General features: G+C 34.5%; 12 protein-coding genes, 1 long non-coding RNA gene, 3 other non-coding genes and 1 pseudogene across 18 annotated transcripts; 12 read left to right on the forward strand and 5 right to left on the reverse strand.

The window, feature by feature from the left end:
- The first annotated feature begins 2236 nt into the window (after window positions 1–2236).
- Window positions 2237–5443, forward strand: LOC109008521 (dimethylnonatriene synthase-like). Its single transcript, XM_018988636.2, has 2 exons — window positions 2237–3257; window positions 4625–5443. The coding sequence occupies exons 1-2, from the start codon at window positions 2280–2282 to the stop codon at window positions 5273–5275; spliced, it is 1629 nt and encodes a 542-aa protein (XP_018844181.2). The 5' UTR covers window positions 2237–2279; the 3' UTR covers window positions 5276–5443.
- Window positions 5444–7893: 2450 nt separating this feature from the next.
- On the forward strand, window positions 7894–9278 carry LOC109008494 (annotated as a pseudogene).
- A 137-nt stretch (window positions 9279–9415) lies between these two features.
- LOC109008522 (UV-B-induced protein At3g17800, chloroplastic-like) lies at window positions 9416–12650 on the reverse strand. The gene is made up of 2 exons (XM_018988637.2): window positions 12129–12650; window positions 9416–10402 (listed from the first exon to the last, which is right to left on the reverse strand). Exons 1-2 carry the CDS (start codon window positions 12542–12544, stop codon window positions 9598–9600), a joined length of 1221 nt encoding a protein of 406 aa, XP_018844182.1. The 5' UTR covers window positions 12545–12650; the 3' UTR covers window positions 9416–9597.
- Window positions 12651–15015: 2365 nt separating this feature from the next.
- LOC109008519 (probable glucan endo-1,3-beta-glucosidase A6) lies at window positions 15016–17987 on the reverse strand. Its single transcript, XM_018988635.2, has 3 exons — window positions 17507–17987; window positions 16117–17418; window positions 15016–15539 (listed from the first exon to the last, which is right to left on the reverse strand). The coding sequence occupies exons 1-3, from the start codon at window positions 17589–17591 to the stop codon at window positions 15499–15501; spliced, it is 1428 nt and encodes a 475-aa protein (XP_018844180.2). The 5' UTR covers window positions 17592–17987; the 3' UTR covers window positions 15016–15498.
- A 6729-nt stretch (window positions 17988–24716) lies between these two features.
- On the forward strand, window positions 24717–28700 carry LOC109008518. Its single transcript, XR_001998948.2, has 2 exons — window positions 24717–24876; window positions 27721–28700. It is a non-coding gene; the product is annotated as an uncharacterized LOC109008518 (long non-coding RNA).
- On the forward strand, window positions 25422–25499 carry LOC118344634. Its single transcript, XR_004798413.1, has one exon. It is a non-coding gene; the product is annotated as a small nucleolar RNA R160 (small nucleolar RNA).
- Window positions 25720–25797, forward strand: LOC118344635. The gene has a single exon (XR_004798414.1). It is a non-coding gene; the product is annotated as a small nucleolar RNA R160 (small nucleolar RNA).
- Window positions 27131–27209, forward strand: LOC118344633. Its single transcript, XR_004798412.1, has one exon. It is a non-coding gene; the product is annotated as a small nucleolar RNA R160 (small nucleolar RNA).
- Window positions 28701–38020: 9320 nt separating the features above from the next.
- LOC109008517 (non-functional NADPH-dependent codeinone reductase 2-like) lies at window positions 38021–40589 on the forward strand. Its single transcript, XM_018988632.2, has 4 exons — window positions 38021–38444; window positions 39188–39431; window positions 39542–39721; window positions 40096–40589. Exons 1-4 carry the CDS (start codon window positions 38110–38112, stop codon window positions 40318–40320), a joined length of 984 nt encoding a protein of 327 aa, XP_018844177.1. The 5' UTR covers window positions 38021–38109; the 3' UTR covers window positions 40321–40589.
- Window positions 40590–40617: 28 nt separating this feature from the next.
- Window positions 40618–42345, reverse strand: LOC109008516 (pentatricopeptide repeat-containing protein At3g25210, mitochondrial). The gene has a single exon (XM_018988631.2). The coding sequence runs from the start codon at window positions 42266–42268 to the stop codon at window positions 41093–41095; it is 1176 nt and encodes a 391-aa protein (XP_018844176.1). The 5' UTR covers window positions 42269–42345; the 3' UTR covers window positions 40618–41092.
- A 1958-nt stretch (window positions 42346–44303) lies between these two features.
- On the forward strand, window positions 44304–48363 carry LOC109008515 (peptidyl-prolyl cis-trans isomerase FKBP15-1). Its single transcript, XM_018988630.2, has 6 exons — window positions 44304–44508; window positions 44671–44717; window positions 45356–45418; window positions 45959–46049; window positions 46658–46762; window positions 48026–48363. The coding sequence occupies exons 1-6, from the start codon at window positions 44436–44438 to the stop codon at window positions 48112–48114; spliced, it is 468 nt and encodes a 155-aa protein (XP_018844175.1). The 5' UTR covers window positions 44304–44435; the 3' UTR covers window positions 48115–48363.
- Window positions 48364–53427: 5064 nt separating this feature from the next.
- LOC109008514 (peptidyl-prolyl cis-trans isomerase FKBP62-like) lies at window positions 53428–57950 on the forward strand. 2 transcript variants are annotated; one of them, XM_035685214.1, is made up of 13 exons: window positions 53428–53870; window positions 53963–54049; window positions 55109–55369; window positions 55494–55568; window positions 55651–55731; window positions 55813–56007; window positions 56098–56190; window positions 56266–56441; window positions 56575–56697; window positions 56865–57011; window positions 57099–57226; window positions 57417–57541; window positions 57633–57950. In XM_035685214.1, exons 1-13 carry the CDS (start codon window positions 53687–53689, stop codon window positions 57644–57646), a joined length of 1689 nt encoding a protein of 562 aa, XP_035541107.1. In that variant the 5' UTR covers window positions 53428–53686; the 3' UTR covers window positions 57647–57950. The 2 variants fall into 2 exon arrangements, with proteins under 2 accessions (XP_035541107.1, XP_035541106.1); XM_035685213.1 differs by having other exon boundaries at window positions 57417–57537.
- A 585-nt stretch (window positions 57951–58535) lies between these two features.
- Window positions 58536–63214, reverse strand: LOC109008513 (probable xyloglucan glycosyltransferase 6). Its single transcript, XM_018988626.2, has 5 exons — window positions 62250–63214; window positions 61103–61411; window positions 60189–60479; window positions 60001–60114; window positions 58536–59623 (listed from the first exon to the last, which is right to left on the reverse strand). Exons 1-5 carry the CDS (start codon window positions 62955–62957, stop codon window positions 58988–58990), a joined length of 2058 nt encoding a protein of 685 aa, XP_018844171.1. The 5' UTR covers window positions 62958–63214; the 3' UTR covers window positions 58536–58987.
- An 11625-nt stretch (window positions 63215–74839) lies between these two features.
- LOC109008511 (transcription factor bHLH62) lies at window positions 74840–77835 on the reverse strand. Its single transcript, XM_018988625.2, has 8 exons — window positions 76625–77835; window positions 76308–76538; window positions 76156–76221; window positions 75997–76065; window positions 75828–75902; window positions 75516–75737; window positions 75322–75424; window positions 74840–75215 (listed from the first exon to the last, which is right to left on the reverse strand). The coding sequence occupies exons 1-8, from the start codon at window positions 77501–77503 to the stop codon at window positions 75178–75180; spliced, it is 1683 nt and encodes a 560-aa protein (XP_018844170.1). The 5' UTR covers window positions 77504–77835; the 3' UTR covers window positions 74840–75177.
- Window positions 77836–104092: 26257 nt separating this feature from the next.
- On the forward strand, window positions 104093–105394 carry LOC109008509. The gene has a single exon (XM_018988624.2). The coding sequence runs from the start codon at window positions 104393–104395 to the stop codon at window positions 105314–105316; it is 924 nt and encodes a 307-aa protein (XP_018844169.1). The 5' UTR covers window positions 104093–104392; the 3' UTR covers window positions 105317–105394.
- Window positions 105395–107581: 2187 nt separating this feature from the next.
- On the forward strand, window positions 107582–112819 carry LOC109008508 (recQ-mediated genome instability protein 1). Of its 2 annotated transcripts, none has more exons than XM_018988621.2 (9): window positions 107582–108147; window positions 108398–108568; window positions 108780–108925; window positions 109469–109605; window positions 110138–110478; window positions 111110–111220; window positions 111304–111432; window positions 111629–112267; window positions 112459–112819. In XM_018988621.2, exons 1-8 carry the CDS (start codon window positions 107626–107628, stop codon window positions 111794–111796), a joined length of 1725 nt encoding a protein of 574 aa, XP_018844166.2. In that variant the 5' UTR covers window positions 107582–107625; the 3' UTR covers window positions 111797–112267; window positions 112459–112819. The 2 variants fall into 2 exon arrangements, with proteins under 2 accessions (XP_018844166.2, XP_018844167.2); XM_018988622.2 differs by having other exon boundaries at window positions 112526–112819.
- Window positions 112820–123398: 10579 nt separating this feature from the next.
- On the forward strand, window positions 123399–125914 carry LOC108982420 (U-box domain-containing protein 9-like). The gene is made up of 2 exons (XM_035685482.1): window positions 123399–123933; window positions 124581–125914. The coding sequence occupies exons 1-2, from the start codon at window positions 123646–123648 to the stop codon at window positions 125664–125666; spliced, it is 1374 nt and encodes a 457-aa protein (XP_035541375.1). The 5' UTR covers window positions 123399–123645; the 3' UTR covers window positions 125667–125914.
- Window positions 125915–142686: the final 16772 nt, after the last annotated feature.

Genomic DNA, 142686 nt, shown 5'->3' on the forward strand with positions numbered 1-142686 from the left:
ACGGTCCAGTGAAAAAGGCAGGCATGCGGCTGACTGTGAATCTCCACCAAGTAGGGCTGCAAACAGTCCGGTCCGGTCCAGTCCGGCGATGGACCGAAAATTTTCGGTCCATTATTTTTCCGGTCCGGTCCGGTCCAGTCGGTCCGCCCTCTTTTTTTTTTTTTTTAATAATTAATAAAAAAATTTATTTAAAATACTAAATTAAATTAAGTGACTTATTAATGTGGATTATGTAACAAACTTAATAAAAAAATATTTTATATGGTCAATGATAATAAATTAGATGAAAATTATATTATTAATTTATATAATTACTATATAATTAACTAATTGATATTATATATTTATTAATTCATAGAATATTAACAAGTGTTAATAGTATATTTAAAATTTTATATTGTTAATAGTGATAGGTTAAATGAAGATATATATAAAATATTGTTAATTTATAGAATATTAACAAGTATTAATAATATATTTAAAAATTTATATTGTTAATTGTACAATTATTATATATAAAATATATATAATTTTTTTTTTTTTTAATTTTTCATTTGGTCCGGTCCGGTCCGGTCCGAAAAAATCGTGGACCGTGAACCGGACCGAATGATTTCGGTCCTCTAAAATATGGACCGGACCGAACCGGTCTAAGTCTCGATCCGGTCCGGTCCGGATCGAAACGGTCGGTCGGTCGGACCGTCCGACCGTTAATCACCCCTACCACCAAGTGTTTGTGTCACATGATTCACGAGGTCCTTGCTTCAATTTTCTTTATATTTATTGAAATTGACTTATTAGGCCAGTCTTTGAATTTTGGCTCCTTGTGAGAGATCATTGAGATCTTTCAGACTCAGAGTATTAGTAATGGTTTTTTTTTTAAGCCAGTAATTTCATTAAATAGAAAAATTAATACATAAAAAATGGATGAAATTCTCCAACAATAGCTCCAAAGCAATAAAAAAATAGTATTAAATACATGGAGAGGGGGTAGGGTTTATTTGGGACCAATATTTCATTTTTATATTTAATTAATATATCTTTAAATTCATTTATATTAATTTATGTATTTTTAAATTTTTACATAGTTATGAATAATGCTTCTTCAAACGTTATTTTTAATATTTTTTCTCTCCTATCCATTAAAATCAATTTTGTAGAATTTGTATTTAGATGAGTTTGATATATACAATTTGTATTAAGTTGATGATACAAAATTTTTTTTTTAGTACATATTAATATTTATTGATAAAATTGATCATTTTTATTTATAAAATTTGTAATATTTAGATATACATAATTGGTATTTGAGCATATGGTGCTAATTGTAAAATAATAATTTTAAGAAAAAAATAAAAATATTTTTTTATTATTTGATTTAAAGATACATAATCTAATGTAATTTTTTTTAATATGTAAAATCAATTTTTAAAAAATGTGATTTTAAAAATATATATAGAAAAATCAATACTAATGCTAAGGACCAGTGTGATTTTTAAATCCATCTCAATTCATCTTATTTAATTATTATAATATTTTTAAATTCTAATACAAAATATAATAAATAATTTAATTTTTTTAAAATTTTAAATAATAATAATATTAAAAAAATAATATTTTATTTAATTTTTTAAATTTTATTTCAATTTAATTCAATTCAATTAAACGTCTAAACGCGACCTAAAACTCAGATTAGCGAGCTGCTGCAGATGGTCTTGGATCTTGCGTATTTATTTCTTGCTGAAAATTATTGAAGACATCCCAATTCGTTAGTCTAATCTTCTCGTGAATGATGAACCACGTAACAATCATGCACGATGGTTTTTGTACGAACCAATTTACACCACTCGAGAAAAATGTGGTGGAGAATCTAGATGTATCCGCATAATTTTCACATGTTCTGGCATTTTGTGTACGCTGTACAGCCTGATCTAATAGTACAATGCTGTATCATGATCGAACGGCCGCTGCATCAGCTGAGTTTGGTGACAAGTCACGACCTTGAAAATTCCACTTTAATTTCACGATTTACTTTATAAAAATATATTTATAATTAATTTTATAAAAATATTTCTAATTTAAAATATATATTTTATACGGTGTGATTATATTTTTCATAAATAATGTCACTTTTTTTTTTTGTTTCTATTTTCTATTTCTACTTTTTATTCCACGTACGAGAGGAAAGAGGAAATGACGTGTACAAATGGTTTCCAGTACTATAAATAACACACGCAGTCTTATAGCAATTCATCCCAAAAATCTCCAGCTCGATCATATTCATGACCATGGAGTTTTCCTCTGATCATGTCCAAACAATTGTTCAGCTTTTAGCTTTGCTAGTGATCATCAGTAGTGTCTTAAAACTTGCATCACAGGCCAGCAAGAAGAAGCGCGATGCCAAAGAACGCCTTAGACCAGTCCCTGAACCACCAGGGGCATTGCCCTTGATAGGGCACCTCCATCTTCTCAGAGGCCAAGATCAAGAGCCAGTTGCTCGAATTCTTGGGGGCTTGGCCGATAGATTTGGCTCATTATTCTCACTCAGGCTCGGTCACCAACACCGGCTCTTGGTGGTGAGCAGCGCCGAGATGGTGAAGGAGTGCTTGGCTACCAACGACAAGATTTTTGCTACGAGGGCAAACCTCGCAGTAGGAAAATACTTGGGCTACAACAACGCTATTTTTGCGCTCGCTCCTTATGGGCAATACTGGCGTGACGTGAGGAAGATATCCATCCAAGAACTTCTTTCAAACCATGCAGTTGAAATGCGGAAGCCTCTCCGATCCTCAGAAGTGGAGTCCCTGATAAAAGACGTGCACTCGCTGGCTACAAACAACAAGGTGGTGAATATCAGCGATCGGCTTGAGGAAATGGCTTTCAACATCATCCTCAAGGTGCTTGTTGGGAAGCGATTCTCCTCTGGTGAATATGCAGAAAAGAACAGCGAGGCGAATCTTATCAGAAGTGGCATAAAAGAGGCTTTGTATCTGAGCGGTGTTTTTGTCTTGTCGGACGCCATTCCATATCTTGAATGGATGGACTTCCAAGGCCATGTTAGTTCCATGAAGCAAACTGCTAAGAAAATTGACTCTGTGCTTGAAGTTTGGCTTGCTGAACATCTCCGACAGAAACGGGAACGTGAAAGTACTGATGGTGATCATCAGAGTGATTTAATGGATGCTATGCTTTCAAGCCTTCCGGAGGACGCTGTGATTTCGGGCCATACACGTGATACTATCATCAGGGCGACGACAATGGTGTGTTAATTTGTTGTTCCGTTTCTTATGTAGTTAATTAGTAAGAATTAGAGTACAGTTAGTGGACATCTGAAATTAATTAATTACTGCGCAGGTGACGTTCTTGATGGGGTATCACCAATTGGTTTATTAAAATCATAAAAAGATTATATATAAACTAAAAGAACATTTGAAAATATAAAATTAGTCAAATTACAACTTTAGGTTCCTTCTATTGTTTTTTTTTATGTTTATATTTTTAATTTTTTTAATAAATTACGTGGCATCACGTCATGAAGAAGTCATCTGAAGAATAAGTTTAAGATAATGGAGTATTATTCTAAAATTTATTAGACTCTACGCAATACTTCTTGAATAAAAGTTACTCTAGAAAATATTCGCTCAAGGTCAAGAAAATATATTTGCAATAATGTTAATAATTAATACACTAAATAGATGTTAACAAGAAAAAAAATGCTTATTCTGAATTAATTAATATTTACGACAACATTTAATCCACAATATATTTTTTTGTATGCAAATTATATATATGTCATTATGTTTGTTGACATTTATATATTATCAGATTATTTAGCATAAAATAGCATTTCTATTTTTGTTTTTTTTTACAACGTTAATAGCTAGATCTCGTACGTAATAAACATTGTATTTATACGCAATTTTGGGTTGGTTTATTTTCACTTTTTTTTTCATCAAATTTTCTACACGCAAGGCACTGAGGGGTAGATGAAGGGGAGGGTTTCGTAGGGGAGATGAAGTAGTGGTTACGGCAAAACTGGTTCGGTTGTTTGTGAATCCGATTTGCCACTTAGGATGTGGGGGGTGTGGGGGTGGTAAACCAACTGATGGGTAGATTATTTCTATAGTATTAATGAGACTATTTATAAGGTTGGTGAGAAATAAATCCCGGATCCTGTAATTCAATATATATGAATCCATTACAGAGAAAATTCAAGAATATTGAATTATATTGTGGGCGGAACATGATTTATCCATGCATCAATTTGGTCTTTTTTTATTTATTTATTTTTTATTTAGTAATAGTTGGGATAAGTTTCAAATACATAAAGTTTATGCAAACTTTTTATAAAAAAAATAGATTTTATCAAGAAAAAGTTAGTTTTTCGTGCTATTTTATAATGGTGTACACTTTAACTAGTCTAGGCAAAATTTATGCATTTGAGACTGGTATATATTATAATGCTTTGCTCCAAATTGACCTGAAATGATTGCATACACATACATGATCATTTTGTTACGAAAAAATACATGATATTCTAGATTTCATCTGATTCCATATTTCTAGCTCAAACCATCTCAAGTACAATGTAAATAAGCAGGATTGTTTTTGTATTTTGTTGTTGCAGATTCTCATCCTAACAGGCGCAGGAAGCACAGCTGTTGCACTAACATGGGCACTCTCCTTGCTGTTAAACAACCCTACAGTGCTAAAGGCTGCCCAAGAAGAGATAGACATCCATGTAGGGAAAGATAAATGGGTGCAAGAATCTGATATCAAGAACTTAAACTACCTGCAAGCCATTGTCAAGGAAACCCTACGAGTAAACCCAGCTGGTCCAGTCACAGGGATTCGCGAGGCCATGGAAGACTGCACACTCGGAGGCTATCATGTTTCCAAGGGCACTCGCATGATCATTAATATATGGAAGTTGCATAGGGACCCGCGAGTGTGGCCAAACGCAACTGAATTTCGACCCGAGAGGTTTATGAAAACGTCTCATCATGATCATGCAGACAGCAGCATGAGTAGTGATGCTAATGTTTTGGGGCAGCAGTTCGAGTACGCTCCGTTTAGTTATGGCAGAAGGTCATGCCCCGGAGGTAATTTTGGGTTGCAAGTAGTTTGCCTGGCTCTGGCTCGTTTGCTTCAAGGATTTGAGATGACAACCATGGGAGATATGAAGGTGGATATGCGTGAAGGACTGGGACTTGCATTGCCGAAGGCCGATCCTCTGCAACTTGTACTCAAGCCCCGCCTTCGAATGGAGCTCTATTAATAATTAATTACTAAGAATTACTTTGAATGATCAAGTTGTATTTGAAACTTCTGATCCAATGTTGCCTTGCAATCCTATCTAGGCAATTTAGTCATGATGATCAGTTAATTATGTACTGTCATTTTGAAGTAAATGACACGAAATGAAAATTACCTTAAAAAGATTAAATAAAGTGATACAATGAATCTATCTATATATATATATATATATATAAAAGTGGTTATTTAACAGAAAATATTGTTTTAAAGGTTTTTTATTGTTTTTCTGTTAAAGTTAACACCGTTTGTCTATAAGTATATTATTAAAGTGCAGTAATTAATTATACAGGTCAAGAAAAGTGGGCTATAGAGATCAAGAAAAGTGCAGTAATTAACTATTGTGTCTCAAAAAGATCAAACTGCAACTCATCGTGCGTATGTACATATATGTATGTATATGATCATGATGAATTTCGCATCCAATTAAATTCTATCTATCTATCCTAGAAGAAATGTTGTACGTACTTGAAATACTCACCGTTTTCAATACACGAACCTATAGAATTAATGCAAGAATATATAGCTATATTTATCCAGAAGTTCCGTACCAAATTCCGCTATAATAACTTATTACAGCGTGATTTCCCTTCTTTTACTGGCATATATGCGCGACTTAAAAGTACCACTCAACAAATTTTCCTTCATAAAGCTGCAATATTTTGTGATTATAAAACTTGAATCTCGTTGTACGTCTACTCTATGGTCATCCATTGCTTTCGATGCTCATGGATTATGATATAAATGTTCAATAAATTATGTAGATCAGTCTAATTAATTAAAGTCGTGTCTATAAATCTTTTGTTCATGAGTTTCTTAAATTCAGACAAAAACTAATTAAACATATCGTTTTCAATACTTCAAAATCATATAACTAATTTTGGAATCTAACACTGGTATCTTAGAGTGTAATTATTTATAAATTATATAAATATTATATTATTATTTAATTAACCGAAAATATTACGTCTTTATTAATAAAAAAATTAGTTCTTAATAAAAAAATTTAAATATAAACTAAATAAACGTGCGTTATTTTTATCTGATATTATTAAAATGTAAAAACGAATAGTAACTGATAGAATAATTTTGAGAAAGAAAAATTCTCTAAACGTTTGTTTATTTGGTCCGAGAAAAAACTGTTCTTTGCATTATTGTGTAATTTGATTCTTCTTTTTCGTGTAGATGCTGAGAATTTAATTAAAAAAAAAAAGAGAAAAAAATTGAATTTCTCTATCAAGAAACTGAGAGCAAAGAAAGAGAGAGAGAGAGAGGGGAGAATGATGAGCGCACGATTGTTTAAAGAAAAATGTTAATATGATTTTCAGTTTATCTCTACATCTGTTTTTTAATTTTTTTTTAAATTTATTTATATTTTTTAAAAATATTTAAAATTAAAAAAAATTACAATTTATGCTGGACAGTTGGCACCTGTAGTGACAGAATAGCACCGCCCTTGAATGACATCGGGTTCTATTCTTTTCTTATTAAAATGATGACGTGTTAACCAATTATTGGAGGGTGGAAATACCTTCTTTATACCGGAACCGGTTCGACGCTTCTCTCTTAAAATTAAAAGATAAGAAGGTTGATGTATTATTGAAGTTAGATAGATACAATTAAGATAAACCCAAATAAAAGTCGGTCAATATTACGACTTTGAGAGACAATACAACCACTCAAAGGTTGCAAGAAGTCATCCATGGGCATCACCCACCTCAGCAATTACCTACTCATCAATTTTCTTTCCTTTGTTTATCTCCTTTTGTCGCCATTAAAGAAACCGCAAAACTAGGGTTGGAAAAGTCTTGTAAATTATTGAAGGGCCCACCTTGAGTAGGCCTAACAAAAAAAAAAATATATATATATATTATGATCTTAAAAAATAAATTATTGTCGGAGCAGAGTCAGATTTTTTGATTTTTTTTAAAAATTAACATCATATTTGACCTATATTTAAAAAAAAAAAAATTGTGAGCTTTCAAATTTCATTTTTCTCAAAATTATAATCCAAACTTATTAAACTTTTGATTATAATAAAAAATACAACTAAATAAAACAAGTAACATACTAACATACATTCAAAAATTAAAAATAAAAAGAAAGTTCTATTTTTACATGTACTTCCATCATCCATGATTTCATATCCACATCCAACTAATCACTACAATAAACAAAGGCACAGTATATGAAATGAAGATTAAAAAAAAAAGACACCGTATGGTTACTATACTATACTATTATAATTACTATGAATCTATTTTTAATTATATTATATATATATATGAAGATTCATAAAAAATATATGTTATATATTATTATATATGAATATTAAAAAAAAAAGCACCGTATATATGAAATGAAGATTCAAAAAATAGTATTACTATTTTATAGATAATATAATATTCCTATATTGCACTATTAGTCTATTACTATATCTTATAGTATAATTACTAATATTATAATATCATACTATTAGTATGTTAGTGATTTAATATTATATATATATATTAAATCTCTAATCTCTTATACTTTATATATAAATATATATATATATATATATATATATATATAGAAAGTTGGATTGAAGAACATAGCCTGAGGAAACTGAGAAGTGAGGCAAGCAACAAGCTGTACTTCATCGATATCATGCTATCAGTAATTAAGGACGAATCCATGTTTGGCTATACTCGTGAAACCATCATCAAGGCTACGGTATCGGTACGTTTTGTAACATTTTCTTTCGCATAAGCCTTAATAATCGCAATATGCCGCCAAAGCCATAATATTGCTGTTTTAGGATCGATGCATTATAGAATAGAAGCGAAAAACAGAAACTACTTTCTCCTCACAAATATTACATTAACAGAGCAACCACTGAAAGAGTAGACCTTCACAAGATAGAAGACAAATATCGTACTGGTCTCAACATCAATCAAGCAAAGAAAAGGAGCACAATATCCATTTTTTCCCCATTTGTAACAGAGGAATACATGACTAGATGCACGCGAAAGTCGATTGCCAGGCCACCACTAAAGATTCAAGTGTTCTGAATTAGTTCCAAGTACACCTTTTGACATCTCTTTGACACGTATTGTAATAACGTTACAGTTAAAATGTAGTTTTTTATTTTTTTCATTTACAAATTGCAGTCCACTCGAAAGAAATGCTGCTTCTAACTACAGTTTCAATTTCATGTTGTAGAATCTCATCATAGCTGGCTCAGACACAACATCAATTAACTTGACATGGCTTCTGTCCTTGTTATTGAATAACAAAGATGCTTTGAAGCGTGCCCAAGAAGAGTTAGACCTCAAAATTGGAAGGGATAGATGGGTAGAAGATTACGATATTAAAGATCTGGTTTACCTCCAAGCCATAGTCAAGGAAAACTTGCGCTTATACCCACCAGGCCTGCTGGGAGCTCCGCATGAGGCAATGGAAGATTGTCATGTTTGTGGCCATTACGTTCCCAAGGGAACTCGTGTGTTTGTAAACTTGTGGAAGTTGCACCGAGACCCAAGGCTTTGGCATGACCCGGATGAATTTTTGCCAGAAAGGTTTCTTACAAGCCATGCAAATATAGATGCCCAGGCCAGTATTTTGAGTTCACACCATTTGGGTCTGGAAGACGATCTTGCTCGGGGTACACATTTGTCTTGCAAGTATCACATCTTACATTAGCTCGTTTGCTTCAGGGATTTGAGTTAACAACACCACAAAACATGCCGGTGGACATGACTGAAGGCTTAGGCATTACCTTGCCCAGGGAAACTCCTCTCGAAGTCGTCCTCACTCCACGCCTTTCTTCGAAACTCTATGATGATTAATGCTAGAGAGAATAGAGTTACAAAACTAAGCTTGCATATATCTCTATTTTCAGCTTCTTGTTGTGACTTCTATGTATATTATATGCAGCACTCTCTATGTAAACTCATCCCTAGTTAGACAACTCAAAAGCTACGTAATATTGTGTTCTGCTTTTTTTGTTTCTGTAAAAAATATTGAGATAATTGTCAACTCTCCGATTTCATATTCCACGAAAATTGATAAATATTTTGAAACTGGAAACAACTCCTTTACCAATTAAAAGAACAAAAAAGACTTGAGCAACATGATTCTAAATCTTCATTAAAACTCTTTATAAGATGTTTTTTTACAATACCATGTACTATACTTTATACATCAGAAAATTCTCGAGAAATAGCAAACCAGAGTGAGTAAATACATTGCGGAACTACTATTTACAAAGGGAATTACTTGCTTCATAATAAACTCTCCGTTCAACTAATTATTCTCATTGAGCTTATACACAGTGTCAATGTATTCTTCTGTATCCCAAAGGAATGAACCAAATGCGACAGCCTCCAAAACCAACCTCTTTAGACTTGAAAATGAAGTCAAGATTACCTCATCATTCTCAACCAAACAAGTCTTCCCGTCCCCAAAAAGTGCACAGCTATGATTCTCAATCAAATGAACAGCCTCATTGGACTTCAGTTTTGCACATCTCTGCAATGTCTCGGGATCTAACCCCATCACATAACATTTCAACGATTCACCTTTCATTCCCTGGTTAGTCGACCCTTGACCATATGACACAGAATGTTTGTTACTGACAGTGTCAAAGACAAGGTTTTTCACTCCATAAGCACACAACTCTTGGAACTGATCGGAGGTCCTACGTCCGAGATGGTGGTCCTGGTTTGCCAAAGCTAGACTTTGCTCCAAGTGGTGCCTCAATGAGGCAGACTTCAAAAAGTATCCATACAAGACAGAGGCCACATATACTCGGCCAAGCATGAGTCGTGTGATCTTAGTTGTTGCCCAATAGTCTGTTACACTAGAATCTGCTCTCAAGCCAATGATAGTGGTGACATGTTCCCTGACAATCTCCAAAACCTCCAAGTTGTGAATGGACTCCAACTCCCAGTCCCTTGAAGGCAAAATCTCAAGTCTGCTATTATAAACGCATCTAGAGAGTCTTGGAACTAAGGGGACTTTGATCTCAGAGAATCTATAAAAGATTAGCATGTACATGACATCCTCAACGGCGAGTTGGCACTCATGCTCCTTTAGTTGTGCAACCCTCCTGTCATTCAGATATATTTTATAAAAATCTAAGAAATAAAGAAATACATTTAATCTGATAATATCTACAATAAAAATTCCAATGACAGTTTCAGTCCTCAAAGTATCCAATAATGGTTCAACCTTGCTAGTTTGTCTAGAAGTTTTGTGAAGCAAGAGCCCATTGGTGGGCAATGCTTTTGTAGCGATTGCCCATGGGCATGGCTATAAGATGTAACCCTACTCACATTGACCATAGCTAGCACATGCAATGGGACAATCAATTCAATGAGACTTATTCTCAATAGGTATCAAACACTGTATACTACAAATCCAATTATTGTATTATATAGGATTCATTCGCATCCTTGTAATCAATGGAACTTGCCACCATATAACCACGTTTGTGTTGAGTATTATGGAGCCAGGCTTAGTCTGCTCTAGCGGAGCATTCAGGCGCTTGAGCGGAGACACAACACAGAGAGTTCACGCATGATCTGCTCCACAGGGAGCTCGAGCGAATCCGATACAGAGAGTTCGTTTGACACTCGCTTAACATGGCGCTCGAACGGAGTTCAGACAGAGAGTTCATTTGTGAGCTGCTCGACAGATGGCTCAAGCAAATGGCCAGTAAATAGGTTCACTCGATGCGCACTCAACACGCCGTGTACCCTATATAAGTGTAATTTTTAATTACTGTGGCCGTACAATAGAGCACAGTAGTTGCCCCAAACACTGTACATTGTGATTCCTCAATAAATAAATCCTCTATAGCTCTGTGGATGTAGGCAATTTGCCGAACCACGTAAATCTTATGTCGTGTGATTGTTAATTGTTCTTTTATTGTTTACTTTCAATTTTTGTCAATATTTTTCACAACACTTTGATGCTGCACTATGAAAGAGAACCATTTGGTTTCAATTTCTGTTTTGTTATCAATACATTCTAAATACATTTTTTTATAAAGTAAACACATTCTAAATACATTTTGAATACCTTTTTCACATTTTATGGAAATGATATTGAATGGTTGAAGTCGTCAAATCATGCTAACATAGCAAGTACTGAGTAGTGGGCAGACATCAGTAAAGTTGAACATTATGAACATGAGGCCAACTTTTTGTGGTTCGGTAATAAAATAAATCATGACATCTCCTCCTCATTAATCCAATAAAATCTGTGTTATTTGTCCTTGTAAATCCAAAAAAGCTTTGAACTCACATCTTAGACTAAATATAGGCATTATAAGAGCATATAAAGTTGATGGATTTTTTGTGAAGATGTAATAACAACACGCAAATATAAAGCAATCTTGGCACATTACATGAACGGGATGATGCAAGTGGCTAAAACAGAGTCCTACTTCTCATAGATAACACCCTGAGAACTGCCTCTATTCTCTCTCAAGAAACTATCAAACTTAAAAAATGATAAGAAGTATACCGTTGGATAGAAACAGACTAATCATTACACTACTTAAATAACCTATGACTGAGTAATAGTTTCACAAGCTTATTCTTTTCTCTCTTTCAAAATCAAACTTTAGCAAGGGATAAAAAAAAGACTGGAAATCTCATAAGCTATAGCACAAACTTTGCTCAATAAAATCTATGCGCATGCGGCATACGTCATAACTATAGAAATACACGCATGCATAATTATATACATACATACATGCACAAAGACAGATATGTAGTTACATACGAAGATATAAACACACAATTAAACATAGATACCAAGGAACAAACCTGTGAAGGCAGGCTTCATCGGAGCCAACGGTGAGCAGCATGCGGGAAACGGCACCGTCGCGATCATTGGCCAGGAGCTTCAACTCCTCCGCGACAGCGACGTGGAACAATTGGCGGTGATTCTGCAACACACTGCTCAAGAACTTCCCCGGCTGGGACCGGGGCTCGAGCGGGGAGTTGAGGCTGCTACTTGGTTCGCAGGGGCTGGCCCCGGCGCTGGCGATTACGGGAAAGGTCCTCCCGGCCGGCCTGATAGAGAGACCAGAAGCGGCACGCCCGGAGAGGAGGTGATTGTTGGGAAAGTTTAAGGCAGTTCTGGGAGAGAAAGTAAGGGGATGACGAAGCGAGGGAGGAGGGTATGGAGAAGAGAAAGTGGCGGGGGAGACGGTGCTATGGCGCGAGAGACAATAGTCCATCAACAAACAGTGCGTGGGAGCCCCAAAGAATTGAGAAGTGGTGCGAAGTGTGGGAGTTTGGTGAAGTTTGGTGGGCTGAGTTTTTTTTTTTTTTAATGGATAAGGTTCTATGGCCTTTACAGAGCATGGGATGGAGGTCAGAGAATAGGAGAGAGATATTATCCCAAATTGGAAAAAATATCTTTGCCTTATAAATAAATAAAATATCTTGTGACTTTTTTAAGTTTGATTTATTTTCATGATTAAAATTTTAAATTTTTTAAATTTTTATTTTATTATTATAATTTTTTAAAATTTTAGATAAAATAAAATAAATAATTTAATTTTTTTAAATCTTAAAATAAAAATAATATTAAAAAATATATTCTAATAATATTTTATTCAATCCTTTAATTTTAATCCCAATTTATCTTATTTTATCTTATTTTATATTTGAAAACAAACGAAATCTTGATGGGGGAGGGGGAATCAACCTATATTTTTTATTAAATAAATAATTGATTAAAAACTAGTATATTCATCAATACTTGGGATTTTAGAACTCTGAATGAATCCGGTCTCACATTAATAAATAGAATTCGATCAAATTCTTATTAATTAATATTAATTATAAATTAAGAAAATATTAAATATTTAAAAGATAAGAATGAATGTCGTGAAGATACAGTGAGGGTGGTTAATAATTCATTTGTTGGTCCAAAAGATTATAATGAAGATTTAGCAGTCAACACTGGTCCCTCCATTAGGAGAGGGTTCAAATCCAATAGTGGGTGGGACCCGACAGTTTTGTCTTTTTATTCGATTTATTATTTGATATATATATTTTTCTCTTTATCTATACATTTTGTTAATAACTTTTGGAAATGAGTAGGGAAGAATGGTCCCAAAGATTCCAAGTGTCGTCATCATGTCCTAACCTATTGAGGTTGGGTAAAGACAAAAGACTCCTCTTTCTTTCAAAGGTTAATATAAATAAATGAATAATGCTAGAGCCCAGCGGGGCTCCTGTATTTTTTTATATATATATATATTTTTTATATAAATTTTTTTAATAATTTTAAATATTTTAAAAAAATAAAAAATTTATTAAATTATTAAAAAATATTTTCTTAATCAAGAAATAAAATAAAAAATATTAAAATTTATTTTACTTCATGATTAAGAAAATATTTTTTAATAATTTTTTTTTTTACTTTCTGATTAAGAAAATATTTTTTATGATGTTTTAAATTTATTTTATTTTTTAAAAATATTTAAAAGTATTAAAAACATCTATATAAAAGATAATTTAAAAAAACACATGAAAAAATACTATGTTAGAGTCAGCGGAAACTCCAACGGTAGCTCTAGCATCATCCTTTATAAAAAAAATTTATAATATTATTAAACAATACTTTCTTAATCACGAAGTAAAATAAAAAATATTTTTTATAATTTTTATTTTATTTTATGATTAAGGAAGTATTATTTAATAATTTTTATTTTATTTTTTATTAAGAAAATATTTTTAATAATATTCTAAATTTATTTTATATTTTAAAAATATTAAAAAAATGATATAAAACATAACTTGAAAAAAAATACATATAAATAATAAATACATATTGCAGCCCACGGGAGCTGTAGCACTACGCTAAATAAATAAAGAATATATAAATCTATCAAAGACTTTTCAAGAATCAATGATTGCTTGTTGGCTGTGTAAATAAATTATATTTAAAGATACAACAAAAGTCTAATAATATCAGTAAAACCAATTTATCTCACATGTCACAACATTTTTAGAAAAACATATATATATATATATATATATATATATATATATATATACCTTTTATCTCACAATCGTCCTGTATTTTTACTCACTTTATAAATATCATTTCTCTTAATCAACCATATTGAAGAAGCTAATTATATTTACATTTGTTTAACTTACAAATAAATTTAAGAGAGTCGTAGAAGATTATATACACCAAACTTAAATTTGGCAATATATATGCTATTAATAATAGAAAAATATTTACAATCTTCACACATCATATTTTTTAAAAAAAAAATTTATCAAATATTTAATATATGAATAATGAATAGAAGAATTAAATTAATTTAAAAAGAATAAACTCAAAAAAAAAAAATTTAAAAATATAGTGTGTGAAGGTTGGATAGCATTGCTCTTAATAATATTTTGATAAAAATGTTTTTGATTTCCCAATTCTCGGAGAAATTTTTAGATACTCTGTAAAAATTATTTATTATAAAGGGAAGATACGCATAATATCTCCAATTATGATCAGTTTTGCAAAATGTATCTTAAAAGTATCAAATTTTGACAATTTATGTTATATATTAAGATTTTAAACCTATGGTTTAAATTGAAAATCTCGATGTTAATTACCGATTGTTGTAATTTATGGTAACAAATTAAATACTAGTTTTTGTTTTAAGGAAGGATTAGATTGACAATAACATAATAGAGGTACCTCAAAAGCCTTTAATTTAATAGTCCTCAAAAGTCATGACTATAAATAAACCCAAACAACCACATAAAATAAAAGGAAACAAAAGTAGCCGTTAACTATCCACAAAAAAAATAGCCGTTGGAACGTTGCAGGAGGTAGATATCATCATCAAATGAAAAATGCCCCAAATAAGTACTCGAGAGAGAGCGAGTGATGAATGGAATCAAAATCTGAAAGAGTGATTTGGGGTGGGGGGTCCAAACTAATGAATCCTTATTTGGGTGTTATCTAAGTTCTATCCGGAAGCAACCGGAAATAAGGCCTACCTTTTTTAATTGTAAATAAATAAATGAAATCAGACGGATGCCCATAAATAGTAGAGGCAGGCAGGCCGGCCGGCCGGCCGGCCAAACAGATGCAAGCAAAAGCCCTGAAAACTGGGGGTTGTATTGACGGACGACTCTCTCTCTCTCTCTCTCGCTCTATCTTTCTCCTTCATATAAGTGTCACACCTGGAAACTTGCACGATCCATAACCTGAGATATCATTTTATTAAACAAATAATCAGATGCCACTATTTTTGGAGTTCTATTCATTCTTTCATTCTTTAAATAGAAAAACAATTCATAGAAATTTGTGACTTTGCAACTTCTAATATCTTCAATTTTAGAACATTTGCAACTTCTAATCCTAAGAGGTGGCGAAATGGTATTGGAGTGAGGTATGAATGAACGTCTTGAATTAGAACTTCTCTTGAATTATTGGGTATTTTTGTACTTGCGAAAAACTCAACTTGTACATTCTGAAATTAATATATAGACTGGTATTGAGAGGAGGAAACTGAAATAGAGACATATATAAAGAGAAAAATTCTATTCCTAAGCTTCATACACCACACACCATCATTTTTATGATTTTTTTAATTTTATTTTCTTATCAAATATGTGGTATATGGATTATGAGTAGAATAATTCAATTATTTTAAAAATAATAAAATCAAAAAAAACTTTAAAAAAATTTTTAAAAAATTAAAAAATTTTGATATGTGGTGTATAGGCTTATGAATAGTAATCTTCATGTAAAATAAGAGACAAGGATACAGTGGTAACTTACTTGGATCCTTGATTGTTTGAGTGGCGAGCCCATTGAAGTAGCAGGACCCACCCACCTTCTTGAACTGAGCCCAATAAGAACTAAACGCGTAGCTAGCATGCCAAAACAACGAATCGGGTTTGTAACACCTTCCCCTCGGTTGGATCGGGTCACAGGTTTTGTTTCCCTGCGAGCATGCGTACGATAACGCCGACTCCACCTCGCTCTTATTTGCTCCCTTCGCCACCATACACCATATTTTTCCCTTGTACAGTTCGTTGTTCGTCGGCTTCGGTAATGGCTTGTATTCCGACTCCGGCGTCTCTCCTGACAGGTCCATCTCGTAAACGTTCGACCCGTCCGGATTCAGCAACCCAAAATGCCGCTCCGTACCCGCACCTGGTTTCTGGTTCTCGTTGTACAGAGCGAATATGAAAGACGGCAGCACCTTACCCGGACGAGCCGGCGTCCCGATTGGAGGGTCCGATGTAAATTTCTTTACTACGTTGCGATTGTAAGTTGCAGCGTTGTAGATATTGCAACCAATCTGGTCAAAGTCACCGCCGTTGGGCCAACCCGTTTCGGCGATCCAGATACGAATATCCGGGTAACCGAGTCTCTTCATACCGAAAGTCAAAGCGTCCACCATTTGGTCGAAGAGGTTGGTGTAGGTCAATCCCGAAACCGGATCCAAGTACGTGGTATTCTTGGACTCGAACAGAGCATAGTCTAGTTTGATATTGACGGGGTCCGAAGACCAAGGGAAGTAGGGGTACACATCCAGGAAGAAGAAGGATTTGGTTCGGTTCAAGAACTGCAACATGGGTTTTATGACCCGAGCAGCGATGTCGGACCGGAACGTACCGTTGGAAGGTGGAAATGACGACTCGAGGACGTCCATGGCGGATGGAGTCCCAACCTTGATCTTACGAATTCCATGGACTCTGAGGGAGTTCTTGATTTTGCGCATGGCGGGGACGAGATCGTACCAGGTTTGGGTGTCGGAGTAGGAGCTAAGGATTTCGTTTCCAACGAGGAGGTACCGGATCATGGTATCCGGGTAAAAGGGCACGACGTTGGATAGGACCCACTGGTCGGCGAGGGTTTGGTTGTGGGAGATGTTGGAAATGAGCTGGTTGGGGACCATGATCGAGACTTGAATGTCAGTGTTTTTAAGGGCTTTGAGGATTTCTGGATTGGCATCGTAGATTTTCACTCGCTTAGCTTTGAGGGATTTGATCAACTCTACCGACCGTGACGGTGATGGCAGATTATTCCCGAGCTGCCCATAGTTTACACCCACTTTGCCTGAGATCTCTGCGCCTGTAAGCAACACTAGTTAGAGAACACAAGAAATGCAGTAAAGCCACAAAACCATATATGAGATGTTGAGAGAAAAAAGTGAGCTTACTGGAAATGGAAACCAAGAGGGAGAGAGTGAGCAGAGGAACCAGAACCGAACCCAGACCCAAACCCAAACCCAGACTCATCTTCATTGGTACACTGCTTCTTGAAAGCGCCCAAAGAAAGAGAAAAGAGAAAAAGGAAGAGAAATATGTGTTTAATAAGAATATAAGGGTCTGTATCAGAAAGATAGAGATGTGGTGGATGGGGATTGGATCTGTCGGTGCAAGCAAGTATGGGGGAAGATTGAAGCTTTTGGAAAGGAGGTGGGTTAGAAAGATGATAGGGAGTTGAACCAGACCCTCCGACCAATGTGTCAAAACGTAATGAAGAGGGTTTGGGGAATAACACCTCTTTTTTATAATTCTTACTCAGCTTCGTGGAAAGATAAAGAAAAGGAAAGCACAAAGTCATGCGCGGAGAGAGTGAAAACGGAGTTGGACGAGAAGAATATATGTAAAAAAGGAAAAGAGAAATGACAGATACAAACGAGAAGTGGTGGGGGCATCTCCCAACCAAGTATATGAAGCTTTTTGCTTGTCCTATGCAACTTGTGTAAATGCATTAAAAGTAAACTTAGCTTGGTTTACAAGAAGCAACGAAAAAGTTGGATACTGATGCGAAACAGTATTACAGCCCAAGTAGCCGTTAAGACTGATGTCGGCCCTCAGTCTGCAACTTCATAAAAGAGCCATCCAGGTAGAGGTTGGTAGGCTAAAATGGCACATGCCCATTAGATCAATACAGTTGTCGAGATCTTGTAAGAAAAGGTTAAGAAGAAAAATATAGAACAGATAGCGTGCAAGACTTTTGGAGAGAAATTTTTTATTGAATTGATTCTTGTATTCTACCTTTATACAAAAGGAAACAATGAATATATATAATACAAGGCCAGCAAATTAACAAATTTTCTACAGCTGGTACCAAAGAAATAAATTAGAAAAAAAATATTATGTACAATTTGACAATAATAGAATATCTTCATCCTGACCTGCAGCAGGATATTCTCTTTCTTGAACATTTTTCAATTTCGGGTCTTTATTCTGCTGCTGGATGTGTTGATCTTTCAGCTGTGCTGCTCCTTCCTCTAACTGAATGAGCAATTCTTCATTCCTCAATAGCCTCCAGCAAGATAGAGAGTAGATATCTGCCACTCCCATCTTGGACAAATGTTGATAAAAATTGTGTGAACTTAGAGCTTTGGTTAAAATATCAGCAACTTGTAAACCACTGCTAACATGTCCAGCTGTGATGCTTCCTTCCAGAATTTTATCTCTAATCAAATAACAATCAAGTTCTTTATGTTTTGTTCTTTCATGAAAAACTGGATTTGTGGCTATATAAATTGCAGATTTTCTGTCACAAAATACCACTGCTGCTTGAGGGTGTTGAACATCCAAATCCTTGAAAACATATCTCAGCCAGGTCAATTCACAACTAAGGTTGGCCATTGCTCTATATTCAACCTCAGCCGAGGACCTTGACACCACATTTTATTTCTTTGATTTCCAAGATACCAAGGAAGAACCAATAAACACACAATATCATGTCACTGATCTCCTTTTGTCTGGACAGGCCCCCCAATCCGAGTCACAATAATCTTGAAGTTGCAATTCAGATTTTGTAGAATGGAGCAATCCTTGGCCTGGTGCCCTTTTAATGTAACTTAACACTTTGTGGGTAGCATGTAGATGGGGCACTCTAGGACTATCCATAAATTGACTCAACAATTGGATAGAGTATGCAAGGTCTGGTCTAGTTATAGTTAAGTAAAGTAACCGACCAATTAACCTCCTATAAAGAGTAGGGTCAGAAAAGAATTCCCCTTGATCCTTAGATAACTTGAGGTTTTAATCTAAAGGAATTCTAGCAGGGGCAAAACCTATTGTACCAGAATCTTTTAGTATGTCAAGTGCATATTTCATTTGGTATACATAAATGCCTTCTTTTGACCTTGCTACTTCAAGACCGAGGAAGTATTTCAGTTTTCCAAGGTCTTTAATTTTAAATTTATCATTGAGAGAAACCTTAAAAGTATTGACAGCATCTATACAATTACTTGTAACTATAATGTCATCAACATATACAAGGATGGCTATGAATGAGGTACCTTCTGACTTTGTAAACAGGCTGTAATCAACCTTAGACTGATTGAATCCTTGTTGGATGTTGAAATTAGATAGCTTGGAATACCATTGTCTCGACGCTTGCTTCAACCCAAGTTTTCTGGTGTATAATCCCCTTTTTAAGGAAAAAGTCTTTCATGGCAAACTCTCATCCATTGTCACTACGAATAATTTTGATTTTGGTTTCAAATTGGGTCTCAATCATAGCACAAAAACTTTGTAGTGCACTGGTTGCATCAGATTTTGATTTTAACATGTATGCCCAAGTACATCTACTAAAATCATCTATAAGAGTTAAAAAATATCTAGAACCATCATAACTCATTTCATTACAAGGGCCCCAAATATCACAATGCACTAATTCAAAACATCTTTCAGATTTGTCTTCACTTGAAGGAAATGGTAATTTGTGTAACTTAGCCAAAGGGCATATAAGACAAGGCTTGTGACTAGGATGTTTGGACATACGAAAGCCACTGTCTAAAACAGGTCCAAAGTAAGATGAATGTCCTAGCCTGTAATGCCAAAGATCAAAATCTTCAGCATTACAAGTTATTGAAGCAGATAAAAGTGCATTATGAATAAACTGATTTAAAACCTCGACTAAGGTTGCAGAAGAGATTTCCTTTTGCAGCAAATTATATAAACCGTGCTTTACTTCACCCATGCCAGTCGTTGTCCAAGTCGAAAGGTCCTGAATGAAACAAAAATCAAAGAAAAACATGAGACAACAGTTGGACTCTTAAGCAATTGTTCTAGCTGAAATGAGGTTAAAAGAAAATGAAGGAACACAAAGAATATTTTGGAGAACAAGAGACTTAGTTATTTTAACAGTTCCAACATGAGTAACAGGGGCAACCTCTCCATTAGGCAAAGCTACAGAGTACGAAACTTGAGAATTAATGGAAGTAAAAAAGGAAGTGGAACAAATCATATGATCTGTTGCACCTGTGTCCAAGATCCAAGGAATGACAGTAAGATCAATAGTTTTGGTGCTATAAGCAGAGAGGCATAGAGGTATACCAGATATCTTAAGAATTTCAGCATTTGAAGTAGATGGGAAAAAGGTTTGAACATTGTTTGCTGAATGGAGTTGTGACAAGCTGTTGGTGGATGGCTTGAGGAGTGCCAGAATCTGAGAGTATTGTTCTTGAGTTAATGAGACCTGGGCTTTGTCCCTTACTTGCTCTTGATCAGAAGCTCATATTGCAGAAACTTGATTTGCAGCAAATGAAGGTGGTCTGGCTTTTCCATCGAATCTGTTGCCAGAAGGATACCCATGTAGTTTAAAATATTTTTCAACTGTATGTCCAGGTACCTGGCAATGTGAACAGGTTGGTTTGGGATTTGCTTTGAAGCATAGCTCAAGAGAATGCCCTGACATTTTACAGTGAGTACAATATTATCGGTCCTTCTTTTGAGATGAGAAATTCTGCTTTCCACTCTCTCTAAAATTTCCTCTAGCTATGAGAGACATGGATTCATTGACTATGCTATCTGAAGATATCTTCCTTCTCTTCTCCTCTTGTTGAATAATTGAATAAACTTCATTAAGACTAGGAAAAGGCTTAATCAAAAGAATATGAGCTTTAATACTTTTGTAAGACTCATTCAACCCCATCAAGAACTTCATTACCCAGTCACGTTGCTGATTTTGAACTATTGTTTGCAAGCCTCCACATGAACAATTAGGAATAGACTCATAATTCAACAGTTCATCTAATAGAGTTTTGAGTTTTGAAAAATAAACACTTACAACATCTTGGTTCTGTACTAATGCCATTATACCTTGCTTGATTTCATAGATTCGTGGTGCGTTTTGTTGAGCAAACCTCTGCTCAAGTTTCAGCCATAGCTGATGAGCCGTTTCTGCATACACAGTGCTACATTTGATGTCGACAACCATGGTGTTTTGCATCCAAGTGATTACTGTGTCATTCTCAACCAGTGTTCCATCAAGGGATTATTTAGGTCTGCAGGTTCACAGAGAGTGCCATCTATGAACCCCAATTTGTTCTTGATTCTAAGAGCCCTTCTCATCGACCTACCTATGAATAGTAATTGTTGGCATCCAAGTTATGAGTCACCAACATGGCTCATGTTCCATCATTTGTCCCAATGTAGTATGGGCTAGTTGGCTGAGTAAGGTCATGAGGAGAGTTTGGAGGTTTTGAGTTTGTGTTTTGATTATCTACCATAGGAACCTTGCTCTGGTACCATGTAAGAAAAGGCTAAGAAGAAAAATATCGAACAGATAGTGTGCAGGACTTTTGGAGAGAAATTTCTTATTGTATTGATTCTTGTATTCTACTTTTATACAAAAGGAAACAACGAGTATATATAATACAAGGCCAACAAACTAACAAACTTTCTACAGCTGGCACCAAAGAAATAAAAGAAAAAAAATATTTTGTACAGTCTGACAATAACAGAATGTCCTCATCCTTGGCCTGCAGCAGGATATTCTCTTTCTGGAACATTCTTCAATTTTGGGTCTTTATTCTGCTGCTGGATGTGTTGATCTTCCAGCTATGCTGCTCCTTCCTCTAACTGAATGAGCAATTCTTCATTCCTCAATAGATCTAGTTTATCAAAGCCATTTGATACTGCCAATTTTTGGTCTAGAGAAGCTGCTTTGGTTAACCACCCTTTCATCCCAACTATTTATATTTGAAGCATCAAATTTTGGTACTTCTTTCAAGTGACTCAAGCGCCATCCCTTTACATCCACGGTTAAATATCTTGATAGACGTTGATGGAGGTGGGAGTTCTTGAGCAGAACTGAATATAGATATGTAAAACAAAAGCAGTTTTTGTATTTAGAGACTGTTTGTTGTGAGCATTTTAGTGGAAAATACTAATCAAATTATCTTCGAGTACTTTGAAACCTAAACCCAAATCTATTTTGTTGCAGAACAAGATAAAAAAGGAAACGGGGGGTTGTTCGACCATTTTATGCTGACAAAAAGTCTTTTTGATTGGTTCACCCTCTTATCTCTGGATCTCCGAAACTTCTGCTTGTTTGCTGAAGCCAAACTCACCCGAAACCCTGCGCTAGAGGACCTTTCGGAGTCCGTAGCCGTTCCAAAATTTCCTCTATTTTTAACAAACCAAATCCTCCTAGCATTTGAGATGAGATCCGGCCCATGTTTATGCAATTTGAAAATTAGGTCTCGTTGGTTTTCATAACAATTTTCATTTAATAATAATAGTTTATGGGTTTTCTAAGTCAGAGTTGAGGTTAGGTCCAATTACGGAACTTAGTATTATTTGATAAAAAAAATATATTCATCATCTTATGATATAGTATTAGATATAAATTTACAAGTGAAATATAATAAATAATTTACAATCATCTAATATCAAATTATGGGATGATGAGTAGTACTCTTCTTGATAATTTAGGCTCAAACATGCATGATTAATTATACGTTAATACATTCTTATGACATACAAATCTCTCATACTCATTTTAAAAAAATAATAATAATAATTATTAACAAAATAATTTTTTTTTTTAATGTAGATTCTAAATTTATCCAACTTCTTAAAAAAAAAAAAAAACTGTGCGAAACTGTTATAATTGGGTTCATTACATAAACTTACCTACCCTAAAATGACAAATATTTATTATTTCATCTTAAGATGCAGGATTCAATAGAGGTTGGTACTATTTATTTGATGGCAAATGCTTGAAAATGAACCTGATGGTGGACCATCAAAACACATACCGCCATCCTTTCTTTTCTCAGGCCAGAGAACGTTAGACAAATAAGCAGCCACCTGTTATGAGTTTGAGATGGGATAAAGAGAACAATTTTGTAATTTTTTGGCAAATTATTGGTAAAAGAAATACTACAATTAAATCTTACATTACACACTTTCATTTAACTAATATATGATTTTTAATTTTTATCATTCTATTTAAACACACACATATATTTTTTTTTTTAGTACATATTTGAGATTATGGTTGAAAATATAACTTATAACATATAACTTAAATAATAAACTTTATAGTTCAAAAAATGTTTATTGTTTGATAAATATGTATTTAAAGTACTTTTAAAGTTAGTTACATTAATTTTTAAAAAATATATAATTATCTGCATGAACTTTTTTATAAAAGGTTCAATTTAGTGTTTTTTAAAAAATAGATTTTTAACTTTTTTAAATGATTAAAGTACTTTTTATAAATTTATTAAATATATCCAATTTGTTTTTTAAAAAAATTTAAATAATTAAAATAACTTTTTAAACTCAATCGGCAATTGTTTTGGGAGCGTTAAATTCTAGGAAATTATTTGTACAGGTGTACTATACATGATAAACCGTACTTTTTTATTTTTATTTGGTCATTTTGTTTTGTTTAAAATTTAGGTTTGTAAATGATTATAAGCTATTTAAACTATTTCTTATTTTTAATTTTTTTTTTATATTTTTAGTATTTAAACTTGAATGTTTATTTTCCCTTAAATTATTTGGCTCCTAATCCTAAAGGCTAATAGAGACCTAATATTATAAAGAGCAGTGTTATTATGACTTCTCAATTTGCTCGCTTAATGTTTTTAGTATAAATTATATATTTATTTATTTTGCTTTTTATTTAATATATTTTAAATATTTTTAAATATTTTTAAAAAAATCAATATATTAATAGTTACTTTCTTAATTATTAAAAAAAATTAATACATGAACGATCAAAATTAAAAAATAAATTGAAAAGACATAATAGTATTATTATATTATAAAGGACAATGCTACAGCCCGTTGAGGGCTCCCGTTGGGATATAGTATTGTTTTATATGTATTTTTTAAAGTTATTTTTTAAATAGATTTTTTGATACTTTTAAATATTTAAAAAAAATAAAAATAGAATATATTATTAAAAAATATATTCTTAATAAAAAATCATAAAAAAATTAAAAAAAAATACTTTTTTAAAATATTATATTTTTTTATATTTTTAAAATATTAAAAATTATTAAAAAATTTTATATAACAAAAAATTTGAAAAACCACGTAAAAATACACTTGCGAGACTCTAGCGAGAGATCTAACAGTTTCCTATTATAAAACCCTAAACCGATATCAAAACCCGTTACCCCATACTCCCCGACGCCCTATAAAAGCGCCAGTGATAAGCTCATATCATCTCAGGCTGAGTTTCTCAGCCGTCAAGGATAAAGTTCCAGAAAGAACGGAAGAAATCGTAAGAGAAACCCTTAAAACGCAGTACGACTGCTGATAGGTATCTCGTCACATCCTGCTAATTCGGTTAATTTACCTTGTTTTTTTTTTCTTTTACTTTCTTCTTGTTTTCGTTTGAAAAAAATGGATATATTATCCGGTAGTTATGCACCAGATAGCCCCTTGCTTCTTCAAGTCTAGCGGCAAGGAAACATCGAGAAAAGGATTTTATAGGGTGCTATATTGAGAGTGGCAGTAACCGTATTTACGCTGTGCGATGAAGGAAAAACTCCTTGTACTACTCTGTTAATGCCACAAATAATGGAATTAATAGGAGATGCATTGAGTATAAACCACCGTTTGTGCATTTATTTTGGAAGTAATTCATTTTTAGGATGGACTGCTCGCTGCTGCTGTTCTGAGAATAAGAAACGCCCAAATCTTGCGTTTGAACCTGCTTTCTGCACAGCTGTTTGATAGTTCTGTTGCTTGCACTATGGGGTCCTCAAGTTTTAGTTTTTTCATGTAGAGTGATGGTCTGTCTGCTATCAATATGATTTCTTTTTTCATGGTTTCTGAGGATAAGATGTTCTGGCAGGAAAGCATAGCAAAATGATGAGTCTATCATATCTGAACATCATGTAGAATCCTTATCAGATTGGTCTTCAAAGTTCTCTGATTGCTCTGCTGACCTGCCTCTCAAGCCTTCGTACTTAATTCATCTAGCGAATCTTTATAATATCTTGTTTACTTAATTAATTGAATCAGCAAAGCAAATTCGTGTATGGCGATTCTTACATTTCATATATGATGTTCGTGTATCTCCATGGGCCTCTATGAAGCTATCTATGTGATTTATTCATTCATGGTTTCTAGGGATAAGCTGGTTCTGGCAAGAGAGAAAAGCAAAATGATGAGATTTTTTGTCTGAATATGATGTAGAACCTCATATCATATTGGTCTTCAAAGTTCTCTGATTGTTTTACTGACCTTGCTGAAGCCCTTATTTTGGTCTATAATTCGACTGAACACTTTCTCTCTAAGTCCATAAGGCCTCATTTGGATAGTGAAATTGTTTGATCTCATCTCATCATTATAATTTTTTTTAAATTCCCATACAAAATATAATAAACAATTCAACTTTTTCAAATCTTAAAACAATAATAAATATTAAAAAATAATATTCTAATAATATGTTATTCAACTTTCATCCCAACTAATCTCATCTCATCTCAACTTACTATCCAAACGGCACATAAATCTCTCTGAGATCACCCTCACACTCTATATCTCTCTGTGGGTGAAGTGACATTGAGTTGAATATTTTCAAACTAATGCCATTTTTGGCCATATTGATTTTAATTTTTAATCCTTAGTTGATGTTTATTCCTTTTCTCTCAATCTCTGAATTTGTTAAATGTTTAATTTTGAATGAATACCGCAAGTGTCGCAAGTGTTCATGAATCTGTTTTTTCTGCATTCTTGCACATGCATAACAGATAAATTGAATGCTTTGTTTCTTGAGTTTCTTTGAATAATTAGAAGGTTTCATTCCAATTTCTATACAGATAAATTGAATGCTTTGGGGATTCTCTGTATTTATTATTCACTTGGCAATGAATTGAGATTCAAGTTTTTATTCACAACTTTCCATGGAATTTAAGTGAATGATGGCACAAAAATTCATGGTCTGTTATGTACTTGTATGCCAGAGGTTTGCGTTCTGAAGGTTAACCTGACGTTGGATGGATTGTCAAATTTGGTTGATCCTCTCTTTGATGTTTAAGTGTTGGGTAGTGATGGCCTTGCACCTCCTTTATTATTGCTTTGAGAAATGCTTTGAGTACCGAATTCGGGACTTAAAAAATGTCCCGAATGGGATTTTTTTTTTTTTTTTTTTATCAAATGATTAAAAAAATATTTTTTAATGATGTTGTGAATTTTTTATTTTTTTTAAAAATGTTTATGATGATTAAAAAATTACACTATTCGGAACATTTTTTGGGTCCCGAATTGCAGTACTCTATTGCTTTACTATCTAGCTATTTCTTTTTTTTTTTTTTTTGCTCTTTGAATCTTGATTAAAAATCTTAAAACATGACCTTCTTGCATAATCTAGAAAAAAATAAATTGAATCAACTAACGTAATAATATAATATAATTAAAAATAAATTCAATTGTATAAAAATAATTTGAGTATGGCAATTCTTACATTTCATGTATGATGTTCGTGTATCTCCATTGGCCTCTATGAAGCTATCTTTGCGATTTCTTCATTCATGGTTTCTAGGGACAAGCTTCTGGCAAGAGAGCAAAGCAAAATGATGAAATTCTTTTGTCTGAATATGATGTAGAACCTCATATCATATTGGTCTTCAAAGTTCTCTGATTGTTTTACTGACCTTGCTGAAGCCCTTATTTTAGTCTATAATTCGACTGAACATTTTAGTTTAAATCTCTCTGAAATCACACTGTCACTATGTCTCTTGGTGGGTGAAGTGACATTGAGTTGAAAATTTTCATACTGATGCCATTTTTGGCCATATTGATTTTAATTTTGAGTAATGTTATAGAGAAACCACTATAGCAGTGCACACTTTGCACTCACTGTGTGGTTGCTTCTAGTTGATTGTTCTCAACACTCACTTGAAGAGATGTGTGGTCTATATGATACCACATCATCTATATTTATTCTTTAATTTTTAAGGTTTTGCTACAAATAAGCCCTTTATTATTTTTGCACACTCCGCACACCCCTAACTTCGAGGTGATGTGGAGTAATTTTTATTAATAAAAAAAAAGAACAGAAGTTATAGCATACAATTTCTGGTCCTTCTTTCTTCTTGTTAGTAGTTCTTCTTACTTATTCTTCAGCCGCATAGAATTATTGGAGACGACGTTTCAGGGTTTGCGCATTGAACTGGAGTTGCGATTCTCTTTAGACTGACAGAGACAAGTGGTATTGATTAAAGGTTCAAGATGGTTGCAACTGTTGGTTCTTAGAAGGGATACCCAAAATCAATTTTTCCTGCAAGAATAAGTTTTGCATCCGCTCTGTATTTGTAGCTATTGTGTGATTTGCATCATTTCAATCTGATCTGAGGTGTTGTGGATTGGGTGGGCGGCTTGGAGAATTTTAAATGAGATTTGAACTTCCTGAGTCAGATCTACAGCCCTTTCTCAACCTCTCTAGCTTCTAGTTCTTGATTTGTTGTCAGAACAGAGCAAATATGAAACCTTAAAGGAGAAAATGGAAGTGAACCAGAGAGAAAACAGTAGCATAAATCATAGCACAAGTCACAGATGAAAATGAAAGGAGAAAATACGAAAACCTCAACTGCTTGCCAGAACCTTGAAGGGAAAATGGAAGGAGAAAATACTGGAAGGGTTTATCAGAATTCAGTGGCTTGGCTTTCTGACTGAAGGCTGAGCAATCTTCGACCTTGGTGCTCACTAGAACGCTGACGGAGGAAGGAGGAACGCTGAAGGATTTCTGAGAAAGAAAGGCCATCTGTTTGAAATAAGGGTAAAATTGACAATATAAATGTTGCTGAGCTGGAGGTTGTGCTGAGTGTGTTAAGTGGGAAGGCTTCTGTCTAGCATTTGGTTGATAGACGCAGTACGACTGCTGATAGGTATCTCGTCTTCAAACTAGAACGCTGGTGTTGGATGGATTATCAAATTTGGTTGATCCTCTCCTTGATGTTCAAGTGTTTGACAGATTTAACAGGATTAGGGCTATCATATTTTACTAGCCTGAAAATGTGTGGCATTATCATTATGTCGTTCTGAGTCTTCTCCCCAGCTACTTACCCAAAAATAAATTATCTTCTTCTTTGATCATCTTAAACGGCTGTCTAATCATATTTTGAAGTTTGGCCAAGATCTAGGAAATACGACTTGTGATATGAGAAGAGAATTCTGCATCTCTTAAATTGTATTAAAACATGATTGGTTTGGTTGCATTTGATTGCAAGACTAAGTTGAACTCAGTTTAGTTTAGTTTAATTTAATATGAATCTAATATTTAAATATTTAATTCTCAAAATATTAAATTTATTTGAACTCAAAGTTTCTTTATACGTGTGATTCATAATATTTTGTAATTTAACACATTTTTATATGTGAGGCTTACAACTTTCTTCGACTTTTTATAAAATGTATTAAAATTATCTTATCATTTAAATACATTTTAAACTCAATTTAAATGGATTTTATATAATTTTTTTTATTATTTAATTTATTATTATTCATAAATAATTAAACTTAACTGAACTCATGAGTTCGGCTCAACATCCGAATGCAATCAAAGTTTAAACTCAGAATCTTCATCCACAATGGCTTTCGGAGTTTGTTTTAATAGGTGATCAGTTACTTGCTAGAATGGCTTTCCAGTCCAAAGTTATGTATGGTCTGCCAGTCTGATTTAAGTTAAGTGCTGGCTATTTATATTTCAATTATATTATCAAAACCTCCTTAAATTCCTTTACATATGAAAAAAAATATCAATATTTCTTGGGACCAGGTGAGTACTGAACTTAAATTTTTGAATTTGAAATTGATAAATGGTGATGCAATAAAAGAAAGAAAATGATAGTATGACTACTAAATATGTCTATCAAATGTATTCATTTATATATTTTTATTTGTATTTTTTATTTTTTTATGATTAAGTAAGTGGTTATATATATTTTTATTTTTTAATAATTAAAGATGTTTTAAAAAATTAATTTTGAGAATACCAAGTATCGAATATTTATTTTAAAAAAGATGGTGATCTATTGTTAAAAAATTAAATTTTTATGTAGATATATATATATTTTTTTAAATGAGTACACAGTATTTATACACTTTATAACTGTAAATATCATTTATCTTTTTTTTTGGCAGATCAAACTTAGTGAAATTATGTCGAGCGGCCTCTTCATTCTCTTCTTTAGCACGCCCTCCTTTTGATTTTCCCACTTTAAACTGGTATCCAATGCGATTCTCTTGTGAAGTCTCATTTTCGGAACAAAAGATGACTTGTCATCACCGAAGAAGTGGAATCTCAAGAATAGAACCGAAAGATAGTGTTGACAAATTTGATTAAAACCTGCATACCCATGGCCATGGTTAAACTTCATTTAAGACATTATTTTTTCTTTTCAATTTATTTTATTAGGTTGTCAATTAATTCATCATGATGATCACAAAGAGACGTACCCTCATTTCTCGAGAGTCATCCAATTGCGTTTGAAAGAGTGGCTGCAAAATCACGTGTAAAGCATGTAGCGCAAAGGATTGTAGTGGCGGCCAATTGGTTTAATAATTAAAAACATGCTGCGTCTTTATTAATAATTAAAAATCACGTGTAATGCATGTTGCGCAAAGGATTGTAAAACGGCTTTTTTATATATATATACACTAGTAAGATGTTACGTGCCTGAGGTACGTATGTGCAGTTCAAAGAATTAATATATTTTATTAAAATAAAAATAAAATACATATATCTTAATATTTTATTACTAATATATATTTTAAAAGCTATTGAAAGATAGGCTATTTGTAAATTATTATAATGCTTTTCTATTATAATGAATACGAAAAAACAAATCTACATAAATCTGTTTTCTTATTATAACGTATTTTCAAATTGAAAATTGAATCCATGATTATTATTATAATAAATCTGCTTTGTTGGCATATTTAAATATATTAATAGTGGAATAGAAACCAATAGAAATCATAAAAGTAGCCATAAATAGAATGTAAATGAAAATACAATTGTATCCATGTGTTCTGTAATTATTACAAACGGATAGAAAGTTAATGAAAACCAACATATTCCGTTAAAACAATAAATTTCTGTTAAAACAAGAAAATTTCGTTTCATAGGCTCTTTATATAGAGAGAGATATATATATATATATTATATATATATATATATATATCTTTATATCTTTATATATATAAAGAAGCTATCTAACGAAAAATCTTGTTTTAATGATTTTTATTTTTTTTCGTTAAAGTTAACGTTAAAGATAACGCTGTTCAGAATCTGTATTAATGATCTATCGAGCTTATAAATTCTTGACGCCTTTGCTTTAAATCACGGTGATCCACTCAAGATCTTTTTTTTTTTTTTCTTTTGCACAAATCTCAATGTCTCTCTCCCTGTTTATGAGGTTCTGATGCAGTTGTCTCTTTCTCTTCTTATAATTCTTTTTTCTAAGTGGATATAGCATGTTAAAGTTCTATTTTAAAAAACTTTCACCCTTTTTTACTTTGTTATGAAATTTTAGTATTGAAATTTACATTATTAATTTAAGCTTTCATTAAATTTTAAATTTTAAATTTAAGCATCATTTTTCTACTTAAAAAATTTAATGATGTGTTAAATATATTAAAATTTAAAATTCACATCAAACGTGCATTGCACGTTATTTTCACCTAGTATATATATATATATATATATATATATATACATTAGCAGTGAAGTTACGTGCGAGGCACGTTTGTCCTGTATTAAATTGTTCTAAAATATAAACATATAGTATAGAAGAAGAGAATTTAATGATAAGGTCTATGAAGATAATATAAATTATTATAATTAGAAACTACTAATTGAATAAACATAAACGTAGGCCGGTTTGACGTACATATTTTATACTATTTCACTTTGTTCACAACCCACTCGAACCTTGTCTGAACTAAAAAAGTCCCTTTTTTATTGCTTAGGCTTGGACTTTCTTTTCTTGTTTTAGCCCCTGATCTCAGCTCCTTTTGTTTTTGGGCTTGTTAGTAAAGTTAGACGAAATAAGAAAATCTCAAAAATTTTTAATTCTTTTTTTAAATATTATTTAAATATAAAATACAAATTTTTTAAAATTTCAAAATAAAAATCATATTAAATTATATTCAAACAATTTTTTAACTTTATAATATTTTTATTCAACTATTTCTCTCTTATTTTTCAAAATCTAATAAAACATTTTAACGCAAATCTTTTCCACTACTATTTACAAACCATTTCATTATTATTCACTAAATTTTTATCTCATTTCATTACCCAAATATGTTCTTAAGAGGAGTGGTATTCCTACCAACATTCGGTACCGAATGGTGTAGTATGTTTTTTTTTAATGCATTTCTTGTGTATTTTTTTAAAAAATACAAATGCCAAAAACAATTAAAAAAAAATCAAGAATACATATTTATTTAAGCTATCCCAATGACAAATTTAACCTGTTGATCAGCAACTACCCCTTTCCCTCGAGCCTTTTTTTTTTTTTTTCTCGAAAAAGTTCTACACTAATATCACACTCATGGTCATTTTCTTCTATATTTGGTTCATTTCTTTTTTTTAAAAAAAAAAAAGAAAAAAAAAAGAAAGAAAGATTGGAAATAAATTGAAAAATTAAAAATTATACCACACCAAGAGAGTAATATATACCATATTATTTTTTAAAAGTAAATAATAGTTTCCAATCTATCTTGAATCGACCTTCAAATTACTGTCAATGTTCTTCAACATATATATTAATTGGGATTGATCAACTCTCTTGTGGGCATATCCAAGTCCAACACCAATGACCCTGATACCTACAACAAGCCAAGCTATCTTGTACGAGCTAAAAGTCCAAGTCCACCCAAAAGCCCAGTCTAATATTCTCTTATTTATTATTTTATTATTATCTCTCTTTTGGTAACGACCGAAACATACCTGAAGAATTGAAAGTGTTCCAAATCATTCTGACGTATGCCTTTTGAACACCTATGTGTGCTTTAAAGTTTTTTTCTTGTATTATTCATATTAAATATGCAATAGCTTATAATTATTAATTTTGATACCATGGAGTAATTCTACCAATCATTGCACATTATCTACTGATGGTTAAATACATTGGGTTTGAAGTCATTATTATTATTATTTTTTATTCCGTTTGATTCCTGGCTATTGGAAATGAATCCATTTAAGATGAGCATACTGGAAATTTGATTTGTTTCAAAATAGTTGACATGCAGATAATTCTTTTATATTTATTTGTCTACTATGATACTGATGTTATTAGGGACATTAATGAATTTTCCATCTAGAGCTATTTTCTATCTAAACATTCCTACCTACATTGTATTATATATTCAGTTTTATGCAAACAAAAAAAAAAAAGAAAAAAGAATTGACTATTATTTATTAATAACAAATAATTAGATATTTTTCAACATATATTATTTTTTTGTAGTGAATTTATAATGATTTTTACTATGATACTGATGTTATTAGGGACATTACTGACTTTTCCATCTAGAGCTATTTTCTATCTAAACATTCCTACCTACATTATATTATATATTCAGCTTTATGCAAAAAAAAAAAAAAATTGACTATTATTTATTAATAACAAATAATTAGATATTTTTCAACATATATTATTTTTTTATAATGAATTTATAATGATTTTTACTATGATACTGATGTTATTAGAGACATTACTGAATTTTCCATCTAGAGCTATTTTCTACCTAAACATTTCTACTTACATTGTAACATTAGATTATATATTCAAGTTTATGCAAAAAAAAAAAAAAAAGAATTGACCATTATTTATTAATAACAAATAATTAGATATTTTTCAACATATATTATTTTTTTGTAGTGAATTTATAATGATTTTATTATTTTTTTTTTCCTCACGTTATCTCTCTCTGTGGCCCGATTCATCCTCACGGTCCGTTCTCTTTCAGCCCAGCTCGGTGCCGCCGTGCGCCGGCCAGTCTCACTGCCACCACCGTGGAGTCCCTTTCACGCCAACGACCAACCAAGGCACCATCGATGTCCCCCACGCGCAGCCTATGTCTCCCCCGCGAAAACCCAGCCGAAATGGGTTTCTCCCATTTCTCTCAACCGGAGCCGCCGTACGCGGCCACCTACCGTCACGACCACCATAGGCGACTCCCCCTCATGCCGGCAACCAACCCAGCCACCACCGCTGTCCCCCACGCGCAGCCCTATCTATCCCCCGCGGAAATCCATCCGAAATTGGTTTCTCTCAACCAGCGCAGCCGTAGGCGGCCACCCAGGCCACCACACCTCCACCACTTCACACCAGCGACAATTTCTACCAGACCCGACCACCACGAACTTCCCTTTCCCTCTCCGTTGCACACTACCATTCAGACGCACACGACAACTCTCTCTCTTCCTCTCGTCAAATAAAAAAGAAACGAAGAAGAAACAAAACAGAGATGCAAAAATATATTTGAAATGAAGAAAGAAATCATACAAGAACAAAGGGAAACGAAGAAGAAGAATAAATATACCTATGTTGTTGAGCCGAAGAAAGAAAATGCGATTGAGCCATAGAAAGAAAATAAATATGCGAGAAAGAGAAGAAGAAAAACAAGATGCATAAGTGAAAAGAGAAATTTTTGCATACCAAACGGCGAGAAGAAAACTCTCAAACAGCACGTCAAGAAATTTTTCTTCCTCTACTTGAGTATGAAACGTCTGCAGATTGTAAAAAATATTTTGCACTCTATCCCTTCTATCAAGGCTAGATATTTTAGACTATCGGAACAAGAGCTAACTAGATGTTTAACATTTAACTAAGAAGTAAAAATGTAACCGAAATGAAAGAAAATATGAAGGAAATGAACGACAGAAGAAGAAGACTCTGAATCACTGTTTTGAAATGAACAACATAAGAAGAAGATGCTGAATCACTATTTTAAATTGTTTATTGCTGTTGGTGTTATAGACACTTTTAAGATATAAGCAGATATATATATATATATATATATCCAAATTCAACTCAAAATTGTGTACGTTATTAAAAATTGATCCGAAAGGCTTTCAGTTATATCACTGAGTCCACAAATTAATACCAAATACGCTTTATAAAACCAAATGGCAATAAAGACAATAGATGCAGCCGACGTAAATAACATTTACTCCCAATAACCTCGGTTTTACTTGAATCACCAAGCATAGTAGTCTTATCTTCTTCAAATGGAGTAAGATTTTTTAACCAATCTTTATCATAGCAAACATGCCTATTAGCACCATAATCTACCCACCACCCTTCAAGAAATTAAACCATGTTAATGTCTGTGATCATTGTTACAAACAACTCCTCAGTTGTATTAACTTTAGGATTATTATTTTCTCACTTTCAAAAATTACAAATTCAAGCAAAGTGCCCAATTTTGCCACAGACAAAACAAGCTTGGTTTTGTGAAGAGATCATTGGTTCTTATTTTGAAAGCCCTTTTTGTCAGGTCTACTAAATTTTTTGAAATATTTTATTTGCAATTTCAAAAAACTATTTCTTGTATTTTGACCTTTGGACAAGCTACCATTTTCAAAAATTAAGTTTACCTTTGTCATGGAATCCTCATTACCATTTTGAAACACCAAATCATCTTGACCTCTAGCTTCCTCCTTTAAATGAATACGTGTGATTAAGATTTCCAAGGATGTATTCTTTTGTTTATGGTTTTGAAACTCTCTCCATGAAGGTGGTAGCTTGTCGATGATGCCACAAACAATTAGATTATCTCAAATCTTGATACCTTCGGATCTAACTTCAGCTACAACCATTTGAAAATCTTGCTCTTACTCTGCAACGGCTTTTTCATTTACCATTTCATATCGAAAGAATCGACTTGCCGCATATTTCTTCACTCCGACTTTTGCTGTATCATATTTATCCTGTAAAGCTTTCTAAATTTGATTTGTAGAGGTGTAAGTAGTATTGTAGTAATCATAAAATTGATCAACAAGACAATTTAAAAGATAACATCAACAATTATACTCATCTTTGGTATATTTTTCAATCTTTTCTTCGTGAGCTTTCACTTGTGCTTCAGTCATGTTCTTGGTAGTGATCTTGCTAGGATTCTTTATAGTGAGAACATAAAAAATGTTGAGAAGACTTAGATAGAAGAGCACATTGTACTTCCATCTCTTAAAATGAGTTCCTTTGAAACAGAAGGGCTTGTTGCGATTTCCAATATTTTCCATAGGTTTTTTAGTTGTTGGCTCTATGCTGAATCTCTTTAAAATTATTGGTGAAATATACAATAATATAATTAAATTAAAATTAAAACTAAATCAGTTTGGACTGAAACACGAAAATATCGCTCTTCTTAAGGATATTCATGCCCTCTACTATGTATAAAATTTCAAATTAACCGGTGTAACAGAATTCATCTTGACTTAACTCTTTCAAGATACAACAGCCTAACTGATTGTCTTATAGCCCGAACCAACTCTTCACAAGTGGTTGAGTTCAAAATTCCACCAAAAGAATACCTTTTTTTTTTTTAGTCTAAAAATACTCTAAAAAATATTTACTTACTAAACTTATTTTTTTTTTATCAACCTCACATCTCGCTTCGTTTGGTTATCAAATATCTCTCAACTCATCTCAACTTATCGTTACAACTTTTTCAAATCTCAATATAAAATATAATAAAAAATTCAACTTTTTCAAATCTCAAAATAATAATAATATTAAAAAATAATATTATAACAATATTTTATCATCTCAACTCACTTCAACATCCAAACATAACTTTAATGTTCACTTTTCCGTACTCAATCATCAAAAGAACATATATAAATTATATGGACAATAAATATCCCAGGAGGTAAAAATAATAAAAAAAAAAATTAAAACACGAGCAGCCCACCAACGGAGAAGACGATTATTATATTTACCGACGGAGTTCACGTTGTTCAAATGAATTGACTTTTTCAATATATTTACTAAAAAATATATTGACTTTCCCGCCAATTCAAATGAATTGAGATTATTATATTTAATTCAAATGAATTGAGATTATTATATTTACCGACGGAGTTCACGTTGTTCAAATGAATTGACTTTTTTAAAGATGGCAAAGATGGATCTGTCGGTGAAGACGACGTCGTCTTCTTCTTTCTGCTATTTTGTGTTTTTTTTTTTTAATATAAGAGTAATGATACTCAATTCATTTTACAATATATTTCACAACACATATTATAAAATAAATATATTTTAATAAAATAATATTACTTTTACAAATTAGTTTATAAAAATAATTTTCTTTTTAATATATAATTGTATAAAATATTATAAAAAAAACGTGTATTTATCATTTTTCTATTAGAAAATGGTGTAAAATGCATTCACGTCTCTGTATCTTCCGTTTTAGATTTTAAAATCAAGATAAAAAGCTTTCAGAAATCGTGGCCAATGAGCCAAAAGCGAACAAGTCTACGGGAAAATACAAAGGAAACTGTAGGGGGCCGATGAATTGGACCGACAGATACTTAATTTTTTTTTTTTTTTTAAAAACGATTAAGAAAGTATTTATTAGTGAATTAAATTTAAAAAAAATACATGCTTAAAGATGTTTAATATATATATATATATATATAAAGAGAAAATATTACCTTCATCGGTAGAGCTAGTCAGTACTTTTTATTGGTACGGACCCCCAAAAAAATAAGTTTAGGCATGGCAAAATAAAGAGCGGTGCTACTCTGCTATTCAGAGTGCACCGTTTAATCTTACTGTTAATTAAAAATTATTATTTTATTTATTATTATTTTATTTATTTATTATTTTAAAATATTTTTTAAAAATTTAAAAATATTAAAATATTAATAATTATTTTCTTAATTATTAAATAAAATATAAAATATAAAATATATAAAATATTAAAATGAAGATAAATAAAGTGAACAAAGTAACATTTTTTTAGAATAAAAAGCAGAAAAGTGAAAGATCGTGTAATAATAGCTGAAACAAAAAGAAAAGAGAGAGAAAAAAAACATGGAAAGCATTTTTTACTGACCTTGACTAAACTTGTCTTTTTAAACAAGGTAAAAGAAAAATAATGATAAATTTATAATTAATTTTACAATTATTTTATTTAAAATAAATAATAATTAAATAAAAATAAAAATATATTTTTATAGAAAAAAATTTTATACATCATATTATCATCTTATTTTCATTCCATTAAATATGATGTGACATATTTATCATTATTAAACAATTATTTATTATATATTTCTTTATTATATAATAATAATAAATATGTCACATATTATTTAGTATGATCAAAATAAGATAAAAGTGTGATATATAATATTATTCTTTTATAAAATATCATAATTTTATTGACTGATTTAAAATCAATTATAAAATAGTTGGGCGGCTGATAAGCCTGATATTAATATATTATCGTCGTCCAAAACGGTCCCCATTTAAGCTCCCCGATGTCCCCATAAAATTAGGTTCACCTTATTCTCTAAGCAATTATGGACAGTGCCACAGCAAATGCAGCGACTGGAATCCCGGAGGTGGTGCTGAACTCTTCCACCGGCCCCAAGGCCATGCCCGTGATTGGCTGCGGCACTGCAGCAGACTCCAACGCCACCTTGATATCGGCCGTCCTGGAGGCGATCAAGCTCGGTTATAGGCACTTTGACACGGCTTTCGCGTATGGATCGGAGCAGGCTCTTGGAGAAGCTATTGCAGAAGCTCTTAGACTCGGCCTTGTTGGCTCTCGGGACGAGCTTTTCATTACTACCAAGCTGTGGCCTTCTGATGCTCATGCTGATCTTGTTGTTCCAGCTCTACAGAAATCAATCCGGTCAGACTGAGTACTCCTGGTCAAGCAAAGCGCAGGATTATCAATTATGCATCTTTGACTTTATTATTATTATTATTGGTGATTTTATTTTTTAACGTATGTTTATCTAACTATTTTATAATAAAATTTTTTTTATAATTAACGAATTAATCATATCACTAATTTATGAGATTATTTTAACGTAATTCCTTTGTAACTTAGTATTTTCCTTTTAATATTCTTACATGATCTGCATGACCAAAAGAGAATGGAGGGTGCCTTCTAAACAATTTATCTAATTTGAGTAATGATACATTTAACCACTTGAATGAGTAATGATACATACTATCCATATATATATATATGTATGTATATATATGTTTTTTTTTTTTTTGCCACTTGAATCAGATTAAAAAATTTTAGAATATGAATTTCTTGCATAATTTAAAAAAAAAAATCAATCAACCAACATAATTCTATAATTTAATTAAAAATTGATTCAAAAAATAAAAGAGAGTTAATTTTTATAAAATTAAATTTATTTTTAATTAAATTACATGATCGTTAATTGATTAAATTTATTTATTTTTAGATTATGCAAGAATCATTTCTTTCATATTTTCAATCCAAATTCAAAGAGCAATAGGAAAGAAAATGTGAGGTCTCATTATCTTTTATATTAACTCCTACGAACAAACACAGAAAATAAATTCATCAAATAGTTGTTCCAGCCAATCATGTTTTGAGTGACCAAATGGGTGCAGGGCTCTTCAGCTGGAATACCTAGACCTCTATCTAATCCACTGGCCCATCAGTGTTACACCTGGGAAGTCGGCATTCCCTTTTGATGAACAGGACCTGATGCCGATGGACTTCGGGTCTGTGTGGGCAGCCATGGAGGAGTGCCAGAGACTTGGCCTCACGAAGTCCATTGGAGTCAGCAACTTCTCCTGCAAGAAGCTTGAAAACTTGCTCTCTACAGCCACCATTCCTCCTTCGGTGAATCAGGTGAGTCTATTTTTCACGAACATTATATTTATTGTTTGTGTCTGTGCATGTGGACGACGAGCAAGTGCGATGTACAAAGAATAATACTCAAAAGGTGATTATTTGTGCAGGTGGAGATGAGCCCAGTTTGGCAACAAAAGAAGCTAATAGAGTTTTGCAAGCCAAATGGCATTATCGTGTCCGCTTTCTCTCCTTTGGGAGCAAGTGGAAGTAGTTGGGGCACGAACCATGTCATGGAGAATGAAACGCTCAAGGAGATTGCGAAAACTCGAGGGAAGACTGTTGCCCAGGTTGTATCATGTAACTTTGAAGACTGTAAAGGCCCAAGCTTCAATTGTTTTTGGACAAAAATATATATATTTTTTATAAGTAAATTGGACAAAAATATGAGCATTTTGGGAAAAAAAATCATCATATAAGAGGAAAATATAAAGGATTCCAATTTCCAACAGAGTTAAAAAACCATGTGCCATGGACATAATTTCACTCAGTTTTTTGGTTGAGGTTGCATCTAGACTTCCGATCATTCAGGGACCACAATATAACTTTAACCCATATCTGTATTGTTTGTGTCTGCATATGTAATACACACACACACACACGTGTGTGTGTGTGTGTGTGTGTGTGTGTTGAGCTAACTCTTAAGATACCTACTCCATGGCAGGTTTGTCTTAGATGGATTTATGAGCAAGGGGTAGCTCCAATTGTGAAGAGCTACAACAAGGGGAGGTTGAAGGAGAATCTGCAGATATTTGACTGGGCGCTATCAGAGGATGACTCTAACAAGATTGGTCAAATCAAGCAGCACAAGATGATGATCAGGGAGGAACTTGTTTCTGCTCGTGGACCCTACAAGTCCATTGAAGAGCTTTGGGATGGAGAGCTGTAAAATTTAAGTGACTTCTAAATTGAGAGGATGCATGCTATATTGCTATTCCCTTTCTTTAGAGGGTTTGAATAAAAGCCTGCTATGTGACAGTTACTGCCTGCCTTGCATGTATTTTACCTTTATTCTCCAACCTTCTCATCATCATCATCTGTAAGAAAGTCTACCGAGATTTCTTCGTGATTTGATGAGAAAAGTGAGACAATGTATTTTCTTCTTGATTTGAGTAGAGTAAAAACTCCAATAAAGAATGTCATATTACTCCAGAAAAATTATTTTTATTATTTATACATTTCCATATTCATAGGCAAACATTTCCATTTGCATCAAATGAGTACAAATGCTTGAGCTCTGGGTAAAATTAACACCCTCCAAACACAGAATGTCAGATGTTTCCAATTCACCCAGTCAAGATAAAACTTTCTTCTTTGCTCGTAATATTCACCAGATGCTTTAAGTATATTTCATAAAGTAAAATCTGGCCAAAACCCAAGTCAACACAAAATATAATGTTAGAACCGCCGGCACAACAACACTGCTCTCCTTTCTTAAAGATTCCAGAATGTCACAAAAAAAATACACCCATCCAGAAGAAAATGCAATCGCATCTTCAGGGCAATTCTGGTACCGTTTTATCAATCTGACATCCAGCAATTTCCAGGGATAGAGTTGGATATTTCAGAACAGATTTAACAGTTTCTAGATGCTTGCTTTGCTCCTGATGTAGTATCAGCTGAAGTCTTGAACTCAATTCTTAGAAGACTGAATATAGAGTCTAGTCTCGACTTACGAAATGCAATCCATTCAGCAAAGCGTTGTAAGTCTTCTCATTCATCGAAGGATCCCTCTTCCTCATTTCATCGAGCAGTTCAAAGGCGTCGTTGCCCCTCCCTTCCCGACACATTCCCTCCAACAATGTTTTGTATGTCAACAAATCAGGAGACATCGAATTGCCGAACATATCAAAGACGGCATCAATCGCGTCCTCAAACCTCCGTCCCAACGCAAGACTGCAAATCACAATCATATACGTACTGCTACTCGGAACCAAACCCTTTTCCCTCATTTCCTTATAGAAGTCATAACCCTTAACCCCCATTCCCTTCTCACACAAACCCTTCGCTATATACCCATACGTATATGCATTCGGCTCACATCCATACAGCCCCATTTCACGAAAAACTCGAATCGCCTCATCGACTTCTAGGCACTTTGAATATGCCTTTATAATCATATTCAACACGAAAGTGTCCGGTATCACACCCAAAGCCTTCATTTGCCTTGCCAACGACCGGACCGAATGCAAATACACATAACAAACATTCAACTTGTTGAACCTTCTAAGCAATGAATTGAACAACAATGAATAAGTCTCGAGCGTGGGTTTACAATTCTCTGAATTATACATTTTTTTATAAACATCGAAGGAGAGATTGAACAGAGATCTTCTAGCGCAACAGAACTTAATAATAGAGTTGTAAAGAGGCACGCTAATATCACAAGCGCCGGCGAGTACCTCTTCGACGATTGTCTCGGCGTGGCGGTAGCGCTTGCCCACGATGAGGATCTTTATCATGGTAAAGTAGGTAACATGGTTGTGTTTGTAGCCACGCTGCAGAGCGGTCCATCTGAAGATGTCGAGGGCGAGATCGGGATCGGATTGGGACCAAAGGGCGTACTCGACGTCGGAGGGATTGAACCCCGGTTTGAGCTTCTGGACCCAAGTCTCAAACTGCTTTTCCAACGGGGTTTTGGTTTTGGGGTTGGGGATTTGGGGCTGAGGAGTTGGGGTTTGGGAGGTTTGAGCTTGGGGTTGGCCGGGTGAGGAGGAGAAGAAGCGGAGGCAAAGTGAGAGGAGGACGGGCGTTGAGGTGAGAGGCGGAAACGTAGGTGAGAGAAGGTTGGAGTTGCGGAGAGTGGAGATGAGTAGGCGATGCAAGGTTGAAGGCATTGTCACTGTAACACCAACAGAGGCGAAGCCGAGACGCAGAGAATAAGATTGTCTTGTTAAGCCAGAACTCTAAGAATAGGCCCAACAAGCGAAGTTGAGTAGGCCAAATTATAAGAATAAATATAGATATAAATTATTATTAAAAGTATCTATTTTGTATATATGATATGATATTATTTAGATTATATATTTTTTTAAGTGAGTATTGAGAATAATTAACTAGAAGCAGCTACGCAGTAAGTATAAAGTGTGCACTGTTATAGTGGCTTCTCTTTAGTATTACTCTTGATTATAATTATTAACATTTTGAATACCATACTGGCCAAGGTACTGAAACGAAATATTTTAATATGGGTATCGTTTCGTATATCGTTTCGTATATCGTTTTCGAATAGTTGATATAAGAATAAATTATATATATATAAATATATATAAATTATATTCCAAAATAATAATCTATATACGAATAAATTATATATAAATACATATATATTATAAATAGTCTAATATGAATTGAGAGTCAAAAAATAAACTTGTAATTTGAAAAAATAAAAAAAAAATTAAAGGCTAAAATATCGGCCGGTACAAACTAAAATACAGGGCGATACGGCCGGTATGAAACACCTAGGATACCTATACCAGCCACTGGGCCAGTACGAAAAATTTCGACCGTACCAGCCCATACGGTATGAAATTTAAAACACTAATAATTATTATTATTATTATTTCTCTCCATTTTTTTTCTAATTTTCCTTTGGGAACCGAAGTAATTCTCACATACATTGCTTAAGAAATAGATGTACAAGTGGTTAATTAGATTGGGTTTTTTAATCATCCCCATCCTTCGAGATTCACAAATTATATGTAAAAATTATAATTTATGGATTTAGTTCAGTCTTATATTATATTGAATATGTGAATTTTGATGAAATTGAGAGAATATTTAATCTAAAGTTGATTCTTTATCAAGTGAAATTGAATTATATAAATAATTAGTTCTTATAATCAGTGACTTTACACTACACAGTTGTTGATGTAGATTTTTATTTTTTTATTTATTTTTCTTTAGAAGGTTTGTGATATAGGACTGTTGAATATAATTTTTAACAAGTAATACTAAAGAGTTTGCTAATAATATTGGCCAGGTGGAATCGCAATATACACACCTTATTTTAAGTTTATATTACGCATATTAAGCTTATCTAATCGCAATGTTTTTCTTGTCTTATTATAAATGATGTCGTATTATATCCTCAAGCTTATATTAAGCATCCGAATTTTATCATTATTAATTTTCCCTTTCTAAGAGTAAAAGCCTTAAAGATGCCCAAATTATATTTAATAACTCTAGTACCAATAAAAAAATCCAGTACTTTAATGAGATAAATAATGATTATGAAGTAGATTTTTTTTGTTTTTAAGAAAATTTGTCATAATTCATTCATCAAGAAACTTAAATTTATAATCGGATACATTATGAGATATTTTTATATCAAACATGATATCATAAATCAAAATAATGTATTTAGAACTCCATCAATACACTATTTTTATTTTGTGACTAGTCTGATTTTTACTATTGCTAATATTCTCTATAAACAAACGTTTAAGAGATAATACTTTATGTTTAAACAAAAATTTAACCTCACCATTCGTAGAGTGAGAGGACTCAATCTTTATAGATAAAAGTCTGAAAGATGAATTGTTTTTTTTTAATTAATAATAAGAAAACTAAAAAGAAAAACAATAAGATAGATGCGAAAAATAATAGATTACAGTTTATACCAATTTCGATAGCCTTCGAAATCCATGACCGCATGTGAAGATAATACGCTCGTCTCTTTTCAGCCACAAAGATTAAATCTGAGAACCCTGCGCAGATGAGATAGTTTTTGATGTATATGGATGGTCAAAAATTCAAGAAAAATTTTAATTATCATCTCTTTTAATATTCTCAACATCTCAGAACGTGATATTAAATAATTAATTTATAAATTTATTATAAGTAATATTCGAGGATAAAATTTCTCAAAATGCAAATATGCAGCAGCGTTGCGTACCGAAGAAACGGTCCCCTAATTTTACTGGACGAATGACCTATATAAACCCGGCAACGAGACGGAGTGAGCGCAAGCTGTAAAACCAGAGAGAGAGATCGGGAGACAGAATGCCCAAGATGAGTTTGAGCTGTGCGTTGAAGGCCTCCCCAATTTTCTTCTTGTTGCTAATTTCCACTTTAGGTATCATGCGACTGTCCTTTTATGATTAGTTTTTCTATGCGTTGCTTATCGAATGTACTGGATCTGATTATTCGTATTCGGTTTATACCAAAACAAAGTGGTTTGGGTTTGTGATTCCGTGTGATTTTGACTGTTGGGTTCGTTTTGCTTTATATTCTTCAGTTTCTGCGAAGTCGAAAGATGTGACTGAATTACAGATCGGTGTGAAGGTAAATTTTCTTTTTTTTTAATTCGATTATCTATTTTTTTGTAATTGATGTTATAACCGGGAATGATTTATAGCGTTGCATCGGGTGGCGGATTTGAAAACTTAAAAAGAAGGAAGAAAAAGAGAGAAAACGTGTGTCGTGTAAAGTTGCTTTTTTTGGGTGATTTTGTATGATGTGCAAGTATGAAGAAATTTGTAGGCGAAATAATATTGTTGAGGAGGTTGAATTGGTATGTTTCTGAATATCGTAGGATCTTTGATGTTTTTAGTTGTCTCTTTTAGCATGGAAATCACGGAGACAATATAGTAAAACAGAGCGGTGATTATGGTGTTGCCATTTGGTGCATTTGGTGAATTGCTTTTAGCAGTTAGAGATAAGTTCTCAAGTTGGGATAATTGAGCTGTGGGCTCTTTTAACAAGATTGTTTCCTCTTCTTTCTAAATACATTTTTAGTGAAAATTGATTGATAACCATGGACCTCTAATAGTTTGTTTAACTTACATAGTTTTCTTATACGAAATGGCTCTTTTTTCAAAAGCAGTCTTCTTTTTATAGGGTCATGTAAAGGTTTGCCTTATCTCATGCTCATATTACCGTCCGATTCTTCCTTAATAATCGGATGCGATATGTTTTTGCAGCACAAGCCAGATTCTTGTGACATTCAAGCTCGCAAAGGCGATAGAATCAAAGTACACTATCGGGTAAGTTTGCTTGCAGATTTAGCTGGTTATTAATGCATTATAGGCAACTTACTTCTAGAATTGATAATTTTCATGTGTATCAACACATCACATCACAAAGTTTAAATTTATAGAATTTTGTAGGATATTTTGTTTATCAAGGCGCTGACTTCTAATGGCTGCATCCTTTGAAGGTGGTACAATCATTCTGCTATGCAAAACTTTTATTTGTGAGCGGTCAAATTAGTTGCCTGTTGGGACTTGAGTTAGTTAATTGTCCCATGAACTGGTGGAGTTGAGCAACTGAGGTTTACTTTCAGTAGATTTCTCTCGTGAATAGAATGAATTTTATTTGTTGTCCTTGAATATAATGAGAAACATTTATTTGTTTACTTCTTGTACACTCACATATGTATATGCTTCTACGTTTATGTGTACTAAGCTTTGTCCTTACTTATTGCAAGGTCAACAATTAGCTGGGTTTATTTCAAAATTGCTCTATGGTTCAGTTATAACTTTGAAACCTGCATTATACTTACGACTTGCCACTTATATTTGCAGGGAACACTCACAGATGGAACTGTTTTTGACTCTAGTTTCGAAAGAGACTCTCCAATTGAGTTTGAGCTTGGAACGGGTCAAGTAATAAAAGGTGTGCGGTGGCCCTTTTGGGTTGCAAATTGTTAGGTTTTTGGTGAATGAATAGAAGATGACTGGTGTTAAAATCCTGTTTACTTGTTGAAACAGACAAAATTAAGAATATAGTTCATGTGGAGAGCCTTTGAATATAGATGATTCCACTATAATGACATGAAACCATGACTCTTTGAGTTTGTTTAATATTTGCAAGTACAGCTATGAATCTGTGAATAGTACTGGCCATGGACCTTTTCTTTTTTCAGAGTCATCTGTAGGTACCTATATGAAAAAAAAGAGTCATCTGTATCCTAAGAAAACAGTTGAGCATAATATTAGAGTGTGTACAAAGTGCTCGTTCTGCAGTGAGAGAATTTTTGGCAGTTCCTTCATATTTATGTCGAGCATAGATACTGAGGATTATGCACTTTACTTGACTCATACATGCGGCTTAAGCTTCAATCATCTTTCAATTACAGTGGTTCACAATCAGAAGCAAACCTTTGTTTATAAAGGGTGCCTGCCTTTTTGTTTAATCTTAATGTTATATGATAGTGAAGATTGGTTTATTGGTAACTATGCATAAAGTATTAATGCCTGAAATTTCCTTTTTCTGTTTTTTAGGGTGGGACCAAGGATTACTTGGAGCGTGTGTTGGTGAGAAGCGGAAATTGAAAATACCTTCAAAACTTGGTTATGGGGACCAAGGTTCTCCACCAACCATCCCAGGTAACATTTTCACTGGCTGCTCACTCCTCAAGCATAGGCATTGAATGCAGACCTGCCCTGCCGCTTTCATTGATGAATTTTAATTGGAATGTTTATGATGAAAAGATCTTGGCATTTGAATTTGATTTTGTGATCTGTGTGAATTGAGTAGGTTGAGTTTGAACTGTAAAGGTTTGTCTTAAAAAGGACCAAGCACCAAGTACTGAGCCTTTTTTTTTATTGGTAACCACTTTTTTTTTATTGTTAACCAAGTACTGGACTTACTACCACTGGAAAATGTATGCAGTGAATTTCCATCAAGTTACTAGTATTTTTGTATTGAGATTTGAGAAATTAAATATGTAGAACCCGTTGGATTTTATTGTAGGCAGCCAAATTTAAGGACCTGTAGGCTAGCTAAGGTTTTATGTTGCAGCAGAGATTTGTAGGGTCTTGGGATAACTAGGGCTACAGTGAATTCTTTTCCCTGAAATAGACCGAAATATTAGGGTGGATGTTCCTAGGCTCTGAACAGTAATCCAGGACGAGTGTTTTGGCCTTTTGTGATTGTTTGGGGGCTATTTGACTCATGTTATTTTAGGATTTTAAAGCATAGGATTCTAGGGAAAGAGAAGGTGAAAATTCCTATCTAGTCTTGACTAAATTTGATAGGAAATTGCTGGAAAATTCGAAGGAGAAAAAAAAAAAAAATTTTATTGGCACCAGGTGTCCGGGAATAGCGTCCCGACTAATCCCTGGGCTGCGCAGGCCTCGGCAAAGAGTTTCCAACAAATGCACCTCGGGTTAAAAAAAAGAGAAAATAAATGGGAAAAGATAAGATAAACTTAAGCATCACCCATAGTATCACACCTTGGATAGGATTGTATCACATGATTCTCAAACTAGGTTATCCGTTAGATTATATATATATATATATATATATATAGTTAAATCTAATTGAACATGGATTTCTTGGGTTTGGTTAATGTCTTTGACCCTCAACTGGTCTAGCTGGGTTTTTAAGATCCGCACCTTCAAGTTTTTGGATACAACAAAAAAGGATGATTTGCTTTCAAATGTATTTCACCCGATTAATGGTTGAAATTTGTAGCAATGTAAAAACATCCTTTATCTTACCATCTGGTATATACTGCATTAGACAACATAAGATGTGAACATGAAAAGTTAAACTCGTAAAAGTCGCGTGTCTCCTACACACAACTGTAAGTACCATGCATTATTTGTTAGTTTAAATTTGATATGCATTTTGTTTGGAAAATACAGGTGGTGCAACGCTAATATTTGAAACGGAGGTTGTTGCAGTGAATGGGAAAACATCAAGTGAAGGAAAAACAAAAGATGCCGAACTGTAGTTGGAGTCTTGAATCTTAATTTTTTTTTAATCTGTACTTTTAGATTCCCCTGGTATCTTAATTTGGTGATCCAAAACAATGTTTTTAACTTTTTACTTTCAGACCGTAGAGAACAATCGGCATTGAAACTTTTAAATGGGATGCTGGTCTCTGTATCTTGATTAGAGATATATCTAGGCAAGCCTTTTCATTTTTATCATATAATTGGCTGGATTCTTAGACCATAAATTATAATTATTCATGTTTCAAGTGTGAGCAGTGTCAAAATGGTCACCAAGCATTAAGATATTTGCCTGGAAGCATAAGATCTTGACATTAACTATTGTTGGGATCTATCTACAACCAGGCTTCATGGTCAGTGGTGACCTCTTCCGCTTACCCTCATGAGAAGTGGATACTGGAAAAGTGGCTTTGGATTTCTTTTTTGCCATCTAGATCAGGTCTATATCTTTTATTTTTTTCTTTTTTCATAAGAGGGTGGAAATTATGGAAACTAAAGCCTGGGACTTCACTCATGAGAGGGTGACATTCTTCTAATCCTTATGTTATGATAGCAAGATAGAATGAAAACGTGAAATTAAGCAAGAGGAACATCTAAAATATTAGAATTTAGGGTTCATTCAATTCAAGTAGATGACTCTAGTTTGGTAAAAACTTATAACTCAAATTTCCAGTGGTGCTTTGCTGATTCAACACTGCCAAAATCTAATTGTGGTAAAGAATTTGATTAATAGTTTATTAGAAATAGATCCGACTGGTTTTCGAGGTGATTTCATGATATTTTTTAATGAAAAATTGGCATGTTGCCAACAACTGTATGAATGACAATGGCTTCTTGGTGTTTTGGAGCTAAGGAAAGGAACGGTATTCCAACATAGGTAGTGCTAGTGTGCCTCCTGCATGCCTACTATTACTTTTTTATTTTTTTACTTTATATTTTTTTAATATTTAAATATTTATAAAAAATAAAAAATACACCAATACGATAATAGTCAATTGCTTAATCAGTAAGTAAAAGAAAAAAATTTAAAAAAAAATTAAATACATGAGTAGTCAAAATGAGAGGATAAAATGAGACGATATAATAACAGTATTCATTCCAACATAGCAATAGAGCTAGAATAAGGCCGATTGAGGGCTTTTGTTTTTTTAGATGTTAAGAATGTTCTAAAATATAATGGAAAATGATAGGAATCCTGTTGGGAGATCACGTTCATTTATCTCGTTTCAATTTTTTTTTCTTAGTTTTTTTTTATGTAGTGATTAAGAAAATATTATTTAATAATATTGCGATTTTTTTTCTTTTTTAAAAAAATACTTAAAAGTGTTACAAAAATTGTGAAATTAAAATTTTTTTTTCCATATCATTTTTTTAACACTTTTAAATATTTTTAAAAAAAATTCACAATATTATTAAACAATATTTTCTTAATCACTACATAAAAAAAAAACTAAAAAAAGAAAAGAAAAAAAGAAACAGGATGCTTGAATGGGATCCCCTAGCAGGATCCCTAGTATTGCCTAAATATAATAGTAGTGAAATAATTTGTAAATAGTAATAAAATAATAAAAATAAATAAATAATTTTAAAATAATTTTTTTTTCTAAGCAAGCTAATTTCATTACATATTATAAAATATGATATATGATGAGGGGTGGGGTTCCCCAACAAATACCCCAATACAGTAACCACAATGCAAAAGTAGTAAAAAAAAAGAAAAATAAAACGAGTTCTCGGACTAATTTCTTGGTCACTCATGCCCTACAAAGAAGACTTCGTCTTGAAAGATGATTTGTTGGTAAGCCACCGCTGGAAGCGGTGTAATTGGGTGCACTGCATTCAATTGTCTTAAGATATTTCTTGGAGAGATTCGTAGTCCCTTTTTCAAGATCATCGGTTAGGGAAAACGATAACATAGTAGGAATCTTGGCGTCGAAAGGATAGAGCTGCGGCGGAGCAATAGTACTTCCGCATACCAGTAGTGGCTCATGTAGACCACACGCCGATGGTTTGGAAGTGAGGTGGGGCCGATCTAAAAGATCAGAATGTGGGAAACCTACTAGTACGATGTGTGTAGCTGACAGAGTTGTCAGGGCGCAACGGCGTGTAAAGCCCACGCGTAGAAACAAGCCCCGCGTGAGGGCCATGTGCTAACATTTTTGGCAATGTTCCACGTTGTTCCAGTAGATCAGCGACTGTAGAGTGGAGTGGTGGGGCGCGTGTCGACTAATGGTGGCCGGGATGCAATAGATTTGAGAAAAACCAAACTGGTGGAAGGGAGAAGAAAAAAACACTACTATAAAAACATATTCACACACACGTAGTGGAAAGGAAGAGGAAAATGAGAAAAAAATGTAAAATGGCTCCACCCTCCTCTCCGGCAAGATTTGTCAAAGGGATTTGGCTTTTCTAGAGAGAAGTCAAGGCTTCTCTTTCTAAAAAAGCTGGGGGGACCCTCTATACTTGTGTGTTTTGCTATTTAGAAATAGAGAGACGGATCGGTCAGGTGTGAAGTTTTGTTTTTTACCAGCGAATAAAAACCTGCCACGTATGAATTTCGATAATATTGAGACTGTGCGCTCGAGATCTCTCTCTTCTCTTCTCCAGTTTTCTCTTCTCTCGAAACCCCCACCCCTATTGGCCTCTCTCTCTCTCTCTCTCTCTCTCTCTCTCTCTCTCTCTCTCTCTCTCTCTCTCTCTCTGTATGTGAAAATAATTGTCCCGTTGGCCTCATCCCCTGTCTCCCACCATCCTTTCGAAACCCCCTGTCGACTTCCAAGACTTGTAGCTTCCATCGCTTGAAGAATCTGAGGTTAGATAAATGAGTTTTTGACTTAGTAAATTATGTTTGGTTGCTTAGAAAATGTGAGAAATAATGAGCCTTTGATTCAAAATGATTTGTAGCTCTCTGAGGTTAGATAAATACTGTTTGGTAAATGAGAAAATTCTAATTTCGAAACCCCCATTGCAAATCCAAAAACGGAACCACCTCTCTTATCAAGTTAACACTTAGCAATACCACGCCTTGAAAGAATTCATTGATATTTGGACTCTTTGTGCAGCCTTTAAAGCAAGTAGGCCTCCATCATCGTGACCAATAAGAGCAAGCACCCCCATCACATGCCTCCATGATAAGACACCACCCCCAAATCCATGCACTAGAACAATATCAAACTAGCCATTTGCCTGCAATTGGTCAAGGAGCTCTTGAAAGCGTATCGACGTAAGTGCTCTTTGAAATCTTAGCAACGGAGACATGTAAATTGAGAATCAAAATGGGAGAGGGAGAATTGATGAGAGAATAATCGAACGGGGAGTGGGAGAATCGCGGAGAGGAGAAACGAAATGGGAGAGGACTTGGGGGAGGGGAGAGAAGAGTGAAATTAAATTGATTCAATAAGGTGTGGTTTATTGTAAGATAAATATATCTTATAGATGTTGAAATCCTATTGACCAATATATATTTTTTTCTCTTTTCTTAAAAATATCTGATAAAACTTTTGTTTACCAATGTAGTATGAGATTTGAGATATTATTTAAAAAAAAAAAAAGAATTGGCAAAAAAATTGACGTGAAATCGATTCATTGTTCTACGTTCACATTACATGCAAAAGAAAACCCCCCAGTCGACAGTCACCGCATTACGTACCCCTTCCAAGCTTTCATCATGCGAATCGAGGCTAAGAAATAAAAAAATTATTATTATTGGATTATTATATGAAGACGATGGTATATGGATAGAATGATCTAGAGTCCCGCTTCTAACTGGTCAGGCTGTTTTTTGAAGTATAACAGCCCTCCTTTGATGAGCTACTACGTCAGAAATTGCACAAATGCATCAATAGTCTCAACCACACACAATTGATCTTTCACCACGAGTCCATCCCTTTCATCCCTTCTCTTCCGTTAGAAATTCATCTCATCACTGCCCCTTCCTTTCATCTCCTCTGTTAGAAAATCATCTCACCATTGCCCCTCCCTTTCATCTCGTCCGTCTCTTTGCACTGCCGACCATCTCAGTCCGTAAGCAATACATTTTAACAAACACCTTGTATGCACACTATGTTCTCCATTGCAACAGCCCTTTTGCATTTCTATCATCATTTTCCTTGATACAAACAGTCAACCAACAAGGTTCCTAACAATCTCTAAAGAGGTCGTTGCGAAAGGGTCTCTAAAATATGTTACTAAAGCTAAAAAGTAATTAAAAATCTCAAAATACTTGCACCATTCTCAGCATTTTTAGGTCTCCCTCAGCAACAAAGAGATAGAGCGAAAACTTCGTTTTTCTCTTGATCCGTTCGTAAACGCAATTGGTCAGTGGAGGCAATCAAACGCAATTGTCTGCCACACAGATTATTGCCAACTCTCATCTGTATAAGAAGAAAAGCAGCTAGGAAATCTAGAAGACAACGACAGTCGAGTCAAACCCAAGGAAGACGTTACCGGAGTATAAAAAAAAAATTATTATCTTTCATTTTCAAAATCTCGATAAGAAAAGTCAATGTGACCAACTAAGGATCGAATCCCTTCTCCATATAAAAGAAAAAAAAAAACTCGATAATAGAAGATCGATGAAGCAGATCAGAGACCCATGACACATCCCATTAGCTTCAAGATACCAAATATATAGAAATCGAGTGTTGAAACCCGAATTTCATAAACGTCCCCACCTTTCTACTTCTTACTTCTCGCCACCACCCATGGGGTGCAAGGGGTAAGGGTCCGAAATCGTGAAGAAGAGCTTCTTATTTTCTGATGTAGTGTTGGTTCAGGATAAGTGTGGTAGAAATCTTAGGTGTTACTCTGTAATTGGCAGGCTGTTATTTAGTTAACAACAGCCTGACTAGTCCTAAAGATTTCTCTTCTTATTGTTTATATTTTTTAAAATATTAGTAGAGTCACTTAAACTAAACTTATTTATTTTTATTTAATAATTAAGAAAATAACTATTAATAAAATTGAATATATTTTTAATGATTAAAAATATTAAAAAATGATGAAAAGAAAAAAAAATTAAATACACTAGTGGACACCCAACACAGCAGTCGGCTAGCACTAGCAGTTCTTTTTTTTTTTTTTAAATTTTTTTTCCTTAAACATTAAGAAATATTTTTTTAATATTTAAAAAAGTACAAAAAACAACCGATTCAATACACTTTTTAACATTTAAAAAAATAAAAAATAAAAAATAAAAATGCACCTCTTGTGCAAATGCTCGGTAAAGCTATCATTTCTCTTATGATTTATTATTAAATAATAATAATAATTTGATCTATATCTCTCGCACCCACATTCTCTGGAACCATCCCGGCCCTTCATCCACTTCTCTCACTCCCTTAAGCTTAAACCCTTTTTCGAACACTCTAGAACGACCTGTTCAACACAACTCCCCCACCTTCCCCTAGTTTCCACGCCATAAAATCCCCAGCATCTCGTTTCTTCTAGCCTCCTCAGCAAGCATTCTCTTTCACTCTCTAGAATTCTCTCGCACTCTAACTTAAGCCTCTCTCTCTCTCTCTCTCTCTCGCATTCGATTATTTCTTGTTCCTTCTTCGACAGGGTAGAGTGATGGATGAGGATTTCGACATGCCCCCCGCCGACGATATGATCAACGATGACCTCGATCTCCCCGAAGACAGCCCCGTTCTCAAGGTTGGTGAGGAGAAGGAGATCGGCACGCAGGGCTTGAAGAAGAAGCTTCTCAAGGAAGGTCAGGCCTGGGAAACTCCCGATAGCGGCGACGAGGTCGAAGGTACTCATCTCTTTCTTTTACTCTCTTTCCTTCTTTCTTATTGATTTTAAAAAAAAAATTTATATCTCATTTTATATTTATTGTTCGTGCAGTGCATTATACTGGAACTCTGCTTGATGGCACTAAGTTCGATTCGAGCCGCGATAGGGGGACGCCGTTCAAGTTCACTCTCGGTCAAGGTGAGCCATTTTTGTTGGATTTTCGATGTTATTTTGAGGTTTGCTTATAATGACTTGATTTGGTCTGCCTTATGCGACATTGTGGTTATCGATAAAGTAGGGAACCCCTGCCGAGCTAAATGACTTAAATTAGTATAAGAACTGCAATGTTTGTTTCAAATTGTTACTTATCTAAGAACTATAAGAACCGCATTTTTCTTTGAAGGATTTTCAATGTGTTTTGAAGCTTGAAGGGGCATTTCTGGGTGGCATTTGATGATATGTCCTACAGTCCTAGGAATCCCGAGATGTTGAAAAAGTGGGCAAGGCTTGCTTTAGGTCTTGAGGCATTCCAAGCTGTCTGCGTTGGGTTGTTTGTAAGCTTGGGTTTCCTCACCAGGGACAGGCACCAGGAGTGACTCATGTGGCAGTAGATTTTTAGTTATTCTTTTTGCACAGGTTATGGATTCTGATTCATGCTCTTTGAAAGTTGATCGACCATAAGGGGTCAAAACAGTGCATCAATAACGATCTTTCAACGTCTATTTCTGGATTATTCATGCAAGTTGCTGATGTATTAACTTGTAAGCGACGGTTGACGAATGAATCCTACATGGATGTGCAGTATCAAAACCCGAAAATGAGCATGAATAACAATTGCTAATAACGACCCCAATATACTTGCACAACATCGGTAAAGTTTTGGGTCTCGTTTGCCCAACAAAAAATCTTTGTATAGAAGAGTTGGTTTTATGAGTTTCGGGAAATGATGTGGTGAATGCTGGTAGGATTGTATGTAGTAGAGGTGTACAAAACCTCGATGTTTGTTATACTAGTTGATTTTGGTTTTACGTAGGCTGGGCTGAAACATACAGGTTCTGCTTAATATTTTGTTCCTAACAGTCTACCATTTTGTGATTGAAAATTCCGGGATCAGCGTCCTTTTCTTATCTTTTTCTTTCCACTTTTAGGAAAACTATTTCAAACATGCTTTTAGTTTGAATTTACAGCTTACTTTGTTGCCTACGAAGATTTAGGTGAAGCACCATTTGTCTGACATGCTTTTTTGTGTGGTTGCAGGAGAAGTTATTAAAGGATGGGACCAAGGTATCAAAACCATGAAGAAAGGTGAAAATGCCATTTTCACAATTCCTCCCGAGCTAGCTTATGGCGAGCCTGGTTCTCCTCCCACCATTCCTCCTAATGCAACCTTGCAATTCGATGTTGAATTGCTGTCTTGGACTAGTGTCAAGGACATATGTAAGGACGGTGGGATATTTAAGAAAATTCTCACGGAAGGAGAGAAATGGGAGAATCCGAAGGACCTTGATGAAGTGTTTGGTATGCTAATACTTTTCTAGCTTTTATGTGCCTTTTATAATGATTATTTGCATTGTTGTGCTGTTTTAATAACATAATTGTACCCGATAACCCCTTAATACCCTACCTCTTTTTCTTAATGCAGTTAAGTATGAAGCTCTTCTTGAGGATGGAACACTCATTGCAAAGTCAGATGGACGCGAATTCACTGTCCAAGAGGGTGTGTTCTCTTATTTTTATTAAACAATGCCACTCTGAGGTACATGATGGGTTTGCCTAACTCAATTCCCTCATATGACCAGGTCATTTCTGCCCTGCATTGTCTAAGGCTGTTAAAACAATGAAAAAGGGGGAAAATGTGCTTCTCACAGTGAAGCCACAATGTAAGTTGTCTTCTTGAAGATGTTCTGTTGAAGCTAATTATTCTAGTGCGATTTTCTAATTTTGTTGGCTGTTGGTTTCAGATGCATTTGGTGAAAAGGGTAAGCCAGCTTCTGGTGGTGAAGGTGCAGTACCACCAAATGCAACACTGCAGATAACTCTAGAGTTGGTATCATGGAAGACTGTATCAGAAATTACCGAGGACAAGAAGGTTATTAAGAAAATTTTAAAGGAAGGAGAGGGATATGAGCGTCCAAATGATGGAGCTGTTGTTAAAGGCAAGATTGGATTTTTCTGAAGTTAATTTGAATCTTTACAAAAAGTTGTACGTCCAGTCCTGACAGGTTCCATTATTTTTCATCTTGCAGTGAAATTGATTGGTAAATTGCAAGATGGTACAGTATTTTTGAAGAAAGGCCATGATGATGGAGAAGAGCTGTTTGAGTTCAAGACAGATGAAGGTAAATACTGAACCTTTAGTTGGACTTTGTTCACTTTTGCTACATACTAAATAGTGGACTGGACTTGTCGGGCAGAGCAAGTTATCGAAGGGCTTGATAGAGCTGTGATGACAATGAAGAAGGGTGAAATAGCCTTGTTGACTGTTGCACCAGAATATGCATTTGGATCCTCTCATTCTCAGCAGGAATTGGCCGTGGTTCCTCCCAACTCTATTGTTTACTATGAGGTTGAGCTGGTATCTTTCATCAAGGTTAGTTCAGAGTCTGGGCTTGAATTTATTGTATGGATATGGTAACTCTTCGGGATAAAGTTTTATCAAAATTTGTGGGTGTTGAGCTGATTTATTTTTATTTTTTTATTTTTTTATTAATGGCTTCTTTCAGGAGAAGGAATCATGGGATATGAACACACAAGAAAAAATTGAAGCCGCTGGTAAAAAGAAGGAAGAAGGAAATGTACTGTTCAAGGCTGGTAAATTTGCAAAGGCTTCCAAGAAATATGAGAAGGTAACAAAAAGGAAATAGAAAACATTCCTCCTGATGCATTTTTCTTTTATTTAGTAATGAAACTATCTTGACCCCAAAAAAGAGAGTAAGGTAAATAGAACGTGGAAAATGTCAAAGGGTTGTTGGGTGTGTTTGTCTTTGACTTGAACAATCTTTCGTGTGAATAGGCTGTCAAGTATATCGAGTATGATTCTTCCTTTGGTGAGGAGGAGAAAAAACAGGCCAAGGCAGTGAAGGTTGCCTGCAATCTGAACAATGCGGCTTGCAAGTTGAAGTTAAAAGAATACAAGGAAGCTGAAAAATTATGCACCAAGGTTACTAGCCTTAGTTCGAGGTCTTTGGCTTTGCGGTTGCCATTTAGGCTGTATATCTTTATAACTTAATTGGTTGTGAATGTGTAGGTGTTAGAACTTGAGAGCAGAAATGTTAAGGCTCTCTACAGAAGGGCTCAGGCGTATATTCGACAGGCTGACCTGGATTTGGCCGAGTTGGATATCAAGAAAGCTCTTGAAATTGACCCTGATAATAGGTAGGTTCTATCTCCTGATACTTCATATAGACTTCTATTCTTTATTCCTCAAAATGGAAAAATTACTCCAGGTCTCATTCATAATTTTTATGCAATGCGCTCCTGATTGCTATAGACTCAGATACACACAAAACAGTACAAAATTATTTTCATCCCATTAATATGCTGCTTTTGTTATATGCTGAAACAGGGATGTGAAGCTAGAGTATAAGACCTTGAAGGAGAAGATGAAAGAATATAATAAAAGAGAGGCAAAGTTTTATGGCAACATGTTCTCGAAGCTGAATAAGTTGGGATCTCATGAAACAAAAGTAAGTGAATCCTACCATTCTTGTGACTGGCTGTGATGCGTATATTTTATAATTGCCGCTGTGATGCTTAAACCTGCCTTGGCTTTGATATGCAGAAAACAGAAGCTAAGGAAACTGAGCCTATGAATATAGACAGCAATGCATGAGCGGGCTGAACATGAACCTCTAACTTCCATATGTGACGAGAGAGAGTAAATTATGAAACACGAACCTTTTCAGGGTCCTGCTGCCCTTTTGTTTTCTTTAGTATGGGGACTTCTATTGGCATTTTGAGAATTTCAAATGGATTTTCTATTCTGGTGATTATTGACATAAAAATCTTATTTCAGAACTGGCTATCAATAGAAGAAATTTGAAATGAACTGGTGTTTCCACCATATGATGGTAATGGTATTGATGTTCTCATAATTTAATATGAAGGGGTCATATCTTTGTTAAAAGCCAGGCAGGGGAATGCTGTTGTGTCTATATTACGTACCCCTGAAACCCAAATTAAAATAGAAGGTAGTTAGTTTTAAAGAGGTTGGTGGTTGTCTACTCGACGTCGTTCCAACATGGCTGTTTGGCTTGTTGGGATAGAAGCCAACAAAAAAAAAAAAAAAAAGCAAACAAGCCGTGAAATGCAAGAATGAAGCTGTTTCGGCTTCACCTAGCGCCGAGAGGCTTATAGTGTACTTATGGCTCTTAAATGGGCTCTTTAACAATAATAAAATTCACAAAAAGTAAATTTATACAGTATGTTAGATTGTAAGATTATTTTTATTAAAATTATATTAATTTGTAGCATTTCTATACATCAAAAATTCAAAATTCAAAAATTCAAAATTGAGGGGGGGATAGATGTATCGGGCCATAGGTTTTTTCTAAAAGTTAAAAGCGTTCCAAGGCCAATTCTTTTCCTACTGTCGACTTAATCGTGCAAAAAGAATAATTTCCTAAGATGTAATCCGATCTGTACAAACTGAAATAGAGCATACCTCAAGTTCGAGAAACATTGATTTCATTCCAACGAAATATGATTAAAATATATATCTGATCTTACACAATCCGAAGATAACACAACATAAAGAATGTAATATACTCTTAACAATTCCTGACTTACACGGTAGCCATTCCAAACAGATTGGAATTAAGAATTCTTGCCTCTGCACTATTTTTGAGGGTCATATCCCTTTAAAACCTTAGTACAACTTTATGTTGAGGAATGCCACAAAAGGCAACAACAATGATACAATATCCCTTTACACAGATGATAAATGTAAAGACTAAATATGTGCCAAGCATGATGAAATCGCTTCAATTCGTATCTGCAAAACCCCAGATAGCAGGTATGAACTGCTAATGCTTGGTTGGCACATCGGCTCCACTAAGGGAGAACTGAATCCCCAGTTCAAATCCTGGGAAATCATTTTCCAAGATTGCTAAAAAATAAAAATAAAAACCCTAAAGGTCAACTCACCTGCTCGCCTATCAGATCCAGACCAACAACTAAGAAACTGAATCCTTGGAATAATAGAAAATAGAAATGAATTCCTTGGGCAGACAACAAACTTCTCACCGAGGCAGTTAACAAAATGAATGCGAGTGCCAGTTCCTTCCTATACAAACGGTTTCTTCTACTTTTCCCAGTTTTCTTTGACATCTCTAGTTTGTTCAGCTCTTCCAGGCCTGAATCCGAGGACGACCTGGGAAGACTGATATTTTCCATTAGTGGATCAGATTCCTTCTCAAAGGCAACTAGGTCTGTCTCTGATGATCTTCCCAATTTCTTTGTGACTATCCACTCATAAGAACTACCAAACCGAAACAATCCAGATATCATGGCATTAAACTTGGTCACGGACATTGTGTTCTCAAAAAGCAGGTAAGGAACTATAAATGGGAATGACCGTGGTGCAGGAAGGATGTTTAAGATAGACATGATTCCGGGAACATAACAGACAACCCAAGCTGGTAGATGAGCTTCTGGCATGAACATGGTCATGGGAAGAATGATGCAGAAGAGAGTGAATGAATAAAATGGCAGGATAAGCTTCCTTAGGAGGAAGAAAAGAAATATCAAATTGGCTTTCTTGGCCAAACTCACCTGGAATATGAAAGCAACTAACATTAACATGAGACATAACAAACTGGAAGCTGAAGTACTTCATTTCCAAAATCAAAGCCACGCAATGATGAAATAAGCAACTTAATTAGAAGGATACTGGAATCATTTTGTTTGTTCATTGGTTCATCTTTATGTTTGAAAGTCTAAATGGAACTTTCCTAGTTTGTTATAGGAGAGAGCTACGATTAGTCAATCACATAATCCTTTGTTTCCTCAATACATTAAGATTGAATTGAATACCTTCTGAATTTACGGATAATCAAGGTTGCTACACTTTCATCATATTCAATTCTTTCTGGTAACTGCTATATGTGATATAATGCAAATTACATCATAAACAGATGAAACTTCCATACCTTTGAGCGGAGTATGTCAACAAAGCACAAACGGAACAGCTGCATCGGACCTGAATGCCATCGATGTTGCTGTTTCTTATAAGCCTCATAGGATTCTGGGAGCTCACAAAGGCACTGCAAAAGTAGGAGTAAGTTTATGGATCATCTCACGAAGTGTAAAATTCTTTGTGCATGGCAATTCGTCACACCTTAACATCATTCAGATATATGAATTTCCAACCACAAAGATGAGCACGAACAGCAATGTCCATGTCCTCAACAGTTGTTCGTTCCAACCAGCCACCACATTCTTCAAGAGCTTTAATTCTCCAAACGCCAGCAGTTCCATTAAACCCAAAAAAGTTTATAAACATGCCATTGACCTGTTGTTCAACCTCAAAGTGAAATGATAAGTTTATGTTCTGCAATCTTGTAAGCAAGTTCTCATCCTTGTTCACAAATGACCACCTTGTCTGGACCAATGCCAGATCATCATTCCCCTTCACAAAAAAAGTACACAAAAATTTGTAGTCAGATAATAAAAAATTTGTACATCACCTATGTCTGCAGAAAAATCCAAACATTTTTTTCTTTATTAAAACAAAAGCACTAACAAAGTCCATAGATTATCAAGGTCGTGGGTTTGAGGAAAGGAAAAACACAAGTTCTGAGCAAGAAAGATATCGGGAGTTGCTAGAAGAATATGAAGCTTGGATACTAGCCTAAGGGGCATTACCAGGTTGCAGATACACTAAGTAGAAATAGCAGCAAGAAGTGGCTATTTGAATACCTTCATAGAACTACAAGATTATTGGTTGTCATGCGAGAAGTAGATGATTTTTATCTCATTTAAATGGTACTTATTCCCCTCATAAGAAAAAAATGACATGTGAAGTCACCGAAGATAGGTGTAACTCATAAATAAATTAATAAATACTACTTGAATTTGTTTGTGCTTAAATGTGCACGTGTAAAACATATGCATTGGAGACGTAAACAAATATATAAGCTGGCAATCTAAACAAGTTCTTTTCTACTAAGAGTGCTTTCAATCAACACAAGCTTTTAAGCATGCTGAATCGAATAGAGTCCTTAATAGAGAAGATAATGATTGCGAGATTACCTTAAAATAAGGAATGGTTTTCTTCAAGAAGTCGGGTCCTGGTTGAAAATCTGCATCAAAGATCGCCACAAACTCATAATCTTTTACATAATCACAGCTCATTGCAGATTTGAGATTCCCGGCCTTATAGCCAGTGCGAATCAGACGATGTCTATATAATATGTGAACACCCCTTTGTTGCCATTTCTGTACTTCTGCCTTGATAAGGAGTTGCACATCTAAGTCATCAGAATCATCTAAAACCTGTACAAGCATTCTCTCCTTTGGCCAGTCCTGGATACAAACTGCTGCAATAGATTGTTGGTAAACCTGTTTGGCACCCAAGCACAGCACAGTAGGTGTTAACAACTACTGAGAAAAAGGGTAAAAAAACAAAACAACATACAAGCATGCAAGATTTAATAATGAGTGATTAATCACGTCATGTCCAAAAAGATGCTGGAGGAGCGCACTACAAAACTAAATATAAGCAACCAACTACCAGGCAGCAATATGGATGTCTGTCTACCTAGCAACTACAGTTCTCAATTTCCATATGCATCACAACCTAATGTTAATTCCAAGTAACTGCAAATAATTACACAAACTGTTATACAACATCCTAGAAGACATGACATCAGGCAGAGAATTCCATAGTGAAGATGAATAGGCAACAAGCTTTCATATTACCACGACTATTGCACTACTACTGCAATTGGTAAATAATATTTTGAACTACGAAAAAGGTCATCCTGAAGAGAAACCAACATTAAACATTGAGGTATACTAAAATTACACTCCTAATTGTCCACGGAAACACAAATTCACAGACTAGACCATATCAGAACTTCAACTTGAATTGAAAACTCATCAACACAAAGCGTTCAACAATTTCAAGTAATGCCCAAAGAGAAGTCACTTCAATATCAAGAGAAAACAACCGCCAATCTATCAAACATGTTTAACAAGCTCAAAACAACTAGCATCGAATATATATGAGCGACTTGTCGCTTACCAGTGACGCGTTGATGAACAACTTATCAAGTCAACAGAAGTATCAGTATCCAACGTGTAGCTTAACTATAGAATTCAAGTGCAACAATACAATAATTTAAGTTCAATTTACAAAAACAGTGTTAAAAGGGACTTGGGACCTACATGTTCTTACCTCCCTCTCATTGCACATTGGGATTTGCACCAATACCATCGGATAATAATCAGCATTTGCATTCTCCGCATCAGCGGCATATTCCATCAGTGCCACGGGCTTCAATCTCCGGAATTTGATCCAGAAACATCCGAGAATCAAGGCGATGCGGTCCACCGACTGAATCAGAAACAGCACGATGCATACATTGGTTAAGCTCTGCAGCGGCGGAGCCAAGTAATTGGCGCGAATGTCCAGCCAATTGGCGTACACGAACCCTACCATTCCCAACACCTCGGTGGCGGACGCCACGGAGGGCGGCCTGAAATGCCATCCTTTGAAGTAAGCGACGAGTTCGATGGACAACAAGAGCAGAACCACGACCAAGAACGCCTTGATCGCGCGGTAGAGACGCGAGGAGGACGAGTCGGCGGCGGAGTCCGGTGAGGAGATCCGACGGTTGGCAGTACGGATAAGGGAAAAGAAGGCGGTGGTGAGGGAGGCGATGGAGGCGGCGATATGCTGGAACCTCAAGAGGCAGAGCCAGGAAAGCTGGCGAGCGCTACGAGCGCGGCCCTTGTCGACCGTCGGATCGGAGCTGATCTGGACGGAAAGAAAAGAAGTGGAATTAAGAGGAATGTCAGAGGAAGGTTGGGGAAGGAGCTCCAGGTCCTTGTCTCTCTGCTTGTTCCACCATTCCTGGAACTCGTAGTTCGGAGCTCGAGACATACGAGTCTGTATAAATCCAACACTAACAGAATGTATGGGGTAGGAATATATGGGAGATGGATCTACGTCAGAAGTGATTTGCTTAGTGAATGTGAGGAATCTGTGAGTGATCCAGAGGAGGAAGACGAGGGGCTCTCATCAGGCGGGGCTCAGCCTCAGCTCAAAGCTATATTTAGAAACAGCGCACACCAAGTTTAGCGGGGGTTTGCGCTCTCTCTCTCTCTCTGTCTGCTGTTTGTTTTCTTGCGCATAGTATTTTAAGCGATGGCCGATGGGTTTATCAAATTAAAGGGTAGAGGAAGCAACTAAGCATGTGCGGTGCGTTCCAGCGGCTTGTGTTCACATGGATCTGTGCTGACGAGAGTGACACGCACGGATATTCATTTTATTATTTCGAGAATTTTGATCGCTTTGTACTAATCAAGGAACAGTTTGGATTTACGAGTTTAGATGAGTTAAAATGATTTTTAAATAATAAAATAAAAATTAAATTTTTTATTATATTTTATATAAAAATTTAAAAAAATTATTTTAAGATTTGAAAAAATTAAATTATTTATTATATTTTATGTAAAAATTTAAAAAAATTATAATAATGAGATGAAATGAGTTAAAGTAGGTTTTGAATTCAAACGAGGCCAGACAAAACTCACATAAACTCATTTCAACTCATCTTATCTCATCATTATAACTTTATTAAATTTCTACATAAAATATAATAAACAATTCAACTTTTTTAAATCTCAAAATAAATTTTTTAAATTTCTACATAAAATATAATAAATAGTTTAACTTTTATTTTACTATCACAAACCCTCTCAATCCATCTCAACTTTTATCCCATGTGCAACTTTTATTTTAAACTAATTTTCACTTTCATTTTGAAAAAAGTTATTTATTTTTATAATTTTTATTTGCATAACAATTTTTATTGATATATTCAAAATTATAAAATTTTAAATTTTAAATTTAATTTTAAAAAAATGATAAAATGTTTCCTTTATATGTATACAATATAATATTATACTTAAAATTACGAATACACGTCACAATACTCTCACTTTTACAACTTAATTATATCCATCTTGTTTAATGAAAAGGCACATGCATGACAATCTTGCAAACTGTCGAGCGTAAGATTTTTCTATACGTTGAATTCGGCCACTCAATAGCAACAATCCAGGTGTTAGCCACCACGTCCGGTCACCCCGTAATATATGTAACCACTCGAGTAATATACGTAAGATCATCCTCGGTCAATCTTTGTCCAATTTGGAACACGGTTTGAAAGAGATAAATATATAGAATAATATTACATATAATCGTAGAGTGCGCAAGTACCGTGCAGTTATTTTAAAAAAAAAATAGGATCTATTATTAAAAAATTAATTTCTTTTCATGTGGATTCTATATATATATATTTTTTTAAAGTGACTACAATGCGCTTGTACACTCACGATTGCAAACATCATCTCTCAAATATATATATATATATATATATATGTATTACATTAATGTCTAAAATCTTGACAGGTAGCATTAAATGCATGGGATGCATATATTGTATTCAACTTGTATTTTATTGTGAACATGTATTTCACATTGAATCTAACCTTATGATCGATGCTCATGAACCAGAATGATTTCCAGCAACTTTCTTCTGGATTTCAACAGCCTCAGCCAGATAGAGCAGGTTGCATGCCACATATCACTTCCATTCGTATATGTACTACTTGTTTTAAGTACTAAGGAACCCTCAGGCCAGGTGCCAATTACAATGCTTAAGAACAATGATTCCCCATTCCCTATATACATGCACGGTGCTTTCAAACAAGACAAGCGTGCAATATCGATCGGATCTCAGCTTTAAGAGTCGGCCTAGCTTGGGAATTGGAGCAACTACTCATGAGAGGCCTCCAGGCTCTTCCTCAATTAATGTTTTGTCCAACTCATGACCAAAATGAAACCAGACTAAACAAAAAGATAAGCCCATATTTATCTCAAAATTAGGTCGTAACAGTAGTCTTATTCTGCAAATATCATGATGAATTCCAATCCTTCTTCATCAGGGGCATAACCTGAAATCCAGCCTAGTTTAACTCTGAACTGTTTTGTTATTATTTTATGCTCCATCGGAATGCAAAGTAATGAACTTCTTCATCTGTTAATCATGACTTTCCTTGGCAAAATGGGAAGATTCAAGATTTGCCTATTAGATTTTGATGCCATCTTGAACTGATCGAATTAGTTGCACTTTTCAGCAAATGATCATAATTATTTTTAACTTGAGTCGATACTTGCTGTTAGCAATTTGTCACACGTCGTCGGTATCCGTATATCTACGAGGAAGGATGGACTGAAGTCTTTGTGGGCTTTGGTTTGGGGCAATAAAGAATTAGAGGGTTGGGCTCAATGGCTTCTATGAGCTTGGATAGCTAATTTATTTTGCTTAGTTTTATTGTATTTCTTAATATGGGCTAGGGTGGTGTTAGTTAAGCCCAATTGCTTATATTCTCACTTATGTTTAAGGGGTTTGCTATGCATCTGCCTACACCCGGCACACACTTCACATATTTTTTTTTTTTTTTATACTCAATGCATTGAGTGTGTGCCGGGGTAGGCAGATGCAAAAATTTTTCCTATGTTTAATTGGTGTTAGTTTGAACTTAAAAGGCCCATGGCCTTTTCTTGGCTTTCCGTAAAGTCATCATGGGAGTATATACATACTCAACTGGATAGTGTAAGGAATGAATCTGGAATGACATACTTTTTCCTATTTTCTCTCATTTTCCCTCTCATTTCCTTGGAGGAGCTCTCCTCGAAGAGTGCAATTCAATGTTATTTTATTTTAGTCCTTGAGGTGTGTTACAATTGGTACAGACGCCGATCTCTGTGCTATCAACATGAAAGAAATTATTGCGCCTCCGCTAAAAATTAGGGAGACGGTAGAACAATCGCTACAAACTCAAGATCGAATCCTGCAGCAAATAAGAGAATTTAAGAGGAATTTGAATGAAAACTCAAACTATCTGGATCACAAAAAATGTGCAATACAAAAAAAAGATGAACATACACTTACAGTGGAAATCTCTATGGTTGAAACCGTGAAGTTGGTCAAATCGACTAGAATGGCGGAGGTGTTTGAAGTAGGAGTGTTGGCTCCTGAGATGGTGGCAATGACGTTGTTCGCTAGTAATGACAGTATTGAGCTTACATACACTCACGCGTCACTGGCGTTTAAGGAAGGGGAGAGTTCGTCGCAGAGAGCGTCAGTGAGACCCAGCCTCAACGCTAATGAGTCGATAACATTCTTTATGGGTCAGATCTGGTCAAGGTTGAGCTTAATCGGCTCGAGAACAAAGTCAGAGATAACGACTGTGAGTTGGAAGAGACCCACCCTGCGATAGTGGCCTTGTGGTTCTCCGAACAACTAGAAAAAATGCAATTGAAGAAGCGCTAGACCATGTGGACTGCAACCTTGATCTCATTATTGTAAGAAATGGTCTTCAAGGATCTGCAGTACACGAGTAAGGGTTCGCTTCTTGTTGGCCTGGTGCTTGTGGCGTTTCTAAAGGGGATGATAAGGTGGGAAACCTAGGGAAAATTGAGCACAACTTTGGGTTTGGGAGCGTCCTCAAAGTTTTGGGCATCATAAGGGAGTTTGACCCTGGTGGAAGATTTATTCAGTGCCAAATCGATCTAGACCGACAACCTCTTTAAAAACCAAAACCAACTGAAGCTCTAAAACTCCTCTGATCACTTAGACCCATTCATCTTCCCGACAACCAACAACCAAACCCAAATGAGAATGAAGGTCAAAGCTCCTCTAACTCCAATCGAGAAGAATATGGAAAACAAGCTTTCCAGGTTTTTGATGAAATGCAGCCGTGGGACCGGTCCTTCTCGTCAAAGAGTTCCTGCAATCCTAATGAGGCTATTACATATGGTGCTGCAATCCAGGCTGCTAATTTGAGAGATGTGGGTAACTAGAAGATATTGATTTCTAGGTACACAACCCACCCGTGTCATCCATATCCATATATATTGAAGGAATACCCAGACTGCATCAAGCTCATTTTTCAGGAATGCAAAACTTCTCAAATGGCTTTGTATATTGGTAATTTGTCAGTTGATACTCGGAGAGATGAACAAAAAAATGTTTTTCGAAGGTTTGGGCACTGCAGTGTACAATTTAAGAAAGATGGCCGAGTCTCAAAATTCCTCATCACTATGCCTCAAGGAGATTACATAGAGCTTCATAGGAATAGACATGGCTTCTGCCTTGACCACTTCAAGCGCAAGTGCAAGGAGGCTCATGAAGTCCACAAGCGCTCTGAATATGCCTAGAAGGCTCTGGCTATTAAGGGCAAGATGTTTGCAGAAAAGGCTCTGATGAAGAAGACACTGGCCATGAGGAATTGTCCACCAGGCACAAGGTGGATGATGATCTCCATGAAGAAGTTGTTCCTACTTATCTGCGGGACCACGAGAACACAACACAGGCAAAAGTTCTTAACAATACCATTAAGCAAAAGTGGAGAGAGAAAAAGCTGAGTGTTGGACAATGGGAGCTAATTTATGGTGCTGTAATGCAAGATGTTTCCGATCCAAGTGTTCTATTTACAATATTAATATGCAAGCATGAGGTTGTTAGTCATATTAGTGCTTAAAAAGCTGCTCTGCATCTTGATGACATGTTATTACTTGCCAACTTTGTTATTTCATCATTAGGAGTTTCGAATATTTTTCATCAAATTGTTGTGTTGAATTTTTTTTTGGAGGAATGGATGATCTTGAAGGATCTGATCTTGCCTTCATGCCCCACATGGAAGAGGCCTTTTACCTTGCGCTCAGGTATTTGTGGAAATGTTTGTGAAGGCTAGATGTGGTGGTTCAAGTGACTTTTGGTACATTGTAAAATATGGAGAATCTGGTTCTGTCATAAGCTTTCTCCTTACTGCCAAAAGGCTCTTGGTGCCTCACAAGATTGAAGACAAACTTCAAAATGGGGTTCTTAATGCATTGACAAGCTTGCACAGGTTGTAATCCAAATATGGGTTTTGACTAGAGATAAAATGGAGACTGCAATCAATATTGGCTTTGCCTGTAGTTTACTTAGACAAGGAATGAAGCAAATTGTAATCAGCTCAGAGACATTAGAAATCAAAGCATTGGAGAAGGTTGGGGACAACTTTGTTGTTGCTATGGAATTTAAGGCAAAAGTTCTACACCATTTTGACCAAATGTCCTTCCAATATGTTATTTCTTTCAACACCATTTGTATGGGTTTTGCATTAAATGGTGTAGAAGATGAAAATTTTGATTGGATCACTGATGATGAGTTGGAAGTTAATAATTTTCAATTACAAAGGAGGCATGGCAACCAACCTGTACCTTATGGACAAGGTGCTTTGAAAGGGAAAAGTTTGTCACACGTCATTAGTATATCTACAAGGAAGGATGGACTGAAGTCTTTGTGGGCTTTCGCTTGGGCAATAAAGAATTAGAGGGTTGGGCTCAATGGCTTCTTCTATGGACTTGGATAGCTAATGTATTTTGCTTAATTTTATTGTATTTCTTAATATAGGCTAGGGTGGTGTTAGTTAAGCCCAGTTGCTTATATTTCTCACTCATGTTTAATTGTTATTAGTTTGAACTTAAAAGGCCCATAGCCTTTTCTTGGCTGTCCATAAAGTTGTGATGGGAGTATATATATATATATATATATATATAGAAACTTCTTTGTCTTTCTTCCATTTTCTCTCGTTTTTCTTCTCATTTCCTTGGAGGAGCTCCCTCAACGGGAGCAATTCAATGTTATTTTATTTTAGTCCTCGTCTTGTGTTACACAATTCTCCTAATGCAGCTATCCAAAATGTGTTGGATAGATTCATCCTTGCAAATATAGGATGGAATATAGGATGGGGCCCACTATAACTTGACACTCGAACTATCTTAAGCTTCACAACTTAGGCACATGTCTTTCCCTTGGGTATATGAATGGGCCTTAACCTATAAAGCCCATTGATATATAGTGGCGAACTGGACAGAAACTTTGGGTCTCTGCTGGACCCAGGAAAGAAGACGCCATTTTGGGCCACGCGAGACTAGTTTCAAGGCGGACAAACCTTCATTAATGCGAACTTATCGTAGGTAAGGGACTGGTTATGGAAATGAATGTTTTCTTTTTTCACAAACTTTCTATTAAATTATCTATTATGAAATATTAATTATATTTTTTAGTGTAATTCCAAAATATTTATATCCCATTAATCCAACTAGCATTATAAGAAAAAAAAATATTTGTAACGGATTATTTACGACGATAACGATTATTTGCGATAAAATCAGATTTATTTCAATAAAAAATAATCATTTTTCGTTACAAATAATTGATCACAAATAAGCCGTGTTTTTATAATATAGTACTGCATATGAGGAAAAAGATCATTTGAAAGATATGCACCTAGAACCCACTTTATATATCTTTCTCATTCTCGAAACCCTGAAGTTCGATATGAAGAACTCGAGGGTATATATTTTCTCTAAAAGAGGATATTCTCCTGCATCAAAAGGAACATACGGTATTCTCGTACTCAATAATCTATGATATTCTCTCAAATCTCCTTAAGCTAGCTAGCAAGTAACTTGATCATCCAGAAGATATCATAGCTCCTCTAGAATCTCAACGATCGGGGGGGATCATGATTTCTATTGTTTCAAGTCAGAACGCGTTCATATCAGTATCGTTTAAGATCGAGTTTGTAAACCTGACAGATGGATTAGATTATAATCGACTGATCATCTTCATAAGTTCACATTGTCAAAGCACTAATGATCCCCACTGTCCACATGTCATGTCACAAACATAGAAATCATGTGTCAAAATCTTGAACTGCGCGCCGACAATGGGAAATTGGAATGCAGTTTAAACTCTCAACGGTTAATATCTCTCCGACAGAAGAAATTAACATCATACGCACGAAGCAAGAATTTCTGTGTCGCTGTGATTTAACAGCTAGCGCAGATGGATCGAAGGGTGCCGAGAGTCTACTTAGGACAGATCAGAAAGTAGGCTTTTCAGCGAGTTTTCTCGTTTCTTTCATTTGGTATAATTTGCTTTTCTTGTGAAGCTCGTTGTGGTACTGCTTGATAGACCACAGTCATGCATGGGGGCTTGACTTTGACGATGATGGAAAGAAAACTCGCTCAGTTTCTCAGTACGATTTATTAGTTCCTCTTCCTACTTACGTGGGACCCCTAGAACGCGTTTCACGTGTTCAAGCCCACCTCCAAAATAAGCATTTTGTTCGATCCCTTTGAACGTCTTCCTGAATCCTCCCCGTACACGTCGAAGCTTGATAGTGTAAAAAAGTTCTTGCACCAATATTATATTTGGAAAAATATTTGCATCAGCCCCACACCAGCACACACTCAACCTATTGAGTGTAAAAAAAAAAAAAAAGTGATGTGAAGTGTGTGCTGGTGTGCATAGCATTTCCCATTATATTTAGAGAAATAATGTTTATAGTCATAGAATATATAAATATCGTATAAAATAATTACGTGATGCTAATTACACAATACTATACGACTATATATTATATTACTCATATATCCAACTAGTGGAAGGGTCGAAAATTAAGTTCCCATATGACACTAATGAAATATTGATCAATGGTAGTATAAAAAAATTCTTATTGCCATATAGATATAAAAATGTAATATTATCCATATATTTACGGATTTAAACAGTGGAATATCTATTCTTAGTAATGGCCGTAGATCTTCAGTCTAAAAGTTGCCGTTTTCTCAGTCAATATATATGTATAGGAAAATGACATTAAGTCGCCTGAAGTATATCGTTGGAGTTGCTCCCGTCATCATGTGCATGGTGTTACGTGGTTTATCCAAAAAAAATTAAAAACATAAATATAAAGGAATAGAGGAAATTTAGGATTTGTATTTCAGGTTGTTATATTATTAATGAATTATCTTGCTTGTTATCACGGTTTTTCTCCGTCATAAGTGAGAGTTAATTAATAAATTTGGGACGGGGTCGCTATGTGTGTGGTTCTTGGCTCTTAAAAAAAAGAAAAAAAAATACTATCTTGCTTAGAAAAAAGAAATTTAAGATTTTAGTCTTCGATCATTTTTTATATTTTCAAACTCTATCTTATTTTGAATATAATTCTTTTAAAAAGAGCAGTAGTGATGGTGCCACATCAATGGGGTAACTCCAGCGATATATTTCATACGGCAAAATAGCAAGACTCATATAAATATATATATATATATATATAAATAATTAGTCAAACGTTACGAGTTTTAAAAGTATATTTATGATCTATTTGCTTGAAGAGAATTGGTTTTGTGACCAATATTTTTGAGCTTTAGAAAAATATTGATATCGTGTTTAGATTTGGACCCAAACAAAAATATATCTTAGACAAGCACTTAAGTTTTTCGAAAATAAAATATGACTTGTTTTATTAAAAGAAATGTATTAAGGGGGCTACTCTAATTTTTTATAATATTTATAAGAGTTACTCTAGCTAGGCTCCGTTTGGACAGTTAAAGTGTTTCATCTTACCCTCTAAACTGCAGTACTTAAATTTTGGTAGGATAGTCATGGACGACTTTTAAAAGGGAAGAGTTTTTTAAGACGCAAGAAATTTTTCGGAATTAACTTTTGGCCGCCACCGTTGATCTATACCGGGTGGCTTTGCCACCGTATCCATGCAAGTGATAGAAATTAAAATTTAAAACTCGAGTGACGGTGATATTAATTGCATGATATATATGATCTATTTATATTATGCACTACTGTCCTGACCTGACAAAATTTCCTTAAGTTGAAAAAACTTTTCGGAATTTTGATTGTGAGAGACAGATGATCAACCTTTGAATACATGAGAAAAACAAAAACACGCTTACATGAGTTGTAGAGCATGAAATAATAATGCATGGTTGGTGAAAAATATGATGGTTCTCAGCACGAGCCTGTTCCGTTTTCTCCCCCTACTAAGGAAAACAAAACACCAACCAAAGTTGAAACCCTAAAAAAGTTCCTTTCTTTCTTTTCGAAATCCTACAAAGAATAAAATAAAAAAGTTTCTTCCAAAGTTCAAAGAAAAAAGACCCAGATCATGAAAAATAACAGACCAGTGGTAGAAGAGAAAAAGACCGTAATGCATGATGTTGTTGATTGAACAGTGACAATTGGTTATAAGATTACCTCTCAAAATGATCATTACTTATAGTACTCTTTAAACAACCACTGTCCTCTATATCTTTCACAGATCACATCCTTTAATGGTAGGGTACTCTTTGTATTATTCTCATCGTTTGGTGGGAAAATTTATATCCGATTCGTGGAGAGTCGAAGCATTTTACATACAATCAAGGACGTTGATTTCAGGGTTTTGATGTGACAATCGAGCTGCAAAAGAAAAATTCCCTAATCTAAGTAGCTAGCTAGGTTAATAGAACCTTCAATCAATATCGTGCTCAACTCACATGCATGCAGCTGTAAAAGTTATTAACTAAAGCTACATTTTCATGACTTGGTGATCTATTTTTTGAAAAGAAATGGTGTGAACTTTTCTGGAAAAGTCGAAAAAAACTGCATGCGCATGTTAATTATTTCACATTTAACCAAAACTCAAAGCGTTCAAAGTGAGGGAGTGCTTGGGACCTCAATATCATATGCAGACCTACTCTGGGCGGCCTCAATGGTAAGTCCATTTAAACTGTTGCATAATGCCCCCGCTTATATAAGACCCTCAAAAAAAAAAAAAAAGAGAGGTATTTTTTATTTAAAAAAAAAAAAACCATTTTATTAAATAAAATTTTAATTCATTTTTATAGTTCTCAATGTGTGTAAGACTCCATAATACTAAATTTAATATTTAATATAATGAATTATTTATATTCTAAATGATTTGTTTAAGATCTTACTAAATTGATGAAGTATAAAATCTATATTGAAATCTCATTTTAAGTTGTTAATGTTGTAAATATAAATTTATAAAAATTATATTTAAAGATTTTAAATAAAATTTCATTTTATTAAAAAATTTTAAAAAATTTTATATATTAATTTATATTTTATTATATTATAATTACAAATAAAAATTATATTTAAAGATTTTAAATAAAATTTCATTTTATTAAAAAATTAAAAAATATTTTATATAATATTTTATATTTTATTATATTATAATTACAAATAATTTACTTAAATTTCAATTTGTATTAAGCCACCCTCTCGTCCTAACCTCGCTAGTTTTTTTCCTGAAAAATCTTAAGGAATATCAATCCAATTAGGCCACCAAAGCATCAATAAAACAGCCAAGGAAATTCATTTAGAAAAAAAAAAAAAAATTGTATTATATAGTAAGGTACTAATCCCAAGAGAGGTAGCATTATGATTGGACCTTTTTAAACTTTTAAGAGACAGAACTGTCACATGAGCATCCATTACTGTCTTTAAAAATTTTCTTATCATTACCGTTGAATATATTTTAGAGAAGTGCTAGAGAGTATTCACTGTAGTGATGCACATAATACATACACTATGTGAATGTCTCTCATCTACTTGTTTTGTTTTGTTTTTTTTTTTTTGTTTCTTCTTTCAAATGCAGCTGCTTTTCTCTCTCATCTCTCTCTCACCAGCGTCTCTCTCCCGTCTCTCTCTCATCATCTCCCCTCTCTCTCATCTCGATCTCTCTCTCTCTCATCTCTGCTCTCTCTCTCGTCTCGCTCTCATCTCGCTCTCTCTCATCTCCGCTCTCTCTCTCTCTCTCTCATCCCGCTCTCTCTCATCTCTGCGCTCTCTCTCTCTCTCTCTCCACTCTCTCTCTCTCTCATCTCTGCTCTCTCTCTCTATCTCATCTCTGCTCTCTCTCTCTCGTTTCCGCTCTCTCATCATCTCTAATTTTAAATTTAACAAACGTGTGTTGTAGATTTTGACACACAATGTGTGTAAAAATGGCTGCTATGAATAGTGGCTTCTACCAATAATATTTCATATTTTATACTTGATTTTTGGCATACTAAATAGGTATGCATTATTAAATGAATTAATATGTAAATATTTTATATACAGCTCCACATTCAAAGCATCTTTCTTGTAATTAAATTACACTAATCTGCATATCAATAATAGACCCTCCAATATAATAATGTTGAAGACTGCAATGCAGAAATCCCTTTGCTGAACCCCAGAAACTGGATATTCAACTAACAGTCTCTTATAAAAAGGCTGATTGGCCACATTTTTTTAAGTATCTTTACAAACCTGAACTCCACTGCATACCCTTTTCTATATTCATATATATATATATATTTAAAAGAAGGTAAGATTATAAAAGTGATTTGATTCAATGGGCCTAGTCAGAATCTCACCACTGCCAACCTGGGATTCCTTTTGATGCTCTTTTTATCTTATAAAAAAAAAAAAAAATTAACTTTTCTTAAAGGAGTGGTGGTTCTAACTTCTAATATTTCTTTGATTTAATTTTTTTTTTATTTTTTTATTGTGCACTGTAAAAAGGGGAACAGAAGCTTCTGCCTTTGGTAAATTGAGAAAATTACCAAAGGCAGAAATCATGATTGTTGACCCCATGTCAAGATAAAATCAAATGTCTTAATCCTTCAAATTAGACTTTTTTTAAGTGCAAAGCCCCCACTTACACAGCTGGTTACAACCCATGACAGAATCAAATCTACTAGATTACATGATTTAGCAGTTAACAGTGTGCAATTGACATGACCCAAATGCAATTTATAAGTAGAATTGCCAAATTTCTTATAGAATTGATGTCATGTTCTTGATACATAAAGACAAAATATCCAACAGGATGGATAATGAAAGGTGGTAGCTAGAAAAGAAAACTCTTCCTCTCTAATTAGCACTGTAATTGCTATATCTTACATGTGGTGCTTTTAATACTTCTGCACCAAAAAGATATTTCTGATTTTGGGATTTTACACTTGATACTTCTAAAGAGAATAAAATAGAAACACCTCAAAAAACTTGGACAACAAAATCACATTGACAGGATAATATAACACTAAAATAAAGGGGAAAAAATGTTCAGTACTTCATGAGACCTACAGATGAATTGGCTTAGTGGTTCATGGAATAAAAATCCGAATTAAATCTGTTGTTGTCTTTGTATATACTACAACAGCCAACAATTAGTGACTGGTGCAATCAGAGCTCAACTTTCGCATGCGTTGCTTGATCTGAGACTGCATGATCAGAATACTTAACATGGTCACGATCGATATTGTGCATATAAATAAAAACATTCAAAGGAAAAACTGATTGCCTTGATTAATTTTTTTTTATCCTCACCATGGAACCTTCGTGGCTGCAATATTGCTGTTTCCCCGTTGGTATTTTGACCAAAACCCATCTGTACAATGGTTTGCAGGTCATCTTCGCCGTACATTGGGTACTGAAAACGATCAAAGAAAGGGGAGTTAGACGAGAGAAATAATAAAATTTTGTAGACTCGAGAGAGGTGTGTGTGGAAAAACTTCACTTACTTGAGAGACACTCTCGCTATATCCATTGAGTGGAGGTAATTGCACGCCAAGACTTTGGCATGGTGCAGTATTTAATGGGTCCACTGGGCATTGTGTCGCTGTCCCATTAGATACGTTGGTATGCAGTGCCGGATTTTGCTGGGGATGATGACCATAAAAAGCTGATGCCGAGGAATCTAATGGGAATATTGCGTGTGGAGAAGGGTTGTTTGATCGAAATATCTATTCACAAAATGCCGAGGAATTTGAAGTCAGGAGAATTGGAATGTATAGAAAATGAAAGAAGCTATTGCGTCATGAGAAGGAGCTTACATCTTTGGAGATCATCAGACTATCCATGTTGAAATCCATCCTGGTATTGACAGAAGCCAATTTCATGGAGAGGAACTGCAACAAAATAAACATATTAATCAGCAAGGGAACTCATATTAAAATCACGAACACGAACACAAACTGTTGCTTTGACTTGAGTTTAATTTACCTCGACTTGACGTTGCAATGACTGGACGTAGTTGATAATTTCGTCGAGCATAAGTGCTTTTCCTGTGATCTGAAATGGGAAATCGAAGGCCATAGATTAATACACGAAATATTTCATGCAATCTGTTTTTTGTGTTCAGAATTCTCGATTTTCTCCCACCTTATTGCAACCAGGCACTAGATCTTGCAGAAGCTTCATCCTTTCGCTAATCTTCTCTCTTCGGACCTGTCGAAAACAACCAAAATGTCAAATGCGAAGTTCGGCATGACATATTATGACGATTTGAAGAGAATTGAAACAGAAGTTCCTACTCTTTCGGCGAGGCTATGGCTGTCGGTTGCCTGACCCCTTCTTGCTCTGACATGAATGTAGTCCTTGGGAGGCTCAGGAGGCTTTGTACTAGACTTGCTCTGTTTTTCATCCCCTGCACATCTAGTACTTCCTTTAGTTTCTTCCTCTGCTTTTACAGGGCCATTTTCATTTCCATTTGCCTCAGTCGTCTTGCATCTCTTTGCATTCGACTTGTCGTTAGCTTCCTCCGCCTGAAATCAAAGCACTCCCAAGTTTTACAAATGCTCGACTAAATCAAAATCGGAAAATTGGATAAAATTGACTTGCTGATCTATACCTTTGTAGCCTCCTTTGCTTTTCCCTTGGAAGCCGTTTTTCTTTTCCTGGAATTCACATCGTTGGAACCTTTCAAACCTGTCTCCCCTTTTGGAATTTGTTCAGAGACTGTGGATTCCTCTTGAGAATTCGCCAATTCAGTCCGATCCTGCAATGGGGAAATGTTGTTTTCCTGGGCACCCATTTGAGATCCGAGTGCGTTCAGAGAAGGACTGCTCGAAACTCGGGGGAGCCCCTCAGTATCCATTGGTAGATACGATCTACAAGAGACATCAGTATTCTTTATCCCGAATTGGCTCGTCCGATCATTGAAACTCTTGCTACCAAAGCGGGAGAATCTGGCAGCCCTCTCAGCAAATCCAGGGTCAGCAGAGAAATCTGCCACACTGGAATTCAAAGGCATCGATTTTCCCAAGCTGGGTAAGTTTTCTTTTACCAAGTGATCCATCCTCGGCACGTTTAGCTTTGGAGGAGAATTCAAAGGCGTACTATAACAGGAAGTGTTGGCACTGGTATTTCCACCAATGTAAGAAGCTAACAAGGGCTGAGAATGCGGCGAGATGTCCCCAGAATTGCCAATGTTTCCCAGCTTCCCAATCAACTCCCTAATCACAAAGCTGTCATTGGACAAGTTGGTATTTGACGCTGCAGGTGAGGACACCATTGAACTCAGGGCTGAATCGAAGTGGACGCCATGATCCGCTGACTTTTCCCAGTTAGGATTCAAGAAGCAATCTTGGGATTGCTCGGACAAGCAATTCACCTCGGTCCCTTGAATTTCCATGGCGGATGAAAGAGAGTGCCACATGGGCATTGAAGCTGACGATTCAAAATGAAGCGACAGAGGGACTCCTGCATTAAGAAAAAACTCGTTCTCCATTGAGAAACACTTGAAAAAGAGAGGATAAATCCAGGAAAGTTATTGCTAATTGGGATCTATTTGGGGCTTAAACTGATGATTCACCAGCTAAAGCTCTAACCAGTTGGAAGTCTTGGGGTCCTATTGCTAATTTAGGAGTTAATAAAAGGAAGGTGGTGTGGCAAAGAGGAGCAGAGAAGAGGGGGTTGGAATGATTGAATGTGGGCTCAATATGACTGCATTTGAGGTAAATGGGAAGAGTTGGGTGAGGGAAGGGAGAATATGTTTGGTGAAGTAAAAGCCAACCAAAAGCTCAGTGCAAGAAGAGAGAGGAGGGGAGGGGAGGGGAGGGGGGGGGGAAGGGAAAGGGGAGTGGGGGGATGAAGTTAAATAGGAAAGGAAGAACAGAAAAAACAAATAACCTAAGAAGAATAGGATATTAGGGAAAGGATATGTCGTAATTCTTCTTTCTTTCTCTTCTCACGTAGAAGGAGATATCGCCAGGAAGCGATAGCAACGTAGGCTATGACTCATGCAAGCCTGCAAAGAAACGTTGTTTCTGTGATCTTATGCTCTTTCTGTTTTCCTTTTTCCTTCAAACAGTGTTAATTTGGCATAAATATTTAATATTTTGAAGGCAGCAGGGAGACTTGCCTCGTTTGCATTTAAAATTCACCTCAACTCATCTCGTCTCATCATTATAATTTTTTTAAATTTTTACATAAAATATAATAAACAATTCAATTTTTTCAACTTCTAAAATAACTTTTTTAAATTTCTACATAAAATATAATAAGTAATTCAACTTTTATTTTACTATTCACAAACTATCTCAATTCATCTCTAAATTCAAACCGCTCCTACTATCATCATCTATACACACGGTTTGATGCAGAATTATGCAGAACACCCGGGATGTGAATTGGCGTGCATTAGAAGAAGCATGAATGGGGAGTCAAATCCTGAGGTCCACAATATCTAAAGCCAAAAAAAAGAAAAGAAAGAAAAAAAGGAAGATATAGATAGTAATTGAATACTGAATAATTGATGGCTACCCTTGTACTGATTGCCATACCAGAGGTTCAGAAGTGCTCCTTACGTATCTGTCTCTCCAATTGACCAATAAGAACGCCCATGTGGTAAAATATACATTAGAAATGCCTTGGTTAATGGGTCCTCTCTAGATTTGCTGTGACTTCGATTAAAGTGCCTTTTTAAAAAATAAAAATATTTATTTGCTTACTAAATAATATTTTATTTCAGGATTCGCAGGTTTCTCACACATATTTCAATGATATCATGTAATGTTGTGTGTAATAGACATCTTCGGTATTGTTTTTTTTTTTTTTTTAATCTTTAATAAAAAAATTCAAGTGTTATGCTAATTTCGTTTTTGCTTTACATCAATTATTATTTATCTTTATACTTCATACTTGATATTTTTTTTATAAAATGTGAAATATAAGATAGTGAATAGTATATAATGAGAATAATTATTTAATTTCGAAATCTTAGTTGACATTTGATAAAATATAAGAAGTTAAAACAATACTCATAAATAAATAATTTAAGACCTCGCATGTCCATAATTACCCAATACATGGAATGAAAGATTGTTTATGGATAAGGGATTAGTAGGTAAAAAATATTTTGACTCCACACTTCTTACGCTTCGAAAATTGTATCATGAATGGAATAAGAGAATACTTTGAGGAATATATATATATATTATTATATTTACTTCCATTTCCTTCTCTTGGTTGGGTAATTTTGAAGAAAGCCAATTTTAAATTTGATAATGATTGGAGTCAACATAAAGGGTTTCTATGGGCTTAAAAGTGAAAGTGAATTAATTATAATAGATTTTTTTATTTATGCAAAATACCTTATACATATATAAAAAATAATTATTTTCATGATCAGTCATTATTTACTATCTCCACACTTCACATCTTATGAAAAAAAATCATACACTCTATTAAAAACAATAATCAAGAATGTAGAAATAAATAGTAGTTTATGTATATCATAACTCATATGTAAATAAAACAAAAACAAAAAAACCATTTAACGTGCATATATAGGCCGAGTCAATGATTGCATTAAATACAACAACTCAGCGATTTGGCAGGCATTTGTCGGGTTCACATAACAGGCCGCTGACTAACCTTCCGCTGCTGAGCTCCACCGTCTTGGAACCACAGGCGAAGCACCTCCCCTCCGCTTCCTTTCAATATTATTAATTACTAATCATAGCTGTTCCCCAAGGCATTGCTTTGAACAAGTAGTACTTTTCTCACAAAGTTCATTGCCCATCTGATTTGGCTAAGGAATTTGTTTGCTCCGAGATGCGAATGTAGTCTCCACATTCATAATAAAAGGATTATGGAATCGTGACTCTTTACTTTATTTTGTTTTATGACCTATCCAAAGTGTTTTTCTTGATAGTTATGGATGTCACGTCATCAGATTATGCCTGAAAAGAAATCAATGTAAGTTACATGTAGGGTTTATGCTTGACAGTCGACGTAGAAGATACATATCTATCTTAGGAGAGTCTGTAATTTTAAATTGTGAGTTGAGGTGAGATAAATTGATATAAAAGTTGAAAGTTAAATAAAATATTGTTAGAATATTATTTTTATTTTAAGATATGAAAGAGTTGAATTGTTTATTATATTTTACGTGAAAATTTAAAAAATTATAATGATTAAATGAGATGAATTGTAAGTACTTTTGATTACTCCATTAACAAAGACGTCTTTTTAATTACTTTAGTCCAAAGTTAGTCCATGTACCCCCACATGATCAGTTAAGTACATGGATTAGTAAAATCATAGTCATTAATAATTATGTCAAATTATTCTTTTACCTTCTCAACTCAAAGTAAATAATCGGTTGGCATTTAACAAGCACCACGTAATTAAAGTGCATAAGGATGGATATCATTACTAGTTTGATGAAAAGTAATAATAGGCAATAATGATAAATAAATAAATAAATAAATAAATAAATAAAGCCCGAGATTTTATTTGATGTCCAGAATATTGTTGTCTATCGATGCACACTTATGAGTAGTCATTAGAAAGAAAATAAACAACAATAGATCAGTAATCAATAAATTATATGAAAAGCTACTAATTATAAGATTGCATTTTGGAGGGCTCATGATTAGAACATAACCCTCTGATATCTTCCAACCACAATAGATCTCTAGCTAACTAATAAATTTCCATATATAAACAATATTATCTCAATTGATTTTGATATTTTAAAGTTTTTATTTCTTGGTTATATCCATATATATGATGTTCCACGTACTACCAAGCATTTTTGTTGATTATTAGACCAAAGTTTCGTCCTTAATTTAAAAATTCTTCTAAAAAACTTTCTACCGAAGCTGGGTTAAAGACCACACCATCTATATATGCAAATTGCTGAATTTTGTGGTTCAATCTATTCACTTAAGTTATATATGTATGAATGATGAAAATAATTACCGGGGAGTACTAGAGGTTAGGAATGTTAATTTTTTCTAATAATAGAGATAGATTATGGAGCCGTTTGGATTAAAAAAATACTCTCAACTCATCTTCTGATCTCATCTTATCATTACAATTTTTTTAAATTCTTACACAAAATATAGTAAACAATTCAATTTTTTTGAATATCAAAATAATAATAATATTAAAAAATAATATTCTAACAATATTTTTTTCAACTTTCATTTAAAATCATCTCATCTCATCTCATCACTATCCAAAATAACTCATATATATATATAAATATATATATATATATATATATATATATATCGTTCACCTCTTCTTAAGCAAGGTGTAATTATCAAAGTATTTACGTGCCATCCTTAATATTACAAACAATGTTTAGCTATAAGAATGGTTATATATACTCTTTATTTTTTTTTCTTTAGTTTTTAATTACATCAATTGATATAATCATTTAAATAAAAAAAAATCACTAAAATTATGCAACATTAGCATAAATGCGCCTAGCATAGGGATCCAACTTTCAAGACATAGGTGTGCACACCTTTTAAAAAAATCACATAGATACAAATTAATGCAATCAAAAGTTTTGAAAATAGGGCTAACACATTTTCACGAAGACAACCATGGTGGTATTAGGTAGAACAATTTATAGAAAGCCTATAAAACTTTCCTTCCTATAATTCCATCATAAGTTTGAATGCTCGGCTGCATATGCTAAGATAAATCATGTAAATGCAAGAGGGTATTTGTTATAACTTAGATTGAACCCACAAGTATATACACGCGCGTGATACCACGTCTTAAATTATAATTTTGAATTATTCTAAAAATAATACTATATTTTAATTAATGAAATACCATTGCTTAAAACATTCACTAACCATATTTTATTTAATTAGTTCTACCTGTCTTAGTTGATTTTACACCATGGTTTTGGTTCTTTTATAATTCCAGAAAAACAGAATGGGTTTGTCATTTGGAGAATGACATCAATACTTACAATTTTACCATGTAATTATACGGAGTCAGTTATTGAAATGTTGAAAATTTTGAAAATCGAAATTTGAATTAAAAAAATTGATAAAATAGAGTGGATACTCAATAAAAATAATATTGTGCGTAAAGTTGTACTTTAAGGGATGCTTAAAGAATAAGATGAGATGAAAATTTTATGAATAGTAGTAAGATAGTTTGTGAATAGTAGAGAGATAGTTTGGATTAAGTAATTATTGGATTTTGGAAAACGAGAGATAACAGTTGAATAAAAAATATTATAAAATTAAAATATTTTTAAAGTATAATTTTGTAATTACACCTCTTTTAACTATTGTTTTACTATTAAGTAATTTTTTTTTCCTTTTACTATTTGAATTTGGATTAAAAACCTTAGAACATAATCTTATTATATAATATAGAATAAAATCAATTCAATCAACCAACGTAATCATGTAATTTAATTAAAAATAAATTTAATTTTATAAAAACTGACATTCTTTTGCTCTTTGAGTCTATTTTTATAAAGTTAAATTACATGATTATGTTAGTTGATTAAATTTATTTTCTTTTAAATTATATAAGAATGTCATGTTCTAAGATTTTTAATCCAAATTTAAATAGCAAAAGAAAAAAAATAACTGAATAATAAAATAGTAATAAATAAAATTTAAGAGTATCATTATCTATTTGAATGATATTTAAGAAGAATATGAGAGTCGAGATAGAAAAAAACTTTTTCAAACATCGTAGCGTCTTGCAATTTCCATAAAGGACATATCATATAGTTGACAGCTCGAGTTCCTAGCTGACCCGGCATTGTTCGGCCCCTTAATTTGAATGTAATCCATTGCATTTGCATCGAGAAATGGGATGAGTTATTAGAGCATTGGCATTGGATTAGCTATTTTATTCTTCAAATTTTGAAGAATATGTAACTTTTTCACTTTTAGCTAACCATTCAAAACATTAAGTCTACATTGGATTGGCTATAACACTCTCTATAATAATAAAATATTATTATTTATTATTTTTATATTTTTATAATTAATTTTTATTTTTATAACACTCTCACATCATGCAAGACCAACTCAGACTCTAAACTGTTTGATGGAAGACCAACTTATTTCTACATTGGTTATTTTCCTCTCAAGTTTTGTGTTTACAATCGTTAGAGCTGCCAAACGAGAGATGCATTTGTGTGCTAACCTCATAAAACAGATGGAAGCAACTCAACAAGCAGAGAGGAAAAGTATGAATAAGATTCTTGCCTTTGCTAGTGCCAACCATGATGTTCGTGCTGCACTAGCAGGCATTACTGGTTTGATAGAGATGTGCTATGATGATGTTGCCCCTGGTACTGAATTGGATACAAATTTAAGACAAATGGATACTTGTGCAAACGACCTTCTAGGTAGGTAACTTTGATGGCTAGTTATATATATTTCTCTTTTCATATCTGATCACTAGGTAATGATCATATTGTTCTTATTTCATATATATATTCTCTTTAATGATTAGTATATATGCATCTATTTCTATACCTGTTTAGGTATTTTGAATTCTATTCTCGACACAAGCAAAATTGAAGCAGGCAAGATGCCGCTTGAAGAAGAGGAATTTGACTTGGAAAAACTTCTCGAGGATGTAGCTGATTTATATCATCCTGTCGGTATCAGAAAAGGAGTAGATGTGGTATTGGATCCTTGTGATGGTTCCACCAAAAGATTTTCCCAAGTGAAAGGTGACAGGGGAAAACTCAAACAGATACTGTGTAATTTACTAAGCAATGCAGTTAAATTTACTTCTGAGGGGCATGTAACCATTCGAGCTTGGGTTAGGAAACCCGGTTTGCAGAATTCAATCAATGCTTCTAAACAGAACTGCTTGCCTTGCTTTTTATACAAGAGCAGTCAAGCATATAATGACTTTGAAGCCGTGGATACAGCCCAACATGATCCAAATACTATGGACTTTGTATTTGAGGTGGATGATACAAGTAAAGGAATTCCAAAAGATAAGCAAGATTCAGTCTTTGAAAACCATCAAACTTTAATCTTCATCAACTGTAACTCGAGGGAGATGTTGACAGTGCGCTGGATAACTGTAAATGATAACTGTTTGATGGCAAGGCAAGTGATTCTAGGTGGTACATGAGAAGAAGATAACTATAAATGATACAAAGTGGCACCTATGAAGATCACTTTGACCATTATTCATAAAATATATCCTCTATGTCTATATCCTTATGTCTATATCAAAAAAGGTACTTGCATAAAATATATCATCTATCTTCAGTCACATCTTTTAATCTGTACAATCAAACTCCTATGGCATTCTGAATGACGCTTGAAACCCATAATTACTGGCATTGCATGTAATTATGGGTTTGTTCTGCTTTGTAGCTTAGGAAAATAGAAAATAGAAAAAAAAATAAAATTGGTCTTTGACCTGTGTGAAAACTGTTAAGTCTTGAAGAGTATGAGACTTTTTGTGGATTCTGCCTAGTTATTTCCTTAGAGCCACATAGTTCAAACCAGAATTGCTACTTTGCTACTACATACAAAATGACAGACTATTTTTTTTTTTCTTTTTTGTCAAAACACTAACACACAAGTTCAAACCAACACCGTAGTTTACAGCAGCTACTGAAAACAAGCAGCATAACTAGAAAAAAGAAATAAAATTAAGCCATATCGTGTTCAATCATGACTACAAATTGAAAAACTCTTGCTGAAAATAAAATTAAACCCAAACAACATCAAACCCAAACAATAAAATCAAGAGTAAAATCAAGAACAAAGTTTCAAATTTTACCGAGTTGCTTGTCGTGCTGGAGAGAAGCTGCTGCGATGCCGTGCTGGAGACAAGATGGAAGCTTTTTTAGCCGCGGGAGAGAAAGGGGAAGAAGAAGAGAAAGAAGAGAAAAAAAAACCTAGAAGAAGGGAAAGAAGAAAGAGGAAGGCAGAGACGCGACAGAGGGAAGACGAAGATGGTGCAAAGAGAAAAAAAAAACCCTAGAAGAAGAGAAAGGAGGAAGAGGAAGCCAGAGACGCGAGAGAGTGAAGAAGAAGAGAAAGAAGAGAGAAAAAAAAAAAAAAAAAAAAATTGCGGGAGAGAAAGAGGGAAGAAGAAGCAGAGACGCGAGAGACAGGGAAGAAAAAGAGAGAAGAGACGCGGGAGAGAAAAGGAAAGAAGAAGAAAGAAAGAAATCGCGGGAGATAAGCCGAAAATAATAAACAAATAATTTGGACTTAAAACAGTTCTTTTCATCTTTAGAAAAAAAGATGAAATTACTGTAGATCAAATTTCATTTGAAATGTGCTTAGCTAATTCAATGTGGGTCAACTTTTTATAAAATTATTTAAATTTGAAGATGAAAAGGCATTTGGCTAATCCAATGCCAATGCTCTTAGGCCAACCCTCGTGGGACACATTTGTCACGCATGCATAAACATCTCTCTATGTATGAAGTGTTTGTTTCTATTCAGATCGAAATGAATACGAAATAATTGAAGTACTAAAGCTGAAAACAAGTATTAGCATCATAATACACATTTCAACTTACTCTCCTATTCATGAAGATACAAAAGGCTTCGTCCCTTACAAGGGATGGCTAAAAAAGCATACCCGAATTTGGGAGATCAACAAGCATTAGCAGACAAATCAATACAAAATCATTAATTGCCATCATCATAAAACAGAGATTATCCATGCCAATTAAAATTCATATGGCTATCATTATTAATGATATCCTAATTACCCTACATGCACATGAACACAAGATTTACGTAGGTCGGCAACATATTTACGTTCATGAAATTACAGATGATTTTATTCTCTTAAAAATCAAATACACCGTGTGGCAATACGAGAAGCAACCATACAAAAGTACAATATATATGTACATGTGTGTGTACATGACAAAATCCTAATTAAGGTTATTAGCAAGCAAATCCTAACTAAGGTTTTTTTTTTTATAACTACAGTATTACTTATTATACATACATACATACAAATATATATATATATATATATAATTTAATGGCTTTGAAATCCGTTCAAAATCTAATTAACTAGCTACCAACTTTTTTCAGCAATTCATTTACTTCCTTGGCAAGCCGAATTAAGAGAAACCCCCACCGTCCAGTCTGCCAACAAGATTGCTCATTTATTTCCCGTTACTACGTATACTGCTGCGTGTCTATTTTCTCTCAAGCAATCTCAGCTTGAATTGCTAAATGAACTGGAACACCGTCCTCTTATTCAGTGTTATATCTTTAGTTTAGATTCTGACACTTGAGTTCTGAGTTCTGAATTTATGTATCTATTAAGGCCGTTTGTTTTCAGAGATGAGATGAGTTGAGATTAAAGTTAAAAAGTTAAATAAAATATTGTTAAAATATATTTTTTAATATTATTATTGTTTTGGAATTTGAAAAAGTTGAATTGTTTATTTTATTTTGTGTGGAGATTTGAGAAAATTGTAATGATGTGGTGAGATGAGATGAGATGAGATGTTTTTAGAAAACAAACAAAGCCGTGTTAGGTTGTAATTACGATTTTTCTCTATTATAAATGAAGGTAATTAATAAATTTATAATATCGTCTTTTTAAAAAGAAAAAAAAAAAAAAACACTAGAGCACCGGCTATAGTTGTATATATAATATCTATGGGCGCGTGTGTACGTAATTGGTACAAGCTAGAGTCTAGATCTATAAGCTTGTCTCGTGGGAGTGCATATTCACGTAGGTTTGCCTATAGTTATAGGCTTAATTTGTGAGCAAACGCATGATTAGCTAGTCATGTGATCCGAGTCATGCACTGATGATCTGGTCTATAATTATATCGTGTTAGGGGTTTATCCAACGTGGACATGCGTTACATATCGAGTAATGTTAGAGCATTTTCAACGGGTTATGTAAAATTTATGCTTTTATAAAATTTGAAAGGAATAGCTCAATATAGCTCATTCAATAGATTATATATTTTATAACTAATATTAGTTTACTATATCATCTCTATATCTATGAAATACTATTCATATTTGAATAAATATTTAATTCATTTCTCTCTCTACTTTTTACTCTTTATTCATTTCTTTATCTATTTTTTACTTTTTATTTTATTTGAAATGAATAAAATATATTAAAAAATAAAATATTTAAATGATATAAAAAAAAAAAAGATAAACTGATGTATAGCATATTGTAAAAGTCAGTATGTAAAATAAAAAGAGTAAATTTTTGTGATGTATTTTAAAAATATGATGAAGAATCTATTGAGAGAACAAATCCTAAATATACAGATCTTTTATAAAAATATGGATTCCATTTAAAAAATTGAATTTTTCATATTTTTTTATGGCGTGATCTATTTTTTTATAAATGACTTGTACGGAATTTATACATTTAGACATTGTATATATTATTTGTATTACATATAAGCAGCCATGTAATATTATAGGAAAAACCTGAAGAACTTAATTAATAGTTGAAAAGGAAACCTACATTTCACACTCCTAACCACTACGCCTGTTTTGTGATGGTATATGTTGGGGTGGAAAGTGTGTTTGCCTCTCTAGGGACCTATATATCATAAATTTCATACGATGAAGTGATATAATGCGATAATTGACACATGAGATTGGAAAACATTTAATTTTAATGGGATAATGAGCATTAAAGCGAGCAATAGCTTGAAATTAAAAAGATTCCTGACACCATGGCATAAATGCATGCAGCAACGACTCAAGATTTTCACTTATGATGCTTTACCCATAATTACGCTTAGATCATGCACTATATTTTCTTAGCCAAGAAGTTTGCAATTTGCATAGTACTATGATCTATCTTTGGTGATAATAAAGGGCTGAGTGGAAGTGTTTTAAATCAGTAGATGAGTACTAGGACTGCCGGCCATATATATATATATATATATATATATATATATATATATATATATATATTATCTTGATGTATTTGTTTTCTATTCGATTAATAATCGACCAATATAATATGATATAGTACTTTGATCAGTATGAAGCCAATCAGATCAAACTGTTGTATCAACACAATGCAGATGCCAACAAATTTTTAATAATAATAATAATTAAAAAGGGGCAGTGCATGTTCATGCAGAAAGGGAATTTCTTTTAATAAAAAAGAAGCTAAAAAAGAAAAAAGAAAAAGAAAAGAAACAAACACACATACTAACCTCAGCATGCAAATCCCTTTCCACAAAATTAAAGTCCATCTTTAGATCACCTTTGAAAGGAAAAAAAAAAAAAAAGAATAAAACCAAGAAAGCTCAAGAATACAACTGTATTTGTGGTTTGTTTTAATTCTCATGATCGCTACTTTAATGTTGTACTGTTGTACATGACCTATGTATGCAAACATGATAATAGTTTACATGATGTCAAATAAGTTTCGAACTAGCTAGGTTGTCTGTGTGCCTTTATGATCTTGAAGTTGGTGATCAGAACAGAACTAGGTTGTATATATTAATTAGCTTTCGAGAAGACATGGGAATAATTAATATTATACTGTTTCTCCGATTCCCGTCCAAATACAAAGAGCCCAAAGAGAATTAATTTGGCTGTGTTTTGTTGTTTTGGCAAAGAGACAAAGTCATTATGGTCACCTCTACAATTGTTTATGTAAGTTCACTAGATGTATGTTTTTGTTTGTAGTCTTGTGACTGTGTTTTTGGGATAGCAAGAGCTCTGATATTACCATAAATCTGTTGGCCTGAATTTTAGAATCGCGGGATGCCAGCAAAAGCTCTGATATTACTATAAATCTGTTGGCCTGAATTTTAGAATCGCGGGATGCCCATTCGTGCAAGCACTACAAGAAAATTCAACATACAATTAGTCAACTCTATCACGATTCATTGAATGGGGGTTAATTAAGTCATGGAATAATAAATCTATATATATATATATATACACGTGTTCATGTATCGATATGTATTAAGTCTCACGTTGATTGTTCATTAGAATTGGAAATAATGTTATGTATGAGTCTCAAATAAATAAGTTATATATATATATTTAAAAAGTGAGTTATTTTAATAAAAAATAATATTTTTTCACTTTATTTATGTAGAATTCATTTTTTTATAAGAGATTATAAGATATTTGTCTATTTAAAATTTATATAAAGTGTCTGATCTTTATAAATAACTACATGCAGCCGCCGTCCTCACTTATGTGTGTGCAGCGGGGAAAAGACGACCTTGTATTTTTCATAATGGAAATATTGGGAACGCGACGGAATTTGCACAGGACAATGCAATTTTGTTGTACTGTTTATTCACTGTATAGAGCTCTTTTCAAAAGAAAATGTTTAGGCGCACGGATGCCCGTGTGTACAGATACAATCAAATCAATGCTACTATAGCATTGTAACTACAATTATTTTACATCAGTTATGAGTGTACGTGTGTACAACATCACTTATTTTCAAAATTCACAACTTCACGAAGCATTAAGCAATATATTACAATGCTATAGTATTCTTTGAATAGTAAATTGAGATAGGATGGATTGAAATAAAAATTAAATAAAATATTTTTATAATATTATTTTTTTTATAATTAAAAAAATTAAATTATTTATTATATTTAATGTAAAAAAATTTTAAAAAAGATATATTAATAAAATGAGATGAAATATTTTTACTTAATCAATTACTAGGAATTGTAAGGAGAACATTGCTTTCCTTATTACCTTTTCCTCACCTTTCCTTCCTTATTACCTTTCCTTATAGCCCAAGATTAACGTAGAAAGCAGCGTACATTTTAATGTAGTTGATCCCTGCATGCATACAAGAGGATAGGATGTAATATTCATTTTCGATAGAATTGGATGGTTAAGATACCATCACATTAACTATGATTTATCTTTGCATAATAAAATGACCTTAATATTAATTATAATAACTTCTTACCGACTCATCTTTTTAACTTTTTTGCTGTCTTTTGATCTGTACCCCAAAGCCAGCAGCAAGAACTTTGTTTCCTATTTTATTTTAACCAATTATAACACCCAACAAATTAAAAATAAACATGAAAGATCAATGTACCTTAAAAATTTAATTAAATGTATATATCATATATATATATATATATATATATATATCTTTATATATATAAAGTGGTTATTATACCAATTATTCTCCCGGGACATGAGGTAGGTAGGATTCTTAATTGGCACCTTGTCATGCAGTTCGACCAATTAAGTGACATCCTGGCCTGCATGTAATATAATTAGCCAAACTGCCAAAATAGTAGTTCTAAATTGTATCGATGCAGAATATAGCTCTCCAGTACTTATTATCAATGAAATTTAGGTTTCGTTTGGTTCCTTAACTCATCTCAACTCATCTCAATTTATTATTATAATTTTTTTAAATTCTAATACAAAATATAATAAACAATTCAATTTTTTCAAATCTCAAAATAATAATATTATTAAAAAATAATATTCTAACAATAATTTATCATCTCAACTCAATTCACTTCAACATCCAAATACATTCTTAATCGACGAAAGAGCAGGAGAACAAAATTTCAAGTTTACTTACTTTCTAAATATTCTTTCACTTCATATATGTCTATTCTATTATAATAAGTGGCTATCTAACTGTGAATAATACTTTTTTTTTCTTTTAACTTTTCTTATTTTTTCGTTAAGTTCTGTTTTAACAAAAGACTCTTAAAATCCTTAACCGTTAGACGTGTAGCTTTCTTATAGAATTTAATAAGGATCATGTTTTATCAAAAGATTTTTAATACACTTGATCATTTGATGTATAGCTTCTTTATAGAATTTAATAAATGATCATATTTTATCAAAAAGTTCTTAATAGCCTCGTGGTGCCCATGAATTGATATCTCTTTCTCATGTCTTTTTTATTTGATAGTATATTTATACAATATAGATATAAATCAATACTTATATTTTACTAAAGTGTAGATTTTTTTTAATCTTAATTTTTAATTTTTTTTAATTTTATATATTTTTTTATCAGACAAATAAATTATTAATTTTTTCTTTTTTTTTATTTAAATTATTATGTAAAGTGTATTCTGAAACGAATGTACCTGAGACCGTTCTCTAGCATATATTGTAAAGGATTTGCTAGAATAGAATACGTAAGATGATGAAGATGGAAGCTACAGAAATTCCATTGATGAAACTTGGATTTTCGAGGAACCCAAAACCTCCCAAAACAGACTTACAATCGTTCAGATTTTACATACTCTTTCCGAATCCTCTTTCCCACCTTATTGGCGTGAGTCTAACAGAATACTCATGAAAAGACATAAAAGACCTTAGCTGATAAAACATAGCGTTTAACAGAATAACTAGTAAAAGACATAAAGACCTTAGCTGATAAAACACAGCGTTTAAGAGCATTAATAAAACTACATCGTTTAGTATTATTCTAGATGATAGTTGAAGCTTGCTGAAACGACACCGCCTGCTTCTCCTCCTGCGCACCGTTTAATCAAAACACAAAATGCCCCATTTGCTTTCAGCTTCTTCATTTACCCTAGCCTCCCGATTGCCCTCTTCCCAAATCAAGATCGCACCTTTCTCCTTCTTCTCCCATGGCACTCTTCATCGGTACCCTAACAATCCCCCACACTTACAAGACCTTGCCCACAAGGTGTGGGTACAAGGATCTGAGATTCCACAATTTTTCCCAAGTACTGTCCTCCTCGACCGCACCTGTCCATTTCACCAAGACCTCGGTCACGGCCCGACCGGCTTGTGGTTTCATGCGGCGCTCCAATATCTTCTCCGGTTCAGGTAAAATTTCTCCCTTTTCATTTGTTGGTGGAAGAGATGGCAAGATTTGAACTTGTTCACCTATTTTCTTCTTTAAGCAGGAGACGTGAAACACCGGGTGTATCTTGCTCGTTGGGGGTAGATCCAGTCGGTATGCCACGGATCCGATCCTCTGGGTCACTTGGAAGGGTCCATAGAACCTTGGTGATAATTTCAAGTTGTGACGCACGGCCACCGTCTTCTGTCGGTAAGGTTGAAGACGTAGGTAAACCCAATCACCTACTTGGAACTCCCTCTCGGTTCTTTTCTTGTCTGCAAATGTCTTCATTCTATCTTGAGCTGATTTGAGATTTTGCTTTAAAAGCTCCATCATTTTTGATCTGTTGCTTAAGTTTCTGTCCACTGCCTCATTGTTTGATACTCCGGGTATGTAAGATATGAGTTTAGGGGGTGGGTAACCATATAAAGCTTCAAAAGGTGACAGCTTTGTTGAACTGTGGTAGCTCGAATTGTAACACCATTCAGCTAAAGACAGCCACTGCGCCCAACTCTTTGGTTTCTGACCCACATAACACCTTAGGTAACCCTCTAGGTTCTTGTTTAAAGCTTCTGTTTGGCCATCACTTTGTGGGTGATAGGCAGAGCTGAAGTTTAGTGTAGTCCCCTGCAATTCAAACAAAGTCTTCCAAAATGCACTTAGGAAAATTGAGTCACGGTCAGAAACAATTATTTTAGGAAGTCCATGCAGTTTGAAAACCGTATCCATAAAAACCTGTGCCACCTCTTGGGCTGTATAGGGATGTGATAGGGGCATAAAATGACCATACTTAGTGAGTCTATCAACAACCACCAGAACCACTGAGACCCCTTTTGAAATAGGCAGACCCTCTATAAAGTCCATAGATATGTGTATCCAAGCTTGCTCTGGAATGGGTAGTGGCTGGAGCAGCCCTGCAGGCAGAATAGTCTCATGTTTAACTGTCTGGCACACTTCACACTCCTTCACCCATTTTTTAATGTCATTTTTCATACCGATCCAGTAGAAATCCCTCTTAGCCCGCTGATAAGTCTTAAGGTACCCCGTGTGGCCTGCCATTGGGTCCGTGTGAATGTAACACAGCACCTTCTTGATGAAAGGTGAACCCGGTACCAACATCAATCTTCCCTTTTTTAACAAAAGTCCCTGTATGATGGAGATTCCTTTAGGGATTTCCTGCTGTGCCTCTGCCTTTGTAAATATCTCTTTGAACTCTTGGGATAATTGGTAACTCATTTTCAGTTCCTCTACCCAATCTGGTTTTGGAAGTGTAATCTGAGTAAATATTGCTTCTACAGCATCATTTTCCCCTTCCTTTCGAGAAAGAGCATCAGCCACCCTATTCTCTTGCCCCTTTTTGTACTCAATTTTAAATTCATACCCCATCAACTTAGTCAGCCATTTCTGTTGTGCTTCGGTGCCCACTCTTTGCTCCAGTAGAAATTTCAGCGCTTGCTGATCTGTTTTGACTATAAACGACTGCCCCAATAAGTAGGACCTCCATTTTTGGACAGCCGTTACCAAGGCTAACAGTTCCCTCTCATAAGTGGATAAGAGGAGAGCTCTACCCTTCAACACCTTGCTTAGGAAAGCAATAGGTTGCCCCGACTGCATTAGGACAGCCCCTATTCCAGTCCCACTAGCATCACACTCAATGATAAAAGGCTGAGTAAAATCAGGAAGTTTTAACACCGGCGGTTGAGTCACCACCTCTTTCAGCCTATTAAAGGCCTGTTCTGCATCTGAATTCCACCCAAAATTATTTTTCTTAAGCAAACTGGTCAATGGTGCTGCAAGTGACCCATATCCCTTAATGAACTTCCTATAATATCCCGTTAGACCCAAGAATCCCCTCAAGGCTTTTGTATTCTTAGGCGATGGCCAATCCAACATAGATTTAATCTTGTTTGGATCTGCCCTAACCCCTTCAAAGGATATAATGTGGCCCAAGTAATCCACCTCCTCTACTCCAAATTTACACTTAGACATCTTCGCGTAAAGTTGATGGGTCTTTAGCACTTCCAGCACCTGTTTTAAGTGCTGTAAGTGCTCATTCCAGCTCCTACTATATACCAAAATATCATCGAAAAACACCAGCACGAACCTTCTTAAAAACTGCTTGAATACTTGGTTCATAAGCCCTTGAAAAGTGGATGGGGCATTGGTAAGCCCAAAGGGCATGACCAAGAACTCGTAGTGCCCTTCGTGAGTTCTAAAAGCAGTTTTCTCAATGTCCTCGGGCACCACCCGAATTTGATGATAACCCGACCTGAGATCCAATTTTGAAAATACCCTCGCCCCACACAACTCATCCAATAGCTCATCTATCACCGGAATGGGAAATTTATCTTTGATTGTATGCTGATTTAGTGCGCGGTAGTCGACACACATGCGCCAACTCCCATCAGCTTTACGTACAAGCAGTACAGGAGAGGAAAAAGGGCTGGAGCTGGGTCTAATAATCCCTGTTTTCAGCAATTCTGCCACTATATTCTCTATTTCAGTTTTCTGGTAATATGGGTATCTATAGGGTCTATTTGAGATAGGTGGAGTGCCTTCTTGCAAAACAATTTTATGGTCATGATCCCTCACCGGAGGAAGACCTTTAGGCTCCTCAAATACCCCTTGAAACTGTTGCAACAGCTCACTCACTTCAGAATTCTGCACAACTACACCTTCCACCTTCGATTCTATTTGGATTTGTAGCAAAAACCCTCTCCCTTTAGTCATCGAGGCCAACATTGCCTTACTACCTTCCTCTAGAGAGATTGGTGTGGGTTCCAATCCTCTAAGCTCCACCTTATGACCACCACTATCGAATTGCATAGATAATTTTGAAAAATCCCATACAATAGGACCAAGGGTCACCAACCAATTTACCCCCAACACAATGTCACAACCACCCAATTCTAAAATGTACAAAGATGGACAGAATTGAGTACCTTGCATTTTTAAGGGTACTGTCTCACAATAGCCTTCACTTTGAATAATGGCTCCATTGGCCACTCTTACATCTAACTTGCTGGATTGGTTGATAGTCAGTTTGGCTCTCCTTGCAACTGTCGGATCTAAGAAGCTGTGAGAGCTTCCCGAGTCCACAAGAATTACTACTGGTTCTCCACTCACCGTTCCTTTCACCCTCATCATGCTCGGGTTAGGAGTTCCCGTGATAGCATTAAGGGAAATTTCAGGATTTCCTTCTAACTTAGTAGCCAGCATACTGTCCACTTCCAATTTTTCTTGTTCAACACCCCTTTCAGGCTGCTCTTCCTCTAGGGTCTCACACCCTTGCAACAGATAAATCTTGGTTTTCTTACACACATGGTTAGGATGCCATTTCTCATCACAATGGTAGCATAGGCCCTTCTTCCGCTTTTCATCCCATTCCGTGGAGAAGACCCTCCGTGTAGGCTGGAAGGGTTTAGTCCACTTACTACTGCCTTCAGTGGTTTGATCCCCATAAGATGTTTTACTAGCTGTAGGAGATAAATTTCTGTCCCCTCCTGGTTTTGCTCCTTTCCGAGCATTAATTAGATACTCTTCTTGAATTTTTGCCAAACTAAACGCCCCAATCAAACTGGTGGGATTAAACATTTTCAAGAGCAAGCGTACGTCATCTTTCAACCCGCTGATGAAACAGCTCAATTTGTGAGCATCTGATAAACCGTTGATCCTGTTGGATAATGCTTCAAACTGAGTCTGGTATGCTGCAACCGTAGTGGTCTGTTTGAGTCGTGTCAAAGCCTCCATTGGGTCATCGTACGTGGTTGGGCCAAATCGGAGTTGAAGAATGCGAGTGAAAGTCTCCCAACTGTTGAACTGACCACTGTCCCAAGCGCCTTTGTACCATATAAGAGCCTCCCCTTGCATGTGATATGCTGCCATTAATAGTTTTTGAGATGGGTGGGTTTGATGAAATTCAAAATAATGGTCTGCCTTGAATACCCAACCTGCTGGGTCACTCCCATCAAAATGAGGAAAATCTAATTTGATTCCCCTCGTGAGTGCTCTCCTATTATCATTGTTCTCATGCTCTCTTTCTTGTCTGTTTTCAGGAAAATGCTGCTGCTGGTGTTCCCACACAGTACGAAGCATCTCAGACATCTGATCCAACCTATCAGATAATTGCTTGAGAGCTCTCTCCTGGTCTTCTGCCTTGCGTTGCTTGGACTCCTTGGTGTCTTGCTTTGATCTAGTGTTTTCGGCCATGACTTGGCTGATTGGTTGAATATTTGGTTTCTGGTAGAATGTAGATAGAATAGAGCGGAAACTATGGATTTGTGTGTTGCTGGGTTGTAGATATGAGAAATAAATGTGAAGGATCGCTGTCTCTGTAATACCACTTGTAAAGGATTTGCTAGAATAGAATACGTAAGATGATGAAGATGGAAGCTACAGAAATTCCATTGATGAAACTTGGATTTTCGAGGAACCCAAAACCTCCCAAAACAGACTTACAATTCGTTCAGATTTTACATACTCTTTCCGAATCCTCTTTCCCACCTTATTGGCGTGAGTCTAACAGAATACTCATGAAAAGACATAAAAGACCTTAGCTGATAAAACATAGCGTTTAACAGAATAACTAGTAAAAGACATAAAGACCTTAGCTGATAAAACACAGCGTTTAAGAGCATTAATAAAACTACATCGTTTAGTATTATTCTAGATGATAGTTGAAGCTTGCTGAAACGACACCGCCTGCTTCTCCTCCTGCGCACCGTTTAATCAAAACACAAAATGCCCCATTTGCTTTCAGCTTCTTCATTTACCCTAGCCTCCCGATTGCCCTCTTCCCAAATCAAGATCGCACCTTTCTCCTTCTTCTCCCATGGCACTCTTCATCGGTACCCTAACATATATATGCCCCAGTTTCTATCGACTCTCTGCCCTTCTTTAGGACTCTCAACGCATCTTTTTCCGTGCAAGTAGGTTCTATTGGTCGATAAATCAACAGGACACAAAAATGGGTAAGGGGGCGCCAACGAACCGAAGTGCAGACATTACAGTAAAAAATATGTGTAACGTTGATAGCTGAACTGATCAGATTGGACTCATGAGAAAATGGTGCGTGAATGTCACGTGTTGTAAGTAAATGTGTATAACTCATGTCGAGAGAGATATGATGGCGCAGAAAGTTGCCGTGGACGTACATACTTTGATGCCTTTAATCGTGATTATCGTTACTTTTATTTATGACTTAGATCAATCATTTACATAAAGATAACATATTTTATTAAATAATTTTCCCCTTTTCTAAGTTGGTATTAGCTCACATTTCTATTATTTAATCATGTTTGTTCATATATGTTTCAAAAGATATTATTGTTTTTAATTGGTAAATGTCCATTACCAGTCCGACATGAAAAAAAAATATTCTAAAAACATAAAGAGATCACGTAAAAGTATGTAAACGTATAAAATGATGTGACTTTATGTGATGATCCGATAAATCTATTTTACGATAAAAAATAATTTTATAATTTAATTTACCATATCAAGACATGTCAATTTACAATTTATTTTTGTGACTAAAATATTTTTTGAAAAAAAAAACTAACAAATACTTTTGAGAGAGAGAGACAGTGTATTTGGATGTTAAACTGAGTTGAGTTGAGTTGAGATGATAAAATATTATTAGAATATTATTGTTTATTATTATTATTATTTAAAATTTTAAAAAAATTGAATTATTTATTATATTTTGTATTGAGATTTAAAAAAATTTTAATGATGAGTTGAGATGAGTTTAGTTTCCAAACGATAGAGTTTTGAGAATAAGGTTATATTTGGTTAAACTCATATTAAACTATTTCATACATTTAAATACATATATCAATTTATTTACATTTAAATAAATATCAATAAAATTTATAAAATATTATTATTTATAAATCAACTCAAATCATCTTAACTCATGACTTAATTGCAGGTTCGTGTAAGGAATACTCTAACCCCTATTATATGAGTATAATCAAAAGGCAAATTAACTATAAAAAAAGTGAACAGCAGAAGTAAACATAGTTTGTTATTATTAATTAAAAAGCTATCTTGCATGTACGTGAAAGCACGGTTCACAAATTTTGAGGCTTTTCTTTCTTTTATTGGTCTGTGACTCTGTGCCTTGTCTTGCACTTTGCGCTACAACTAAAAGTAAACCCAATTATATAAATTCATACTAATGCAGATTAAAATACACAAGTTAAGCTTTTACAAAATTACAATTTTAATATAAAGTCAGAGAGCTATTTATTTACATATAAAGTGGATTATATTATATTTTATGTTGTCTATATTAATTTTTCTATCACGTAAATAATAGGTTGACAACTAATTTATAATTTCTTCACGGTATTAAATATTATAAAAATTATTTTGTATTTTTTTACTTTAATTTTCTTTTAAAAAAACTCTTAATTCAGTACCAATAACGACAGAACTGTCAGGGTCATGAAACACGGTATGTGTGGAGATATTATTTAAAAAACAAAATAAATTACTTTAAAGGCAGCGGTGGAGTGCTTTTCTTTATTTTGTTCTTTTAAATATATTTATTAATTAATATTTCTTTGCTTTTGTTTGTCTCTTTTCGTTATTAATAAATAGGAGATTATTTTAACAAGGATTGGTCGGTGCGTTGTCCAAAACCAGACGTTCGTAAAAACAAGCGGCGCAAAACCCAATCCCAAACCCTGGAAATTCAACAAATTCATATCTTAAGTATCAATGATCCTCACATCGCCACAAATTCCGGCTTGATCCCCAAACACAACTGATCAAATCATAACAAATTTTTTTAAATTTTATATAAAATATAATAAATAATTTAATTTTTAAAAATTTAAAATAATAATAATATTAAAAATTAATATTTTATTTAACTTTTATCTCATTTCAATTTATTATCTAAATCTTACTTTAATTATTAAGTAGTTTAATGAGTCAAATCATCTCTCAAATTCCCGGGTGTCAACGAAAGAGAGAGCGCCTACTTGTTGTAATACTTTTTGAATATTTTAGAATTTTTAAACAGTAATAAAATAATTTGAATTAAGATATTTTATGTTTTAAAAAATGAGAGGTAGAAATTTGAATACAAATATTATAAAATTAAAAAATTGTTTGAACATAATTTTTTAATATATATATATTTTTTTAAGTTTGAAAAAATTGTATTGATTTTTATATTTTATTTTTAAATTTTTAAAAATTAAAAATTTGAAATTGAAAATTATTTCATGTCCAAGTGATGTTTGATAATGAAATAATGAGAGATTTTGAAAATTTTGAAAATTTCATGTCTTATCTCAATGTCCAAACGCCCCTCTTGGATTGAAAGATACAAATTGATAAATAGAAATACAAAGTTTTACTTTGAGTTTTAGAATTTGAAAAGAATACTTTTAAGAAACATATTAACAAGAATAATGATACTCGCACTAGATGATTCGAGGGATTTACACGGGATGCACGCAAAACCCTTTATCTTGTATTGAACAATTCTTTAATAAGAATTTATTATTACTAGCTCGTTTACTTTACTTGAAAGTTGGAGCTATTTGATGAGCCAACATCGAGATAAAAAGAAAGATAAATTATTTGTACAATCTTATATTCAAGCATTGATTGTGGAATGAGATGAAATGAGAAATTTGTAAATAGTAATAAAATAATTTATAAATAATAATAAAATGTTTTGAATTGAGATATTTTATTAGGTTTTGAAAAATGAGAGAAAAAGTTTAAAAGTATTATAAAATTAAAATATTATTTATTAATATTATTTTTGTTTTAAAATTTAAAAATGCTGAATTTTTTTGTGTGTTCTATTTGAAAGTTTGAGAAATTTATAATGATTAGATGAAAAAAAATTAAGGATTTGAAATTGAAATGTATTTTAAGTTTGAGTGATGTTTAATAAATAAATGAGATAAGATGATTTCTAAATAAGGCCTATCTATAAAAGTGGCCCATGTTCGTATGGGCTCAAGAAAGAATGAGTACCAGGACGAAGTTGGGATAGTTTTTCCAAATACAGCTACGGCATAGGTTTTTAGAAGTTAACGTGGACTGTAGAATTTGGAAAAGAGTCCAAAGTAGATGGACCTAATGGGCCGAGGGCATCCTATTAGATATTGAGAGGCTTAAGGGTTAATAGACAATTATGAACTCGCAAGAAGAAATGGACCTAGGCCCAAAAGAAGCCGGGTAAAGATCCACTCCAAGGACCCCATCCGGGTCAGGGGTCGACTAAACAAGCCCTTAGCCCACCAGAAGTATTTTTTTATTTTTAGGTGTTGAGTTGGTCTAATTTAGGTCTGCTTGTTCCATTGCTACTAGCTACTTATTCAATCGGCTGGCAGGCATAGCCAGGTCAAAGCCCTTAGCCCAACATCCATGTGCTCCATTTTCATTATGCGTTTACAATGAAGAAACCCAATCCACAAAATGCAAGGTCAAGTCATATTAATAAGGAAAATGGTATTTATAATTATAGAGTATATAAATATCGTGTAATTTTTTTTTAAAAAAAGTAAATATAAAATTTACATAAAAATAATTAATTTTTTAATTTTTAATTTTACTATTTTTCTAAAAGAGTATGCAATATTTATACAATTCATGTATTTAATATTATATATTTATCAATGGATAGAAATAATATACATGGGCGGATTTAAATTAATTTGTTCCTTTATTATTTTCTTTTCTAGAAATCCCAAAGTCCACTCAATCGGTATTTTTCGAAATACGGATCAAGTAACACATTTCATGTCGTGTTTTTGTCGGAGCTCGCCAAAGGACATTAGCTCAAACTAGATAGTATATATGTTCTCTGGTGGTGAAAGCTGATCAAGTTGAAAGGGGGCCCCCGAATCTCGACCACTAAAAGAAGAACAAACTTCTTTGGAAACTTGTGGTGGTAGTAATTACGGATGACTATTAAACAAAAATGGAAAACCATGAATATGCACACATAAACTGTAATATAATAATTTCTTCCATTGGCAAAAGGATTTGGGCTATGTTTGGGTACCAAACATTTCTCAATATTTTTTAAGTATTCTCATACTTTTGAAAATACTTCACATGCTAAACAACTTAAAATACTCTCAATAGGACCTACAAACCCACTTCAATCTCTACTCATAACTATTCACAAACATTCTATAATACTTATCACTATTATATATAAATAAAAAATAAAATCACTATAATATTTATCACTATTAAATATATAAAAAAAAATCATTATAAAATATAAATAAAAAAAATCACTATAATATATAAATAAAAAAAAATCACTATAATATATAAAAATAAAATCGCTATAATATATAAATAAAAAATAAAATCACTAAAATATATAAATAAAAAATAAAATCACTATTATATATAAATAAAAAATAAAATCACTATTATATTTATCACTATTATATATAAATTAAAAATAAAATCACTATAATATATAAATAAAAAATAACATTACTATAATATTTATAACTATTATATATATATATATAAATAAAATTATTATAATATTTATCACAATTATATATAAATGAAAAATAAAATCATTATACTATTTATCATTATTATATATAAAAGTAAAATAAAATCACTACAATATTTATTAATATTAAAAAATCACTATAATAAAATCATTATAATATTTATTACTAAAAATAAAATCACTATAATATTTATGGGACCCACACATTTTTCAACTACTCACTCAAAAGTCAACAACTCAACATACTTCACACATCCAAACAACTCAAAATACTCTTAATGGGACCCACAAACTCACTCCAATCTCTACTCATAACTATTCACAAACATTCTCAACACTTCTCAACACTTTTCAACACCCAAACGTACTCTTGGTCTTTAAAATAATAAATATTTGGTTTGCACACAAATCCTATACAGAGAAGTTACACACTGACATGACTTATAATGTGACCTATTATATTGTAAAAATGTTTTTCTTTTAATAAAGTATATTTAACTTGTTACATTAAGTCACATTAATGCATAAATTTTTGTGTAAGATTTGTATGTATACCTAACACTTCTATTTAAATACTGTTATGGAAAGAGACTTTTGTTCTTCCATTCATAACCTTGCTTGATTGAACAAATCAACAACAAATATGAAAAAAAATTCTCTTAACACAACCAACCACTAGAATCACATGATCAAATACATGACTAAGGTTCCGTTTGGATATAAAAACAGTTTTATCTCATCTAATGTAATTATTATAATTTTTTTAAATTTTTATTTAAAATATAATAAATAATTTAATATTTTCAAATATCAAAATAATAATAATAATAAAAAATAATATTTTAATTAACTTTCATTAAAAATTATTTCATCTTATCTTACTATCCAAACGGGACTAATGCTGACTTTAGCACAAATGAAAGTGAAGTTTCAAGGAAGCTGTACACAACAAGGCATTGAAAACTAGCTAGCCTGGGGTTCTCATTGATTTCAAATCGGTAATTATAACTTCATCTTCAGTATGGGTTTCAAGCTTTCAAGGACTTTGAAGCTTCAGATGCCAAAGGGTCCTACTCAAGGTTTTGAATATCGGTAATTTAGTTATGTGCAATCAAATAAGAGCGCAAGAAAGCGCTTCATGAAACATAAACAAGCAGCAGCCTGCAAGTTCCCCAATCCTTGCTAAGACTAGCTGCAAGTAAAACGTATGTAGCTAATACCTAAATATTATTCTTACGAGACAGGCTTTATTATTTTTGCCACGCTCGGATCTTCAGTATTTCTTTTACCATTTTTTAAAGAATGTGTAAAACATGCCATATTTTAATTAGTAGAAATAAAACATCATTGCTATTTACATTTAAATATATTATTATATTTTTAAAAAAATATAAGATTAAAAAATGAAATGATGAAGCATTTTATATTCCACGCTAAATGAATGTATAATAATTTGATATTTTTTTTAGGGTATATAGAGTGGTTTAATTTTTGGGTCACGGCTCACCAGTCAATTCCCAAACTTCTCGAAGTTGTAGACTCTGGGTCAACAAATAATGTAAATGTTAGTTCAAATTCAACAGTAATCGTGGAATATCTCTCTCTCCCCCTGATCCCTTTTATGCACAGATGGATATAATATTATTAGTATTTTCCCCACTCTCTTTATTTTTCCTATTTTAAAATATTATCCACGACCTTGGTTCATAATCATGGTCTTAATCAAATTGAAGTTTTAAGAGCCAACCCTTTACAATCACCAAGAGCCAACCCAACAAGGGTTTAATCTTAATCTTATCTTTTGTACGGAAAGTAATTTTATATATAATTATAAAGTTCGTAATTATTTTAAAAAAGAGAGAAGTCTATTGTTAAAAAATTAATTTTTTCATATAAATTCATGTTTTATTCATTTTTTTTTTCAAAATGTTTACGTCGCAGTTACGTAATTTATAATTATAAATATTTTTTTCTTGTACGTATACAGACTTTTTTCTTAAAGTAGATATTTATGTACACTTGTTTCTATGGTGTTGGCGGAAAAAAGATGCAATTTGTAGATCTTGCATTATTAAATACGTGTTAATATTAATATGGGATTTACGGATTGTATTTATAAACGGTAAGATATCTTAATCCTATATGTTATTAAAAATTAATATTATATAAATCAATTTTTACGATATGATCTTATTACATAATAAGATAAAAATATTTCGTTATTTAAACTCTTAATAAATAACTTCATTTATATCAAATTCCTTTAGATCAATTGGTAACATCTTGATTTTTCACCGAGAGATCCCTTCCCATGTATCAAAAAATAAAATAACTCTATTTGCGATGTTGCTTATAAATGCTCGAACTTTTTGACAAGAGAATAGAATGTGATACATTACTTGTATGAAATGCTATTTATAGGCTTCTATAGTTTTATATTATAAATCATTTATATGATATAATTTAATTTATAAATTAATTATGCTATATAGATAATGTATATATATAAATCTAATAGATATTCTACGCATTCAATAATTACTACTCTGATTTCTAATTCTACCCTACCATCACCCGACCCAAGAGAAATAAGATAAAGACTCAAGAGCCAAGATGAGTAAGGTCGGGTCCATCAGAGACCCCACCCATTTTATCTTCGTACGTCGTTTTGGACAATTTTTATCCTCACGTCAGCACACCGGGACAGCCCGAATAAATTCCCCCAGGTGCCGTCGGATATGCTGCCACCTGTAGAGTCCGACTCGGATACTTCCTCGCATATCCTCTCCCACGAGTCTCATCACTCCTCAATCTCACATTTATATTTTATCCTCTCCAAAAAGTACAGCGTTTCCACCGAATATTCCCAGGAAAATTCCCACCCTCCAAACAATCCCTTCTCGAAACCACGGCCTCTCTCCATTTTTTTGTTTATAAAAGCTTCTAACTTGATCAGAAAGCTGTCAGATCCCTCTTCTAATGAAGTTTACAAAGTAAAGCAAAAGAAAGAGTATTCGGCAAACAGTTTTGGGCTTTACTTTCTGTTTCGGAATGGCGGTATTTGTCAGGACAAAGCGAGTAACTGAGCCGCTCGACGACAAGGCCAGGGCTCGACTCGTTGGAATGGATCAGCCCCAACCTAGTTACGTCAGCAGCGGAAGTGAACACTCGGCCGACGACTCAGCCTGCCTCTCCGAACTCGTCCATGGTTTCCTCGAGAACGATTCCGAAGCCGATTCGCATGCCGGTGATCCCGTCTCTGAACCTGTCGACTCCGTGTCCGAATGTTCGGATGACGTAGAAGATATTCTCAGATCGACGGCCGGTACCAATGCAGTGGACTCGTACAAGAAATTGCTCGTCGCTCACGTCTCGGAAGCGGTGGAATTGTTCTCCCGTCTGAGATCGACCAGAAACATTTTCCGGCGGAACGTGATGACGTTTCTGCGAGACCGGGGACACAATGCCGCGATCTGCAAGACCAAGTGGGACTCCTCCGGGGGACTCAGTGCGGGTAGCTACGAGTTCATCGACGTGATCCATTCAACCTCCTCCTCATGGCAGAGCCGATACTTCGTTGAGCTCGACCTCGCAGCCCAGTTCGACGTCGCGAGGCCAACGGACCAGTACGTGACGCTTCTCCGCTCTCTGCCCAAGGTTCTCGTCTGCCGCGGCGAGGAGCTGAAGAAATTGGTAAAGATCATGTGCGATGTGGCGAAGAGATCGTTGAGGAGCAGGGGCCTGTCCGTGCCTCCATGGAGGAAGAACCGATACATGCAGAACAAGTGGTTCGGTCCTTACCGTCGCACCGCCAATCCTGTTCGTGAAAACACAGCTGCGCCGATGGCTCTTCCCTCAGTTGGGGGTGTAAAATGCAGGTTCGTCGGGTTCGACAACGCCGTTTTGGACGTAAACGTCAACGTTAACCACCAGCACCACCAACACCGGCGTGGCTTCTTCGTGTGTACCAGATGATAAGCATGCCATAAATAATTCCCCAGCGAATAATAACTTTAATGATATTTGTTTTTTCTTTGTTGCTTTGCCTTTCAATCTTTTTTTTATTTTATTTTAGTTCCAAAAGGGACTTTCGATTCGTGAAAATGGTGTACGCGGCAAATGCACATCGTCTACATGTCGGTGAACAGAGGCAACATATCACGTGAAAGCCAAATATTAGTATTCCGAACAATATGCACCGCAGGATGGTTCGTGAATGTTCCGAGTCAGCATATCGAACGGATAGAAAGTGGTGGTCCATAGTGGAAACGTACATATTAGTGTTGTTCTGTGTTTTGTATCTTAGGGAGACGATAAGATAGGGAGGGTGATGGAGATAACGATGAAGATGGAAGTTTGAGTGTTTTTTTTTTAGCAGTGTTGACGATGTTGACGTGTGATGCTCAAAATTGGAGGTATTGTGAGATAATGTTGTGTACAGATAGGAGTGGGTATGAGTGTGAGTGCGGTGGTGGATCCTAATAATTAGGTACAAAAAAAAGTAAAACGGAGAAGAAGATAAGGCAGATATGAATAGACTCGTCTCGTCTCCTCTGTAAACAGCTTTGGTTATGGGTCTTGACTTTTGCGAGAAAGAGACTTTGGTCATTATCTTGATGTTTGTTTCTTAATTTTCTCGAAAGATCTTTAACGGTTCAACCAAACCCACTTTTCCAACGGGAAGAAAGAAAAAAGAAAAGAAAGGTAAGATCCGAGTTTCTAACCCGATTAATATACCTAGTTTTAATTTTAAGTAATGTTATATATCACATTTTTATTTTATTTTGATCATATTAAATAATATGTGGCACATTCATTAATATTAAATGATAAATAATATGTAATAAATGATAATTTAATAATAATAAATATGTCACATCATACTTAATAAGATGATAGTATGATGTATAGAATTTTCTTTAAACTTCTATGAATTTTCGTTGATGAAATTGTTCTACATCTTTCTAGAATCTTGCACATTGATAGGGACCAAATAATATTACCTTTTGTTAGTACGTACATATATCTCCACAAACGGTGTAATTTGTCATGACTTTATAACCATAATGACTATATATATATATATATACCACGATCATGTAATTATAGTAATTAGCATATACTTATATGCTCATTGTAGTAAATAGTATATGCTATGCATAATTAAGTAGCATATACTATGAAACTCATAAGGTGCTTATGCATTATAGTTGTACCACGTGGTTTATGTTATATATAACACAAGAAGTTAACAAATTTTAACATACTTATGCTATATTCTACTAGAAAAGTAGTATAGCTACAAACAAATTTTATAAAAATAAATTATAAATTGATGTGATACGTTAAATATATTTGATAATAAAAATAATTTTAAAATCTATCACATTAAAACCATATTAATTTATAAGTTTACTTTTATGAAATTATTGTGACTAAAATATTTTTTATTTTAAAACTACGTGTTTTACGTTTTTATGATTAATTCACGCATTTTCATGTATATATATATATACATGAAAACAATCTAAATCCTCATCATAAAAGAAAACAATCTAAATCTCAATTGGTACGTATTAAAATTAGAGAGATGAACTACATATCAATTTAAATTATTTAATGTTGTAAATTTTGTTAAAAAAAAAAATCATAGTATGCATTTGAATATTAAAAAATGAAATTTGCTACTTATCATTTCCACATGCTATACTTATTTTTATTTATTTTAATTTTTTTTTATTCTTCCTAAACTAATTAAGTTATTATACTCATCATCCATATAGAACATATTTGATAAGAGAAAAATAAAAAATTATGTATGGTGTGTGGAGATGATGAATATAATTTTTCTTAAAAATTTTTCTTACCAAATATATAGTTTATGGATGATGAATAGAAGAACTTAATTAGTTTAAAAAAAATAAAAAAATAAAAAAATAAAAATAAACATAATGTGTAGTATGTGAGGATGATGAATAACATAGTTTAAAAAATAAAGTTTCCGACCAAGCCCATTAGGCAAACACCCATTAATCAATGGCTGCACCCTGATTTAAGCCCAAAAGGCTTTCCCCAAGTCGAGGCTACGAGGGTCTGGTTGAGAACCATAAGTGTCGTTTTGATACAACGCGCCGAGTGCGTGTTCCTCATCGTCGCCAATTTCCCTCCACAGCGACCCCAAACCCCGCGCCAAAACTTAAAAGGCTGAGGGAAACATAAACCCCCCCCCCCAAAAAAAAAAAAAACCCCAAAAGGGCCAAAACCCCCCAAATCCCGAAAGAGAAATGCCGAGACGACGTCTCAGACTAAGCTGCTCCGACGACGAAGAAGACGACAATCTTCAACAACAACTACAAGAAGAACCTGAAAACGAAAACTCTGATCCGAATCCGAATATATATCTTTCTGAACCCATCGAAATCTCCGACGACGACCTCATTGACGTCCACGAAGACCTCTCCCGGTACTCTCATCCTCCGGCGGCGACGAATTCCGAACACTCCGCACAACCGCCTCCGGCGACTCCTGCTTCGAGTTCTTCCGTCGCGGGCGAGGGCTCGGGTTGTTCGATTGGGGATTTTCTTGGAAGGCTCGGGCTGAGGTTGAAGACAGAGTGGCTGGGTGCTTGTTTGAACGCGCTCCAGACCTCCGTGCCTGGATTCTCGAGCCTCGACGTCGGGGCGAAGTCCAAGCTTTGCTTCGAGCGGTTTCTTGTTTCGGATATGAACTACTGTGGGGACGGTGTACTTCCTCAGAATGTGGATTTAATGCACCTCGTCGATCTGCCGGGGCCATACGTATTGCAGGTCACATTTCAACTTAAATTATGAAACTAACAATCAATAAGTGAGCTTCCATATGGATGCTATTACTTGAGGTCACCGGTGGGATTTAATTGTTTAATTCCTGAAATTGTCACGTTAGTTTGGGTTATTCTCTGCCTTTGACGCTTCAATGGATCGATAACTTGTGGTCTCGATTAAATCATTCTTCTTAAACTTATATAAGGTGGTCTCGAATCCAAAATTTTTCTCATATGAAGTTCCTGATTTGCAGGTTGATGAGATAGTTAATATCAGTTGTCCACTCAGAGGGAGGTATCATGAAACACCTCCCGGGACCAAAAGGTGTCTCAAGTTATCCATGACGGATGGTGTTCAACGTGTGTTCGCCATGGAATACAGGCCTATTCAAGCTCTTGAAGTTTTTTCTCCAGCTGGACAGAAGGTTGTCTTTCTTTATTCCTTTTGTTCCTGTACTTGTTATCTTCGTATTGTTTTCATAACCAATTTCTTCGTGGTTCACTATCTGATTTTCTCTTACTTGTCGATTGAACATTTTCATTTTCCAAGTAAAATCCGGGAGAAATATCTGCTATATCTTTCTTGCCTGTTAAGATTTAATGATGTCCTGGAAAGACCATTTTTCTTACACGTAGGTTATCGTCTGTAATCTACATGTACGTCATGGACTTTTAATGCTTGTCCCTGAGGCTTTTGAAGTTCTAGGGGGATTGGTTGAGGAGTTAGAAGCAGCACGCAAGCGTCTTGTGGATGAAGTAAATAAGCCACCAAGGGGGAAAAGGTATATGTTGTGTGCCAAGGATGCATCTTTAAATTACAATTCCTTGTACTCGATTGCAATGCTTTCTTTGTCATTGACATCTTTTCCTTATCCCGTCATTGATCTAAAATATATCTGTTTCAACTAAAGCTGTAGTAGTGTGTAAAAATCTTTTGCATCCTCCTCTTTTGATTGCATTGGTGCAACTCTCCATAGCAATTTTTGGAAATCCCCCCCCCCCTCCCCCCAATAAATGTATATGAGTCTCATGCAAGAGGGAAAATCTGTCGTCAGACTTATTCATAAAGAAAAGATAATTTGGTAAGTAGAAAGTATGTTTAAATTTCCAGAGACTTTTGCAGCTGGAACTTCTACGAAGTATCCTTCCGTGCTGGACTGCTAGTTCATAATCTATGTTGGTAAAATTCCATTCGTTATCAGTTCAAATTGGTCTGATACATTCGATGATTCTGGATCTTCAGAGGGTCACTTCAAATCCAGCTGTTTATATTGTTTATGTAGTTGCTTGATCATCTCACCTTTGTTTTCACTATTCTAATGCAGGACGAGGACAGGATCTGTTCCCACTTTAGCAACTAGAGCAACTCTTGCTGCATGGCCACCAAATGGTGTTAATGCTGCCGGGCAAAACAATAGTTCCATGTTACAAGATGGAACTCCCTTTCCAGCAAATAACCAAGGTAACCCCTTTTTTTATTTTTTGGGATGCAAGGGCAAAAGTAGGCTCCAACTCTGAACAATTTGGGCTTCACAAATACTGATTTGGTATATATAGACACTTAGTCAAAGTTCTGGATTTCTCCTTTCCTTCTCCTTTTGTTTCATCTTTTTCTCCTTCCTTAAATCTCAAGTAGAAGTTTCAGTCCATGAAGAGTGTCAAGAGGAACCTTGGTAGTTTCCCTGAGTTTTAGAAATTTAAAGTTGGAGTTTTATCTTTTTGTAAGTATTTCTCCTTCCTATCACCTTGTTTTTTGGCAAAGGAGTGGGGTGTTGTGCCGGTAGTAACTTCCATCTTCAAGACATATAGGCTGGAAGCTGTAATTGTAGTGCATTTGACGTATGTATTGTTTATCAGTAATCATTATGTGCCAGACTTGTAAACGTAGAAGAAGTTTTGGAATCTGGACATACAGGAGTTCTTCATCGTCAAATCAGCGATTGTGATATTCCTGTATTGCACTATCATTTGTCAGCTGACTTTGGGTTCTGTAGGTGTTACTGCGATTCCATCTTGCACTAATACCAGCCAAAGGACTACAAGAGAGTCTGCTGCTTCTACCATAGAAAATGCTGCTCCTAACACATCACCTTCTGTTATTATGGGATTTGAGGACATGCATATAGATGCTGCTCCTGTTAGCAGGACAAATACCGTGCCTAACCCATCCCCCCATATCGTTTCGGAGGTCGAGGATATTCATATGGTTGATGAGGTAGACCACCCCCTCATACTATCTGGAGACCAGGAAATCCCATTCACTTACTTATCTAGTTTGTCAGCCAAGTTGTCAGCAATGAAGGAGAAATCACATTCTGTTCAGGGAAAAATTAAGGTACATATTGCTTTGTTATTGATTAGATAATATAACCGCATAGGTTTTTCCCTTTAAATTGAAGCCTTGAGCCTTTAAAACATTGCTAGTCAGATTAAGTTCAGCTCCACTTTACTTGGTATAGATAATGCAATATAATTATTGAAAAGTCTATATCGTAAAGATTTTCAAAGACCATACTTATCTTTATGTTGTTTCTTTTTGCCGTTCCCAACCATACTTCATGCTGTTGAGTGTAGATGTTCTAAGAGATTATTATATGAATTAATCTTCTAGTCTTTGCTTGTTTTAGAGGAACCAACTACTTTTGAATAACCATATCGTTTAGGATTATTTAGGTACTCCCTCTGCAAGTTGAGTGTTGAACTTTCCTCTTTGTTTATCATGAATTGAGTGTCAATCATAGAAATGTTGTAACATCCTCACAACGGTTTGCAACAATGAAGGAACCCTTTATGAGAGCATTATGCTAACATCATCACCAAACTGCCCATGTCATGATTACATGTGCCAAACTTTAACATCATATCTGTCATTGCTTTGGAATGTAAATCGCTTCTATTTTTTAAAGTCATATATACACACCCCTTTGTTGTTATATATCTCTGAAACTTGAACACAAATTTTGCAGTGCTTTTTGACTGGTGTAAAGGGATTCCAATATAAGCAGCGGACAAAGTATGAGCTTCGGGCATATGTTGATGATGGTAGCCTTATTGCTGAGATTCTTATTGATCACAATGTGAGTTTAAATTGGACCTTGATCTGTTCACGATATGAGCTTGTAGGATCTTGAGCCGATGATCATTTGTTTGTTCGCTTCAGGTTGTACATAAAGGAATAGGTCATTCTCCAGAAGAGGTCACTGCCGCTCTTTCTTCTCCTGACAAGAAAATAGTGAGTGACATGAAGGAGACACTCAGGCAGTTCCAGATCTTCTTGGCAAACTTTGAGGTTGTATTTTCATCCTTTTTTTTTGTTTGATCTTTTATTCGTGTCTGTTTCTTTGAGTTTAGCTGAAAGATCCATAGGCCTGTTTCTTAAATTGAATACTTTTCTGAAATATTATTATCCTTTTTGATCTGAAAGGATTGGTTTGGAAGATTTGTTCATTAATCAATCACTTTTGATGCTGAGTGTTTTATCCCAGGGAACAATGCTTATAGAGATGAATAAAACCTCTCCCCTCCCAATTTCTCTTGAGATGAGCCAGGGCTGTCCTGAATCTGATGCGTGGTTGCTACTCAGACGACTAAAGTCCCTTTCTGCTCAAACACCGCGACTTTTCCCCTTGGATCCTATTGATGTGTCCCCTTAATTGGCTATGTGGTTTACCACTCTCTGGGAATAAATTAGGCTGTCAAGTTGACAAGGGTGGCGATCATGCGGTGCAACTTGGGTCATAAGCTGTGTTTGGCAAGCATTTTGGAAGGAGATGAGAAACTTGAATTGAGGAAGCAATTTCTACATCATGTTGTTGATATCTCCGTTTGAGCTGATAGGACAAACTGACGTCTTATGGCAATTTACTCTACGTCAAACTACATCATCCTTTAGATTGCTGGGGGAACTGGAGTGCACCATTTGGTGTTGGCTGAACTTCAAGAAACATCATTGGACTGATAAAGTCCTCCTAGTTTTAAGGAAAGCCACCAGTCTATTGGTGTTGAAGTAGATGATGTTAAGAGGGCAAAAGAAAAGCCAATCAGCTATTGAAAATTACATATTGGAGAATTCTCGGAGGAGCTGTAGACTTCTCTTACCTCTACTGAAGTGAATTGCAACCCAGGTATTTGTTCCATCTTTTTCTCCAATCTTCTAAGCTGAATTCCTAACATTGAAAGGAGTATTGTACTCATTCGCTCTGTGTGATCATTTATGCTAGTGCATCAAAATTAGCTAATTTTCCCCCCCCCCCCACCACCCCCCCGGCTGCTCGGTTTGTCTCTAAACCCTGCTTCCATTAATCCTTGTTTCCAGGTACCTCAAGTCCCCAGAGCCTCTTTTATTATATTATCATCATCTAGCAGATTTTATATTTCTGCAGGATCAGGAGCTGGCAACCTTCCATCTGCAGTGTACGTCCCTTCAATGGTAAAGCATAAAAAATGTAGTTTTTATGTGATGAAGCTACTACTGTGGACAATCCGCCATGAAATTTTTCTAATGTGATATATTTATGGTCTTATACCTGACTACTCCCATAGTCTTAATGAATTATGTGCCGACATAAGTGTCGTTTTCATGTATTTACATTACTCGACCTACTACGAACATGCATGCTGGTCATCTCTTGTGGCCTCGAGCTGGGGGAAATTGAACCCTACTTCCAGATCCAGGGCTAGTCTGATTCTTTGAGAATTGAGCCAGTCAGATTGATACTAGGCGTATCTCTTACTGAAGTTCCAGGTCCAGGCATTTACACAACTCTGGTATCTCAGGTGCCAAACGACATTAAAAAAACCACTATTACGAGAAGAGTGTAAAAATATTCTGACTTTTTTTTTTTTTCTCCAAAAGGGGATGGTACCCCTAGATTTTATTCAAACCTTCACTTAAGATGGAGGAAAACCAACAACTACATAAGTCTAAGAATGCCAAACAACCATAAAAACCAATACTCCAATAACAAATAAAACAATGACTCAACGTGGAAAAAATCAGCCAAAACGTTCAACACAAGACTTAGCCAACTTATCTAATCTGAGGTAAACCAAGTCTGTCAGTATGAAGAACACCTCTCAATAAATGAGGTATTGATGCCAAGGACTCCCAGCTATTACTAACCCCCTGAGATCCCAACCGCGCAAGAAGATAAGCCGCTGAATTTCCTTGCCTATAAATATGCCACAAACTGAAGGTAACTTGCTGTAAAAGAACCATAAGCTCCTCCCAGAATTCATGAAGATGCCAAACACCACAAGATGATGAGTTGATCCAATTAATAAACCACCTGAGAATTAATTTCTATCTCCCTTTTAGTAATATGTTTTTGGTGAATAACTCTGAGACCATGTAAAAGAGATAAAAACATAACAATTGTGTTTGTGTCGTGTCCAATGAAAGTTGCAAACGCTGAAATCATCCTCCCGATTCATCTCTAACCACCCTTCTAACACCTGCCATACCAGGATTCCCTTGACTGCTCTCGTCAACATTTAATTTATACCAACCCGTACGTGGTCTCTGCCAAACAACAAACAGAACAGGTTTCACCTTTGGGGCCTTATAAGGAATATTCAGATCCTCAAGAATTTCTTCATCCCTTGAACTCAACGGTTTTACAGCCTTGAGTTTTTCACAATCTAGTATTTTATATGTCTCCATATTTCCTCTGTATTTATACATATTCCTTCCATTCGTACACTGCATCTTCTAAGCCACAATTGCCAAGTGACTACAGATGGGATTATACCGATTAACTGACCCTTTGTAGTGGACTTGAAAGCTTTATTAAACCAATCTTGCACCACTTCATACCAGCTTTGAAACTGTCTCCAAGGCATCCCTACATGTTTAGCACATATCTCCCATACTACCTTGGCCACCTCACCCATAGCCAATACATGATTAAGATCCTCATATCTTTTTTTTTTCACAACAGTTAGACTTTGATGCAATAGGGATACATGTACATCAAATGCGATCATCCACATTTAAGACATTGTTAACACTTTTCCACATAGTTGTACCAATATTTTTGGGAAGACTTGGATGCCAAATCCATTGAGCCCAATTAATCTTAGGAGATTTGATCCTTACCACCTCCAAAGCACTTTTTGTTGTAAAGATCACATCCTTCTTAGCCGTCCAAACAAGCAGGTCCACTCCCTCTTTTTGGCGACTCAAGAATTGAAAATTTTCACTAGCCTTTTGATGTCCAACAAGACTAATCAAAAGATATATGTTCCAACCACCATTTAGTCTACATTCTTTCAATTTCAGACCCGGACAACCAATAATCAGCATCACCTTCCCAAGAGCCTCCTCTCCCATCCACTTATCAAACCAAAAGGATATCAAACCCTCTTTCGGTCGCCACTTTGAATTCTAAAAAATGGACGGAACACTCCTTAACACCAACTTCCAAAACCGACTTCCTTTATTCGGATTAATCAAGGAAACATGATCATTTTTCACATATTTTGCTTTAAAAAACCTGGACCACAGATAATTTTCTGTTAATAATCTCCATGCAAATTTCATACGTAGAGCTTTTTGAGTATCCTGTAGAACCTGTACCTCGATACCGCCTTCCTCTACCGGCTTACACATTTTATCTCAATCTCTCCAATATTTTTTTGGCTTCCCATCCTTATAACCCCAGAAAAAATCACTAAAGCATTTAGTGATAGTTGCTATGACTGATTTAGGAACTTGCAAGATGTAAAGAATATGTATGGGAATACTAATAAGCACATGCCGAATAAGCAGTAATCTTGCTCCACTAGACAACAATCGAGCCGACCAATCTCCAATTTTCTTTTGGACCTTCCTAACCAAATCCTCAAAATGAGCAGCCTTTAAACTACCCGCAATGATAGATACCCCCATATACTTGAAAGGCAGAGAACCTTATGAGAAATCCATGATTCCTAAGAGCTCCCCACGCCTTGAAGAGGAAATATAATTAGAAAAAATCTTTGAAGATTTTTCTTTACTCACCATTTGTCTAGACCAAGCTTCATATACCTCAAATGTCTTAGAAATGGCTCGAAGAGAACCTTTATTAGCATTCGAAAAGATCAGAATGTCATTCACGTACAATAGATGAGAGATAAGAGGAGATTCTCTAGAATGATAAAATGCCCTTATTTTGTCTTCTTGAAATTTATTCTTCAACAATCTTGAAAGAATTCCTTCCACAATAATAAAAAGATAATGGGAGATATGATCACTTTGTCTCAGACCACGACCCCTTGGAAAAAACCTTTTGGAGTACCATTCATTACCACAAAAAACAAAGGGCAGGAAATGCAATGCCAAACAAGACTACAAACTTGCTTAGAAAAATCAAAAGCTAACAAGACATGAATTAGGAATTTCCAGTCAACACTATCGTACGCCTTAACCATGTCAATTTTCAGAACAACATTCCAACCTTTGAAAGGCTTATTAATAGATTGGACCATTTCTTGTGTCAAGCTAATATTCTCGAAGATGCTTCTCCTTGGAATAAAAGCTCATTGCTTTTGAGAAACAATCCGAGGAAGCAAAAAAGATAATCAACCCACTAAAATCTTTGTACAAATTTTATAAAAAAATTGAACAAAGACTTATGAGTCGAAATTTATCAAAATCTTTTAGGTTCTCCACATTTGTAATCAAAACCAAATAATAAGAAGAAAACAATCTGGGAAGGGGGTTACCTCTAAAGAAATCGTGAACAACAGTTACCACATCTGCAAAGACAATCTCCCAACAAGATTTATAGAATCCCGAGCCAAATCCATCTGGGCTCAGACTACTATCAATAGGAATGGAAAAAATAGTCGCTTTTATCTCTTGGATTGTACGAAGCTCAAGAATTTGCCGATTATCCAAAGAACTCACCACAGTATCAACAATACAAGATAAATCAGGTACAGTTTGAGACAGAGAAGTTGCCAAAAAATTCTGAAAATATTCAATAGCTCCCAAATGAATCTCTTCCAGAACTTCAACCATCTATTTTCACCTCTTTCATCTCCCTTACCACCCTATGATTTTTAGAAGACAAAGCACGGGAAAATTAAGAATTTCCTTCCCCCTTATCAAGCCATTTTTTTTTTGGCTTGTTGAGCAAGATAAGTCTTTTCCCTACTAACCCATGTAAGCAACACTGACTTCGAAGCCATCAAATCAAGTTCAACATCTTTAGAGAACCCAACCTGAAGTTGTTCTTCCAAACTAGATATTCTCTCTTCAAGCCGTTGAATATGAGAACTTGTCCAACCGAACACTTCTTTATTCCATCTCCTCAACACCCCTTTTAAAAACTTTAATTTTTGAGCCAGCCTAACCATACCATGACCAAACTGGTCCTTACCCCAAGCATCACACACACAATCATGAAATAACTCATGAGAAGTCCACATGTACTGGAATTTAAAAGGAATAAACCCATATGGCTGATCTCTTTACTCCATAGTAACCACCAATGACAAATGATCTGAACTTTGTCTAGGCAAGTAGGTAAGCAACACGCTTGGAAATTATAGCAAAAAAGTAGAATTTACCAAAGTACGATCCAGTCTTGCCCAACTTCGAGCTCTACCTTGCTGCCCATTACACCATAACATCATATTACCTTCAGAATTCACTTCAACCAACCCCACCGCATCAATGAAATCATTAAATTCCCCTATAGCAATAGCCAGTCTAGGTCTCACTCCAATCCTCTCACCATCATTACAAATGATGTTAAAATCACCCATGATGATCCAAGATGTGTTACCAATTCGCAAACTGCTCAAATCTTCCCAAAGCCTTCTACGATCTAGATACGAGCACTTAGCATAAACAAAAGTTGTAAAAACTTGCTTTTCTCTCTCTTTAACCAATAGTGTAATACTTTGACCCGTTATACAAGTCACAACTACACTCACATTGATCTTCCACAGCACTCATAACTTCCTTCCAGCTCCATCATTAGAAATACATCCCCCAAAATCCATACGTTGTTGAAGTCGAAACATACAATGCTCACTAATAAACGGTTCAGCAATATCTACCACACTCGGGTTATAACTCTTTATCATCTTTAACAACTGTTTTCTAGAGGTACCATGCCCCCTTAAATTCCAATACATTACAGGATTCATAAATCCAATTTTAAGGGCCTGCTCTTGACCCTAATATTATAACTCCTCTTTTTAGTTCCCACCTCCCATTCTTTATTTTCTCTTGTCCACTTGTTATCTGAATAAACATCATGTTCTTTTTGAAGATGTACTAAGTCATTCAAACTTTCAAAATCTGAGAGAGAATGCATTACCTTAGAAGGTAACAAATCTCCATCCTGTGTGTTTGCATGTGCTTCCATTCCGTCTATAACAACTACATGTGAACCTCCCACCTGCTGATCGTCCTGTGCAACTTGAAGGACATCTAAATTAAATGGCAATACAGGATCACCATCAACCTGCAACAGAATAGGGGAACCAGCCACCAACTCTGCCCTTGGGCAGCCACGTTCATCAGCCATTTGATCATCCCCACCTAGTTGACTGACTTGAACCGTCTCATATAACTTTGCATTTGCTTGCTCTAATTCTCCCTCTTCTATTTCTTCGATCAGAATAATGTCACCCTTTTGCACACCTTCCTTATCCGAATACAAATTCTTTCCTACCAAATCCATATCTCCTTAAACTACTATGCCTCCAATAAGAGCAACATCATTAACCTTCAACTCAGAGCCCTCTCCAATCTCATGACTTGTAATAACCACATTTTGCACCTCCAATTTTGGATTAATTTCCAAATCCCCCGCCACCTCATCCTGCACAGGCTTCTCAATATTTGCAACATCCCTTATCGTAGAGACTTTCTTCTCCCATCGTCGCCCACCATTTCCAGGCCTCTGCTTCTCCATTTCACCATTTCTAGGATCTTTCTCTGCCTTTTTACACGTACTGGAATTATGCCCTTGCATATTACAAGCACAACAATACGCTGGCAGAGTCTCATATATCATAGTCTGATAATGACTTAAAGGAGCCCAGGAATACCAATCCAAAACCCTTCAATCGGTTTCAGCGCTGCATCCATCTCAATACATAATCTTGCTCAATCTATCCGAGTGGCGCACCTCGTGCTATTATCACTTTGTAAATATTTTCCAATCGGCAGAACAAGATTCCGAAGCAAAGCCTCATGGTAGAAATTGGGAGGCAAATCAGGAACAACCACCCAAACAGGGACCAAGGATGGTTCCTTCTTTTCAGAAAATTCAGTAGTCCATTTAAATAAACAATATGGCGTACATTCGATATCACAGGCCTCCTGAGCGAAGGCTTTACAGAAACCCCTCCTCTTTAGCAAATCTATGAAAAACATGGTGTGAAGTCCATATGCTAGAGACGACAGGTTGTGAAACAAGCCCCCACCGTTTACGAATAAACGCGGATCACATCCAGGGATGGAAGCTGGCGAAGAAATTTCAATACCAAAGAAAACCGAAAAGGCTGTGCAGATCACTCCAATTCCTCCTTCGAAAAGCTCCAATGGATTTCGGGGCACGCAGAGAGACATCCACTTCATGTAATGGAAGCGGGGTTTGAGAGACCATATCCGCAAATGATTGTGGCTTAGATGGTGCCAAGGGACCCTTGAGGGTCCCGGCGATTGACATACTCCTCAGAAAAGACAAACCCTAGGAGAGAGTTTTTTTTTTTCAATTACAGTAGACAAGCTTATTGATTCAGTAAAAAAATTAATTGATTGTAACTTGGGGCAGGGTATTAATTGAAAATTAAGCACCAAGCCAAGAGAAATAGAATCACTTGTTGCACTAATGCTTGAGTGGAGCCCAAGCACGCCAAGGTCCATGTGCTTTTATTTTATCTTTCTAGAGTGATTTGGAGGTGTTTATCAAATTTTTTCTGATGGCGACTCCCAAAAACCTTCCATTTCAAGTTTTTGGTCTAATTCCAATTTCCAGCCCTCAAAGCAAATTCCGACACTCATACATTAAATTCTGTCTTCGTCTCTAAAATCATATATAGTTTATTGTCCTTTACGAGGCAACTCCTATTGAAAGTTAACAGACCACCCTTTGAATCGTGGTTGGGCTATTCTGAGGAGAAAATTATCACACGTTTCCACCGCATCAAATTCTCCTCGACAATATTTTTTGTGCTTTGATTGAATATTATTGGGAGAGTCATGTTAGATACAATTGTAGAATACATAAATGTCATACAGTTATTTTAAAAAAAAGTAAGATCTACTATTAAAAATTATTATTTTTTCATGTGAGTCTCGTATTTATTTATTTATTTTTTTAAAATAATTACATGATGCTTGCACACTCACGACTATAACTATAATTTCTCTTGTCAGAATATTCTTTAGACCATTGTTGAAGCATCAAACAGGATGATGTGGTTGAGTATATAAATAAAAGAAATTCTATTTACAGTCTTGAGTGAGGTATTGCGTGTACAATTCCATTAATAAATGAGGATAAAAGAGAAAAAAATATCATTTTAAAAAGAATATTATTATAATTTAATTTTTTTAAAAAAAATATAATTATATAAACTTGTATAAACAGTCTTTTGAGAACTATATATAGACAACCTCTATAAATAAATAACAAGGCAAGTTAAAATGCCATGTAGATAATAGATATTTTGGAATCAATTTTATATTAGCGTTATGTAAATAAACTATACAATTAATAACCGAGGATCATATACAAGTTGTAGATAAACGATACTCCCCAGAGAAGAAAACAACTCAGTCTATATAATATATAATATAATTTAGTCACATGCCAATTATGATGTATTTTCACCTCAAAATCATTGACGGTCCCCCCTTCCCTCTGTGGCTGTATTATGCATCACGCAAAACGACGAAAGAAGAGTGAGACCCAGAGCAAGACACGTAGCATCACTTGCCACATTCCATGCACGTATGGACAGGAAATACCCAGTTGGCATTAGGCTTGTGGGTAAAAGAGGACCCCGACTCCACCTCATACCACTAATGCCAGAGAGTGATGGATCCATGTTGAGGGTACAGCTTGGGTCCTATTTTTACTATACGTTTATTTTATGTCGACTATTATATTTGTTTGCATCGATCTTATAACATCCACACAAGAATAGAACAAAAACTGATAAATGATGATCCTCTCATTGAACATTCTTCTTGATCCATTCTTTTATTTTAAGTTATTTTATAGACCTATTAATTGATTCTATAGTACATGCTAATATGGTTTGGTAACCAGGAAAACAGCTAAAGAGTCTCTTCAAAATTATTTTTGTGAAAGCAGTTTTGTTGGGTGAATTTATTATATTCATTGTGAAAAATCACTCACTCTATTCCACTATAAGTTCGTTTGGATAATGAGATGAGATAATTTTAAATAAATTAAATAAAATATTGATAGAATATTATTTTTTAATATTATTATTATTTTAAGATTTAAAAATATTGAATTATTTATTATATTTTATATGAGAGTTTAAAAAAATTATAACGATAAGATGAGATAGATTGAAAATATTTCTGTATTCAAACGAGAACTAATTATTGTCCAGCTTTGTTTGTTTTGAATACAACTAATTAAAGAGGGGCAGGCATTGGATCAGAGGCCGAATGTTGGGGGGGGGACCAAAGTTGGACATATTTCTCTGTAATGCACATGGATGGATAAGGCATGCATTATATCCCTATAGATCATACAGCAAAATAACATGGAATAGTTTCCTCGGATGGTCACCATCATAATTGAGTTTGAAGTATTAGTTTGTGAGGGATATCCAGATGTGTACGTACTGGTTAGCGACATTGTTTCAATGTTATATATGTATGTAGCTCAGTTCCAACTACTTCCTTCTTTTTTTGGGTGATGTGATCGAAATCAATGTAAACACAATTATTATAAAGTAATGGAATTTTATTTGCAAATTGGCATGGAATATATATATATATATATTCAATGCTCTTAATACGATAAAACTTAATTTATAAAATATTTAAATTTAAAAATTTTATAAGTGGAATTTTATTGCAAAAACATTATATAGGGTGCATGCTCTATGAAGTGAATGATTTATTTTTGGACAATGCTAGGGCGTCCAACATGTACAGCAGGACGTGCCCCTATGTAGTTTTTATTTTTAATAATCATAAAAAAATACATAATTTAATTAATAATAATTTTTTTAACGATTGAAAAAAAAAATTAAAATATCTGACCAATAAATTAAATTTAAAGAGGCTATATATCATTTTCTTTTATTTTTTCTTTCTTTCCCAGCAAACTTGCATTGGGTAGCATGCCATCATCCTCCATCGATCAGTATATATACACATTCACATACACAATTAGGAAAGAGACGAAAAAGAGATAGTTATATAGGGGTAGGTGTGGAACTGCAATCAACATACAGTAGGAGGTTTGACTTTTATATCCAACCTTCCTCAATAAGACTGGTTCAGTTTCATATTTTCAACCAATTTTGGGTGTCATGTCTTTCTTCTTCAACTTTATCTTTTCTAAATTACAGAAAATACCCCTATAACCCCCTTTTTTTTATGTTTAAAGATATTTGAAAGATTGGGTAGCGGTGATGGGTGCATGATCATGTCTTTGAATCTAACAACAGTGTAGTTATTATCTTGGTAGGTAACTTTAGAAATAGCAATAACTTAGTAGATTCATTACCTTTTTTTATCAATTGAATGCAAGTGGTTGTAGTTTATGCAACTTTTGGGTCCATACCTAAAAGGTATATAGCATCTTAATTCTTGGCTGAAAATGAAAAGATAAATTCTTTCTAAAATTCATTATATTATAATATTTATTTTATTGTAAAATATATATAATATATTACATTAAGTTACTTTAACATATATATATATTTTTTTGTGAAAAATTCATATATAGACTTAATAAATAAAATAAATAATACAAGAAATATATTTTATGAGCGTCCCTTTTAAGTTCTCAACTGGATCCCAGAGTTAAATTTTGCCTAGAAATATATATATATATATACAATTATTTTTATGATTTTTGACATAACTGTATTTTCAATGTAGAGTATTCTTATTAAATAACATATAAAAAAAGTTTCATTATTTTTAAATATGATTGTGTTGAAACTTTGTTTGTGGTGTTTTTGTGGACAATGCATGTAAATAAAGAAGCTGAAAATTTGGCAGAGACCACCCGGCAATGCGATTGCGGTCAATCACCTAATTCATTAATTAAACTTTTCTCTCTCTATTCTTCTTTTGCCGCCATGTCACACACCCTGAGCGAGTACCGGACACGTGTCTACACTTCTTTGTGTCTACACTTATTTCTATGTAGCCCACAGAACACGTCCTGAATTTAAATGCCACCTGCGACAGATCCTGTAAATTAAAATGGATAATGATAGACTTAATAGTTCTAGAATAACTATATATTCATAACAAAAAAAAGAAGAAGGAGTCACATTTGAGTTACTATTTATATTTTTCAACATTTTTTAATGCGCTAAATTAAATTCAGCAAAAAAAAAAAAAAAGTTGAAAAGAAAATCATGGTGGAAAACTCAACTCTCCACTCAGTCACTCAGTTCTCTTTTTAATATGATTTGAAATTGATACATCTCTCTCTCTCTCTGTGTGCGCGCGTACGAAGCAAGTTTTAGCCACGCGTAGTGCCTGTTGTTTTGGGATTAGATTCCGTGATTGTGTACATCATGGACCTTTATGGGTCCCACCCCACCCTTACTTCATTCTAAACATGTCACTCTCTGTTCCTAATTTTTTCTTTGTCGGTACTTTTTGTTTTACTTAAATTGTTTTTAAAAAAGAAATATTTTAGATAAAAAAAATTTAATAATTTTTTTATTAAATTATAAAATTATTTTTATCAAGAAATCTCATTTTCTCAAATACCACTGCCTTTTAAATTTTATCATTAAAATTTTGACAAATTTAAGTAAAAGAAAATGTAATTGTGTGATTTAAAACTCTTTTAAAATTTGTGTCCAAATAAAATAGTTAGAAAAGAAGATATTTCTTATAGAATCACATGTGCCACATAAGTTCTATACAATTTAATTATTATGTCTCTTATTTTTATTAAACAATAAACCTTGAAATTCGAATGAAATTAGTAAAATACAAGGATATAATTGTATGAAAACAATTTGAAATCTGGATTTCTGAGTGCCCTTTAATTTTAATTGAGTTCATGCATGTTTGACGTGGCAAAGGTTTTCCAAACAATGTCAAAGTGAAACTTGAAGGATAAGTTGCGGAAAGGAAACCTCAAAACCCCATTTTGGTTCATAGATTGTTGCTGAGTACCGAAAAAACAGCTGAGAGAGAGAGAGGAGAATGGAACAGAGCATCCCATTTCCTATCTCATTCTCTGCTTAGCCACCCCGAGAAAACTTTCCATGTGAGCCATATTAACTTTCAACCCACGGCTCTGGTTTTTGTGATCCGATGGAGAACCCGGGAGTTTTTGAATCTGATCCCACGGTGATGGCGAAGGCTACGGAGTTGAAGAGAGAGCTGCAGAGACTGGTGCGGGCTATTGTAGATGACGAGGATTACAGCGTCGAAACCATTGATTGGGCCAAGGAGAAGCTTTGTGCTTTGAAGGAATTGAAGCTGAGGGGGAAGCGGTCGCCCTCGTTGAAGCTCCTCGAGACGCTGTCCTGTCCCGAGGAGTTTCGGTGCCCCTTGTCCAAGGAGTTGATGAGAGATCCTGTTATTGTTGGTACAGGGCAGGTGGGTATAAATCAGAATTTCTTCTTTACTCTGTTTGTTTTCCGAGAAAACTAATGAACTCCTAGTGTTTTATTTTCTTTTCATGTTTATGGGGGTTGAATTGTTTTCAAACAAAATTAACACAAACAGCTAAATTTCAACATTCAAGTTTTTTCTTTTATCTTCTTTTATTTCATCCTGTTTAGTCGGCAACCGAACGGAGGGTATGGTTTTTCTTCTTCATTTTATTTAATTCAAACATATTACTCTTTCTGGGTTCTTCATGGGCCCATTTAAATCCTCGTTTAATTTCTGCATTTTGGATTCTTTGTGTTGCCTTTTTATTGGCTGAGGAACTACTACCGTAAATTTCTATTTCTGGTGACTGTTCGAATTACAAATATGGAAGTACTTTTGTTGTATGTACTTCCGCTGAAGGGGTTTTGACATTTGTACCCCTATCTATACTGTCATCCTCCTGTGTTTTGGCTGTATGAGTTCAGTATCTCATAATGATGAATCTGATCACCCTTCACGGATAAGTACTGAGGAAATCATTATGGAGAATTGATTCATGTATTGGCATCCTTTGTCAATCCCTACTTCAGAGTTAATGTGTTGTTCGGTTTTTGTTAATTTGTTTCAATTTGCTTGTATGCGTTGTGCAGACATATGATAGAGCTTTCATTCAGAAATGGTTAAAAGCAGGCAACCGGACATGCCCTGTAACCCAACATGTTCTCTCGCACACCATTCTTACCCCAAACTACTTGATACGAGGGATGATATCTCAATGGTGCAAGAGCCGGGGTATTGAATTGTCGGATCCTGTTTACCATGTTAGCGAGGAAGCGGTAACAGAATCAGATCGTGAACATTTTCTTTCTTTGCTGGAGAAGATGTCTTCAACACTCTCTGAACAAAAACAAGCGGCCAGGGAGCTTCGGCTGTTGACAAAGAGGATGCCCTCGTTCCGGGCACTCTTTGGAGAGTCTTTCGATGCCATTCCCCAATTGCTCAATCCACTTTCTGAAAGCAGGCTTCAAAATGGTATTCACTCGGATCTCCTAGAAGATGTTATCACAACACTCTTGAATCTCTCAATTCATGACAACAACAAAAAGCTTGTAGCTGAAACCCCAACGGCGATTTCTCTACTTATGGAAGCATTGAGATCAGGAACCATTGAGACAAGGACCAACGCTGCAGCAGCCCTTTTCACTTTGTCAGCTCTTGATTCAAACAAGGTGCTTATTGGAACATCTGGTGCCCTGAAACCACTCATTGACCTATTAGAGGAAGGACATCCGAAAGCTATGAAAGATGTTGCTTCAGCAATCTTTACCCTATGCATGATCAGTGAGAACAAGGCAAGAGCTGTGCGGGATGGTGCAGTGAGAGTGATTCTGAAGAAGATCACGCACCGCATTTTTGTGGATGAGTTGTTATCCATCCTCGCGATGCTCTCAAGTCATCAAAAGGCCATTGAAGAAATGGGAGAACTTGGAGCTGTTCCTTGCTTGCTTAGCATAATTAGAGAGAGTACTTGTGCTCGTAACAAGGAAAATTGCATTGCAATCCTCCACAGTATCTGTTTGAAGGATCGAACCAATTGGAAGGAAATGAGAGAAGAGGAGAACACCCATGGAACTATCTCGGAGCTTGCTGAGAATGGAACTTCAAGAGCCAAGAGGAAGGCTAGCGGCATTCTTGAGAGGCTGAACAGGATTGTTAATATCGTGCATACTTCATGATGAGCTTTGTTGTGCATCACTGCAGAACTCAATTCCCTGTAAATTCTGCGCCTATTTCCAGCTCTCATGATCTCCAATGCACCCCCCCAGGCCTAATTTGTGGTCATTCTCAATTCCCTTTTGTACATTCTTGTTCTCTCCGGAGATTTTATTTCAGGTTCAAGAGTTGGTTACCGTGGTTCTGCCATATATGTGAATAATACAAAAGAAGCTTTATGATATATATAATCGTCTTTTTCTTTTGTTTAGGTTGTGCTCTCTCTTGTTTGTCTTGTTTTGCCCTTTCTTCTTCCTTTTCTGGTCATGGTGACTCCAAATAGTTCATTTGGTACATGTTTTGATCTCCCTTTCCACCCCACCCTAGAAAAGTCCAAGAACAGAGCATACGATTCACCACTCGGGTGGTTGTAATTTTTGTTAGGCACTTGGGTGCGTGGTTGTAATTGTACGCTGGTTTTCTAGCAGGTACTCTTTCTTCTTTTCTCTCTTCATTTTTTCCCATGACAATTTATGTTAATTCTTGCTGCCCTACCACCTCCACTTGCAGCTTCAACAGTTGAGATTCCTCTTTTTCTCACGTATGGGTCCCATTTGTGTGAAATTGAGAGGTGTAAAAGCAATATAATAATGGTGGATGTAGAAATAAAACATCCCTAGCCTACTCTATAGATTAATAATCCACCCTTTTTTTTTGTCAATCTGAACTTCTGAAACTATGGTGGTTGATGACGTGATAATAGAGCGACCGATTGTCGGTAAAGACTAAAAAAAAAATTAAAGCGTGTTTAAAATGAAAGGTAAAGAGAGGATAAAGGGAGAGGGAATCAATTACGTTATAAGTAATTTACTTACTCAAGGAGTTAAACCATCTGTTAAACAACGCAGTATGAAACAGATTTGATGATTAGTTCAGTCACAAATCATATATTATTTGTTTTACCGAGTCCTGAAATCAAATAATATTTAATGATTACATTAATTAACGGGAGAGTAATCATGAAAAGTTCATTTTTGAAAGAAAAATAATTTGAATAAATTTAAGTAAACAAGTTTCTTATAAATTTTTGTAAAAAAAATGTACTCCATCTAAAAAAATATAAAAGAAAAATTATTTTTTTATTAGTGAAACTTATTTTTTTTATAAAAATTTTATATAGAATTTATCTATTTAAGACTTGTACCTATTATTACTCTGAATAAAATATTTGTATTTGTTTGTAAATGAAGTATAATGAAAAAAGATAAGATATAGCAGCTCTTATTTAATTTTATAAGTGAAGAGAAGTATTAAAAATATTGTTTAAAATTTTGGAACAATCCCATAAAAATAAATCTGGACAGTAACGAATATGAGGAAAGAAAAGACACGTTACAAAATATACCACAAACGCAAGCGAGCTAGCTAGCTTAAAAGTCGGTTTGGATTGATCAATATAATGAGAGCGCCTATCACTGTACAAGAACTTGCCGTCTCCTTCATCCTGCATCGCTCTCCCTCTTTCATCAACTCTTTATGGGTATGCATGAACACTTGTTCAGGACTCAAACCGGCATATATAGTTTCTTTCGTTACTAAACATGGGGTTGCATAAGCTCTCCACCTCCTAATTTGATCATACACAAAATTTAAGAAAGAAATAAACCAAAATAGTGGAAGTTGTAAAATCTCTCATTAATATTTGAAAGACTGACAATTTGACCGAACCTTATGCATGCATGGCGACAAAAGATGACATTAACTGAGAAAAAGTAAGTCCTCCTAACACCAATGGTTGCCATTAATTAATATGTTGCAGAAATATACACTTGCAGTATGTGGATGAAAAGAACTTAATATTAGGACAAGCTTGAACAGTAAGATGAAATAAAAAATTTGTGAATACTAATAAGGTAATTTGTAAATAATAGTGAGATAAATTTAGTTAATGTTTAAGGGATTTTGGAAAAGAGAAGATCAGAGAAAAAATTGAATAAAAAATATTGTTAGAATATAGTTTTTTAATATTATTTTTGTTTGAAGATTTGAAAATGTTGAATTATTTTTTATTTGAAAGTTTTGGAAAGTTGTAATGAGTAGTTTGAAAATATTTGTATTTGAGTGATGTTTGGGAATGAGGTGAGATGAGATGAGATGAAAAGAGAGTTTTGAGATGAAGATTTTTTCCAAACAAGTCCTTAGTGCCCCTGATGTTGGACTATCTATATATATAGAGAAATGATTTTGCAATCGTAAAGGGTGTAAATGTCATGCAATCTCATTGAAAAATAAAGTAAATACGAGATCCACATAAAAAATAAAATAATGAATTATACTCTTTTTTCAAAAGATTGTATGGTGGTTGTGCATCCTAAGAATGTATTTAACATTACTCATATTATCACTAGCTAGCGTTTTTTATGCTTTTTCTCCTTCAGGTACACATTTTAGGCTAATTAATTAGGTTTTCCTTTCTTTATGCATTTGTGAACTCAATTATAACTTGGTAGTTTATTTTTAAAGAAGTAGCGAAGTTGCAAACTAGTGTAGGCCCAAATCTCTAATATATCTCATCATGATATATATCATGTTCCATCTAATTTCTCTTTCTGAAAGTATCTTAGAATTTTTGTAACATGCATGCAGTGCATGAGTAAAGAGAGCATGCATGCATGGATGCAGTATTCCACAGAAATATAATTGAAGAGGGAGTGCTGACCTTAAACCACTGTACTTCTGTTTGCATCTTCAAAGCTGCACCTGTGATATCCTCAAGTAGTGGAGAGAATTCTGTTAACGTCCCTGCTACATGTAATATGTTATTGCCGTGATTATCTCGAGTTGGTAGTAATGTAGCTGTCGCCTTTTTTAAACGGCATATCATTCCAAAGATTTCAGCTTGTCGATGTTGGACAGCAGACATAAGTATGTTTCTTCTTTTGCCATCTCGGACCCGGTACAAAAGCTCTCGTTTTTCCTTCGCAATCTTCCCAAAAATAAAATCAACCAAGTTAACAGCTTTCACAGCACTGAAGATTGCTTGCGCAATACCACTTTCTATCCCGATTAATTTGATCATTCATCTCCGATATCGAGCTCATGAACACTTCATACTCAAGCTTCATGTAGATAAATATTTGGTGTGCCATCGACTGCATCTCATGATCAGTTGAATGCTGGGATCCTTTGACAATACGAAAACATTGTCAATTTAACTGTTTGAATTAAACTATAAATAGAATATATATATATAAAACAAAAGGAATAATAAAAAAAATTGAAAAAAGAAAACCAAGAAATATATATATATATATATATATATATTTATATAGTAATTAATGGAAGGGATCGAATCTACCCGGGCCTGTAAGTAGACTTGAAAATGGTTAAAAGCAATAGAACTCGTAGTGCTAATTAAGTAAAAGATAATTTACTCAGTACGACTCAAACATTATAAAATTAGTAATAAACAAAATTAGATGTTATTTCCTAGGCTATATTTTGAACTTTAATTTGGACAAATATATTAAGAGTACGTACTAGTACTGCATGATCACAAGCATATGGAGTTAAAAACATGTTTATAGAAAATCAAATTATAAATTTGTTGATGGGCTGGCTAATTATGGAGAAACTGGACACACACGAGATCTATTTTTATTTGGCAGCTCAACTTCCCCATAGGGCCATAACTTGATTGAAATCTTATTTCTTAATTGATCAGGAGGACTATCCATGCAAGTTTCGTCATTGAGTACTTGCAATTAGTATAGAATATAATTATATATTTCTTATAAGCTTAGTTTTTTGATACTTTTGTAACCCTTAATTGAGCATATTTTCATAAATAAAAGAGTAATTCTACGTACAACCGTGAAGATTAATCGCTTTGAAGAAGAGTGTGATCCAATTTTTAAAAATTAATTTTTTTTCATGTGGTCCCATGTTTTATTTATTTTTTTCAAAGCGATTATACGATGGTTGCACAATTCACAGTTGCAAATATATGTTTTCTAAATAAAATCTCTTGTTATGTAAGTAAATGTGGCATATTCCTTGATCTCCAAGTTAGAACTACCATTTCAATTCGTCATCATCCTTTACAACAATGCAAGTGTAGTTTATCATGATCTCTTCTACATAGTTAGATTTTTTGCTTCATTTTGTCATCGGTTATAAATTAATATGAAAACTCGCTCGATCCATCTCGATCGCCCTGGTAATTAGACTAAAAAAAATTATGCAAGTAGTGATCATCGTCGCCATTCATTACTTGGTATGCTATCAATTAGAAAAATAAATTAATGACAAAATTAGACTCCTTAGTTAACATATAATGCACAAAATGAAAAATAGGTGATGAGAACTAAAGTGGGCCTAGTCTTAAAAATCTTTTGCAAGTTCCAGATGAGTCAATCACAAGATCAAGAGCCAAGAAGATCAATGAGGCGATGCAATCCACTTGGGACGAGTCTAGCAAGAGCTCAACATTTAAGATGAGCTTGAAGGATGAAGATCCAGTTTTGGTTCATTTGATACAAGCTATGAAAAAAGGCGACAACATGACTTAAAGACTTTGGGCACTTGAAGGCTTTCAACTTTTTTAATTCATTTAAAAGACTTATTTGATTAGTTTAGAGTAATTAGATTTATTATCAGAAGGACTTAAGGAGGGCACCTATTCAAGGCCATGTTGGAAAAGTTAATATTTCTTATAAACTAGGGTTTTTGGGAAAACCTTATATTTTAGCCAAGAGCTTATTTGGAAAGTTAATTTTTAAGAACTAGGGTTTCATGAGGTTACTGTAGTGTTACTGGAGTCGCGACACTGATCATCCAGGGGTATTTTGGGTAAAAGGGTTTTGGCTAGAGTTTGATTAGGTTTTGCTTTAAATACTCTTTGTAGCCTCATTTTAATAAGTTTATGAAATTTGATGAATTAATTCATTGTGAGTTGAGTTTATTTCCTCTTACTCTTAATTGAACTTTTGAACTTATCAAAAGTAAATCAAAACATTTGTGACGTTCCTTCTTTGTAATCTGGGTTTTTGAAACCGGTTCTTCAATGGGTCTAGATTTTAATATAATCTAGGTTCTTGAAACGAGTTCTCATCAGGTTTAGATTCTCCATCCATTGACTTGATTTTGATTTTCTTTGAGAGTTTTCAAATTGATTGTGGGTTCTAGGGATTCTATTCCCACGGGTTCATATCATTTGGTATTCAGAGCAAGGTTTTCAATCAGGTCTTATTCTATCTTTTATTTCTTGCATATTTAATTCTAGGACTTCATTTTTCTATGATTGATTACAAAAAAGAAAAAAAAAAGAAAAACAAATATAGAAGTGACTTTCAGATTTCTTCACTATTGTTAGGGTTGCTGAATTTTATTGTTCTAGGGTTTGTGTTGGCTGAAATCTCTTGTTCTAGGGGCTTCCGTGTATCACTTGTCCTAGGGTTTTTGAGTTATTGTTAGGGTTTTCTCAATTGCTTATTCTTGATTGTGATCTTATCAGTTGGTGAAAAGACAAGAAAAAAAAATTGCCTAGAAAAAAAAAATCATCTAGAAAAAAAAAATCTGAAATTTTTCTTGAGCCTTATCATCAAAGGGGCTACATACATTATTCTAGTCGGCATCTTGTCTTATAGTTATTGTTTCATTCGTATAATTTCATTGATTCACGTGTCGGTTTTCTTTTTCATTCTTTCTGTGTTTTTCTTGTTCTTGTTTCTTGGACCTAATTACTAGTTGGGATTAAACAATATTGTTTTGTTTTAATTGAGTTCAATTAGTTCTTAAAGAACTTGAGTGAGAAAACTCTTGAAGTAAAAGGCAAGAAAGTGTAAGACTATTATCGGAAAAAAGCCAATTAAGAGTGAAATACGAGTGGAGTGCCATTATTCGTGTTTAAACACGTAAGTGAGTGTGTGAGGTTTTTCACTAACATTTTTTTTGTACAGTACATTATGATGTCTCATATGAGTGACTCTTCACCAAAGGGGATGACAGATAACTCATCATTTGTGTTGCTAACCATGCAACAACAGTTTGAGCGGTTGAACTTGATGTTGGGGGAAGTGAGGGATAGTATGAATCATCAAGAAGCAGTGATTAGAAATCTGCAAGGTGGGAGAGATAGGATGCGACGTGAGCCTAGTATTAAGAATGGGTATGAGAATGGAGAATATGGTGAGAATGAGGAAGTCCTAACATTTGAAGTTAAATTGGGTAAACATAGAGGAGTTAGGTGTGGAAGAAGACTTAGGGCAAACTCAAGGGGTCGAGATGGAGTAGATAAGAACCTTAGGAGCATCAAAATGAAAATACCATCATTCTAAGGTAGAACTAACCCTGAAGTTTATTTAGAGTGAGAGAAAAGAATAGAGTTGGTGTTTGATTGTCATAATTACTCTGAGGAGAAGAAGGTGAAGTTGGCTGTAATTGAGTTCACTGATTATGCGATTGTTTGGTGGGATCAATTAGTAACCAATAGAAGGGAGGAATCTTGAGAGGCCTGTAGAAACATGGAGAGAGTTGAAAGCTATCATGAGGCTGAGATTTGTACCTAGCCACTACTATAGAGACCTCTACCAAAAACTACAAAATCTTACACAAGAGTCTATGAGTGTAGAGGATTACCATAAGGAGATGAATGTGGCTATGATTCGGGCTAATGTAGTAGAGGATCGAGAGGCCACAATGACAAGATTTCTGAGTGGGCTGAATAGAGAGATATCCAATGTAGTTGAGTTGCAACATTATGTGGAGGTAGAGGACATGGTGCACATGGCTATGAAGGTGGAGAGATGGCTAAAAAGAAAGGGTACATCAAGGTATATTTCGGTTTCTAGTACTTTTTGAAAATCAAAGTGGGACAAAAATGTCAAGATGTAACAAAGGGGAAGACCGAACCACCTAAGAGAAAATATAAGGGTGAGGCTGAAACCTCAAGAAAAAAAGGGAATGAGTTGAAAAATAATTGTGAGGCAAAGAGTTAAAAAAAAAGAGGAGAGTGAAAGAAAAAAAGAGAGTGAAAAGGACAAAGAGAGTGAGAGGAAAAAAGATAATGAGGCCGAAACATCAAAAGAAAGAGAGAGTGAAAAAGAAAATAGAGAGGTGGTTGAGAGTCAAGAGAAAAGAGTGGAGCCACAAGAGGAAAAAGAAAGAGACATTGCAGAGAGAAATAGAAAGACAACAGTGAGTTTTTATGCTAAGGCAAGCTTTCATACTAACGAATTTAACGACTTTTTATCTAATGTTGTTGTTTCTTTGTTGTAGGGATAAATGTCATGATTCCTAACGGTGTGTTTAGTGGATTGTCACCTAATAGAGAGATAGAGCACTACATTGATTTTGTACTAGGTGCGACAATTCCTACCCAACCTTTCTTTGAAGAACATGAGTCATTGACACACTTGAAGGGATAAGGTAAGTTGTTGACTAGAATGCATGCTAAGTGGGAGGACTATATTGAGACTTTTCCTCGTGTATTCAAATACACACAACGTATGAAAATTTTTGTTGTTGATGCTTTAGTAAGAAGATATGTCATTGTCTTCATTTTAGATGCAAAATTATTGAGATCTGAATATGATAAGGAATTGCATGCTAATGATGATGACTTTGCTAGTGTATATGGAACATGTGAGAAATCATCATTTGGTAAGTTCTATAAACTAGATTGGTACTTGTTTAGAGAGAATAGATTTTGTGTGCCTACTAATTTTATGCGTAAGTTGCTTGTGTCTGATAGGCATGATGGTTTGTTGGGTAACTTTAGTGTAATGAAGACTTTCAATGTGGGGCATGAACGTTTGCGAGAGTATCATTTGCCTTTCATTGAATTTGCATATAATTGGAGTGGTCATTTTGGTGTAAATAAGATTTTAAACTTGTTGCATGAACGTTTGTGGGAGTATCATTTGCCTTTCATTGAGTTTGCATATAATTGGAGTGGTCATTTTGGGGTGAGGAAAACTTTAGATGTGTTTCATGAACATTTGTGGGAGTATTGTTTGTCATTCATTGAGTTTACATATAATTGGAATGTTCATGCTACTACTAAATTTTCACCTTTTGAAATTGTTTATAGACTTAATCCATTTACTCCTTTAGATTTAATGCATTTACCTGTTGATGACAGGAGTAGTTTGGATGGATATTTTCAAATTCTTGAACAAATTAATGATAATGCATATGAAATGGATCTTCCATGTATGTATCATGTTTATACTATTTTCAATGTTACCAACATTTTTCCTTTTGATCCAGGTGGAGATTCAAGGTAGAATCATTTTGAGGAGAGGGAGAATGATGGAAACCAAAGTGGGCCTAGTCTTAAAGATCTTTTGCAAGTTTCAAATGGGTCAATCACAAGATCAAGAGCCAAGAAGATCAATGAGGCGATACAATCCACTTGGGACGAGTCTAGCAAGAGCCCAACATTCAATATGTGCTTGAAGGATGAAGATCCAGTTTTGATTCATTTGATACAAGTTATGGAAGAGGGCAACAACATGACTTAAAGGCTTTAGGCACTTGAAGGTTTTCATCTTGTTTAATTCATTTAAATGACTTATTTTATTAGTTTAGAATAATTAGATTTATTATGAGAAGGACTTAAGGGGGGCACCTATTCAAGGGCATGTTGGAAAATTTATTATTTCTTATGAATTAGAGTTTTTGGGAAGACCTTATATTTTAACCAAGTGCTTATTTGGAAAGTTAATTTTTAACAAGTAATCATTTTGATGTATAATATTATTGCTAAATTATATTCCAATGGAGTAAATTTCTTTCTATTTCCTTCTCTTTTTCTCATCGATATATGTATCGATGAGGCTAATTTCTTACACATGCATGCACATGTTGGCAATCCATTATTGGATGATGTTAAATGAAATTTATGCAGAAATGAATCATATCAATCCTAGATGTATATATGCATTGATATATAATTCCAGAACAATTTTAATGAAAAAAACAAGAAGAGAAGATCAGAGATGAGTGGTACTAACAGGTGTAGATCATTCGTCTGCGTCGACTCCACTTAGACTCCGACAGATCAAGTCGACATTGATCATCACTCCCGAATAGGGAAGTCGTACCAACAAATAAGGCGGACAAAGGGGAGATGTTGTCTATGTCTAGAGTAAATGCCAAAACTGGACAAGCCTGGATTAACTTCAAAGCGAGTTCTAGTTGTGCACCGTACATATTCATACAATTACAAAGAAAAGATAATTATATATATATATATTGCGCAGAAATGAAATAATATAGCTTTGGTTACAATTGTAGCCCCTTGGGGGCCTCTTTCGGGCTGTAGCTCTTCCAATGGAGTGTTAACATAAAGATAGTTGGCCAATTCTCTTTGCTCATGACGAAGAGCCAGAACAATTGCATTATCTAATCCCCGATTATTTCCAACGGTGATGGCCAATTCCGGGTTCTTTCTTATCATGAATTCCACCAGTCGCCGGTGGTTGTAACGACAAATAATTTTCTGATCTAGAGCTGTCAGACCATCATTATCTCGTATTTCCAAGTCTTCTTTTGACATCTTCTCCTCCACCAACCATTTGGCTATATCTTCTTGCCGAGCAAGGAGTCAAGGACTGCAACGTGAAGAGCTGTCTGGCCCAAATGGGTAATTTTTGCCCTCACCGAATCGGGATGCTGCGTAATGAAATCACTTGCACCGTTCCAATCACCCTTTCGCACGGCCTCGTACAAGTTCGCATAGTTACTAAATCCAGTGGTCCAGTTCATATTGTCCCTGATCCGGAAGCTCTCTGCATGCCATGTATAATTTATTTTCTATTTCATTGTATATATCACAGATTAATGATATATATATATCTCTCTATATATATAAAGAGCCTATGAAACGGAATTTTCTTGTTTTAACAGAAATTTCTTGTTTTAACAGAATATACTGGTTTTCATTAACTTTCCATCCGTTTGTAATAATTACAGAACACATGGATACAATTGTATTTTCATTTACATTCTATTTATGGCTACTTTTATGATTTCTGTTAGTTTCTATTCCACTATTAATATATTCAAATATGCTAATAAAATAGATTTATTATAATAATAATCATGGATTCAATTTCCAATTTGAAAATACGTTATAATAGGAAAACAGATTTATGTAGATTTGTCTTTTTGTATTTATTATAATAGGAAATCATTATAATAATTTACAAATAGCCTATCTTTCAATAGTTTTTAAGATATATATTAGTAATAAAATAATAAGATATATGTACTTTATTTTTATTTTAATAAAATATATTAGTACTTTAAACTGCGAATACGTGCCTCAGGCACGTAACATCTTACTAGTATATATAATACGTTCCAAACCATTCCGACAAGAATATGAGTAACCAATGCATGACAAATGTCATGAACTGAGCATTCAAGGTGAAAACTGTTAAATGTTAAACTATTTCTTTAGAATCCACGTCTATTTTTTTTTTCAGAAATGTAGCGACATATTTATAAAACTTTGAATATTGTTGGACACACTTGCACACGTAGAATGATACATGTCACCATTTCCTATATTGACTACATACACGTCATTTACATACTTGATATCATTCCATGAATTTAGACTCCCAACTTCTTCCAATACAACAACCCTTCACATTTCTAGACAATCCTAATCATTTCTCTTGCGCAAATTCATACCTTCTTCTTCGGCTCCTAAAAAGCATGCTTATCTTGTTGGTTAAGTGTGAAAATGCTCTAGAACCATCTCCCAACCCCTATATATATATATAGCATAGGCTAACTTCCAAACAATTTATATTCCCTCATATCCCTCATATCTTGTGCAAGTGTTGTCCTATCCAAGTTATTTTATATAATGATGTATTGTCCCTATTAATAAGAAGTATATTTTCCCTTTAATTTGATATTTCTTCTATCTTACGTGCGGTTGTGAGTCTTTGGGCTAGTGTAATTTTGTTACAGTACCACTTGAGAAATATATTGGTTGTTCCATATATTGGATACCATATTTCTCTTCAAAAACTATATATCACAACTATTGGACGTACGTGGTAATATAATCCCTGATAGATAGTGAGTTACTTCTTAAGATCCTGGCTAGCAAAGATAATTAGAAATTTTAATACTGATCTTAACCCGAGTACAATAACTAGAATATATACCTGTTTATCCGTATGTATACATTCAAAACCAGATCCAACCCAATCCTTAGCGATTCTATACAAAGGTACATACGGAATTGGCATGGCATACCATAATTTGTGTGGCAATTTGTGTTTATTCTCTCTCTGATCTCTCTCTCTTCTTTTTTCCTTTTTGCTTTGAACGCTTTGTTAGGTGGTAAAATACAGGTTCCTCATCTGCACACCTTCTTAGCATATTAATCTCACATGATTTATTCGTGGCTTGTTAGTCCTAATCCTACATGAGTTAGAAATTAATCCCACTTGTATTAATCTAATTACTTCTTATGTAAAGCTCAGCCCTTGTATTATATCTGCCGAATTCAGCATAATAAAGATGCAAGATTTTTAGTATGGCTCGCGTAGGCTTTTAAAATGAAAAAGTGTTTGCATTAGCCTCTGTTTGGCATCATCCAAAAAACACCCCATGTGTCAATCGGTTTTATTGTTTGATTTTTTTCCTCTCGTTGCAATCGACAGTTTGATGTGAGAGAGAACACTTGAGGAGAGAGAGAAGTGAGAGACGTTGAGGAGGCAGAGAGTGAGAGCTTGATGAGAGAGAACACTTGAGGAGAGAGAGAGCTTGGGGAGAGAGAAAGCTTGATGAGAGAGAGGTGATGAGAGAGAGAGCTTGAGGAGTGAGAAAGGTCGAAAAGAGAGAAAACTTGATGAGTGAGAGAGGTGGAAGAGAGAGAAAGCTTGATGAGAGAGAAGTGATGAGAGAGAGAGCTTGAGGAGTGAGAAAGGTCGAAAAGAGAAAAAGCTTGATGAGTGAGAGAGGTGGAAGAGAGAGAAAACTTGATGAGAGAGAAGTGATGAGAGAGAGAGCTTGAGGAGAGAGAGACGTAGATGAGAGAGAGTTGAGAAGAGAGAAGCATCTGACATTTAAAAAAATAAAAAATAAAAAATGTGCAGTATGTATCAAAATAGTTGCGGATTCCTAATAAAGCTCTTTTAAAATTAAACTACCTTAAATTTTAAAATAATTCTTTCTCAGCAGCCGGTTTTTGTGGGAGCAGACAGCACACAAAAAAAAACTGGGTTGTTTATGCCAGCTCACGGTTTTTACTCCATTCCTCCCTCTTCCTCCCTGTTACACTCATTCACTCTCTCAGCCATTTCTTTCCCTTTCAGAGATCAAAGCAATAATTGAAATGGGATATGCATGCAGGAAACAATATTGATCCGGAATTATACTTCTAGATCAGCGATGTCAATCTTAGCTGTTTCCTAAGTTTTCAGTCTAGGGATTCTTCAAACTCTTTGATGGACTTTTTGAAGAAAATTCATAGAATTAAATACAACCAGAATCAATTCAGATCAAGATTTTTTAACTTTGTCGATCACTCTTGAGGTTGAAAGCTTTGAACAGCTAGTCAAGTTGAGGAGGGGAGATTGTAGGGATGGGAAGGCGCGGAGGGAGGGGCAAAAATCGCAAATGCAAAATGGTAGAAACAGGGATTGAAACGCGCGTTTAAGACAAAAAAACATGTCAGCAGATGTGCGGCATGCCGTAAACAGTGGTAAACAGTGGGTGGCTGTATAGCGAAGCTCTTTCCCAATATCTTCTTGTTTTATTATTATTTTTTGAGAAATAAAAAATATCAGCCTACATCCGATTGAGTTGAAAAAAAAAATTTCTTAAGGGTGTGTTGCGGCTTCCGATTGATTCCTAGCATTTCTCTATTTGGGCGAGATAAAAATTTTCAAAATTTTTTATAATTTAATTATCAAACTAAACTCAAATATAAAATACTTTTTAATTTTAAATATTCAATTTTCTTATCTAATTATTATTTAATCATTATTATTTTTACAAATTTTAAAATAAAATACAAAAATAAATACAATTTTTTTAAATTTTAAAATAAAAATAATATTAAATAATTTCTTTCATTTTTCAAAAATAATATTAAATCATTTTCTTCTCGTTTTTCAACTTTTTCTTTGAATCAAAGCATGTCAATACTATTTATAGACCATTTAACTATTATTAATAAAATTTTAAAATATACCAAGTGTACAAACAAGCCATAAGATATTTCACTAGTCTAATTTCATTATGAAAAAAGAAGGGAAAGCCCTGTTTGCTTCCGGTTCGAATTTGAAAGATTGGCCAAGGAAAGAAGGAAGAAGCATGAGATCTAGGCCTCTAACGATGAGTGGGCTTCCGCACCGATGAGTGGAGCAAAAGGCAAGGGAGGTATCTAGTAGTGGGGGCTCGCGTATATCAACGGCTGATAAAAGGTCCAAATCTAACTTCCTACACCAAAACAAGCAAAAATAACAGAGAGAGACGGAAAAAAAGGAAAAATTTGGCTATCGTTTCAGCCAGTGTTCTATTCGTACTACATCATATCTGCTCTGCCTTTCGCACTCTGCTTTAGTTTTTAGTTTGTTCAGAGCCACGCCAGGGGTGTACAAAGAAAAAGAGAAAAAGAGCATAAATGTTTCTTTACACAAGCGATCAAATGAGATGTGACCAAACAAATTAAGATGCAAACGCGAATTATTACTTACAGAGAGCTTGGAGAACTGCCGTTTGTAAAACCTACCGTGCATTAGTAGTCACAGACTCAGATGTCGAGCTTGACTTAAAGGCCACGGCTATTGGATAAGAGGCCCACAGCTATTAAAGTCCACGGCTATTAGATAACATATGGTTATTGGAAAAGATGCCCACAGGTATTAAAGGCCGCGTGTCTTGACTTATCTGAATTAATTGACTGATCTATTTGAATTAATTGAGTTGACTGGCCAACACACTTAACCATGTGTGTGAGGTTATATATTGGTCCCACATCTCGCGGCCGCAAGAGGAGCCACTGATAGTATTCTGGCATACTATGGTGGACCATGCTTGAGTCTGTGGTTTGCACATCCACCCTGATCTAAACTGCATTAGTACCATGCATCTAAATGGTCATTTGATTAACTAATCTGATCTTATCTTACACTTAAACTTAGGTGGTTTACGTGTTTTATGCATATGAGATGCATGACAAAATACATATATAATTATAATTTCAGAATCTGAACATGATGAGGAATGATATGATCGTATGCTATGTTGGATGACATGTTTGCATATAACATGAGTGGTACATTAAAATGGCTGTCAAAGAACTAGCGCTAACAATAATCTATATAAGCTAAACTGTGATGATCCTAATTTGTGATCAAATTACTTACCTCGTGGCTCTTTTTGATATATCCATCACAAAATCGATCACCTGTAAAATATGCAAGTAATTTTCATAAATCTCTAGTTAAAGACGACTTTGTAATTATAACCTAAGACACTAAAATAACCTATATTCCCCAAAATCTAAAATCTTAATAATACTAAAATCATTCTCAATTGTTAATCTTAAAAAGGCTGGGTATTTTTATAATTTGACTAACCCACCTAAAATATATGCTATGGGTTGCATGCATTCGGGATTGAACTTACGTGAGAGGTAATGGGCTTACCGTGAGTTAGGCAATGCAACGTGAGGCTGGGTTGCACTCGAAGGTGGCAAGTGCGGTGGCCACTCCGGCGAGCTGGCAACTATGCAACTAAGAGAGAGAGAGACCAACTGATGAGAGACAGAGAGATTATGAGAGGAACAAGAAAAACGCCGAGAGGTTATGCATGGGGAGGATTGGCGTGAGCTTACCAGAAGGGGGTCACGACGGACCTGGGTGCACGACCGGCATCTTCTGGTTACACTGGTGGTTCAGGACTGCTCCGTCGTGGGTCTATAGCCTGAATCAACTGGTGGCAACATAAAAAGTTTTCTCTATTTCGTGGTGAAAAATAGAGCACTCTCTATAAAATTTCGGTGGTTGGCACGGTGGTGATTAGAGGTTATGGTGGTGGTGCACCGGGATAATAGTGCTGCGGGACTAAACGTAAGGTTGTGGCCGTAGGTTGTGGGGAGTTCGTGAGGGTGCATCTTCGTGGGAGGTTGCGGCATGGACAACTGGCAGTGGGATTACTTTCGATGGTGGTGGTTGGCGACACACGATGTGGAGGGGCTGTGTGCTCGTGGTTGGCCGTTTAGGAGTGTAGAAGAGGTGGAACGGTGGTGTAGCAGCAATAACACCCTGGGACTGCAGTGACTTTGTTTCTCTCAGTCAGGTGAAGCGACGGGGTGCTTTAGGCTATCTTTTATATGCTGTGATGAGGATCTCCACTTATATATATATATATATATATATCTATCTATCTATATATCTATCTAGATGACTAGAAACCCTAGAGAAAAAGAGAGGGAGAAAAAACTGCACAACGTGAATGTATATCTCCTATGCAAGCTATTGCCGTGAATGTCATGGGGATAGGAACATGCATGCTGTGGAGAAAACTGACGTCAAGAGTAACCCTAGTTGAGGGAGGTTTTACGTGCATGAGCTGATGCCTAAATAGGTGGTTGAAACCCTAGGAGAAATAGGAAGAAGTGTGCATGGCGTGATCTCACAGGCTTGGGCTTTAGGGCTCATTTCAAAGTATTTGGGCCTTGACTTACATCCAAACTAGTTTAATTCTTTCCATAACTATGTCGGGCTCCATACCAAATAAAATAAAAATCTCACTTGTTCCATAAAATATTAACTGAATTAAACTTAAATATCAAACTTAGGGGTGCAAATCGGTTGGTCCGGTTCGTCGATGGACCGAACATTTTTGGTCCATCATTTTTCCGGACCAGACCGAACACCCATAGGAACCGAATTGGACCGGTAGCTATCGGTCCAATCGGTCCATTCGGTCCGGCCTATTTTTTTCTTTTTTAAATCAATTAATAGATTTTTTTATTTAAAATACTAAATTAAACTAAGTGACTTATTAATGTGGATGATGTAACAAATTCAATAAAAAAAATATTTTATATGGTCAATTATAATAAATTAGATGAAAATTACATTATTAATTTATATAATTACTATATAATTAACTAATTGATATTAAATATTAGTTAATTCATAGAATATTAACAAGTGTAAATAACATATTTAAAATTTTATATTATTAATAGTGATAGGTTAGATGAAGATATATATAAAATATTGTTAATTTATAGAATATTAACAAGTAGTAATAACATATTTAAAATTTTATATTGTTAATTGTACAATTATTATATAAATAATATATATAAAATATTTTTTATTTTTATTTTTCATTCGGTCCGGTCAGGTTCGAAAAAACCCTGGACTGTGGACCGGACCAAAACTTTTCGGTCCTCTAAAACGTGGATCGAGACTGACCGGTCTCAGTCTCTGTCCGGTCCGGACCGACTGTTTATCACCCCCAATCAAACCTAATAAAAGTCCATATTCCATCAATATAAAAAAAATTAGGCTCGTAATGTATTTCCAAAAATATATTCGAACATTTCAATTGGACTTCTATAATTATTGGCCCATTAACCTAATTTAGGCCCAATGAAATTATTCATAATTTATCTCTAATAATATTGGATCGGGTTGTTATAAGGAATGTCAAACCCAGCCCATGGATGAAATACATTCTAGCGTTTACTTGAATTTTATCATCCATGCTCTACTTTGTAGTTATATTCTTAAATCATTTGTGCTTGATTTGCATATCTATTATGCTTAGGAGGTACCTCTTCGGTTGTTCAGGCTACACTTGTTTTTATGATATCTAACCAACAATACATTATGTCTTTTAGTTCTTATTTCCAGAAATATATATATATATATATATATATATATATATATATATTTGCTGGGTACGTAATTGTCGCTGTAATTTTACTGATTGTTGTTAGTCTGTTTCCATGGAAATGCAACGGAACTTAGGAAGGAATTTGGAATTTGA

This window comes from Juglans regia, chromosome 14, assembly GCF_001411555.2.
Source record: "Juglans regia cultivar Chandler chromosome 14, Walnut 2.0, whole genome shotgun sequence".
Lineage (NCBI taxonomy): Eukaryota > Viridiplantae > Streptophyta > Magnoliopsida > Fagales > Juglandaceae > Juglans > Juglans regia.

Coding starts and splice junctions, on each gene's coding strand:
- LOC109008521 (XM_018988636.2), top strand. CDS start 2,280: ATGACCATGGAGTTTTCCTCTGATCATGTCCAAACAATTGTTCAGCTT. Junction 3,258..4,624: donor TCATCAGGGCGACGACAATG/GTGTGTTAATTT, acceptor TTGTTGTTGCAG/ATTCTCATCCTAACAGGCGC.
- LOC109008522 (XM_018988637.2), bottom strand. CDS start 12,544: ATGGACTATTGTCTCTCGCGCCATAGCACCGTCTCCCCCGCCACTTTC. Junction 10,403..12,128: donor GATGAAGCCTGCCTTCACAG/GTTTGTTCCTTG, acceptor TCTGAATGACAG/GAGGGTTGCACAACTAAAGG.
- LOC109008519 (XM_018988635.2), bottom strand. CDS start 17,591: ATGAAGATGAGTCTGGGTTTGGGTTTGGGTCTGGGTTCGGTTCTGGTT. Junction 17,419..17,506: donor CCTCTTGGTTTCCATTTCCA/GTAAGCTCACTT, acceptor TGTTGCTTACAG/GCGCAGAGATCTCAGGCAAA. Junction 15,540..16,116: donor TCAAACAATCAAGGATCCAA/GTAAGTTACCAC, acceptor ATGATATCTCAG/GTTATGGATCGTGCAAGTTT.
- LOC109008517 (XM_018988632.2), top strand. CDS start 38,110: ATGGACAGTGCCACAGCAAATGCAGCGACTGGAATCCCGGAGGTGGTG. Junction 39,432..39,541: donor TTCCTCCTTCGGTGAATCAG/GTGAGTCTATTT, acceptor TTATTTGTGCAG/GTGGAGATGAGCCCAGTTTG. Junction 39,722..40,095: donor GAGGGAAGACTGTTGCCCAG/GTTGTATCATGT, acceptor ACTCCATGGCAG/GTTTGTCTTAGATGGATTTA.
- LOC109008516 (XM_018988631.2), bottom strand. CDS start 42,268: ATGCCTTCAACCTTGCATCGCCTACTCATCTCCACTCTCCGCAACTCC.
- LOC109008515 (XM_018988630.2), top strand. CDS start 44,436: ATGCCCAAGATGAGTTTGAGCTGTGCGTTGAAGGCCTCCCCAATTTTC. Junction 44,718..45,355: donor AATTACAGATCGGTGTGAAG/GTAAATTTTCTT, acceptor ATGTTTTTGCAG/CACAAGCCAGATTCTTGTGA. Junction 46,763..48,025: donor TTCTCCACCAACCATCCCAG/GTAACATTTTCA, acceptor TGGAAAATACAG/GTGGTGCAACGCTAATATTT.
- LOC109008514 (XM_035685213.1), top strand. CDS start 53,687: ATGGATGAGGATTTCGACATGCCCCCCGCCGACGATATGATCAACGAT. Junction 53,871..53,962: donor TAGCGGCGACGAGGTCGAAG/GTACTCATCTCT, acceptor TTGTTCGTGCAG/TGCATTATACTGGAACTCTG. Junction 56,008..56,097: donor TGATGGAGCTGTTGTTAAAG/GCAAGATTGGAT, acceptor TTCATCTTGCAG/TGAAATTGATTGGTAAATTG.
- LOC109008513 (XM_018988626.2), bottom strand. CDS start 62,957: ATGTCTCGAGCTCCGAACTACGAGTTCCAGGAATGGTGGAACAAGCAG. Junction 61,412..62,249: donor CAATGTGCAATGAGAGGGAG/GTAAGAACATGT, acceptor GGTGCCAAACAG/GTTTACCAACAATCTATTGC. Junction 59,624..60,000: donor TTGACATACTCCGCTCAAAG/GTATGGAAGTTT, acceptor TTCATATTCCAG/GTGAGTTTGGCCAAGAAAGC.
- LOC109008511 (XM_018988625.2), bottom strand. CDS start 77,503: ATGGAGAACGAGTTTTTTCTTAATGCAGGAGTCCCTCTGTCGCTTCAT. Junction 75,425..75,515: donor ATAGCGAGAGTGTCTCTCAA/GTAAGTGAAGTT, acceptor GATCGTTTTCAG/TACCCAATGTACGGCGAAGA. Junction 75,216..75,321: donor GCAGCCACGAAGGTTCCATG/GTGAGGATAAAA, acceptor CTGATCATGCAG/TCTCAGATCAAGCAACGCAT.
- LOC109008509 (XM_018988624.2), top strand. CDS start 104,393: ATGGCGGTATTTGTCAGGACAAAGCGAGTAACTGAGCCGCTCGACGAC.
- LOC109008508 (XM_018988621.2), top strand. CDS start 107,626: ATGCCGAGACGACGTCTCAGACTAAGCTGCTCCGACGACGAAGAAGAC. Junction 108,148..108,397: donor CGGGGCCATACGTATTGCAG/GTCACATTTCAA, acceptor CCTGATTTGCAG/GTTGATGAGATAGTTAATAT. Junction 111,221..111,303: donor AGATTCTTATTGATCACAAT/GTGAGTTTAAAT, acceptor TGTTCGCTTCAG/GTTGTACATAAAGGAATAGG.
- LOC108982420 (XM_035685482.1), top strand. CDS start 123,646: ATGGAGAACCCGGGAGTTTTTGAATCTGATCCCACGGTGATGGCGAAG. Junction 123,934..124,580: donor TTATTGTTGGTACAGGGCAG/GTGGGTATAAAT, acceptor TGCGTTGTGCAG/ACATATGATAGAGCTTTCAT.